Source organism: Erinaceus europaeus, chromosome 13, assembly GCF_950295315.1.
Source record: "Erinaceus europaeus chromosome 13, mEriEur2.1, whole genome shotgun sequence".
NCBI lineage: Eukaryota > Metazoa > Chordata > Mammalia > Eulipotyphla > Erinaceidae > Erinaceus > Erinaceus europaeus.
The window spans coordinates 52018136-52136894 of record NC_080174.1 but is presented as its reverse complement, the minus strand read 5'-3'; the positions used below and the strand labels follow the sequence as shown (position 1 = coordinate 52136894).

Sequence of the window (118759 nt, the reverse complement as noted above, 5' to 3'; positions counted from 1 at the left end):
CCTGCTTTACCACTCACAAAGTTTCCCCCTGCAGGTGGGGACTGGGGGCTCAAACCTGGGTCCTTGCGCATTATAACATGTTTGCTCGACCAAGTGCGCCACCACCTGGCCCTTCATCTAAATTTTATAGGTATCTTCAATGACTCAAGTCCAATTGTAAGGAAGAGAAAAATAAAAATTAATCTATGGGACTACATAAAATTTAAATGCTTCTGCACAGCAAAAGAAACTACCACCCATGGGGGGTGTATAGCATAATTAATAACAACAACAATAATAACTATAACAATAAAAAAAGAAAGGAAATTAGTCCCAAAGTATAAGGTTTGTTTTGTTTCTAAAGCCAAAGTTTTGGAGGAGTCCAACATTATATAACTGATTAACAAGCTTGGTATTATATAGCTAATAAAACTGCACAGACGCTTACCCAGAACGCATACAGGAAAACCCAAGGCAGGGATGGGAGGTGACTACAATAATAATAATTTATTATAATGATATTATAATGAAACAAGGGGTCGCCTTGGGTTGTTTGTTCCTTCTTCTTTTTAAAGCTTTTGTTTATGTATTTATTAATGAGAAAAATAGGAGGAGAGAGAGAAAGAACCAAACTTCACTCTGGTACATGTGCAGCAGGGATTGAACTCAGGACCTCATGCTTGAGAGTCTAGTGCTTTAGCCACTGTGTCACCTCCCGGACCACGACCCTACGTCTTTTTTTTTTTTTTATAAAAAACACTTTATTGATTTATGAGAAAGAGCCAGACATCACTCTGACACATGTGCTGTGGGGGATTGAACTCGAGACCGCATGCTTTAGAGTCCAAAGCTTTACCACTGCGCCACCTCCCGAACCACCTTTTTTTTTTTTAATTTTATTTATTCATTCCCTTTTTGTTGCCCTTGTTGTTTTATTGTTGTAGTTGTTGTTGATCTCATTGTTGTTGGATAGGACAGAGAGAAATGGAGAGAGGAGGGGAAGACAAAGAAGGGGAGAGAAAGACACCTGCAGTCCTGTTTCACCGCTTGTGAAGCGATTCCCCTGCAGGTGGGGAGCCGGGGGCTCGAACCAGGATCCTTACACTGGTCCTTGTGCTTAGCGCCACCTGCGCTTAACCCGCTGTGCTACCGCCCAACTCCCGAACCACCTTTTTAAAAACAATATTTATTTATTCCCTTTTGTTGCCCGTGTTGTAGTTATTATTGTTGTTATTGATGTCGCTGTTATTGGATAGGACAGATAGAAATGGAGCGAGGAGGGGAAAACAGGGGGGAGAGAAGGATAGACACCTGCAGACCTGCTTCACCGCCTGTGAAGCGACTCCCCTGCAGGTGGGGAGCCGGGGGTTCTAACCAGGATCCTTATGCTGGTCCTTGCGCTTTGTGCCATGTTCATTCAATCTGCTGTGCTACCGCCCGACTCCCTGTTTTTTTTTTTAATAGAGGGTTAGATAGGAAGAGGAGAGACACCTGTAGTACAGGGCCAGCAAGCCCTGAAGGTACGGTTTTGAATCCTTGTCCTCTTGTATGGTGCCTTGTGGGCTCTACTTAGTGAACCGCTACTTGACCTCTTTTGCAGTAATATTTTTATTTTATTATTTTTTAAAAATATTTTCCACTTATTTATTTATGAGAAAGATAAGACGAGAGAGAAAGAACCAGACATCACTCTGGCACAGGTGCTGCTGGGGTCAAACTTGGGACCTCATGCTTGTCAGTCCAGAGCTTTACCACTGCCGCCTCCCAGACAACTGCAGTATAGTATTAAACAGAGAATACTATACAGGAGTAGAAATGAGTGAATGATAAATTCAAATCATGGTTGGATTTCCATAAAATGTTGAAAAAAAAACACCCAAAACTCGACTTTGGACAAATTCACTTTACTACTATTATATGATGTTATCATGGTACCTTCCTGGATATTAGAATTAAAGAATGGCATTTACAACACCAGGTAACTAGCCCCCTCAGAATTCCCCCGTGCTACAGGCACTTCTTTTTCATAACCAACTCTCCATCTCTTTAAGAAGTCAACCATAACTACGGAGAGAGGAATGCTGGGAAGATCCAGTTGCTCCATTCTTGGAGCATGATGGGAGAAGGAGGCGGAGACAAGGGCTGCGCACGCGCAGTTGACTGGGTCTTTTTTGCTATGGGAAGGGTCAGGAGTGTAAGAAAATAATCGTGGTCCTGGGCCAGAGGCCTTGTCTTTTTGTCCCGGTCGCCGCCAGTGCTCCCCCGGGAGCTGGGGGCGAGCAGGTAGAGCGCCGCTGGCAGCAGGAGCTTGGGGTCCACGCCACGTGAGGAGGCGGGCGCCAGGGCAGGGGCGGCGCTTGGAGGTAGCAGCGGTGGAGCTCGGGACTTTCCGCTGCAGGGTCGCCTTGCGTCCGTCCAATTGAATGTTGCCGCCGGCGCGTTTGTGCTCGGTGACGGGCGTGGGAATTATCGGTGGGGACGAGAATTTCGCAGCGAGAACGAGACTTCGAGGGAGAGAGAAGCAGCCTTAGGTTCTTACAACTGTGGCAAGTGGACCCGAGTTGTATTGGTCCGCACAGGCTTTTAAAGCTGCTGTCCTGTTCCCCTTCCCAGCTGGACACTTTGGAGGACAGCTTTGGGGGAGTTGCCTTTGTGTTTCAGGTTTTGCCTACTTCCCGGCTCGTTTTCCGTTAGGGGAAGGGAAACCGGTTCAATAGCTGCGGGAGTTTCTTCTTTTCCAAGGAAGGCGAAGGTGAAGCTGAGCACAGAGCAGCTCATTCCTGGGCAAGGTTCCCAGAGACCTTGAAAGGTGCAGGTGGTCCACTGTAAGTGGCAGGTGTTCCTGTGGGTCGCACTTAGACACCTTGAGATGATCCACGTGGGGGAGCCTCTGGTAAAGGATGTTAGAGATATGGATGGAGAGCTTGGTGTGCGCCACTTGGATCAATAGAGCTGAGTTAGGCCTCCAGTTCGCATTGTGATGGAGTCAGAAATGACTTCTGAGCCCTCCTGAGAGCGTGGCATTTACCTCTCTCATCTTGACCTCCTACTCTGATTCCCTCAGTAACTTTGAACGACTTAAAGGCCAGAGCGCTTGTCTTTAAAGATATTAGGGGCAGTGGACTTAATTGTTTTCTTACGAGAAAGTAGCTACTAAAGGAGCAGAAGGCAGGAAGAAGGGAAACTAGTTTTAGGAGTGACCCCAGAAAAGTTGTTTTTCAAAAGTTCATCCCAAAAGACCTGTGCTCGACACAAAATATTAAAAAAACAAAACAAAACACAACTTTATTAAGGGGTGGGGGAAGGAAAGAAGAAGCCTGAGTACCAATGACTTACATCCTGTTTTAGGAGTTCAACTTTTCATTACCAGGAAGAAATCACTTATTTTTAAACTGGGGACTTTCTCTATAGAAAAACATTGTCATGAAAGAAACTATGGATGGTGAATGTGGCAAGGCAGTGGCACCACAACTGGGGCTTCTGGACAAAATAAAAGAAGAGCCTGACAATGCTCAAGTAAGCATTTCATCTTTATTTACACTTTTGAAATTCCTTTTATATCTGGTGAGTTCAAATTTATAGTCAGAAAGCTTCTGGCTTGCAAATTAAAAGTGCACAAGTAGATCTCCAGCCCTCTTGCTGCCAATTAGATGAGTAAATAAGTTCCTCTGCTCTTTCAATGAAAAAGAAAAAAAATCTTGCTAGTTGTATTTCTTTCTATAAAAGGTAAGTATTACTTATTTTTTTCCCGCCACCAGATCACTGCTAAGTTTTGGTTTATTGGATCTGGGTCCTCAGAGCCTCAGACATGAGTCTTGTGTTATTTTCCTGGACCCTATATTAACATTTTTCCACTTTGAAAAAAAAAAATCTCTTACATCTGATAGTAGTTTCCTTCTATTCTGTTATATTATGGTCTACTTTATGCCCCCTTCTCTCTCAATTTATTTTCTTTTTCTTTTTTTTTTTAAAAGACTTTATTTATTTATTTATGAAAGAGATAGGAGGAGAGAAAGAACCAGATACCACTCTGGTACATGTGCTGCTGGGGACCGAACTCGGGACCTCATGGTTGAGAGTCCAATGCGCCACCTCCTGGACCACCCCTCTCAATTTCTGCCTCTCTCCATCCAACAAATAAAAAGATTTAAAAAAAAGAGAGAGGGAGAGGAGAGAGGGAGAACTGGAGCATTACTCTGGTACATGGGATGCTGGGGATTGAATTCAGGCCTCATACCTAAGAGTCCAATGCCTTATCACTGTGCCATCTCCTGACTCACAAAATAAATATTCTTTTTGAAAGCTTTTTTTATTTTTTTTTTAATTACTTTTTTTTAGTATTTACTTACTCCTTTTTGTTGTGCTTGTTTTATTGTTGTAGTTATTGTTATTGATGTCATTGTTGTTGGATAGGACAGAGAGAAATGGAGAGAGGAGGGGAGATGGGAAGAGAAAGATAGACACCTGCAGACCTGCTTCAGTGCCTGTGAAGCGACTCCCCTGCAGATGGGGAGCCAGGGGCTGGAACTGGGATCCTTGCACTGATCCTTGCATTTTGCACCACCTGCGCTTAACCTACTGCACTACTGCCCAACCCCCAAGAAATATATTCTCTTTACATCTTTATTATTTAAAGCCTTATTTATTTATTTTTACCTTTTTATTTATTTATTTATTTTTAATTTCTTTATTGGGGAATTAATGTTTTACATTCAACAGTAAATACAATAGTTTGTACATGCATAACATTCCCCAGTTTCCCATATAACAATACAACCCCCACCAGGTCCTCTGTCATCCTTCTTGGACCTGTATTCTCTCCACCCCACCCACCCCAGAGTCTTTTACTTTGGTGCAATAAGCCTTATTTATTAGTGAGAAAAAGAGCCAGAACATAACTGGCACTAGCAATTCCTTGGATTGAAGTTGGGGCCTCATGTTTGAAAGTCCAATGCTTTATCCATTGTGCCACCTACTGAGCCAAGGACAATATTCTAGACAGAATAATCTGCTTGTGGAATGACTCTTGATGGGGGCCAGGTGGTGGCACACCTGGTTAGGTGCTCACATTACAGTGCACCAGAACCCACCTGCAGAGGGAAAGCTTCATGAGTGGTGAAGTAGGCCTGCAGGTGTCACTCTATGTCTATATATATATATCTGCCCCCCCCCCCCAATTTCTCTCTGTCGCTGTCCAATAATGAATAAATAAATAATAGAATTTTCAGAGGCCTGGTGATGGCACACAGGCCTGGTTAAGCACACATAGTATGAAGCACAAGGACCTGTTCTAGGTTCTTGATTCAAGCCTCAGCTCCTCACCTGCAGGGGGGTCACTTCACAAGCGGTTAATCATGTCTACAGGTGTTTATCTTTCTCTCTCCCTCTCTGCCTCCCCCCCAGTTTCTTTCTGTCTTATCCAAAAAATAAATAAAATCGAAAAAATGGCTGCAGGAGCAGTGGATTCATAGTGCAGGCACTGAGCCCCAGTGATAACCCTGGAGGCAAAAAAAAAAAGAACACTTAAGGGGAGTCGGGTGGTAGTGCAGTGGGTTAAGTGCAGATGGTGCTAAGCGCATGGATCGACTAAGGATCCAGGTTCAAGCCCCCGGCTCCCCACCTGCAGGGGAGTCACTTCACAGGTGGTGAAACAGGTCTGCAGGTGTCTGTCTTTCTCTTCCCCCTCTATCTTCCCCATTTCTCTCTGTCCTATCCAACAACAACATCAATAAACAATAATAATTACAGCAATAATAATAATATATATATATAAAAGGACACTTAAGTTGAAAAGATGCATAGTTCTTTTGAAGAACTGCAAAGTTAGATGTAGAACAAAAAATAATGAAAATGGTAGCAATCTAACAAGTGGTTTTAATATGTTAATATGTAGTATATATCATGTCACAATAATGGGTAACATTAGAAATACTAATTTACGGGCCAGGTGGTGGTGCACCTAGTTAAGCGCTCACACTATAATAGTGCACAAGGAATTGCATTCAAGCCCCTGCTCCCCACCTGCAGGACGGAAAGCTTCCAGAACGGTGAAGTAGAGCTGCAGGTGTATCTCTGCCTCTCTTCCTCTCTATCTCCCTCTCCCCTCTCAGTTTATCTCTGTATCTATCCAATAATAAATAAATACATCTTAACAAAACAAAGATGTAAAAAAAGAGAAATTAACTTACATGATATGATATATAGAGAAAAATACATTACTAAACTTACTCCCCACCCTGCCCTCCCCACGAGGTGGGGATAGACCCCAGTGTTACAATACCACGAAAAAGGGGGAAATTCATTAAATCTTTTATATTACTTTATTTATTTTACCAGAACACCAATTAGCTCTGGATTATGGTGGTGTAGGGCATTGAACCAGGAACTTGGTAGTCTCAGGCATGAGAGTCTCTCTTTTATTTATTTATTTTTTGAAATAATAAAAAAAAACAACTTATTTTCTCTATGGAGTTATATCAGTGATAATTGTACTATTCTTTACAGTTTTTAACATTTTTTATTTATATAAAGGAAACATTGATCTTTTTTATTTTTTAAATTTTTTTAAATTATGTTTATTTATTGGATAGCTACAGCCAGAAATGGAGACGGTTGGGGAGATTGAGAGGGAGAGAGAAAGAGAGACACCTGCAGTACTGCTTCGCCATTTGCAAAGCTTTTTCCCTGCAGGTGGGGACCGGGGGCTCAAACTCAGGTCCTTAAGCACTGTAACATATGCGCTCAATCAGGTGTGCCACCACCTGGTCCCTCTTTTTTATTTTTTTAAATTATCTTTATTTATTTATTGGATAGAGACAGCCAGGAATTGAGAGGAAGGGGGAGATAGAGAGGGAGAGAGAGAGACATCTGCAGCACTGCTTCACCACTTGTGAAGTTTCCCCCCTGCAGGTGGGGACCTGGGGCCTTGAACCCAGGCTCTTGCACATTGTAACATGTGCACTCAACCAGGTTCACCACCACCTGGTCCCGAGAATCTCTTTGCATAACTATTAAGCTATCTAACCCTGCTCTATTTTTTTTTTTTTTTTTGGCGAAAGTTATTGCTGGGGTTTGGTGCCTACATGATATCTTCACTGTTTCTGGTGGCCATTTTTTTTTAATTGAACCTGATAAATCACTGCATTATATATGTGGTGCTGGGGATTGAACCTAGGGTCTCATGCATGTAAGAATCTGAGCCATCTTCTTATTTCCACCCCCACCTCCCTATATTATTACTTTGCCCCCAGGGTTATTGGTGGGGCTTGGTGCCTGCACTATGAATCCACTGCTCCTGGAGGCCATTTTTTTCCATTTTGTTGCCCTTGATGTTGTTGGATAGGACAGAGAGAAATCGAGAGAGGAGGGGAGACAGACAGACACCTGCAGACCTGCTTCACTGCTTGTGAAGTGAGCCCCCCTGCCGGTGGGGAGCTGGGGGCTCAAACTGGGATCCTTACGCAGGTCCTTGAGTTCTGCTTTATGTGCACTTAACCCATTGTGCTACTGTTTAAAATTTTTAATTAGTGATTTACAAAATTCCACACCATTCCCGCCATGAGAGTTCTGTGTCTCCATTCCCTCCATTGTAAACTACAGTGATACTCCCAAGGTCACAGACATGGGCTGACTATTATTTCTGTGTGTGTGTGTGTGTGTGTGTGTGTGTGTGTGCGCATGTGTGTGTGTGTGTGTCTGTCTGTCTAATATTTTTTTGTGGTCCTTCCTTTTCTTCCATTTTAAGTCAAAGCGACACCTACTACTACTACTGAATGTCTTTCCTTTTTTCCTCTTTTCTTTCTGGGTCCTGTGAAATTGGGATTCAGAGCCCTCAAGTCATCTTCCCCTAACAGAAATTCTTTTTGGGGTATAGAAGGTAAGTTTTTGACTTTTGAGGTGTTTTTGAAGGTGATTGTGATTAGAATATTGGGAAGATGCCTTTCTACGAAGATGGCACCGAAAGCAAAGAAGGAAGCCCCTACCGCTCCCAAAGCTGAATCTAAAGCCAAAGCTTTGAAGGCAAAGAAAGCAGTGCTGAAAGGTGTCCACAGTCATAAGAAAAAGAAGATCCGCATGTCACCTACCTTCTGTTGGGGCCCAAGACACTGTCGCTCCGAAGACAGCCCAAGTATCCTCAGAAGAGCGCCCCCAGGAGAAACAAGCTTGACCACTATGCCATCATTAGGTTCCCCCTGACCACGGAATTGGCCATGAAGAAGATAGAAGACAATAACACACTTGTTTTCATTGTGGATATCAAGGCCAATAAGCACCAGATAAAATAGGCTGTAAAGAAACTCTATGACGCTGATGTGGCTAAGGTCAACACTCTGATCAGACTTGGGAGAGAAGGAGGCATATGTTCAATTGGCTTCTGACTACGATGCCTTGGATGTTGCCAACAAAATTGGGATCATCTAAACTGAGTCCAGCTGCCTAATTCTAAATATAACTTTTCACTGTATATATTAAAAAAAAAAAAGAATATTGGAAAGATGAAAATGACAGTTTTTTTTTTTTTTTCCTCCAGGGTTATTGCTGGGGCTTGGTGCTGGCACTCCAAATCCACTGCTCCTGGAGGCCATTTTTTCCCCATTTTTGTTGGCCTTGTTATTATTGTTATTATTATTGATGTTATTATTGTTGGATAGGATGGAGAGAGGAGGGGAAGGCAGAGAGGGGGAGAGAAAGACCTGCAGACCTGCTTCACTGCCTGTGATGCGACTTCCTTGAAGGTGGGGAGCCTGGGGCTCCAACTGGAATCCTTACACGGGGCTTTGCACTTCGCACCATATGCGCTTAACCTGCTGTGGTACCATCCGACCCCTGACGGAATTCTTTTTGCTTAAATTTTTAGCTCACTACACTCATCAGTTCTCTTTTTTTTTTTCTTCTAGGAATATGAACAAGCCCAAAAACCAAAGACTGAAGAAAGTGAACTGAAAATTAATGCTGTGTTTTCAGTCAGTGAGAGCCCTATTAGTAAGTAAGAAATAGAACTATGTAAGTGGGGGTCAGGCGGTGATGCACCAGGTTAAGTGCATGTAGTACAAAGTTCAAGGACCAGTGTAAGGATCCCAGTTGGAGTCTCCAGCTCCCTACCTGTGGGGGCGTTTGCTTCACAAGTGGTGAAGCAGGTCTCTAAGTGTCTTTCTCTCAATTTCTCTCTGTCCTATCCAATAAAATGAAGAAAAAAAAAAAATCCATGCAAGCACTGAGCCCCAACGATAACCCTGAGCCCCAGTGATAACCCTGGAGGCCAAAAAATACAACTATGTAAGTTAAGTACAATTAACATATATATGTATATGATTTTATTTATTTATGAGAAAGATAGGAGTAGAGAGAAAGAACCAGAAATCACTCTGGCACATGTGCTGCTGGGGATCGAACTCAGGACCTCATGCTTGAGAGTCCAAAGCTTTATCACTGCACCACCTCCTGGACCACCAGTTAACATAGATTATGTTTTGAGTAGTAGAATTGAAGTAAAGTACTCCTTCATGCAAGTATTTTTGTTTCCTTAAGTAAAGTAGTGCTTCTCAAACTGAGTAACTGGTCTTGGGGATGCTTTGAAAGTGAAATTTAGGGCTATGGAGACCTTACAATGGCTGTGCAAATACCTGAGACTCTGAGATCCCAGGTTCAATCCCTGACCACTATAACCCAGAGCTCAGAAGTGTTGTAAAAAAGAAAAAAAAAAAAGAAAAGAAAAATAAATTGAGGGGCCAGGTGGTGGTGCATATGATGTTACAGTATGTAAGGGTCAGAGTTCAAGTCCCCAACCGACACTTGCAGATGGTAAACTTTACAAGGGGTGGAGCAGGGTTGCAGTGTCTGTCTTTCTCCCTCTATCTCACTTCTCTCTTGATTTTAGGCTGTCTGTATCTAATAAATAAAATAATAAGAAATTAAGATTGTATAAAAGTATGATGCATATTGTAAAGATATATTATTTCATGAAGCTGCTGTTTTAGTTTTAAAATGATAGTAAAATGTTCATACACAAATAAATATATTTCATATGGGTTATAATTTGAAATGTACTTTTTTAAAAATTTATTTCTTTATTGGGGAATTAATGTTTTACATTCAACAGTAAATACAATAGTTTGTACATGCATAACATTCCCCAGTTTCCCATTTAGCAATACAACCCCCACTATGTCGTTTATCATCCTTCATGGACCTGTATTCTCCCTACCCCCCACCCCAGAGTCTTTTACTTTAGTGCAATACGCCAATTCCATTTCAGGTTCTGTTTGGGACCCTCTGGGCTTCTTGAATCTTTATGTCTTTGGTGTTGTCTAGACTAGAGAAGTTTTCAGCTATTATGGCCTGGAGAATGCTTTCTTCCTCTCCTTCTCTTTCTTCCTCTGGTAAGCCAAGAATGCGTATATTGTTTCTTTTGAAGTCATCCCATAGGACTCTGTTGTTGTTTTTAGCATCTCTTAATCTCTTTTTGAGATCTCTTACTTCTTTTTTAGTTGTCTCTAATTCATCCTCAATCTTGCTAATTCTGTCTTCAGCCTCATTATTGATTCTATTCTCTCTGCCCTCTACTGTTTTCTGGAGTTCATCTATTTTGTTGCCCTGTTCTGATACTGTTTTAGCTTGTTCAGCTAGTTGCCTTCTTAGCTCAGCGATGTCAGCTTTCAGCTCTCTAATAACCATTAGATAATTAGTATTTTCTTCCATATTCTCATTTGTTGTTCCTGCATTTCTGATTACAATTTTTTCAAATTCTTTACTCACTCCTATTATTATTTCCTTAGCTAATGTTTGGATGTTGAACTCGTTATTTTGTGCTTCACCCTCTGGGGGACTTTTAGCTGGACTGTTGTCCTGGTTAGTTTCTCCAATATTTCTTCTTGTTGTTTTAACCATTTTATATATTATGTTATGAGTTTCCTTTCTCAGTACTTTTCAAATTACTGATCACTGTTGCCTGGATTGACTTGTGTCTAAGTAAGTTAATTAAAGGGTTCACAGTGGTGGAAGTTAACAGTTGTTTCAATAGTATTTTAGTCCCTGAGTTGGAGCTCAGTGGTTTAAAAGCCTCTTTTTTTTTCTTCCCTGTAGGCTATGGGAGCCTGAGGGCTTTTAAACTATCAATAGGCTTCTTAGCTTAATCAATGACTCCTGACCAAGAGATAAAGCAGGGTGTGGCAGAGACAATCCAGTGGTTATGTAAAGAGACTTTCACAGTCCCTCAACTATGCCACCAAGGTATAGGTCTTCTCCTGAGTTTCCTGGTTAGATTTCTGTCCCCTGATGTCCCTCCCTGTCGCTACTCCAGGTTCTGAGGGCAGTATCAGTGGAGACTCAGAGTTGCACTTGGTGAATCTCTGGGGAGTCCTTTCCTCCCTTCAGCTGTCCCCTTGTTGGTGGAGCAAACTGGAGGTGGTGTCTCAACTGTTAAACTGCTGGACTGTTAGCAGTCAGTTAATCTCTCCTTAGGCTCCTCTCTCCTCTCTGTCACCAGCCACACGTGTTTGTACTCACCGGTGATTTAGTGGGTTCCTGTGGTCATTCTAGTCCTGTCTTGTTTCGGTCCGGGTGGTCTCCTTTGGTATTCCTAGTTGATCCGGGAGAGGAGAGGAGAGAAAGCGATCTGCTGCTGCTCGTAGCTCCGCCTCTGGAAGTCTTCCTATATTATAAATTTTTTTTTTTTTTTACCAGAGCACTGTTCAGCTTTGGTTTATGATCATATGTGGGATTGAACCTGGGACAATGTATCCTCAGGCATGAGAGTCTGTTTGCATAACCATTATGCCCCTGCCCCTGGTATTTTTTATTTTTATTTCTTTATTGGGGGATTAATGCTTTTCAGTGGATAGCAAACACATAGTTTGTACATGCACAACATTTCCCAGTTTTCCACATAACAATACAACCCCCACTAGGTCCTCTGTCATCCTGTTCCCGGACTTGAACTCTCATCTCACCTATCCCAGAGTCTTTTACTTTGGTGCAATACACCAACTCCAGCCCAAGTTCTGCTTAGTGTTTTCTTTCTTTTCTTTTTTTTTTGTTTTGTTTCCTTTTTATTTTTTTAATTTTTATTGGGGGATTAATGTTTTACATTCGCCAGTAAATACAATAATTTGTACATGCATAACATTTCTCAGTTTTCCACATAACAGTACAACCCCCACTAGGTCCTCTGCCATTACAAGACCTGAACTCTCCCTTCCACCCATCCTAGAGTCTTTTGCTTTGGTGTAATACACCAACTCCAGCCCAAGTTCTGCTTAGTGTTTTCTCGTATGATTTTGTTTTCACCTTCTGCCTGTGAGTGAGATCATTCTTCTGTTTCTGACTTATTTCACTTAACATGATTTCTTCAAGTTGCATCCAAGATGGGCTGAAAATTGTGAAATCACAATTTAAAAAAAAATTTTATTTAAGAAAGGATTAATTAACAAAACCATAGGGTAGGAGGGGTACAATTCCACACAATTCCCACCACCCAATCTCCATTTCCCACCCCCTCCCCTGATAGCTTTCCCATTCTCTATCCCTCTGGTAGCATGGACCCAGGGTCATTGTGGGTTGCAGAAGGTAGAAGGTCTGGCTTCTGGAATTGCTTCCCCGCCGAACATGTGCGTTGACTGGTCGGTCCATACTCCCAGTCTGCCTCTCTCTTTCCCTAGTAGGGTGGGTCTCTGGGGAAGCTGAGCTCCAGGACACATTAGTGGGGTCTTCAGTCTAGGGAAGCCTGGCCGGCATCCTGATGACATCTGGAACCTGGTGACTGAAAAGAGAGTTAACATACGAAGCCAAATAAATTGTTGAGCAATCATGGACCCAAAGCTTGGAAAAGTGGAGAGGAAGTGTTAGGGAGGTACTCACTGCAAACTCTAGTGTACTTCTGCTTTCAGGTATATATTTTGCAGTAGTTTACGGATATGTGTGAACATATGCTCTCTCTCACAGAAACTGGTGTATATCTAGGTTTTGGGACTTTGTTAGAAAGTGAACCACCTGCGATGAAATTAGAGTATACTATGAAAGGAAAGATCTCACCCGAGTAATGAAGTTGAAGGGTTGTCATTCCACATGTGAAGTCTCTGGACACAGTCTGAAGTGAAGCATGTTGAGGTGGCAATCGTTGTGTTGGTTAGGTTGTGATCTGCAGATGCAATATTATTTGATATGGATTGGGAGAGGCATACGGGAAAGTGGGCATTATCCAATGGTTCCAGGACTGGGGGAAGTAGAGGCTCTATAGTGGAGATGTGAGGTTCCTGCTGTATTAGGGTTCAAAAAGACAATCGATAGTTAATGTTATCATCACATTATTTGGTAATTGGGTTAACTTTGAAAAGTCCTTTTGTTAGGGTTTGCTGTACAGTACCCAGTATCTTATATATAGCTGTGCTATTGGTTGCTGAAATCACAATTTTTTTCTTTTTTTAATTTTTTAAAATTTTATTTATTCCCTTTTGTTGCCCTTGTTTTATTGTTGTAGTTATTATTGTTGTTGTCGTTGTTGGATAGGACAGAGAGAAATGGAGAGAGGGAGGGGAAGACAGAGAGGAGGAGAGAAAGATAGACACCTGCAGACCTGCTTCACTGCCTGTGAAGGGACTCCCTTGCAGGTGGGGAGCCGGGGTTCGAACCGGGATCCTTATGCCGGTCCTTGTGCTTTGCGCCACCTGCGCTTAGCCCGGTGCGCTACAGCCCGACTCCCTGAAATCACAATTTAAAAAGAAATTTTTTTTAAATATTTATTTTCTCTTTTGTTGCTCTTGTTGTAATTATTGTTGTTGTTATTGATGTCGCCGTTGTTAAATAGGACAGAAAGAAATGGAGAGAAAAGGGGAAGACGGGGAGAGAAAGATAAACACCTACAGACCTACTTCACCGCTTGTGAAGTGACTGCCCTGTAGGTGGGGGGCCGGGGGCTTGAACTGGGATTCTTATGCCGGTCTTTCCACTTTGTGCTTTATGCCACCTACGCTTAACTGCCCGACTCCTGAAATAACATTTTTAATAGCTGAGTAGTATTCCATTGTGTATATATACCACAATTTAGCTACTCATCTGTTGTTGGACACACCTGGATTGCTTCCAGGTTTTGGCTATTACAGATTGTGCTGCTGTGAACATAGGCATACACAAATCTTTTTGGATGGGTATGTTGGATGGGATCCTTAGGATATATCCTCAGGAGAGGAATTTCAGGGTCATAGGGTAGGTCCACTTATAGCCTTCTAAGGGTTCTCCAGACTGTGGGTTGGACCAATTTATATTCCCACCAGCAACGCAGGAGGGTTCCTTTATCCCTAAAACCTCTCCAGCCTTTGTTGCTGCTATCTTTTCTGATGTATGGCATTCTCACAAGAGTGAAGTGATATCTCGTTGTCTTTATTTGCATTTCTCTGACAATCAATGACTGGGAGCATTTTTTCTTATGTTTCTCAGCCTTTCGGGAAACTCCTTGTTTTGGAATATTTATTGTCTCATTAATGTTGATTGAACTGCAAGACTCACGGCATTAGTCCTGAGAGGAAATGTATATATATTCTTACTGATACTAAAACTGATATTTATTTCTTATTTTCTGTTTTTATAGCCCAACAGCTGACCCCAGCATTTCACTTTTCTGCTGCATCATGCACCCCAAATATATTGGTTCCTTCAGTTCCAGCTGTAGCCCATCTGTTTTTTTGTTCTTATTGTAAAAAAATTCTTCATAATGGACAAACTGCATATCATAAGACAGGATCTACTCAGCTCTTTTGTTCTACACAGTGCATGACTGCCTGTTCTAAACCTGTCCACCAACCACCTCTTCCCAAGAGAACCTGCGCAAACTGCTTAAAGTATGAAATTCTTAATTACAATTTTTTACTTCACTAAAAGATGGATATATAATTTAATTCAAATGTGTTATTGATTCTTTAAATCTTTTTAGGAAATCCCATGGGAATAACCTTTTAGCTAACTGAGAAAATCGAGAAAGTATTGTCTAAAGTAGTTTTTCTTTTAGTTTCAAAGAAATAAACCAGTTTTAGGAATTTTAGAAATGTTCATGTCCTGTATCTGCTGACAACAATTATTTAACTTTATTTGTTACTGATGGGGGGAATAGCATAATGATTCTTCAAAAGACTTTTATGTCTGAGGCTCTGAAGTCCCTGGCTCAGTCCCCCATATCACCATAAGCCAGAGCTCTGCAGTGCTATAGTTATGGGGGGAAAAACACATAACTTTGAAAATTATTGAAAGATAGAATAAAATAATGTCACTCTTAAAATAGTACAGGGAAATTATTCATAGCTCTGGCATATGAAGTGATAGGATTGAACCTGGCATCTCATGTATGCAAATTCCGTACTCTTCTGAGCTATCTCTCTGATGTACTAGTAGTTCTTTTTAATGGCTATTTCCTTACATTATTTATTTACTTACTTTTTTGAGAGGTAGAGACCAAAGCATTATTCCTCCTCATATGCAGCGCTGGAGGTTGAACCTAGGACCTTGCATACAAGATTTGTGCTCTATCACAGAGCCATCTAACTGGTCCATCTTTCAAGTTATCATACTCATTGGAAGACTTGGAGTACTTCTGTTTTTCCTTAAGCACTTCACTGTTTGTTTGTTACAAGCAGCTGGCTGGGTATATTTTAAATAAAACTTAAGCTCAACATATCTATAAATTAGATGTTTTAAACTCCACTTTACACATAAGGAAATTGAGACAAATAATTGCCTTATTCTGTTACTCAGCTGATAAATAGCAGAACTAATCATCAAATCCAGGTTTCCAGATGCTTTATCCAGGGCCAGCCATTTTCTGCCATATAATAACTGTCCTTAGTAAGTATAGTTATTTTAGCTTACAAAGAGGAAGAAATTATAGTTATGAAGAATATATTTCATTTTGCCTTTGTTATTTATTTTTAGAGACATTCTAAATCCAAAGGATATGATTACAACCCAATTTGAAAGCTCTTCTAGCAAAGATTTCTGTAGCCAATCATGCCTTTCTTCTTATGAGATGAAGAAAAAACCTGTTGTTACCATATATACCAATAATATTTTGGCTAAGTGCAGTATGTGTCAGAAGAATGCTGATGTAAGTTAAATTTACTTTCATTGGGATTTTGTCCAAAGATTAGAGGTTTTTTTTTTGTTTTTTTTTTTAATGTTTGTTTTGTATGTTTTTCTTTCCTAGATTCGATTTGAAGTTAAATATCAAAATGTTCTGCACGGTCTTTGTAGTGATGCCTGCTTTTCAAAATTTCACTCTACTAACAACCTTACCATGAACTGTTGTGAGAACTGTGGGACCTATTGTTATAGTAGCTCTGGTCCTTCCCAGTTTCAGAAAGTTTTTAGTTCAACCAGTGTCACAGCGTATAAACAGGTATGAGTACCAGTCTGTTGCATTGACTATACAGGGAACAATGTAGAATGTGTCAACTCTTCCCATGAGCTCATTATAATGTGTGATTTACCTTCCAAAAAATTGGAGTAGATTCTGATACTATAAGGATTGATAGGTGAACTACAATCATTTAAAATCTATTTATTGGGGGTTGGGCGGTAGCAATGGGTTAAGCACACATGGCGCGAAGTGCAGGACAGGTGTTAGGATCCTAGTTTGAGCCCCCATCTCCCCACCTGCTTTGGGGTCGCTTCTCAAGTGGTGAAGCAGGTCCTGCAGTTGTCTGTCTTTCTCTCCGCCCTCTATGTCTTCCCCTCCTCTCTTAGATATTGGAATACTTTGGAACTTTTTATTGTAATCAATACAATGAGTTTATTTGGGGATTAAAATTGGAACCTCGGGGGTCGGGCGGTGGCGCAGTGGGTTAAGCGCATGTGGCGCAAAGCGCAAGGACCAGCGTAAGGATTCCGGTTTGAGCCCCCGGCTTCCCACCTGCAGGGTAGTCGCTTCACAGGCGGTGAAGCAGGTCTGCAGGTGTCTATCTTTCTCTCCCCCTCTCTGTCTTCCCCTCCTCTCTCCATTTCTTTCTGTCCTATCCAACAACAAACAACACCAACAATGGCAATAATAATAACCACAATGAGGCTACAACAACAAGGACAACAAAAAGGGGGAAAAATGGCCTCCAGGAGCGGTGGATTCATGGTGCAGGCACCGAGCCCAGCAATAATCCTGGAGGAAAAAAAAAAAATTGGAACCTCTGTGGTCTGGGAGGTGGCACACTGGCTAAGGCACTAGACACGCAAGCATGAGGTCCTGAGTTCAATCCCTGGCCGCACATGTACCAGAGTGATGTCTGGTTCTTTCTCTCCTATCTTTCTCATGAATAAATAAATAAAATCTTGAAAAATATAATAATAACAAAAAACTAGAACCTCATCCAGTGGCCTACCCTACACAACCTCCCAGGCCATAATTAATTTGGCTGCTAAATATACTAAATTTTGTCAGTTAATTGTTGCTGAATGACTTGGAATGATTCAGAAGTTGTTATTGGATGGGGGAGACAGCATAGTAGTTATGCAGAAAGACTTTCTTATGCTTGAGACTTCAAAGTACCAGGTTTAATATCCTGCACCACCATAAGCCAAAGCTGAGCAGTGTTATGTCCAGCGGCAGCGCAGCGGGTTAAGCGCAGGTGGTGCAAAGCATAAGGACCAGCATAAGGATCCTGGGTCAAGCAAGCCCCTGGCTTCCCACCTGCAGGAGAATCTTTTAACAAGCGGTGAAGTAGGTCTGCAGGTGTCTTATCTTTCTATCTCTCCCCCTTTCTGTCTTCCCCTCCTCTCTCCATTTCTCTGTCTTACCCAACAATGATGACATCAATAACAACAATAATAACTATAACAATAAAACAAGGGAAACAACAGGGAATAAATATTTTTAAAAAAGAATAATTTAAAAAAAAATTTCCCTTTTGTTGCCCTTTTTCATTATTGTAGTTGTTGTTGTTATTGATGTTGTTAGATAGGACAGAGAAAAATAGAGGAGGGAAAGACGGGGAGAGAAAGACAGACACCTGCAGACCTGCTTCACTGCCTGTGAAGCGACTCCCCTGCAGGTGGGGAGCGGGGGCCTCAAACCAGGATCCTTATGCCAGTCTTTGCACTTTGTGCCACCTGTGCTTAATTTGCTGCACTACTGCCCGACTCCCCCAAAAGTTACTTTATTTTTTTTATTACTATTTTTTAAGGAAAGGTGATAAATAACAAATAGTTTTCTCAACACACAAATTTGATTTATCTTCATTTTTCTTGAGTCATTGGTATATGACATTCATTTTTTAAAAGTGTCATTCCATTTTTAGGAGTTTTCATTTTGGCAGTCAGGTTACTACTTTTTTTTTTTTTTAGGTTACTACATTTATAGGAAAATCTATTTAGGTTATTTTTGCATGTATACTTTAAAAATCAGTTCTGTTTTGTTACTGGTATTGTGCTTTGTCTCATTACTCCTTTAACTGGAAAGAGTATATAGTAAAGCTTACAGTTTTTATTTTCCCACCATTTACTTCCTCATATAATTTTATTTTATTTTTCCAATCAGAGCATTGCTCAGTTCTGCCTACTAGGGATCAAACCTAGGACCTCTCATGTGTAATTCCTGTATACTCCTACTGTGTTGTTTCCTTGACCCAGCATTTTAAGATTATGTCACTGCCAGTGTAATAGAGTATAAAAGAGCCTGGATTTTGGAATCAGGTGAAATAAGTTTAATCCTTAAATTTCTGTTTTTCATTAAAAAAATTTTTTTTTATCTTTATTTATTTGCTGGATACAGTCAGAAATTGAGAGGGAAGGGGGTGATAGAGAGGGAGAGAGACAGAGAGATACCTGCAGCACTACTTCACCACTTGTGAAGCTTTCCCCCTGCAGGTGGGGGCCAGGGGCTTGAACCTGGGTCCTTGCACACTGTAACGTGCACTCAACCAGGTGCGCCCCCACCTGGCCCCTTCTGTTTTTCATTTTAATTTATATTAATCTAAACTGTTAACACAATTAAACTTTTTATTCAGGTAGGTTTTATAAGACTGTGTTTTGGGATCGGGTGGTGGCACATCTGGTTGAGCATACATGTTACAGTGCACAAGGATCCAGGTTCGAGCCCCTGGTCCCCACCTGTAGGGGGAAAGCTTTGCAAGTGGTGAAGCAGGGCTGCAGGTGTCTCTCTGTCTCTCTCCCTCTCTTCCCCTTCCCTCTTGATTTCTGTCTGTATCCAATAAATAAAGATAATTAAAAATTTTTTTTTAAAGTTAAAAAAAAAAGACTGTGTTTTAACATGTGTGCTCAACCAGGTGTGCCACAACCCAATCCCAAGACTATTTGTGTTGTGGTTGGGAAATGGTTAGACTCTCAAGCATGAGGTCCCGAGTTCAATCCCCAGCAGCACATGTACCAGAGTGATGTCTGGTTCTTTCACTCTCTCCCCCTATCTTTCTCATGAATAAATAAATAAAATATTAAAAAAGACTGTTTTAATTTATTTATTCCCTTTTGTTGCCTTTGTTGTTTTTATTGTTGTAGTTATTATTTTTGTTGTTACTGATGTCGTCATTGTAGGATAGGACAGAGAGAAATGGAGAGAGGAGGGGGAGATGGGGAGAGAAAGACACCTGCAGACCTGTTTCACCGCCTGTGAAGCGACTCCCCTGCAGGTGGGGAGCCGGGGGCTCAAACCAGGATCCTAATGCCAGTCCTTGCACTTTGTGCCACCTTTGCTTAATTCGCTGTGCTTCCGCCCAACTCCCAACTATATGTGTTTTAGAAGTATAATTTCAGACCTTTTTAAAATATCTTAACCATGGTCTGGGAGGTGGTGCAGTAGATAAAGCATTGGATTCTCAAGCATGAGGTCCTGAGTTCAATCCCCGGCATCACATATAACAGAATGATGTCTGGTTCTTTCTCTCCTTTCTCATTAATAAATACATCCTTTAAAAAAAAAACTAAAAAAAAAAAAAAAAAAGACATGTTAACCACACCACAACTACGTGTAAAGTACCAGTATCCTCCTAGCAAAGTCTGTTGGACCCCCTCTCTACTCTTTCAACCTACTCCCCTTTCCCAACCCCCTTGCAATTCAAGTCTAAAGGCATGTCTTCATTTATCTTTGCCTTTTTTCTCTTGCTTTGCCCCATATTATTGAGATCTCTCAGTATTTCTTGTAGGACTGATTTGGTAGTAATAGATTTCTTTAACTCTAGTTTGTCTGCATAGCTCTTTATCACGTCTTCAAATCTGGGTGATAACATAGTTGGGTAGAAAGTTCTTGGTTGTTCTGGGTCCATGCTCCCAGAGGGCTAGAGAACGGGAAAGCTATCATGGGAGGGGGTGGGCTATGGGGATTGGGTGGTGGGAATTGTGTGGAGTTGTACCCCTCCTACCTTATGTTTTTGTTCATTAATCCTTTCTTAAATAAAAAAAAAAAGAAAGTTCTTGGTTGGTGGTCTCTTCCACTCTAATACTTTGAATATGTCTACTCCACATTTTAAACATATCATACCAATTCTTTCTTTCTCTCTTTCTTTCTTTCTCTCTCTCTCTTTTTTAAGATTTTATTTATTAATTAATGAGAAAGATAGGAGGAGAGAAAGAACCAGATATCACTCTGGTACATGTGCTGAACTCAGGACCTTATGCTTGAGCATCCAGTGCCTTAGCCACTGCACCACCTCCTGGACCACCAGTGCTTTCTTTTATTTATTTATTTATTTTTAATATTTATTTATTTATTTCCTTTTGTTACCCTTGTTGTTTTATTGTTGTAAATTATTGTTGTTATTGATATTGTTGGATAGGACAGAGAGAAATGGAGAGAGGAGGGGAAGGCAGAGGGGGAGAGAAAGACACCTGCAGACCTGCTTCACCGCCTGTGAAGCGACTCCCCAGAAGGTGGGGAGCTGGGGGCTCGAACTGGGATCCTTACGCCATCTGTGCGCTTTGTGCCACATGCACCTAACCTGGTGTGCTACTGCCCAACTCCCAGTTATACTCTTTAGTTACATAATTTGTTAGGAATTTTCTTCTTAACAATTTTCTTCACTTTCTGACTTTGTTGACGTTTCCTTCCATTAAATTTCTCATTTCAGTGAGCAACTTTATGAGCACTTCTTTGAAATCTTAGTCATAACAGGGCATGGCGTCACTGATAGCATTGATTTAGTTGAGGTCAGTAGAGACAGGATAACAGGGTAAGAGATCAGAGAGAAATATCAAGCAATATGAGCTGAGTCCCAGAGGTTTCAAGACTAGGAGAAAATACGGATCTTAAAGAAAATGGAAAAGGTTCCTTGTAGTTTTAGAAAGAGTTTAAAATAAAATAACAGTAGTTAATTATTATAACCAAGTTAATTGGAAGCTTGTTTTTCCTTGAAAATCCAGTGGCTAGAATTTACTGCAATATACTCGACCTCACTATGCTTTATGCCATTTAAGGATATCTACTAATAACTGTATCTTAGATAATGATAGGACCAAATAATTTTGATCTATCTGGCCTAAGGTTATTATAGGTAACTTAAGTATTAAAAAATATATTTGGTGGTTCAGAAGATGGTGCAGTGGTAAAGCATTGGACTCTCAAGCATGAGGTCCTGAGTTAATCCCCAGTAGCACATGTACCAGAGTGATGTCTAGTTCTTTCTCTCTCCTCCTATCTTTCTCATTAATAAATAAAATATTTAAAAAAATTTTTAAATTATTATTTATTTTCCCTTTTGTTGCCCTCATTTTTTATTGTTATTGTAGTTATTGTTGTTGATGTTGTCATTGTTGGATAGGACAGAGAGAAATGGAGTAGGGCAAGACAGAGGGGGCGAAAAAGATAGGCGGTGAAGCAGGTCTGTAGGTGTTTGTGAAGTGAGCCCCTGCAGGTGGGGAGATGAGGGCTTGAACCGGGATTTTTATGCTGGTCCTTGTGCTTTGTGCCATGTGCGCTTAACCTGCTGCCTGACCCCCCAAAAATAAAATCTTTAAAATGTGTGTGTGTGTGTGTGTGTGTATACAGACACACACACACATACACATACACATACAGATGTATTTTTAGGGCTGCTTATACAATTTAAGATCAGTGTCAGAATTTGATCACCATATAAATCTGAAACATTAAATATTTAGGCTAAAGGAAATATGTATACTCAGAGCTAAGATTTGGCACTTTGAGAACTTGAAGTATTAAATCTATTTTTCTCCTGACATTGAATTACTCACTGGATAATTTTCCATCTTTCATTGTTTTTGGTGCTGCTTCATAAGAATCTAGGACAGGCATCTGTGCTTGAGTTGGCTTTTAGCAACCAGGGATCTCAGTCACCAGTGCCTGGCAAGGGTTATAGCATTGAAGTTGAGCCAGCCTGGGCACCAACCCAGGGTTTGAGGTTGCAAGTCCTCAGCATCCATTAGGTTGCTGTGGGTAGGGTTCATGTCTGAAAGAAGGCTGGAACCTCAGCCCCAGGTGTTGATAGCAGACATGTTACTGGCAATAAACTGGCAAGGGAACAAACACGGTAGGCAATTTTTGCTGGCTGAAAGGCTATACTTTGCTTGCAGTGAGATGTAGGCTGTTTGTCTGGCAGAAGTTAGCATTCTTGATAAATGTCCTAGTCCCCAGAAAAATCTGCTAACTTGGAGTGAGTAGAACTCTCCTCCTGGACTCTGCTCTAGGCTCTGTAACTATGGAATTGAATTGCAATATAGTGTTCACAAACTCTGCTTTCAGCAAATGTTGTAGAGGTCATTAGGAAAGCTTCTACCATGACTCCCAGCGCTTATAACATGGTTTCTTGCTTGTTCATCTCAGTTTCAGGTCTGTTTCTTTCTTTCTTTCTTTCTTTTTTAAAAAATATTTCTTTAATTCTCTTTTGTTGCCCTTGTTTTATTGTTGTATCTATTACTGTTGTCATCGTTGTTGGATAGGACAGAGAGAATTGGAGAGAGGAGGGCAAGACGGGGAGAGAAAGATAGACACCTGCAGACCTGCTTCACCGCTCTCCTGCAGGTGGGGAGCCGGGAACTCCAACTGGGATTCTTACACCAGTCCTTGTGCTTTGTGCCACCTTTCAGGTCTGTTTCTATACAGATTGCTTTATGTATTACTATAGTATTACTTTGTTTTGATTGTAGGAGGAGTAGGTAAACCCTGGCCCAACCCCTTAATTTATTATTTCAAATGTGCTTTGTTGTTGCTGTTGTATTAGTAGTTATTAATATTCTTTAGTTTACATTCTGTTATCTCAAAAACTATTTCTCACATCTCACTTTCAGAAAAGTGTGTATTAGGGATAGCCTTATTTCATTCTCAAATATTTTAATCAAAGGCAGTGGCATTTTGATTTGTACGTATGTATGCTTGTACTAAGCTTCTAAATGTTTTATCTCTTAATAGAATTCAGCCCAACATCCTCCATATGCCTTGGGAAAATCATTGAGACCCTCAGCTGAAATGATTGAAACTACGAATGATTCAGGAAAAACAGAGCTTTTCTGTTCTGTTAACTGTTTATCTGCTTACAGAATTAAATTAGTTACTTCTTCAGGTAATGTTTAAATTTGATAAATTTATAGTTTCCTATTAAAGAATAAATGCTTATCTTTCATTTTGTTATAAACTATATTTATCTTTAGGGCTAAGTAAAGTTTTAAGGTTGATTTAGTTAAAAACAAACAAAAAGTAAACTGACTTTTAAGTAAAAATAGTTCTTCACTGATTTTTTTTTTTGTGGTATGTATTTTACATTTTCATATGTGAAAAGGAAGAATAGTTATAAGTTCCAGGTTATTTTTTGTTTTACGTAGGACTTAATTAAGGTTAGTGTTAATTAACTTTACAAACTATATTACAGGTAATTTTTGTTTCGTACTTTATTTTCAATTTTTATTTTATTATGTTATCATTTTTACTGGAACACTGAACAGCTCTTCTTATAGTGGTGGGGATTGAACCTGGGACTTTGGAGCCTCAGGCATGAGAGTCTGTTTGCATAACCATTATGCTATCTACCCTCGGCCCCCCATTTAAAAAAAATTTATTATTTTTTAATTTTTATTTTTGTTTACATAGAGGAAACACTGACAGGAACCATAGGATAAGAGGGTTACAAATCCACACAATTCCCACCACCAGAACTCCATATCTCATGCCTTGCCCTGATAGCTTTCCTATTCCTTATGCCTCTGGGAGCATGGACCAAGGGACATTATGGGGTGCACAAGGTGGAAGGTCTGGCTTCTGTAATTGCTTCCCTGCTTAACATGGGCGTTGGCAGGTTGATTAATATTCCCAACCTGTCTCTCTCTTTCCCTAGTGGGGCGGGGCTCTGAGGAAGCGGACCTCCAGGACACATTAGTGGGGTTGTCTGCCCAGGGGAGTCTGGTTTGTGTCACAGCAGCATCTGGAACCTGGTGGCTGAAAGAAGAATTAACATTGTAAAGCCAAATAAATTGTTGACTAATCATGAACATAAAGGCTGGATTAGTGCAGATGAAGATTTGGGGGTTTCCGTTTTGTAGATAGTAGGCCTATTTTAGTTACATTCCAAAGGGCCCATGACTATACTAGCTTTTTTTTTTTTTTTTTTTTTTTTTCTGAGCCTGACATCTGATATGCAAGTGGACCCAAGTTATTGTCTGGGACATTATGTCTTGGCTGGAAAAAGGACCAGAAAGCTGGATCAGGGAAGAGAATAGTTCCCAAATATGGGAAAGGTGTATGAATATTGTTGACTGTAAAAACCCTATCAGTTTGATCTGGGGCCCATATTCAGCTTAGGAGCCTATATAACCTATGCCTCCCTGTAGATCTGAGCTCATATTCTGTGGTCATGAGTAGAAATGTTCCAAACTACCCCAATTTCTGTATGTTGTACAGCCTCCCTTTGGAGGATGGAACATTCTCTACTGTTGTTGATCCATGTTGAGGGAAGGTCCTTTGGGGGCCCAAAAAGGGGTCTATTGTGTTGTTTCTGATAGAGATGACCAGTAACAATGGAGAGAGGGATTTATTTGAGCTCTAGGCCCGTCTTACTTGTTTGGGAATCTCAGGACTCCCCAACTAGGGCGCCAGCTGATGGGGTGGCTTGATAGTGACTAAAGAGACTAAAGAGTCATGGTTAAAGTCTGCCAGTCTCTTGCCATTATTCAGCTTGTGCAGTCCTTCCTTTGATAAGGTAGCTTTGGAGTGAGTGAGGGAAGTGTAATAGGAAGTAGGTGAGGAGGGTGTCTAAGTTTAAGTAAATACTATTTCATTATGAACTTTATGGTGTCTTTTTAGGTCTTTCTACTTACTTGCTGCATATACTGACTCACACTCCCCATTTTTTAAAATCCTTTATTATTGGATAGAGACAGACATAAATTGAGAGGGGAGGGGAGAAAGAGGGAGAAAGACAGAGACACACCATTCGTGAAGCTTCCTCCCTGCAGATGGAGACCAGGGGCTTGAACCCAGGTCCTTGTGCACTGTAGTATATGCACTTAGCCAGGTGTGCCACCACCTGAGCTCCCCCCTTTTTTTGTTCATTCTTCTAGTATATTTTTTGGATCTCTCTCTCTTTTTTTTTTTTGAAATTTAAATTAAAAAATTTTAACTTTTATTTTTTTATTTTATTTTTAATTTACCAGAGCACTACTCAGCTCTGGCTTATAGTGGTGCAGGGGATTGAACCTGGGACTTGACAGAGCCTTAGGCATGAGAGTCTGTTTGCATAGCGATTATACTATCTACCCCCACCCTAAATTAAAATTTTTTATTAGTGATTTAATATTGATTTACATAATTACAAGATAACGGGGGACAACTCTGCACTGTTCCCACTACTAGAGCTCTGAATCCCTAATCCCTCCATGATGATGATGATTATGATGATGATTATTGCAAGTTCTCCTAAGGTTGCATATATGGGTTAAATATTATTTTTACAACTATCTATCTATATTTGCCCATTTTTTAAATGTCCCATCTTCTCTTTTTTTCCAAGTCACACATAACACCTGTTATTACATCCAAATGTCCCTCCCTTTTTCCTTTTCTGAGTCCTGATGGAGTTGGAGTACAGAGCCCTCTGGTCATCTTCCCCCTATCATTTCTCCTTAGCTGGGAGTATGCATCAAGATTATTTTTGGGTACAGAAGGTAGGAGTTCTGACTCCTGTCACTGCTTTTCTACTGGACATGGGTGTTTGCAGGTTGATTCATACTCCCAGCCTGTTTCTGTCTTTTCCTAGTGGGGCAGGACTCTGGAGAGGTGAGGTTCCAGGACATAGTGGTGAGGTCATCTGCCCAGGGAAGTCAGGATGGGATTATGATAGCGTCTGTAACTTGGTGGCTGAAAGGCGGCAAGATATAAGCAGGACCAAATGTTTAATAAACTGGAACCAAAAAGTAGGAATAGAGCAGATGAGAATAGGGATCTTAAGATGGAAAGAAGCTAGGAAATCTATGTTAGGAATGCTCTAGGGTGTTTATTTACTTACTTATTATAATTACATGTATAGTTTAGTCACTGGCTTTTATTTTTTGCTATCAAGGTGTCCAGGTTTCATGTCATAGTTGTAAAACCTCTGCCATTCCTCAGTACCACCTGGCCATGTCCAATGGCACTATCTACAGCTTCTGCAGCTCCAGTTGTGTAGTGGCTTTCCAGGTATGAAAGAAGGTTTTATTTTACCCCCCTCAATTGTCTTAAGCATCGGTCAGTGGCAAAATGTTAGCTGCTAAAAGTTCATACATATGAAACTATAGGTTAGAAAGAAAAAAATTCTGTGTCCCCAGAGGTCATTTCTACAAAATGTTCTGAGCTCAGATTATGGATCTCAGTGCTGTCTTACTTATTAAAAGTCTGCACCTAAACTACCCATACCTTCCTACTTTCTCTCTTTCAAAAGAATGAGAACTAGGAAATAGTTTAGATAGATGCTGCTTAGTTATGTGATCATATGTTCCTTCCTTTAATCCTAAGTGAGATATAATCACTTACTTGTACCATCTTCTCTTACCTTTCAACTTGCACAGGAAAATAGTAGAGTTCATTGTTCTTCCCAGGTGAGAAGATAGCTGATGCAGTGTCCCTGGCACCAGGGAGAAAGATGCCTGTCACTACTGTTTTTTTTTTTTAATATTCATCCTTCTAGTCCCCCCCACCCCTCTTACCAGAGCACTGCTCAGCTCTGGCTTGTGGTGTGGGGGATCAAACCTGGGACATCGGAACCTCAGGCATTAAAGTCTCTTTGCATAATCATTATACTGTCTCTCCTGCCCCTTCTGGTCTCAGAGTTCAGATTTTCTCTGTCAGCTATTTACACACACACACACACACACACACACACACACACACACACACACACACACACACGTTTGTGGGGGATTTAACTTATTAAAAAAAAGAGATAAAGCAATATTACTATTGTTACTTCTCAATTCCTGATATCTTTGTCTTATTTGTGTTTGTTCAGAATGTATTTAACAAGCCAAAAGAAATAAACTCCTCAGCAGTGCCCCTGTCTCAGGGTCAACTGGTTGTAAGCCTGCCATCTGGGTCAGCAGTTCCAGCAGGAGGAGGTAACACGTCTGCCATTTTCCCCAGCTCCATCCACGGCTTTGCTGCAACCAGCCTTCAGTCTCTTACTGCCCAACGCCAGCAAGTAACTTTAACCCATACAGTTGTTAAACTCGAGTGTCAGCATTGTAACCATCTATTTGCCACAAAACCAGAACTTCTTTTTTACAAGGTAAAGAGAGAACGTAAAAGGTATTAAATATAAATTGATCTAATAGAAGCATCTATCTTTTTTCTTCTCTTTGATGATCACTCAGTTTGCTTTGAAATCAGCAGGGAAAGGATTTCTTAAAGCTACAATAACTTAATTATTCTTCATTTGCAGGGTAAAATGTTTCTGTTTTGTGGCAAGAATTGTTCTGATGACTACAAAAGAAAAAATAAAGTTATGGCAATGTGTGAATATTGTAAACTGCAGAAAGTTATAAAGGAGACTGTACGTTTCTCAGGGGTTGATAAAACATTCTGTAGTGAAGGTAAAGGAAAGTTTTAAGTATTATCTGCAGAACATGTGGCTGTTAGAAAATAGTTCCTATGAAATGTACTCCTAGTAACAATTTTAAATGAAATTTTTGTTTTGTTTTTCCTTTTTGTGGCCCTTGTTTTATTGTTGTTGTGGTTATTATTATTGTTATTGATGTTGTTGTTGTTGGATAGGACAGAGAGAAATGGAGACAGGAAGGGAAGACAGAGAAGGGGAGAGAAAGATAGACACTTGCAGCCCTGCTTCACTGCAGGTGAATCAACTCCCCCCTGCAGGTGGGGAGCTGGGGGCTCAAACCAAGATCCTTACGCCTGTCCTTGGGCTTTGTGCCATATGTGCTTAACCCACTTTGCTACCACCTGATCCCCTTAAGTGAAATTTTTTATGAGGTATAGCATGAGACTTACAAAGTTGAGTTTATACTTAGTATACTTTAGAATATTTGCTTTAAAATGTAATCTCGGGAGTTGGGCGGTAGCACAGCGGGTTAAGCGCATGTGGTGCAAAGTGCAAGGACCAGCTTAAGGATTGGGGTTCTAGCCCCTGGCTTCCCACCTGCAGGGGTCGCTTCACAAGTGGTGAAGCTGGTCTGCAGGTGTCTATCTTTCTCTCCCCCTTTCTATCTTCTCCTCTTCTTCCATTTCTCTTTGTCCTATCTAACAACAACTACAACAATAAAACAAGGGCAACAAAAGGGAATAAATAAATAAATAAATAAATAAATAAATAAAATGTAATCTCAGTAAGTAAAAACTTTTAAACTGTAATTCTTCAATGATATTAGTATGGAGTATAGAAAATCTCATGAGTTTATTTGTAATATTAGAGACCTAATGTTCTTGCATCTGTTTGTAAAGAAGAATGTGTTCTCTCTTTCTCGACTTAAGAAACTGCTTTTTTAAAAAACATTCTTTCTTTCTTTATTCCCTTTTGTTGCCCTTGTTGTAGTTATTATTGTTGTTGTTATTGATTTCGTCGTTGTTGGATAGGACAGAGAAATGGAGAGAGGAGGGTAAGACAGAGAGGAAGAGAGAAAGATAGACACCTGCAGACCTGCTTCACCACTTGTGAGGCGACTCCTCTGCAGGTGGGGAGCCAGAGACTCGAACCGGGATCCTTACACCTGTCCTTGCGCTTTGCGCCACATGCGCTTAACCTGCTGCGCTACTGCCCCACTCCCTAAGAAACTGTTTTATAGCTCTGATGTTTTTGAATATTGACAGCTAGATATTTAGAGTGCATTTAGAAGATGATTATGAATTTTGTTTTGTGAATATAGACTCCTTCAAACTAGAGGCAAATGTGTGAAGTATTTTAAATTTAGCCTAAAGTTAGTATGTAAGTCTGTAGAAGGTCATTGTAGACTCTTCCTTTGAAGTTAATGTAAATTTGATATTCTCATCTGTTATTTTCAGTGTGCAAATTCCTTTCTGCTCGTGACTTTGGAGAACGATGGGGAAACTACTGTAAGACATGCAGTTACTGCTCACAGACATCCCCAAATTTGGTAGAAAATCGACTGGAGGGCAAGTTAGAAAAGTTCTGTTGTGAGGAGTGCATGTCTAAATATACAGTTCTGTTTTATCAGGTAAATATGATAGACCTTTCTGGTTTTCTGAAATCAGTGCAAATCATTTTTTATTTAAAATATTTAAGGGAGCAGTACTGTCTCTGTTCCTGTTTCCTTTACTTTCTTCCTCTCAAAAAATGTAAAGAATGAAAAATTGAGCCAAGGAAGCAGTTCAGTGATATAAATGTTTGAGATACTGGGTTCACTCCCGAGTTCTACACTAAAAAAGTGTTTAAATGATTGTAAAGAACAGTTTTGAACTTAGAACTGAGTAAAATAAATTATGGACTCCTAAAACTAAATTCACATGAATGGCGACATGAATTAAAATTTTTTAAAAATTTATATTTATTTATTTTCCCTTTTGTTGCCCTTGTTTTTTTTAATTATCTTTAATTTTATTTATTTATTTTCCCTTTTGTTGCTCTTGTTGTTGTAGTTATTATTGTTGTTGTTATTGATGTCGTCGTTGTTGGATAGGACAAAGAGAAATGGAGAGACTAGGGGAAGACAGACACCTGCAGACCTGCTTCACCGCTTGTGAAGCGACTCCCCTGCAGGTGGGGAGCCGGGGGCTCGAACGGGGATACTTATGGAGGTCCTTAGACTTTGCGCCATGTGCGCTTAACCCGCTATGCTACTGCCGGACTCCCACCCTCGTTTTTTATTGTTGTAGTTTTATTCTTGTTGTTAATGATGTCTTCGTTGTTAGATAGGACAGAGAGAAATGGAGAGAGGAGGGCAAGACAGAGAGGGGGAGAGAAAGATACCTGAAGACCTGTTTCACCACCTGTGAAGTGACTCCCCTGCAAGTGGGGATCCGGGGGGGAGACATGAAATTTTACAGGATTGTGGAGAGTTTACTGTTATTTAAAGATATATTCCTTTAATTTTTTGCTTCCTTACAAGGTCTATTGACTTTATTTGTGACTTTTAGTTCTTTTAAATTGGAACTTTACGTAGTTACCTTTTTTTTTTTTTGGTCTTTATTTACTTACTGGATAGAGACAGCCAGATATCGAGAGGGAAGGGAATGATAGGAAGAGAGACAGAGAGACACCTGCAGCACTGCTTTACCACTTGTGAAGCTTTCCCCCTACAGGTGGGGATCAGGGACTGGAACCTAGGTGCTTACACATTGTAACATGTGCGCTCAACCAGGTGTGCCAATCCCCCCCCCCCCAAGTTATCTTTAATTGACTTTCTTGCTCAGGAAGTCACTACTCTGAGACGGTTAGACATTATTCACATTTCCTAGGTCTGTTTGACCTCCTTAATAAAACAGAACAAACCACCCCCCCAAAGAAAAAAAAAAAAGAAAAATAACCAAGCATACTAACACTGACAGTTCCTAGGGCTCAAACCTGTACTACTAGGATGCGTGCACCCTACCTGTACCATCTCTCAGGTCCCAGAAGCAAAATCTTTGTGACTAAAAAGCTCCTATTCTTTCTATTACACTTCTCTGCTTAACTTTTAAAAAATAAAACTGCAGGGAGTCGGGTGGTAGCACAGTGGGTTAAGCGCAGGTGGCACCAAACGCAAGGACCAGCGAAAGGATCCCGGTTTGAGCCCGGGCTCCCCACCTGCAGGGGAGTCGCTTCACAGGTGGTGAAGCAGGTCTGCAGGTGTCTATCTTTCTCTCCTCTTCTCTGTCTTCCCCTCCTCTCTCCATTTCTCTCTGTCCTATCCAACAATGACATTGGTAATAACTACAACAATAAAACAACAAGGGCAACAAAAGGGAATAAATAAGTAAATATAGAAAAAATTTAAATTAAATAAAACCCCCCAAAAAGGATATATATATATATATATATCAGAGATAGTTCTAGAAATAATAGTCAATCCATATTTGTGACCTTGGGAGAACCGCTGCAGTTTCCAGTGGAGTCCAGTTTCCACAACTCTGGTGGTGGGAACAGGGAGGAATTATACTCCTGTTATCTTGTAATTCTGTGAATCACTAATAAAAATAAAAACATAGGACAATAAGTCTGAATACCCCCCCAAAAAAATAAATAAAACTGCTCTTTAGCTTCTTTCAGGGTAATTTTGAAAATAGGAGATCAAATAGAAATAATCTGTAGCACTGGGGACCTCACCAGTTTCAGTGTCCCTAGGCTGATTATTTTATTCTTTTTATTTCGTATATAAATAGACACAATGAGAGGGAGAGACATCACAGTACTGGAGCTTTCCCAGTGGAGCAAGGAACTAAAACCCAGGCTCTGTGCATGGCTAGTCACATACTGTTTTGGGTGAGCTATCGTCTAGTCCCTGCTCTAACTAATAAATTAATTTTATATAGTGCTGGGGAACAAAACTGGGCCTTGTGCATTTGAGGCATCCAACCCCATCTTTATGTTTTATGTATATGAATATATAAATTACTTATTTATGAACATGAGAGAGACAGAGTATCACTCTGACATATAGCCTCAGGACTTTATGCTTGCTTTCTTCCTTACTTTTTTTTTTTTTTACCAGACTACTGCTTACATCTGGTGGTGGTGGTGGTCGGTGGTGGTGTGTGTGTGTGTGTGTGTGTGTATGTGTGTCAGGGTTGGGGGCATTGAATTTGAAATTTCAGAACCTCAGGCATGAGAGTCTCTTTGCATAACCATTATGCTATCTACCCCTGCCCAGGACTTTATGCTTTCAAGTCTAGTGTTTTATCCACTGTGCCTATCTCTAGGGTCATTCTCTTTCTACCTAAGAGAAGAGTCAAGAGGCAGAGGGGAGGCACAGTAGAGATCACAGCACTTCCACCATCCATGGAGCCCGCCACCCCCTGGTGTTTTCTATGTAGTTGCTTTATAGTGCCAGGGCTCAAACTCAGGCCTTCACACATGGTAAAGCAAATGCTCTGCTAGGTGAGCTATCTCTTACCCTCCACCTCAGGTCATTCATACAGCAGTTTGCCCCAGACCACCTCATGCAGATGTAAATAACAGAAAAGTTGAGTACATAACACTCAGGCAAGGTAGCTATGCATTATAAGAAAAATAGCATCAACTGCCAATATGTAAAAAAAAAAAAATGTGGTCCAGGAGGTGGTGCAGTGGCTAAGGCACTAGACTCTCAAGCATGAGGTCCTGAGTTCAATCCCGGCAGCACATTTACCAGAGTGATATCTGGTTCTTTCCCTCTCTCCTGTCTTTCTCATGAATAAAATCTTTAAAAAAAAAGTTTCTGCAAAGTAGATGAAATATAATATGTAGTATCACAAAATGAATTTTAACTCTCATAGGTGAAACATGGCAAATAAAAATATGCATGCTAAAGGCTGAGATAGGCCGATCTGGGAGTGGTTGTTAAAGAACTGGTGCTAGTAGAACTCTGTAGAGAAATACACACACACTCGACAGATAATTTCAGAAGTAAACACCAAATTAAACTCAAGGTATTGTACATGATAAGAATGATAAAAACAGGGAGTCAGGCTGTAGCGCAGCGGGTTAAGCGCAGGTGGCGCAAAGCACAAGGACCGGCATAAGGATCCCGGTTCGAACCCCGGCTCCCCACCTGCAGGGGAGTCGCTTCACAGGCGGTGAAGCAGGTCTGCAGGTGTCTATCCTTCTCTTCTCCTCTCTGTCTTCCCCTCCTCTCTCCATTTCTCTCTGTCCTATCCAACAACGACAACAACAATAATAACTACAACAATAAAAAAAACCAAACAACAACAAGGGCAACAAAAGGGAATAAATAAATAAAATAAATAAAAAAAATTTTAAAAAAAGCAAAAAAAAAAAAAAAGAATGATAAAAACAGCACAAAGCAAAAGGACCGGCATAAGGATCCCGGTTCGAGCCCTGGCTCTCCATCTGCAGGGTGTCGCTTCACAGGCGGTGAAGCAGGTCTGCAGGTGTCTATCTTTCTCTCCCCCTCTGTCTTCCCCTTCTCTCTCCATTTCTCTCTGTCCTATCCAACAACGACGACATCAATAACTACAACAATAAAACAACAAGGGCAACAAAAGGGAATAAATAAATATAAAATAAAATAAAAAAGAATGATAAAAACAAAGGAGCCTGTCATTTGAAAAGATATTCATTCTCTTTATATTAAATTTTTAAAAAATATTTATTCCCTTTTGTTCCCCTTGTTGTTTTATTGTTATAGTTATGGTTGTTGTCGTCATTGTTGGTTAGGACAGAGAGAAGTGGAGAGAGGAGGGGAAAACAGAGAGGGGGAGAGAAAGACACCTGCAGATCTGCTTCACCGCTTGTGAAGTGATTCCCTGGCAGGTGGGGAGCCGGGGGCTCAAACCGGGATCCTTACCCTTGTCCTTGCTCTTTGCCATACCACATGCACTTAACCCTCTGAGCTACTGCCCGACTCCTTTTTTTAAATCTTTATCTGTTGGACAGAGACAGTCAGAAATTGAGAGGGAAGGGGTGATAGAGAGGGAGAGAGACAGAGTGACACCTGCAGCACTGCTTCACCACTTGTGAAGCTTTCCCCCTGCGGGTGGGGGCCAGAGGCTTGAACCTGGCTCCTTGTGCATTGTAACCTGTGCGCTCAACCAGGTGCGCCACCACCTGGCCCTGTGCTTTAACTTTTAAACCATTTCCCTGACCTTGGAAGTCGACTTCTATGTTCTCTTGATTGACAACATCTGTATGAAATAATTAAATGCATATATTAAAAAAAAACTTTTAAGATAGGAACATTTCATATGATTCACATGTCCTGTTTTCTTTGTGCCTTCTGGTTTTATGGTTATTATTTTTTTCATTATATTGTAGTTCTAACCTTATACTGTCATATATATATATATATATATATATATATATATATATATATATATATATATATATATACTTTTTTTTTCCCCCTTAGATGGCCAAGTGTGATGGTTGTAAACGGCAGGGTAAACTAAATGAATCCATAAAGTGGCGAGGAAACATCAAACATTTCTGTGATCTATCTTGTGTCTTGAAGTTTTGTCATCAGCAAATTACAAATGATCCACTTTCACAAAAGAAAGGTAAAATTAAATTTGACTAATGTTATCTTTATGTCAGTGTTTGTGAATACTATTAGCATGCATCACTGTAAATAATATAATGAAAACAGTGTTTTTTTGGATGAAAGAGCCTGAATTTTCTTGCATTTTTCCATATGAATCCTTAAAGATTGCCCCTGAGGGAATAATCATCATGAGGATACATATTAATTTAACACACCAAAATAATCAATAAATGTACTGATTTTATAGGGAATTAGATTTGATCATTTTGGTTGAAAATTTATCTTTACATAAATAACACCTACAAAGGAATACATGCTATTCAGTTGTAAACAAGAAGCAGAAAATCAGGGCAAGCAGAGGGAGAGGATATGACTATGTTTAATATAGTTGCTGTGACAGGTATGTGGTCCAGAGCTTGCTTATAGCCAAGCAAAAAATAAGAGCTCATTAATTATATCAGAAAAAAAAATGTAGATCAGTTCTTTATGGGTAGTGAAGGGTTTTCTGGCTAAGAATAAAATAATTTTGCAAGTAGGACAGCTTATGTGGTCAAAATACCCCAAATACCCAAATTAATAGAGAGATATATGTTGTGACTTTAAGTATCCTTCCTTAGTAGCACTTCTCTCCATTATATTAAAAACACTTGATATTTTGTTCGTTGATGGAAGACCAGAGTGCTGATAAATTAAAAGATTCTGCACGCTTTGATTTTTGCAATCTGGCCCACATCTACCTTTGTAGTCTTTTTTTTTTTTTTTTTTTTTAAAGATTTTATTTATTTATGAGAAAGATAGGAGGAGAGAGAAAGAACCAGACTTCACTCTGGCACATGTGCTGCTGGGGATCGAACTTGGGACCTCATGCTTGAGAGTCCAAAGCTTTACCACTGTACCACCTCCCGGACCACTTTTAAATATTTATTTATTCCCTTTTGTTGCCCTTGTTTTATTGTTGTTGTTATTGACGTTGTTGTTGTTATTGATGTTGTCGTTGTTCCATAGGACAGAGAGAAATGGAGGGGGGGGAGAGAAAGACAGACACCTGCAGACCTGCTTCACCGCCTGTGAAGTGACTCCCCTGCATGTGGGGAACTGGGGGCTTGAACCGGGATCCTTAAGCTGGTCCTTGAGCTTTGGGCCACCTGCACTTAACCTGCTGAGCTACTGCTGACTCCCTACTTTTGTAGTTTTATCATATATAACTTGAACTAGGTTATTTTTTTGTACATCATCATTCCCCATATTATGCAAAGAGACTTTTATGTCTGAGGCACTAAGGGTCACAGATTCAATCCCCCAGCCCGACCAAGGTCAGAGCTGAGCAGTGTGCTGGTAAAAATAAAAAATATATATTTGAAGCAAGTTTACATACAGAACTTTTTTTTTTCTACCAGAGGCCTGGTTTATGGTGTTGCTGGAGATTGAACATGGGACTTTGGAGCCTTAGTCATGAAAGTCTTTTTTTTTTTTTTTTTAAGGTTTAGTTTTTTCTTTTTTTGGCATATTAACAGTAAAGGACTGTCCTCTTTTTTTTCTTTTTTTAAAAATTTATTTCTTTATTGGGGAATTAAAGTTTTACATTCAACAGTAAATACAATAGTTTGTACATGCATAACATTCCCCAGTTTCCCATTTAACAATACAACCCCCACTATGTCATTTATCATCCTTCATGGACCTGTATTCTCCCCACCTACCCACCCCAGAGTCTTTTACTTGGGGGCAATACACCAATTCCATTTCAGGTTCTACTTGTGTTTTTTTTTCTGATCTTGTTTTTCAACTTCTGCCTGAGAGTGAGTTCATCCCATATTCAGCCTTCTGTTTTTGACTTATTTCACTCAACATGATTTTTTCAAGGTGCATCCAAGATTGGCTGAAAATGGTGAAGTCACCATTTTTACAGCTGAATAGTATTCCATTGTCTATATATACCACAACTTGCTCAGCCACTCATCTGTTGTTGGACACCTGGGTTGCTTCCAGGTTTTGGCTATTACAAATTGTGCTGCCAAGAACATATGTGTACACAGATCTTTTTGGATGGATGTGTTGGGTTCCTTAGGATATATCCCCAGGAGGGGAATTGCAGGGTCATAGGGTAGGTGCATTTCCAGCCTTCTGAGAGTTCTCCAGACTGTTCTCCACAGAGGTTGGACCAATTGACATTCCCACCAACAGTGTAGGAGGGTTCCTTTGACCCCACAACCTCTCCAGCATTTGCTGCTGTTACCTTTTCTGATGTATGACATTCTCACAGGAGTGAAGTGATATCTCATTGTTGTCTTTATTTGCATTTCTCTGACAATCAGAGACTTGGAGCATTTTTTCATGTGTTTCTCGGCCTTTTGGATCTCTTCTGTGGTGAATATTCTGTCCAAGTCCTCCCCCATTTTTGGATGGGGTTATTTGTTGTCTTGTTGTTGAGTCTGGCAAGCTCTTTATATATATTGGTTATTAAACTCTTATCTGATGTATGGCTTGTAAAGATCTTCTCCCATTCTGTGAGGGGTCTCTTGGTTTGGGTAGTGTTTTCTTTTGCTGTGCAGAAGCTTTTTAATTTGATGTAGTCCCATAGGTTTATACTTGCCTTACTCTTCTTTGTAATTGGATTCGTTTCATTGAAGATGTCTTTAAAATTTATGCAGAAAAGAGTCCTGCCAATATTTTCCTCTAAGTATTTGATAGTTTGTGGTCGAACATCCAAGTCCTTGATCCACTTGGAATTTACTTTTGTATTTGGTGAAATACAGTGATTCAGTTTCATTCTTCTGCATGTTTCAACCCATTGTTTCCAACACCATTTGTTGAAGAGACTCTACTTTCTCCATGTAATAGTCTGGGCACCTTTGTCAAAGATTAGATGTCCATAGGTGTGGGGCCTCACTTCTGGGCTCTCAATTCTATTCCACTGGTCAGTGTGTCTATTCATGTTCCAGTACCAAGCAGTTTTGATGACAATGGCCCTATAATACAGTTTGAGATTTGGGAGTGTGATGCCTCCGGTTTTATTCTTTTTTCTCAAGATTGTTTTGGCAATTCCAGGTCTTTTCTGGTTCCAGATAAACATTTGTAGCATTTTTTCTATTCTCCTAAAAAATGTGCTTGGGATCTTGATGGGGATAGCATTAAATTTGTAGATGGCTCTGGGTAGTATATTCATTTTGATGATGTTAATTCTTCCAACCCATGAACATGGAATATCTTTCCACTTCTTTGTGTCTTTTTCAATTTCTTTGAGTAGTGACTCATAATTTTCAGTATACAAGTCTTTCACTTCTTTGGTTAGGTTTACTTTTGGTTAGTTATTTTATTGTTTTTGTTGCTATAGTAAAAGGAATTGATTTCTGGATTTCAATTACTTCTAACTTAGTGTTTGCATAGAGGAATGCCACTGACTTTTGAATGTTAATTTTATAGCCTGACACCTTACTGTATTGCCTGATGATTTCCAAAAGCTTCTTGCTGGATTCCTTAGGTTTTTCCATGTATACTATCATGTCATCTGCAAATAAGGAGAGTTTGACTTCTTCTCTTCCAATCTGTATCCCTTGAATTCCTTGCTTCTGCCTGATTGCTATGGCAAGAACTTCCAACACTATGTTGAATAGTAATGGTGATAATGTGTAGCCCTGTCTAGTACCTGATCTGAGTGGAAATGCTTCCAGTTTTTCACCATTGAGTATGATGTTGGCTGTATGTTTGCTATATATAGACTCCACTATCTTCAGGAATTTTCCATCTATTCCCATTTTTTGTAGTGTTTTGATCATAAAGGGGTGTTGTATTTTGTCAAAGGCTTTCTCTGCATCTATTGATATGACCATGTGGTTTTTGGTCTTGCTTTTGTTGATGTGGTGGATCACATTGATTGATTTACGTATATTAAACCAACCTTGCATGCCTGGGATAAACCCCACTTGGTCATGATGAGCAATCTTTTTGATATACTGCTGTATGCGGTTGGCTAGAATTTTGTTCAATATTTTCGCATCTATGTTCATCAGAGATATTGGTCTGTAGTTTTCTTTTTTGGTTGTGTCCCTGTCTGCTTTTGGTATCAGGGTGATGTTGGCTTCATAGAAGCTGGCAGGGAGTATTCCAGTGTCTTCAATCTTCTGGAAGACTTTTGAAAGTAGAGGTATTAGTTCTTCTTTGAAGGTATTGTAGAATTCATTTGTAAAACCATCTGATCCAGGACTTTTATTTTTGGGGAGATTTTTGATAACTGTTTCAATTTCCTTAGCTGTGATGGGCCTGTTCATGTTATCCACTTCCTCTTGACTTAGTTTTGGAAGTTGGTAGGTATCTAGGAAATCGTCCATTTCTTCCAGGTTCTCTAGCTTGGTGGCATATAGTTGTTCATAGAAGTTTTGCATGATATGTTGAATTTCTGCGGTGTCTGTTGTGATATCTCCTCTTTCATTTAGTATCCGATTTATTTGGGTCTTTTCCCTTTTTTGTTTTGTGAGTCTGGCTAAAGGTTTGTCGATTTTGTTTACTCTTTCGAAGAACCAACATTTACTTTCATTGATCTTTAGTATGGTTTTCCTATTCTCAATGTTATTTATTTCTGCCCTAACTTTAGTGATTTCTGTCCTTCTGGTTGCTTTAGGATTCCTTTGTTGTTGTTCTTCTAGCTCTTTAAGATGTGCAATCAGGCTGTTTATTTGTGCTATTTCTTGTTTCCTAATGTGTGCTTGTATAGCTATGAACTTTCCTCTTAGGACTGCTTTAGCTGTGTCCCAAATATTTTGATAGCTTGTGTACTCATTTTCATTGAACCCTCGAAACATTTTGATTTCTTCCTTGATTTCCTCTTTGACCCAGAAGTTGTTAAGAAGTGTACTGTTGAGCTTCCACATTTTGGGACTGTTACTAATCTTTTGTGGATTGTTAAGTGTTAGTTTAATTCCACTGTGGTCTGAGAAGATGCTTGGGATGATTTCAATGCTCTTGAATTGGCTGATGCTTTCTTTGTGGCCTAACATATGGTCTATCCTTGAGAATGACCCATGTGGATTTGAGTAAAATGTGTATTCCAGTTTCTTGGGATGAATGACTCTGAAAATGTCCAATAGTTCTAGTTTATCTATCTCTTCATTTATCTCCCTTATGTCTTTATTGGTTCTCTGCCTGGATGCTCTGTCAAGTTGAGAGAGTGGGGTGTTGAAGTCCCCTACTATGATTGTGTTGCTGTTAATATATTGCTGTAGCTCTTTCAGTAGAAGTTTGATGTTTAGGTGGCTTCTCATTGGGTGCATAGATGTTAATAACTGTTAAGTCCTCTTGATTGACTGATCCTCTGAGCATTAAGTAGTGTCCATTCCTATTTTTTAATCTTATCTATTTTAAAGTCTATCATGTCAGATATGAGAATAGCTGTTCCTGCCCTTTTTTGTGGGCCATTGGTTTGTATGATAGTTTTCCATCCTTTCACTTTAAGTCTGTGTTTGTCTTGTTGAGTTAGGTGGGTTTCCTGTAGACAGCATATTGTTGGGTTGTGTTTTCTGATCCATCTTCCTACTCTGTGTCTTTTAATAGGTGAATTCAGGCCATTGACATTTACTGATATCAAAGATTGAAGATATTTTAATGCCATTCTTGTAGAGTTTTAGAGTGTTTTGATATATGTCCTATTTGTGGTGGTCTGGTTGTTTATAGGAGACCTTTCAGAACTTCTTTCAGGGCAGGCTTGATGATGGTTGATTCCTTCAACTGTTGCTTGTCTGAGAAGGTTTTGATGCCTCCATCTAGTCTGAATGACAGTCTAGCAGGATATAGTATTCTTGGCTGAAAGCCTTTCTCATTGAGCACTCGATAGATATCTTGCCATTCTCTTCTGGCCTGTAGTGTTTGTATGGAGAAGTCTGCTGCTAATCTTATGGGTTTTCCTTTGTAGGTGACTCTTTGTCTTTCTCTTGCAGCCTTCAGGATCCTTTCTTTATCCTTATTCCTTTCCATTCTAAGTATGATATATCTTGGTGTCTTTAGGTCTGGGTTAATTCTGTTTGGGACCCTTTGGGCTTCTTGAATCTTTATGTCTTTGATGTTGTCTAGACTAGAGAAGTTTTCAGCTATTATGGCCTGGAGAATGCTTTCTTCCTCTCCTTCTCTTTCTTCCTCTGGTAAGCCAAGAATGCGTATATTGTTTCTTTTGAAGTCATCCCATAGGACTCTGTTGTTGTTTTCAGCATCTCTTAATCTCTTTTTGAGATCTCTTACTTCTTTTTTAGTTGTCTCTAATTCATCCTCAGTCTTGCTAATTCTGTCTTCAGCCTCATAGATTCTATTCTCTCTGCCCTCTACTGTTTTCTGGAGTTCATCTATTTTGTTGCCCTGTTCTGATACTGTTTTAACTTGTTCAGCTAGTTGCATTCTTAGCTCAGCGATTTCAGCTTTCAGCTCTCTAATAACTATGAGATAATTAGTATTTTCTTCCATATTCTCATTTGTTGTTCCTGCATTTCTGATTACAATTTTTTCAAATTCTTTACTCCTGTGATTATTTCCTTAGCTAATGTTTGGATGTTGAACTCATTATTTTGTGCTTCACCCTCTGGAGGACTTTTAGCTGAACTGTTGTCCTGGTTCGATTCTCCAATATTTTTTCTTGTTGTTTTAACCATTTTATATATTATGTTATGAGTTCCCTTTATCAGTACTTTTCAAATTATTGATCACTATTGCCTGGATTGACTTGTGTCTTAAGTAAGTTAATTAAAGGGTTCACAGTGGTGGAAGTTAACAGTTGTTTCAATAGTATTTTAGTCCCTGAGTTGGAGCTCAGTGGTTTAAAAACCTCTTTTTTTTCTCTTCCCTGTAGGCTATGGGAGCCTGAGGGCTTTTAAACTATCAATAGGCTTCTTAGCTTAATCACTGACTCCTGACCAAGAGATAAAGCAGGGTGTGGCAGAGATAATCCAGTGGTTATGTAAAGAGCCTTTCACAGTCCCTCAGCTATGCCACTGAGGTATAGGTCTTCTCCTGAGTTTTCTGGTTAGATCTCTGTCCCCTGGTGTCCCTCCTTGTCGCTGCTCCAGATTCTGAGGGCAGTATCAATGGAGACTCAGAGTTGCACTTGGTGAGTCTCTGGGGAGTCCTCTCCTCCCATCAGTTGTCCCCTTGTTGGTGGAGTGGACTGGAGGTGGTGTCTCAATTGATAAACTGCTGAACTGTTAGCAGTCAGTTAATCTCTCCTTAGGCTCCTCTCTCCTCTCTGTCACTAGCCACATGTGTTTGTACTCACCGGTGATTTAGTGGGTTCCTGTGGTCATTCTAGTCCTGTCTTGTTTCGGTCCGGGTGGTCTCCTTTGGTATTCCTAGTTGATCCGGGAGAGGAGAGGAGAGGAGAGGAGAGGAGAGGAGAGGAGAGAAAGCGATCTCAGGTTTAGTTTTTTTTTATTTTTTATTTTTAAAAATATTTATTTATGGGTGGGGGGAGATAGCATAATGGTTATTCAAAGAGACTCTCGTGCCTGAGGCTCCAAAGTTCCAGGTTCAATCCCCCGCACCACCATAAGCCAGAGCTGAGCAGTGCTCTGGGGAAAAAAAAAATTATTCCCTTTTGTTATCCTTGTTGTCTTATTGTTATTGGTGTTGTGGTTGTTAAGATAGGACGGAGTGAAATGGAGAGAGGAGGCGAAGGCAGAGGGGGAGAGAAAGAGAGACACCTGCAGACCTGCTTCACCGCCTGCGAACCGACTCCCCTGCAGGTGGGGAGCCAGGGGCTCTATCTGGGATCCTTACTCAGTCCTTGCACTTTGTGCCACATGCGCTTAACCCTCTGCGCTACCGCCCAACTCCCTTTTTTTATTTATTTATTGGATAGAGACAGCCAGAAATTGAGAGGGAAGGGGGTGATAGGAAGGGAGACAGACAGAGACATCTGCAGCCCTGCTTCACCACTTGCAAAGCTTTCCTCTTGCAGGTTGCGGACAGAGGCTCGAACCCGAGTCCTTGAGCACTGTTCTTCTAGCGTTTGCCCTTGAGCACTGTAATGTGTGTAGTCAACCAGATGTCCCGCCACTGACCCCATGAAAGTCTTTTTTTCATAATCATAATGTTATCTCTCCCACCCAGATATAGAAGTTTTAGTCTTCACTAGTCAAGGAGCTTAGCAAATACCCTGCAGTTTTACAGTCTTGTAAACGACTATTAATTACAAATTAAAAATGGCTTAATAAAAAAAATTTTAAAAAGACGGGCCTCGAGGTGGGACACCTGGCTGAGCACATGTTTTACAATGCTAGGGACCTGGGTTTGAGCCCCCATCCCCACCTGTAGGGGGAAGGCTCTACAAGCAGTGAAGCAGGGCTGCAGGTGTCTTCCTGTCTCTCTCCCTCTTTACCACTCACCCCTTTCCTCTTGATTTTTGGCTATCTCTATCCAATAAATAAAGAAATAAAAAGAAGAGAGAGAGAAAATCTTAGTTAATCCTGAAGCTAATTTCTACATTTTTCTTACTAAATGCCGTTTGAGGATTATAATTTTAGAGGGTCAGACTCTAAAGAATACTAATTTGAGCAAAATCATCCAGCATGATAGTTAGATACTTAAATATTGCATTGAACCTTGAAAACAGTGATTTTTACCTTTGTGTGTATGTGTTTGTATGGTCCTTTTGTTTAGATTAACTCTTGATTTTTTTTGTTTTATTTTAATCAGTAAATATATCTAGGGCAAAAACTACTTCAGTGGAACGCTCTTCTGCAAAGACAGCTACTACCCCAGTTATAAGCAATGTGGTGTCACTGGCAAAAATATCTCCTGTCCAGCCTACAGGAAATTCTAACAGTGTTTTAAAAGGTATGACTTATATGATAAAGTCATTTGGTTAGACCATAGAGGTGAGTATTACATAACTTTTCTTGGTAATATTTATATTTATATGGGGAAGCACGCCCCCTGCCTCTAAGGGAGGTGAGTAGCAATCTGGGTGGCATTAGAGTAGGAAGCATCAATAATATGTATAATCCCTCTATATTTTTAAGAAGTCAGTTAATTAAAAATTTTTTATTATTATTTATTTTCCCTTTTGTTGCCCTTGTTTTTTTATTGTTGTTATAGTTGTTGATGTTGTCATTGTTGGATAGGACAGAGAGAAATGGAGAGAGGAGGGGAAGACAGAGGGGGAGAGAAAGAGAGACACCTGCAGGCCTGCTTCACTGCCTGTGAAGTGACTCCCTTGTAGATGGGGAGCCGGGGACTTGAACCAGGATCCTTAGGCTGGTCTTTGAGCTTCACGCCATGTGCGCTTTCCCTGCAGCGCTACTGCCTGACCCCCAAAGTCAGTTAATTTTAATATACCAGATTTTAATACACTTAGATGTGACTAACCCTTATAGAACACAAGTAATCTTGATGTCAAATAGCCATAAACCTTGAAACTTTTTATTTTATTTTATTATTTTAGGGCCCCCTCCTTTTTCTTTTAATTTTGGTCTAGGGCAAGGGAGATAGCATACTGGTTATGTAAAGAGACTTTCATGCCCAAGGCACCAAAGGACCCAGGTTCAATCCCCAGTATTAACATAAAGCAGAATTACTTTAATAAAAAAAAAAAAAAGGAAGAAAGAAAGGGGAAAAAAAAAGAAAACAAAAGAGAAATTCTGTTCTAGAGTTTAATGCTCTCTAGTTAAGAGTAACTTCTTGGAGTTATGGGATATATTCCGTGGACTACTATTCTGCAATTAAAAAAGATGACATTGTGTCCTTTTGGATAAAATGGATGGAACTGGAAGTGATTATGCTTATCTAATTAAGTAAAGAGGTGAAAGGCAACTACAAAATGGTTTCACTCATATGTGGAATTTAGAGATCTGATTTACATTAACTTGACCAAAAAAAAACAAACAAAACACACACACACCAAAAAATATTCAAATGAAATAAGAAAGTAAATGTAAGATTTATGAGAACTTTGGTGATTATTTTTGGGAGACAGGAGGGAGAGGATACAGAACATCGGTGGTGGGTATGGTATGGAACTATAAATTGTAATCTTACAATTAAGAAATTAAGAAATAAATTTTTTTTTAAAAAAGGTAACATTGGTTTTTGTGTTTACTTCTATATATTTTGGGTGTAAATATATATTTTTAAATTCCTAACAGGTACAATTACTAAAGAGGCAGCAAAGATCATTGAAGATGTAAGTTTTATTATTAATTTTTTTTTTCTGATAATGCCACTGGGGTTTATTTTCATTTGGATGCAGGCATATCTTGTATTGTACTTTGCTTTTATTGCACTTTGCAAGTGATTTCACTTTTTTTTTTTTCCCCCCTCCCCATTTTTATTTCTTTAAGGACTAGCCATACGGTCTTTAAAAAGGAATAGTACCAGTTTGTATTCCTATCAGCAACGCAGTAGAATCCCTTTTATCCACAACCTCACCTGTCATTTCCTGTTTTGTTGATATAGGCCAATGGCATCTCAGTATAGTTTTAATTTGCATTTCTCTAGTGATAAGTGAATGAAGCATTTATTCATATGTACATGTCTTCTTTAGAAGATTATTTTTTATTAAGTCTTTTGTTGAGCAATACCAGTTTTTAAATATTCTCTTTTGTTGCCCTTGTTTTGTTGTTATAGTTATTATTATTGTTGTTATTGATGTCATTGTTGTTAGATAGGACAGAGAGAAATGGAGGGGGGAAGACAGAGAGGGGGAGAGAAAGATAGTCACCTGCAGACCTGCTTCACTGCTTGTGAAGCAACTCCCCTGTAGGTGAGGAGCCAGGGGCTCGAACCAGGATCCTTACGCGGGTCCTTGCAGTTTGTGCCATGTGTGCTTAACCCGCTGCGCTACTGCCTGATTCCCAAGCAATACCAGTTCTTTATAGATATTTGCTATCAGTCACTTGTTGGAAGTGTGATATGCAAATATCTTCTCCCATTTATTGAGTTGCCTGGTTATCCTTGTATAGTTTGCTTTTGATGTGTAGAAACTTTTTTGTTTGATGTAGTTCCATCATGCTTGAAACAGATCTTTATTTCTCCTTCATATTTGAAGGATAATTTATCAGTATACAGAATTGTGACTGGCAGTTCTTTTTTTTTTTTTTTTTTGCCTCCAGGGTTATTGCTGGGGCTCAGTGCCTGCACCATGAATCCACTACTCCTGGAGACCATTTTTTCCCCCTTTTGTTGCACTTGTTGTTGTAGCCTTGTTGTGGTTATTGTTATTGTTGATGTCGTTCGTTGTTGGATAGGACAGAGAGAAATCGAGAGAGTTGGGGAAGATGGGGGGAGAGAAAGATGGACACCTGACCTGCTTCACCACCTGTGAAGTGAGTCCCTTGCAGGTCGGGAGCCGGGGGCTTAACTGGGGTCCCTACTCCTGTCCTTGCGCTTTGCGCCATGTGTGCTTAACCTGCTGCGCTACTACCCCACCCCCAAGCAGGCAGTTCTTATCTTTTAATACTTTGTCATCCCACTCCTTCCATTTCTCTCAGGATTGTTAGGAGAATTTGATGAGAACCTGAATGTTATATCTTTGAATGTCAGTTTCTTCTTTTCCCTAGCAGCCTGCAGTGTTTTTTCCTTGTTCTCAGTAATGGCTAGTTTTTACTATGATGTGTCTTGGTGTTTGCTGTTTTGAGCTCAGGAACTTGGGTGTCAGTTCAGCTTCCTGAATGTTTATAATTTGAACATTTCTCAGGTGTGGAAAGTGTTATGCTATGACTTCCTTGAATATGTCTTCTGCTTCTCTTTCCTTCTCTTCCTCAGGGATCCAAATAACTCACATTTGACTTTCTGGTGGAGTTTGCTATTTCACAGAGAAATGCTTCTTGTTTTCCTAACCCTTCCTCTCCAACAGCTTTAAATTTAGAGTGTGGTTGAGTCTTCAAGCTTAGATTTCTCTCCTCCATATAATTTTAGTCTACTCCCTAGGCCTGCTGCCTGAGCCTGAACTACATTCAAAGTGTTCTCTATACCCTGTAGCTCTGTTTGTAATTTTTTTCTTTCTGTGTTTTGTAATTTTTTGGTGAAATGATCTCTGAGTTCTTAAATTCATGTCTGTATGTTAAGTTTAGTTTCTTGAACTATCTTCATGATATTTTCTGAACTCTATCTCTGTCATTCTTTCCAGATCTGTGTCTGGTTGTAGTTTCTGGCATCACTGTATTGTATTTCTAAGCAAGGTATTTGGTGTAGTTTCTTGGCCAGCAGGTGGGGCTGTGGCTAAAGTGTTGGTCTTTCCTATTTATATTATCATATTTTGGTGGATAAGTGAAGGGAAGATTGTCATGTGTTGCTGGCCTGGTTTAGTGCCTGTGATATAAATATAGGGTCTTGGTGCTATGTTTCTAGCCTCCTGGGGGATGGGGGGATACTCTCTCCCTCATGCCCCCCCTTTTTTCCCATCCACTGATCACATATACCTGCACCCAACTGTTTAATTTAGAGTCTCTTAAGAAATCCCAGTTGTAATTTGGTGAGTTTTCAGGTTATTATTCATTGCTTTAACTAGTTGATCAGGGAGTAACACATTGCAGCTGCTATTCCATGGCTCCACCTCCAGAAGTCCTGTTACTACTATTATTATTTACCAGAGCTCAGGTCTGGCTTATGCGTGGTATAGGGGGTGAACCTGGGGCCTTGCAGTCTAAGGCATGAAAGTTTTTTTTGCATAACCATTATGCTATCTCTTCTGCGAAAACAAGCCTTCAGATCCGACTTCAGTAATGAGGTTATCAAAGGAACTTAAGAGGAGGGGACTTGGGAGTTGGGCAGTAGTGCAGTGGCTTAAGCACATGTGGCACAAAGTGCTGGTTTGCAGTAGACTGGTGGAAAGATCCTGGTTCGAGCCCCCGGCTCCCCACCTGTAGGGGAGTTTCTTCAGAGGCAGTGAAGCAGGTCTGCAGGTGTCTGTCTTTCTCTCTCCCTCTCTGTCTTCCCCTCCTCTCTCCATTTCTTTCTGTCCTATCTGACAACAGCGACATCAATAACAACAACAATAATACAACAAGGGTAACAAGAGGGAAAATAAATATTAAAAAATTTAAAAAAAAAGAGGATGGGAGTTGACTGCAAGGTTCACTGAACTTTTGTGGATGTATATTGGTACATTGGTGGTAGGTTTGATGATTTAATATTTTTGGAAGAGGTACAAAATAATACTTCTAAAATATGTATAGTTTTGTAAACTAGGTTGCCTCAAAAACATGTAAATCATATATAAAAAAACACAGAAAGCAACTTTATTTATTTTTGCCACTAGGTTTATCTCTGTAGCTCAGTGTTAGTACTATAGATCCACTGCTCTTGGTGGCCATCCTGCCTTTCTCTCTCTCTCTCTCTTTCTTTCTTTCTATTTTATTGAATAGAACAGAGAGAAATTGAGAGGGGAGGGGAGATAGGGAGAGAGAAAGATAAATACTTCACCGCTTGTGAAGTATCTTCCCTGCAGGTGGGGAGTGGGGGCTTGAATCTAGGTCCTTGCTTATGATAATTTGTGTGCTTAACTGGGTGTATCACTGTTTGGTCCCCAGAAAACAATATAAGATCTGTTTTCATAGGTAAATCCCACAAGAAAAGCTGTAAGCCATACTTTCTTGTCAGTAAAGCTTTCACTGTACTATAGAAAAATAAAACTGCTGCGCTTGTGTCACGGGAGAGAGACCATGAACTCATGGCGGAGCGGGAAAACAATGCTATGCCTTTATTTATTTTATTATTATTGTTTTTTTACCAGAGCACTGATCAGCTCTGGTTTACGGTGGTACAGGGGATTGAACCTGGGATTTCGAATCCTCAGTCAAGACAGTCTCTTTGCATAACCATTATGCTATCTACCCCTGTCCACTATGCCTTTATTGATCAGAGACAACACCTTTATATATATCTTTAACTGGAAGTGGCAAGTGGGAACAGGAAATGGCTAGGAGGGGATGGAGAAAGAAAAGAGCGGGAAGGTAGAAAGCTTCCATAGCAGCTGTTGGGAAGGTTCAGTGGGATTAGCCAGTACTCTGCAGGCAGGGCGGGTCTCAGGCAAAACAATGATTATGTAAATAGATCACAGCATCAGAGCAGGGGGCCTGCCCGACATAAAACAAAACAGAAAATAAGAACTATATGGAGGTTCCTTTTCAACGATGGCACAGATAGCGTGCATTCAAGCAATTTTCTGGGAGTGGACAGTAGCACAGCTGGTTAAGCGCACGAGGCGCAAAGCTCAAGGACTGGTGTAAGGATCCTGGTTTGAGCCACGGCTCCCCACCTGCAGGGGAGTCGCTTCACAGGCGGTGAAGCAGGTCTGCAGGTGTCTTATCTTTCTCTCCCCCTCTCTATCTTCCCCTCCTCTCTCCATTTCTCTCTGTCCTATCCAACAACAATGACATCAATAATAACTACAACAATAAAACAAGAAGGGCAACAAACAGGGAATAAATAAATAAATGTTAAAAATTTTTCTTAGACATACACACAGAGAGAAAACATTGGGTTCATTCATTATCACAAATCTTCCAGGGAATTAGATGAAATGTCATAATGTGGAGAGATAACTTGCCTTACTTTGATACTGCCTCACCTGATTTTTTGTATTGATGATGATAATGATAACTTCGACTTAATCAGTTTTCACTTAATTATTATTTTCAGGTGCTGCATGGCATATTAGTTAAAGGACTGTTAAGTTGTGTGGCCGGGGGGCTTTCAAGCATAAGGTCCTGAGTTCAGTCCCTGGCAGTACACACACCAGAGTGGTATCTGGTTCTTTTTCTTCTCTCATCCTATCCCTCCCATTAATAAGTAAATAATATTTAAAAAATACTAAGTTAACTTTGTTTTTCATTTTTACTTATTTTTTTCTTTCTTTTTTATAATTTATTTCTTTATTGGGGAATTAATGTTTTACATTCAACAGTAAATACAATAGTTTGTACATGCATAACATTCCCCAGTTTCCCATTATTTTTTTCTTTCTTTTTATCTAACCAGAGCACTGCTCAGCTCTGGCTTATGGTGGTGCGGAGGATTGAACCTGAGACTTTGGAACCTCAGGCATGAGAGTCTGTTTGCATAACCATTATGCTGTCTACCCTCCGCCCTTTATTTATTTTTAATGAGACACACAGAGCACTGTTGAGCTCTGGCTTATTGTGATGGTGTGGATTTAATTTGGGACCTCAGAGCCTCAGGCATGAGAGTCTTTTTCTTTTCTTTCCAGTTTTTTTTTTTTTTTTTTGCCTCTAGGGTTATCAGTGGGGCTTGGTGCCTGCACCGAATCCACTGCTCCTGGAAGCCATTTTTCTCTTTTTGTTGCCCTTGTTGTTGCACTTGTAGTTGTTATTGTTGTCATAGCTACTGTTGTTGGATAGGAAAGAGAGAAACCAAGAGAGGAGGACAGAAAGATAGACACCTGCAGACATGCTTCATCACTTGCAAAGCGGCCCCTCTACAGATGGGGAGGTGGGGCTGGGGGCTTGAACTGAGATCCTTAAGCCAGCCCTTGCACTTTGCACCATATGCACTTAACCTGCTGCGCTATCCCCCAACTCCGTAAAAGCCTTTTTCATAACCATATTTCCACAGCACATCAAATTATGAATTTTGAATTATTCAGAGCAAATATTTCCTCTTATTAAAAGGGCCTAGTATATGTTTACCTTATGTAGAATAATTCTCTCAGTTACTAATCATTTAAACTGTGTTAAGAATAGTTCAGATTAATGTTTTCAGTTTCATCTACAAAAAGTATAATAACAGATAATGTAGTGCTCTTGTGATTAAACACACACACACACACACAAAACCCCGTGACATGAGAGTGTGTCCTTTACTATGTGTGCAGCCGAGGTCCAAGCCTAGACATTATGTGGAAAGGGCTATGGCATTGGTGGAAGCTTGGGTGCTGTGATATCTCTTCTCCTCTCTTTTTCTCTCATTCTATCAACTTGAATGGAAGGGTGATTGAGATGGTGAAATTGTGCATATATGAGGCATGTACTTCAGATACACAGAATTCTCTCCCATTTTTTGTGTTACCTTTTTCTTACTGACTACAGGATTTCTTTTTATTCTGCATTTCTCCTCCCAGTTTAAAAAATTAATTAATTGATTAATTAATTTTGGATAAAAACAAATTGAGAGGGAATGGGGAGAGAGGAAGAAAGAGGGAGGGAGGATCCAGGTGGTGTGCACATTATTGTGCACAAAGACCTAGGTTCAAGCCCCTGGTCCCCACCTTCAGGGGCTTCACAATTGGTGAAGCAGGGCTGTAGGTATATCTTAGTCTCTTTCCCTCTCTGGTTCTCCCTCCCCTCTCAGTTTCTCTGTCTCTATCTAATAATACACACAGATGAAGCTTTGCCACTTAAGAAGCTTCGCCCCTGCAGGTGGAGTTTGGGGGCGTGAGCCAGGGTCCTTTCATGTGTAAAGTGTGCCATTACCTGGCTCTTGCTTATCCCTCTTTCTACTTCATTTTCTTTCTTTCTTTTTTTTTTTTTATCTTTCTTCCTTCTTTCTTTCTTTCTTTCTTTCTTTCTTCCTTTCTTTCTTTCATACAATAGTTTGTACATGCATAACATTCCCCAGTTTCCCATTTAACAATACAACCCCCCACTAGGTCCTCTGAATCCTTCTTGGACCTGTATTCTCCCCACCCACCCACCCCAGAGTCTTTTACTTTGGTGCAATACGCCAATTCCATTTCAGGTTCTACTTGTGTTTTCTTTTCTGATCTTGTTTTTCAACTTCTGCCTGAGAGTGAGTTCATCCCATATTCATCCTTCTGATTCTGACTTATTTCACTCTACATGATTTTTTCAAGGTCCATCCAAGATCGGCTGAAAACGGTGAAGTAACCATTTTTACAGCTGAGTAGTATTCCATTGTGTATATATACCCCAACTTGCTCAGCCACTCATCTGTTGTTGGACACCTGGGTTGCTTCCAGATTTTGGCTATTACAAATTGTGCTGCCAAGAACATATGTGAACACAGATCTTTTTGGATGGATGTGTTGGGTTCCTTAGGATATATCCCCAGGAGAGGAATTGCAGGGTCATAGGGTAGGTCCATTTCCAGCCTTCTGAGAGTTCTCCAGACTGTTCTCCACAGAGGTTGGACCAATTTACATTCCCACCAGTAGTGCAGGAGGGTTCCTTTGACTCCACACCCTCTCCAGCATTTGCTGCTGTTACCTTTTCTGATGTATGACATTCTCACAGGAGTGAAGTGGTATCTCATTGTTGTCTTTATTTGCATTTCTCTGACAATCAGAGACTTGGAGCATTTTTTCATGTGTTTCTCTCTCTCTTTCTTTCTTTTTAATATATTTAATTTATTTATTAATGAGAGGGATAGGAGGAGAAAGAACCAGACATCACTCTGGTACATGTGCTGCTGAGGATTGAACTCAGGACCTCATGCTTGAGAGTCTAGTGCTTTATCCTCTGCGTCACTTCTTGGACCACTTTTTTTTAAAAAATATTTTATTTATTTATGAGAAAGACAGGAGGAGAGAGAAAGAGCCAAACACCACTCTGGCACATGTGCTGCCAGATTGAACTCGGGACCTCATGCTTGAGAGTCCAAAGCTTTAGTACTGCCACCACCTCCTGGGCCACTCTATTTTCATCAGCACAAAACCATACAGTATACTTACCTCAAAAAACAAAATCGTTTAGCACCACAATCCTCTAGCAACTGTCGGATTCTTAGGTTTTTTTTTTTTTGGGGGGGGGAAATCTTTTCTAAGGGTGACCTTTACTTGCTACTTCCATTTCTTCATCTGTTATCTTTCCTTCGCTTAATCTAGTCAGGCTTTTGTGTGTACTATTCCTCTTATACCACTCCCTTGACAAAGACTGCATTTTGTCAAGATTACCACTGGTATTTGCCAACTTAATGAGCATTTTTCAGTTTTCATTTTGCTAGTCCTTCAGTAACATTGAACAGATACATTCTCTTTTTCTTCCCCCTCCTTCCTTCTTTCTGTCTCTCTCATACTCTCTTTATACATATTTTATTTTTTTAAATTTTTTATATTTATTTTCCCTTTTGTTGTACTTTTTATTGTTATTGATGTCGTTGTTAGATAGGACAGAGAGAAGTGTAGAGAGGAGGGGAAGACAGAGAGGGGGAGAGAAAGACACCTGCAGACCTGCTTCACTGCTTGTGAAGCGACTCCCCTGCAGGTGGGGAGCCGGGGGTTTGAGCTGGGATCCTTAGCCGGTTCCTTGTGATTTGCGCCACGTGCGCTTAACCCGCTGCGCTGCCGCCCAACTCCATTTATTTAATTTTAATGAGAGGTAGACACACCCACCCACCCATGACCAGAGAACTGTCCGTCTCTGGTTTATGTTGGTGCAGGGTATTGAACTTGGGACTTTATGGAGGCTCAGACATGAAAATCTTGTTTGCTCATTTATAATAATGAGAGAGAGAGCTACAGAGAAAAAGAAGAGACCAGAGCACTGCTCAGCTGTAGCTTATGGTGGTGCTGGGAAGTGAACCTGGTACCTCAGAGCCTCAGGCATTAAAGTCTTTTGCATAACCATTATGCTGTCTCCCCTGCCTGTTCCTTCTTTCTTGAAATGTCTTTTCAGTTTCCAGGACACTGTACTTGGCAGCCAACTCTTTTGTTGTTGTTGTCGTCGTAGTTATTACTGTTGTTATTGATGTCATCATTGTTGGATAGGACAGAGAGAAATGGAGAGAGGAGGGGAAGACAGAGAGGGGGAGAGAAAGACAGACACCTGCAAACTTGCTTGACAGCCTATGAAGCGACTCCCCTGCAGGTGGGGATTCGGCGGCTCGAACTGGGATCCTTCTGCTCGTCCCTGCTCTTTGCACCACGTGCAATTAACCCGCTGTGCTACCGCCTGACCCCCTCTATCTTTATTATTTCCTTGAGCACTTACACAGTCCTGTGATTTTAGAGACCATTTAGATGGTGGCTGATTCCCTGGTTCATTATTCTCGCTGTGATCTATTGATCTCTAGATTCAAGAGTTTAGCTGCCTACTGACAGTTACAGTTAGATGAATAACATGCATTTCAAATAATATGTATGAAAGAGAACCCTTTAATTTTCCCTAGACTTAGCTCCAGAGTTCTGTATTTCTTGCCACCTCCATTGCTACCTCTTTAGAGTCACCATCATCCTTCTGTACTATTACAATGATCTCTTGTTATTCAGCCTTCTTTCATGCTCTTTGCAGTTTTTTTCATGATGTGCATTTTTCTTTTTCTTTAACTAGGGCACTGCTCAGCTCTAGCTTGTACATATCATGGAAAAAAATTGCAAAGAGCAAGGAAAGAATTTTAATAATGCAGAAATGGAGAAAGGCTTTCTAAATAAATCATAAAAGTTTGGGGAAATAACAAAAGGTTCAACCCCCAGAATTACCATAAGCCAAAACTAAACAGTGTTCTGGTTAAAAGATAAAATAGGGAGTCGAGTGGTAGCACAGCGGGTTAAACGCAGGTGGTGCAAAGCGCAAGGACGGGTGAAAGGATCACGGTTCAAGCCCCCAGCTCCTCACCTGCAGGGGAGTCACTTCACAGGCGGTGAAGCAGGTCTCCTCCTCTCTGTTTTCCCCTCCTCTCTCCATTTCTCTCTGTCCTATCCAACAACAATGACATAGATAACAACAATAATAATAACTACAACAATAAAATAAGAAGGGCAACAAAAGGGAATAAATAAATAGATATTTTTTAAAAAGATAAATAGTGGTCTGGAGGTGGCACAGTAGATAAAGCATTGGACTCAAGCATGAAGTCCTGAGTTCGATCTCCGGCAGCACATATACTGGAGTGATGTGGTCTGATTCTCTCTCTCTCCCCTCCTGTCTTTCTTATAAATAGATAAATAAAAATAAATAAAATGTCATAAAGTTAAGAACCATAAAAGATTTCCTAGGGAGGGGACGGACAGTGGCATACTCTATAGAGCCCATATGTTACCATGTGCAAGGACCCCAGTTCAAGCCTCTGCCTGCCACCCACACTGAGGAACTTACATGAATGGTAGAACAGTACTGCAGGTGTCTCCCTCCCTTCTCTGCCTTTCACCCTCTATAAGAGAAATAACAATAGGAATTGTGGAATAATGCAGGTACTGAGCCCCCATCATATTCTTTTTTTATATATAATTAAAAAAATATATTTGTTTATTTCCTTATGTTGCCTTGTTGTTTTATTATTGTAGTTGTTATTGATGTCATCGTTGTTGGATAAGACAGAGAGAAATGGAGAGAGGAGGGGAAGACAAAGAGGGGGAGAGAAAGATAGACACCTGCAGACCTGCTTCACTACCTGTGAAGTGACGCCCCTGCAGGTAGGGAGCTGGGGGCTTGGACCAGGATCCTTCTGCTGGTCCGTGCGCTTAACCCGCTGTGCTACTGCCTGGCTCCCACCCATCATATTCTTATTGGAACAAAATAACAAACACCCACAAAAGATAGATGAAAAAAAAAAGGTTGAGATACACATGTAAAAGACCTTTTTTTTTTTTTTTTTTTTTTAAATTTCCACCAGGGTTATCACTGGGGCTTGGTGCCAGCACTGAATACAGTGCTCCTGACAGCCACTGTTTTCCTTTTTTTTAAAAAATTAACTTTATAAAAAAATTAAGTTAACTATTTATTTATTGGATAGAGACAGTGAGAAATCAAGAGGGAAGGGGTTGATAGGGATAGAGACAGACACCTGCAATACTGCTTCACCACTCGGAAAGCTTCCCTCCTGCAGGTGGGGACCAGGGGCTTGAACTTGCGTCCTTTTGCATTGTAACATATGCACTTAATCAGGTGTGCCACCATTGGCCTCCATGTTTTTTCTTTATTTTATAGGACATAGAGAAATTGAGAGATAAAGAGGGAGAGAAAGATAGACACCTGTAGACCTACTTCATTACTTGTGAGGCTTCCCTCCTACCCCCCACAGGTGGGGAGAAGGTGTGCTCAACTAGGTGTGCCAGTGCCCAGTACCTGAAAGTTAGCTTTTTTTTTTTCCTCCAGGGTTATTGCTGGGGCTCGGTACCTGCACCATGAACCCACTGCTCCTAGAGACCATTTTTTCCCCTTTTGTTGCCCTTGTTTTATTATTGTGGTTATTATTATTGTTGTTGTTGATGACAGAGAGAAATGGAGAGAGGAGGGGAAGACAGAGAGGGGGAGAGAAAGATAGACACCTGCAGACCTGCTTCACCGCCTGTGAAGCATCCTTAAGCTGGTCCTTGCACTTGGCGACATGTGCACTTAACCCTCTGCACTACCACCCAACTACTAAGGCTAGCTTTTTTTGTTGCAGATTATTATTGTCATCATTACTAATTATTTTTGCATAACCATTATGTTATTTCCCGACTAGTGTATGTATTATGTACATACATATGTATGTATGTACTAGTGTATGTTGTATTTGGATAGAACAGAGAGAAATGGAGAGAGGAGGGGAAGACAGAGACATACACCTCGAGCTGGGGGCTTGAACTGGGATCCTTATGCTGGTCCTTGCGCTTCACACCACATGTGTTTAACCCGCTGGACTACCACCCGACTCCCCCCCCTTTCTATTTATTTATTTATTTGTTTATAATATTTATTTATTTTCCCTTTTGTTGCCCTTGTTTTATTGTTGTAGTTATTATTGTTGTTACATATGTCGTCATTGTTAGGTAGGACAGAGAGAAATAAGGGAGAGGAGGGGAAGACAGAGAGAGGGAGATAAAGACACCTGCAGACCTGCTTCACCATTTGTTAACCGACCCCCCTGAAGGTGGGGAGCTAGGGGCTCGAACCGGGATCCTTATGATGGACCTGAAGCTTTGTGCCATGTGTGCTTAACCCACAGAACTACTGCCCGACTCCCCCCTTTCTATTTCTTTTTTTTCTACTTTATTTTATTTTGTTGTTTTTTTAAAATTTATTTTCCCTTTTGTTGCCCTTGTTTTTTTTATTGTTGTTGTAGTTATTATTGTTGTTGTTATTGATGTAATTGTTGGATAGGACAGTAAGAAATGGAGAGAGGAGGAGAAGACAGAGGGGGAGAGAAAGATAGACACCTGCAGACCTGCTTCACCGCCTGTGAAGAGACTTCCCTGCAGGTGGGGAGCTGGTGGATCGAACCAGGATCCTTACGCCAGTCCTTGCGCTTTGCATCATGTGCGCTTAACCCACTGAGCTACCACCCGACTACCTCCTTTCTATTTCTTAACCATTGGTTGGCCTAGATCAAAATTTTATTATTTTTCTTAATTGTTCATTAACTATGACCACATATGAGTGAACTTATATACTTACCTTTCTCTGTTTTATTTACTTTTATATCACCCTCTAAGCCTACCCATAATGCAGGTGGTAGTATGCCATCTTTCTTTATTGCTGAATAGTATTTCACTATACATATAGATCTCATCTTCTTTGTCCATCTCTCAATCAGGTTGCTTATAATTCAAATCATTTATATATGGGGTTGGATTCTTCGCTGTCAGTAGGACATCCAGATTGCCTTAGGTTATGTTACTGTTTTCCTTCTAGTTCTATAGACTGATCCAGAAATGCTTACCTTGTTTACTTCTACCCTTCTGATAACCATCGTAATTTTCTCAGGCTCTGAGTTTATCTTTTTATTTATTTATTTATATTGTTTTAAATATTTTATATTTATTCATTCATTCATTTATTTTCCCTTTTGTTGCCCTTGTTTTTTATTGTTGTTGTAGTTATTATTGTTGTTGTTATTTATATCATTATTAGATAGGACAGAGAAATGGAGAGAGGAGGGGAAGACGGGGGGGAGAGAAAGAGAGACACCTGCAGACCTGCTTCACCGCGTGAAAGCAACTCCCTGCTTGGGGCGCGGGCTCGAACCGGGATCCTTACACCGGTCCTTGCGCTTTGTGCCACCTGCGCTTAACCTGTTGCGCTACCACCCGACTCCCTGTCTTTTTATTTTACTGAATATAATCACTTCCAGTTTTATCCATTTTGTTCTGAAGATTACAGTCATTTTAGTTGCAAAGTAGTAATTCATTGACTATATATACCTCATGACTTATGTACACACTCATCTGTTGTTGGGCATTTAGGTTGATTCCATATTTTGTCTATTGTGAATAGTACAGCTAGGGACATAAAGATACATGCATTCTTTTTTTTAAAATTTATTTATTCCTTTTTGTTGCCCTTGTTGTTTCATTGCTGTAGTTATTATTGTTGTTGTTATTGATAACATCTTTGGCTAGGACAGAGAGAGAAATGGAGAAGGGGAAGACAGAGAGGGGTAGAGAAAGACAGACACCTGCAGACCTGCTTCACCGCCTGTGAAGGGACGCCCCCGCAGGTGGGGAGCCGGGTGCTTGAACCAGGATCCTTATGCCGGTCCTTGCACTATGCGCCACCTGTGCTTAACTTGCTGCGCTACCACCCGACTCACAAAGATACATGTATTCTTTTGAATTATGTTTTCATGTCTTTTGAATATATGCCTAGGAGTGGTGTGAACTAGATCATTAGGTATTTGTATTTTTATTTGAAAAACAACCTATGTTTCTTATCAGTAGTCATGAATTACTATGAGTTCATCCTGAGTTACAGTAAAAATCAGAAAATAATATCCTTACATGGGGAATCAGGCTGTAGCGCAGCGGGTTAAGCGCAAGTGGCACAAAGTTCGAGCCCCTGGCTCCCCACTTACAAGTGAATCGCTTCACAGGTGGTGAAGCAGGTCTGCAGATGTCTGTCTTTCTCTGCCCCTCTCTGTCCTGTTTAACAATGATGACATCAATAACAGCAACAATAATAACTACATCAACAATTAAAAAAAACAAAAGCAACAAATGGGAAAATAAATAATTAAAATAAAAATATCCCTACATGGGTAAAACCTGAAATCCACCTCTTTCTATAATCCCACACTTAGCCATATGACTGCATACACATTCACAGTGACTTTGTTAGAACTGTATACTGTCCAGTGGCATACTATGCAGTTAAAAAGAATGCAACAGCTACACACACACACACACACACACACACACACACATACACATCACATGAAAAAGACACAAAATTGTATAGCATATTACCATTTGTATTTTAAACACACCATGCATTTAAAATGTATGCTTGTACATTTGTGTAGAATATTGTATAAGGTGGTTAAAATAGATAATAATAGTTGCCTTTGAGGGAAGCTGAATGAGAGAAAATTTTAAGAGAATACTAATTTTTTATTAGTGATTTAATATTGGCTTATGAAATTACAAGATAACAGGAGAACAATTCAACACTGTCCCACCACCAGAGTTCTATGTCCCTATTCCCTCCACTGGAAACTGCAATGGTTCTCCCAAGGCCACAAATATGGGTTAACTATTCTTTTTTCTAGCTTTTTCTTTTTTAAAAAAGTATTTATTTATGGGAGTTGAGTGGTCCGCAGTGGGCTAAATGCACGTGGCGCCAAGCACAAGGACCAGCATAATCACAGTTCAAGCCCCCGGCTACCCACCTGGAGGGGAGTCACTTGACAATCAGTGAAGCAGGTCTGCAGGTGTCTTTGTCTTCCCCTCCTCTCTCCATTTCTCTCTGTCCTATCCAACAATGATGACATCATCAACAACAACAATAAAGATAACTACAACAATATAAAAAAAGGAAAAGAAAAAAGAAATTTATTTTGGCTAGAGAGAAGTTGAGAGGGGAGGAGGAGATTTGTGGACTGAGGGCTTGAACCTGGGTTCCTGTGCATTGTAATGTGTGTGCTCAACCAGATGCGCCACCACCCAACCCCTTGACTGTTATTTCTTTGTTGGTTGGGTCGGTCGGGTCGGTTGAGTCAGTCAGTCAGTCAGCCTATCTGTCTGTCTGTCTCTATTTATTTATATTTTTGCCCATATTTTTCATATGGTCCTGCCTTCTCTTCCTTTCTAAGTCACCTATTACAACTTCTGAATGTGTTTTCTTTTCTCCTCTTCTCTCTCTGGACTGTGATGAAATTGGGTTTCAGAGCCCTCTAGTCATCTTCCTCTAACATTATGAGAATTATTATTTATTTATTTTGCCTCCAGGGTTATCGCTGTTTTTTTCCCATTTTGGTGTGGTTGTTGTTGCATAGGACAGAGAAATTGAGAGAAGAGGGGAAGATAGAGATGGGGAGAGAAAGATAAACACCTGCAGACCTACTCCACTGCTTGTGAAGTTATGCCCCTGCAGGTGGGGAGCCAGTCCTTGTGCTTTGTACTATATTATGTGCTTAACCTGTGTGCCACTGCCAAGCCCCCCAAAAAATTATTTTTAAAAACCAATGAGTCGAATTGATTAGAAAAAAATTAGGAATTAGTGTATATTTTCTTTTTTAAATGTTTTTATTTTTAAATATTTTATTTATTTAATTTTAATGAGAGAGAGAGATACACAAAGAAAAAGTCACAGAAAGACCAGAGCACTGCTCATCTCTGGCTTATGGTGGTGCTGGGGATTGTGCCTGGGACCTTACCGCCTCATTAATGAGAATCTGCATAACCATTATGCTGTCTCCCTCACCCTAGTGTATATTTTCTTAAGTAGCTTCTTTACTGTAACCATTTTTTTAAAAAGTTTTTAAGATCTTTTTAAATTTTTTTTATTATCTTTATTTATTTATTGGATAGAGACAGAAATCGAGCAGAAGGGAGAGATAGAGAGCGAAAGAGACAGAGAGACACCTGCAACCCTGCTTTACCACTTGCAGGTGGGGATTGGGGGCTTGAACCTGGGTCCTTGCGCATTGCAACATGTGCGCTCAACCAAGTGTGCCACCATCCAGCCCCATTTCTTTTAAAAAAAAAAAAAAATCTTATCTTTATTTAAAAAAAAAATTCTTATCTTTAGAGATAGCAAGAGATGGAGAGAGGTGGGGGTTATAGTGAGAGAGACAGAGAGACATCTGTAGACCTGCTTCACTGCTTGTGAGTCTCTCCCCTTGCAGGTGGAGATCAGGGGCTTGAACTTGGGTCCTTAAGTACTGTAATGTGTGCACTTAACCAGGTTTGCCACCACTTGGCCCCTTGTAACTACTCTTATTTATTTATTTATTTTCCCTTTTGTTGCCCTTGTTTTTCAGTGTTGTTGTAGTTATTGATGCCGTCGTTGTTGGATAGGACAGAGAGAAATGGAGGGGGGGAAGACAGAGGGGGAAGAGAAAGAGAGACACCTGCAGACCTGTTTCATCTCCTGTGAAGCAACTCCCCTGCAGGTGGGGAGCCGGGGTCTCGAACTGGGATCCTTACACTGGTCCTTGCACTTTGCGCCACCTGCGCTTACCGGCTGCGCTACCGCCCAACTCCCGTAACCATTCTTTTAGAGGGATTCTCTCTGTCTCTCTTTTTTTTTTTTGACTCGGTATCCCATTGTTTTTATTTGTATTTCTCTGAAAATCAGGAATTGTATTTCTCTTGGTAAGTGTCACCTTTTTATTGATATAAATTATAGTTAGTGATAAGTACTAAGAAATCTCTTTGGTTTTTAAATTTGTTTTTAACTAGGGAAGTGCACAGCCAGATGGCATGAGACTTCTATCTTCCCAGTGTTCCAGACTTTTAAAAAACAAAGCATTATTGTGCAAGCCTGTCACTCAGACCAAGGCTATCTCTTGCAAACCACATACACAGCATAAGGAATGCCAAACAGGTATTTATCCCGTACTTTCTACATGTAGACATTTTGTTTTCTGCTTTGTTTTTAAGAAAAAAATAGAAATTCTTTGACAATTTATTAAATGTGGAAACACTCATTAATTCTTAGACCACATACTTTGAACCTCTAATTTACTCTTTTTATAACTACTGTCATTAATACTAATAACTACTAAATTGAATCCTTATGTGTGTAAGCATTCTGTGGAAAGTGTTTGATGTATGTGGGCAGTAGTATTTTTCAAAAGTATAATCAGGTTACTATAATTGCTAAGTACAAATTTAACTAAAAGGAATATATATGTATAGATGTGTGTGTGTGTGTGTGTGTGTGTGTGTATTTCTTTATTTATTTCTCTCTTTTTTAAATTTCTCTCTTTTTTTTTTTCTCCCCACCGGAGTACAGCTCAGCTCTGGCTTATGGCAGTGCTGGGAATTGAACCTGGGACCTTTGGTGTCTCAGGCATGAAAGTCTTTTTGCATAGTTATTATGCTATCTCCTCAGCCCAGGGCTAGTGATTTTAACCTTACCTTTTTTAAAGTGCTGTAAATTTATTTGTTGGCTACTTACTGTTAAGTCTAAGATGTTTATCAGGAAAGTTATTTGAATTCATACTTGAAAATATTGTAAACTATTGCTTCAACCCATGTTAACTGCTCTCAAATCCACTTTTCTTGTATTTTCAGTTACTCTCATAGTCTACTGTGCCCAAAGCACTTAAAGTTTGCTTTTACTGATAATTTTACTTCTCAGACTATACTGTATTAAAAAATCTAGTTTATCAACAGGTAACCATGAGTTTTTATGTAGAGTGCCTTTCTTTTGGTAGGAGTCAAGGAGAATCCTGTTTTCCTCTCTCAGTAAATTTGATTGTTTTAGATTCCTGTTAAAATGGTACACTCATTGTGTACATGAATTTATATTATATACACATTCACGTGTGGAAGGTAGTAAAGGATCTTGGACATCTATATGTGTGGGTATGTGTGTATTTATACACTTCTTTGAATTTCTAGATTACATATTGGATTGCTTTCTCTGTACTGTTGTAAATTACATTTTCATTTGACTTTGCATTGGAAACACCATCCCATGTCAATTTAAATATCCATTAAGAGTCTTACAGATGCATAGATCTATATCCCACTAAAACTGGACATTTTCTTTGCTCATTTAAAAAAATTAGTTAACTTTTTTGTTTTCACCAAAACACTGCTCAGCTCTGATTTGTGGTGGTGCTGGGTTTTGAACCTGGGAATTCTGGTAGCTCTGGCATGCAAATCCTGGCTGTAACACATTGAGCTATCTTCTATACCTATTACTTTTTTTTTTCCCCACAAGAGAGAGACCAAAGTGCCACTTTGTCACTCACAATATTATCTTTGCTTTTGTTTTTCTTGTTTGTATGTAGTGACAATCATGGAACCCAGGGCCACATGTGTACAAGACACATTACTACTGAATCACTTTAACCATATATATATAATCTTTTAAATTATCTTTATTTATTGGATAGAGACAGCCAGAAATTGAGAAGGGTGGGGGTGATAGAGAGGGAGAGGCAGGAGGCCGGGCAGTGGTGCACTGGGTTAAGTGCATATAGTATAAAGGGCAAGTACCTGTGTAAGGATCTGGGTTCAAGCCCCTTACTCCCCACCTGCAAGGGGTTGCTTCACAAGTGGTGAAACAGATATGCAGGTGTCTCTGTCTCCTCCTTCTCTATCTTCCCCATCCCTTTCAATTTCTCTCTGGCTTATTCAATAAAAATGGAAAAAATGGCTTCCAGGAACAATGGATTTTTAGAGCCAGCACTGAGCCCCAGTGATAACCCTGGAGGCAAAAAATAAATAAATAAATAAATAATAAATAGTGGTCCAGGAGGTGGCATAGTGGATAAAAAGTATTGGACTTTCAAGTGTGAAGTCCCGAGTTCAATCCCTGGCAGCACATGTACCAGAGTGATATCTGGTTCTTTCTCTCTCTTCTCCTATCATTTCTCATGAATAAATAAATAAAATCTTAAAAATAAATAGAGGCAGAGACACCAGCAGCACTGCTTTACTACTTGCAAAGCTTTCCCCCTTGCAAGTGGGGACCAGGGCTCAGACCCTCGTCCTTGCTCATTGTAATATGTGCACTCAACCAGATGCACCACCACCTGGCCCCTAACCATTTCTTTTTATCTCAACTTTAATTAAAAAAAAAAAAGTGAATGTCCAGAAAGATTGAAAATATAGAATAATGAATACCAGTAAAACTTTCATCTTATTTCACCAAACATTCACTTTTTCCATCATTTATTTTCACATTTTTCTCCTCTGAACTTTAAAAAAAAAAAAAAGTAATACTTTTTTGGTATCTTCAGTGGATTTCAGCTCTTAATTACAATAATGTCTTGAACATATAGCATTGCCAGTATACAACAGCCTATAGATTTTTAATGAATTTTTTAAAGTACTCATTATTATCGTAGAGATAGAGATCATTTCTGTGAAACATGCAGACCCAGACACACCACACCACACCCCACCCTACCCCACCCCACCACACCCCACACACCACACCACACCACACACCACACCACACCACACCACACCACACCACACCACACCACACCACACCACACCACACCACACCACACCACACCACACACCACACACACACTCCCCCTCAGTACTTCTCTGCTCTGTGTTTTAGCATATGTGGTGGTAGGGATCAAACCCAGGTCTCATGCAAGCAAGTCTAGCTCTTTATCTCTGAGCTACCTCCCCAGCTACCATAGACTACAGTTTTTCTCCAATTAGTGACCAGACTTTAGGCAAAAGAGAAATTCAGTTTCTAATGGCATCATATTTTGTGTTTAAATGCTAATGCATTCTTTTGAAAAACACAGTAGTAAAATAAAAGTTTTTTAAGTGTATAGGGGAAATTATAAAAAGTGTTGCTTACTTGTTTTTGAAAATAATAGTGATTCAAATATTTCATTCAGATTTGCCCATGCCGAATGAGAAAAGTGATTCAGAACTTGATTCTCCACCTGAAAAGAAACAAAGAATAGGTTTTTTCCAGATGTCTGATGCAGAATATTTAAAAGTTGGTTGTATTATCTGTCCTGGATCAAAAGAAAATTCACCAATGCTACAATGTGTCATTTGTGGAGAAATCTTACCCAGTGAAAACATGAAGCCAGCAAATCTTTCTCATCATTTGAAGACAAAACATTCAGAATTAGAAAACAAACCTGTGTCTTTTTTTGAACAAAAATCTCTTGAAATGGAATGCCAAAATAGTTCTTTTAAGACGTGCTTCCTAGTTGATAAATCACTTGTGAAAGCTTCTTATTTAGTTGCCTTTCAAATTGCTGCCAATAAGAAGTCACTTTCTATTGCTGAAGAATCAATTAAACCATATTTAGTAGACATGTATTCAGAAGTTTGGGGTTCAGATGCTGGAGACAAAATGAAAAACATTCCTCTTTCTAATAATATGATTGGACTCAGAATCGATGAACTGTCTGCAGATATTGAAGATCAGCTGATTCAAAAAGTCAGAGAGTCAAAATGGTTTGCCCTTCAGATAGATGAATCATCTGAAATCTCAAATATCAGTCTTCTTTTGTGCTATGTCCGTTACATTGATTATGATAGCAGTGATATAAAAGAAGAATTATTATGTTGCATTGAAATGCCTTCTCAAATAACTGATTTTGAAATATTTGTTTTAATAAATAAATATATTGCTAGTAAGTCTCTGAATTGGAAACATTGTGTTGGTCTCTGTACAGATGGAGCTACAAGCATGATTGGCAGGTGTTCTGATTTAAGGGCAAAGATTCAGGAAGTTGCCATGAATACAGTGGCATTTACACATTGTTTAATTCATCGCGAACATTTAGTAGCAGAGAAGTTGGCTCCCTCCTTACATCAAATTCTTTTGCAGTCAGCAGAAATTCTAAGCTTTGTAAAAAGAAATGCATTGAATTCACGTATGTTCAAAATTTTGTGTGAAGAAACAGGATCTGAGTGTGTAAATTTACCACTAAATGCAGAAGTACGTTGGATGTCAAAAGGGAGAATTTTAACAAGATTATTTGAATTACGGCATGAAATTGAAATTTTTTTAAATCAAAAGCATTCGGATTTGGCCAAGTATTTTCGTGATGAGGAATGGGTTGCAAAGCTGGCTTATTTGTCAGATATTTTCTCACTTATAAATGAATTAAATTTAAGTCTCCAAGGAACTATGACTACTCTCTTCAATTTGTATAATAAAATGGATGTATTTAAGGAAAAGCTGAAAATGTGGTTGAAGCGCATACAAGAGGATAATTATGACATGTTCCCCTCATTTTCTGAATTCTCAAATTCTTCAGCCTTACATAAGAAAAGTATTGCGTGCATTATTGCTGAGCATCTGGAAGGACTTTCTCACATGTTCAATGACTGTTACCCACCAGAAGAAGACTTGCTTTCAGGAAATTTGTGGATAACTAATCCTTTCATGAATCACCAAAATAATAATCTTACGGACTCTGAAGAAGAAAAACTAACACAGTTATCTTCAGATTTAAGATTACAATCAGTATTTAAATCAATGTCTATAACTCAGTTTTGGATAAATACAAGAACAAGTTACCCAGAACTCCATGAAAAGGCAATGAAATTTTTATTGCCCTTTTCAACTATTTATTTATGTGATGCTACATTTTCAGCTTTAACTGAGTCAAAACAAAGAAATCTGTTGTTTTCTGGCCCTGCCCTAAGACTTGCAGTCACATCTTTAATTCCAAGGATAGAAAAATTAGTAAAAGAAAGAGAATAGCAAAGCATACTAATTATTATCAAAGTCTATTAAGTTTTGTATGGGATAGTTATCTTAAAATATAATTTCATAATGTGGATGTGATTTCAGTGATTAAATAAGTGTTTTAATAATCATTCTCTTTGTTGATGAATTTAATAATGATGTATGTATATAATTATATTTTAAAAGTACAAGGTAGAGACCAGCTATTGTATGGGTTTATTATATAGCTTGGGTTAATGACAAAGAGATAATGAAAGGCCCTGTTTATAATGGAATATAAACATTTAAGTTTTGAAACAGCTTGACCTTGAGAAATACATGAGAAATTATGTCTGACCTGGTCAGCTACTAATCTCAACAAATTGTGAAATAGGTGGGAAAACATTTAAGTAGCTTGGTGGGGGAAATAGAATCAACAGGAGTTTGAGATATATATTAGGTGCTTGTCTGACTCACTAGACCATGGCTTGAAAAAAGTTTTTTGTTTTTTTTTATTTGCCAGTAGGGTTATGGCAGGATTTGATGCCTGTATGAAGACTCTGTTATACCTGATGGCCATTTCTTTTTTCTTTTTTACTTTTTTGATAGAGGGTAAGACAGAAGGAAAGAGAGACAGAAAGAGTAAACCTGCAGCATTGGTCCACTGCTATTGAAGCTTTTCACCTACAGTAGGGATTGGGGGCTTGAACCAGGTCCTCAGGCTTGCCAACACCCATCCCTGAATTTTTATTTTAAGAGAGCTCACGCACACGAGAGAGAGAATATGAGAACAAATGTGAAAGAGAACACACATCAGAGTTTGCTTCAGTGTAGTGGGGGCTGGGCTTGAACGTGGGTGGAACACATGGCAAAGCAGCACACTATCCAAGGGAGCTATTTTACAGGCCCAAAAAACACTTTTTAGTAGTAACCATTTTAGGTTTTGCAGGCCAGTTACTCAGTTTTGCAGCTGCAGACAATACATAGATGAATATGGCTGTGTAAAACTTTATGGTCACTGAAATATGACTTGTAAAATAATTTTTAAGTCAGGGGAAGTAGCATAATGGTTATGCAAAAAGACTTTCATGCCTGAGGCTCCAGAGTCCCAGGTTCAATGCTCCTACACCATCATAAGCCAGACCTGAGTAGTGCTCTGGAAAGAAAAAAAATTTTTTTTTCATAGATCATGAAAGTTACTTTAGATTGTATATGTGTGTGTGATTATAAAATGTAAACAAACAGCTGAGGAGAAGAAGGTTTATAAAAACTTGAACAGATTTGTCACATAGCTTGCCCATCCCAGATCTAGACGGACATGTAGGTAAGAACAAGATGGGTCAAGAGTGAGTAAACTGTAGGGTATTGTTCAGTGAAAGCCTCTATTCCAATGGCATGTATCTTGAATTTTTAAACACTTTTAAAATGTTAGTTTCTGCTTGGAGAAATTATAGGGGGATGTATGCTGACTTTTGGATTTATCACTAATCTTTTTCTATCACTAATCTTTTTAAATATTTATTCCCTTTTGTTGCCCTTGTTTTATTGTTGTTGTTGATGTTGATGTCGTCGTTGTTGGGTAGGACAGAGAGAAATGGAGAGAGGAGGGGAAGACAGAGACGGGGAGAGAAAGACACCTGCAGACCTGCTTCACCTCTTATGAAGCAACTCCCCTGCAGGTGGGGAGCCAGGGGCTCAAACCGGCCCTTGTGCTTAACCTGGTGCATTGCCACCCGACTCCCTTCACTAATCTTTTTATAAATTAACACACATAGGGAGTCGGGTGGTACTGCAGTGGGTTAAGTGCACGTGGCACAAAGCTCAAGGGCCAGCATTAAGGATCCCGGTTCAAGCCCCCGGCTCCCCACCTGCAGGGGAGTCACTTCACAGGTGGTGAAGCAGGTCTGCAGGTGTCTGTCTTTCTCCCCCCCCTGTCTTCCCCTCTTCTCTCTCCATTTCTCTCTGTCCTAGCCAACAACGATGACATCAATAGCAACAATAATAGCTACAACAATAAAAAACCAACAAGGGCAACAAAAGGGAATAAAAAAAATTAACACACACATAAGAGAGGCAGAGAAAAGAGACACAGCACTGAAGCTTCATTCAGTTTGGTGGGGACAGATTCCAACCTGGTTTGCACACAGTGCAAAGCAGCAAGCAGCACTCTAGCCAAGTGATCTGTTTCATCAGCCCCACAAATAACTTTTTGATCTGTTACATGTGCCAGGCACTGACAGACTGGCTACAGACTCAGAAGGACTGATAAGAGGTGTAAGACAGATTATCCTGAGGCCCAGGTAGGTTAGGTGACTGCTTAGATGGCAGAATTAATGTGGCACCAGCAGAAAAGCAGCATAGACAGGAAAGAGCTCTATTTGAACTCTCAAAAGAAGAATTAAAATAAGTTGTTTTTTTTTTTTTTTTTTAATCTGAGCACTGCTCAGCATTGGTTTATGGTGGTTCTGGGGATTAAACCTGGGACCTTGGAGCTTCAGGCATGAAAGTCTTGCAGAGCCATTATGTTGTCTCCCCAGTCCAAGAAAGAGATCACTCTGAGAGCCACCTTCCTGGTATTTGTGGTGTCCTGTACTGGCTGGGTGACCAGAGACTTGCCCTGAGTTCAAAGGGCTCTGTTTAGTGAGTCAAGAACCTGCAGACCTCAGTGACCCATCTGTGGGGCTGTCCTGCCCAAGTGCCTGCTGGGAAATTGTGCAGATGCAGTCACATCTGCCATGTTGTCCCCTTAGGCTATTGCTAGTTCTCCCGAGAGTTCGGACATTCTCAGAGCCGCCATGTTGTGCCCTCAGGGCATTGTCTATTCCTTAGATATTTGGAGTGCTTTGGTTACTCCTTCCCCTCCCATTCTCGCAAGAGCTGCTCCCATAAAAGCCCTTCTTGTTCCGCACCTCTCTCTCTCTCTCTCTCTCTCTCTCTCTCTCTCTCTCTCGCAGGCCCTTCACTTCTGTGTTTAGAAGCAGGAAAGGTTGCTGCCTGAGGCGGCCATTTTTGCTACCTCCCCGTGGCCCAACCTGCTTCTCTCTCACCCAACTCTGAGGTGCCAGCTAAAGATTTGTGCTCCCTCTTCACTCCAGATCTCCTCTCTCTCTTCTTCACCGTGGCTCAACAAGTGCCCTTACCTCCTGCAGCAGCCACTGGGGCAGAGGGTGGCGACACCTCCTGAAGACGCCCCACCCCCACCCCCCAGCGTCTTCCGCGGAGGGATGCACAGGGCAGGCGGCTGGCGGAAACTCTGGAGGCCATGGTGCCCTCCGCTCTGCGCATCCTACTGGGCGCCTTCTTCACGCTCACTGGGGCTGCCAAGCTCTCCCCACTGATCTCGGCTCCCATGTCTGGGCAGATGGTAATCGATGAGGCGTGGGTTCCGGGGTCGGGCCGAGCCCGGGACGGTTCTAGGCCCAAGGCGTTACCTGGGCGCCTCCACCTGCCTTGCGGGGCCTGTGTCCAGGGTGCAGCTGGGTCTGGGAACAGCGTGTGAACCTCGGCCCTGATGCGGGCTCAATCCTGGGCAGTTCCTCGGAACTCTTTCTATTTTCCATTGACGGAAGGGGCCGCCCAGGCAGGACTGGGAGGAACATGGAAGGGAAAAAAATTTGAGTTTCCTCACTTCCTTCATCCATTTCCTGAGTTCTTGGGACGTTTGTGAGGCAGGAAGTTATTAATCCCCTCTTAACAGGTAAGAAACCCAACCCAAAGGTGTATTGTCTGCTAAAGTCAGGAAATAGGAACAAAGTTAGACTCACTCCTGAATCAGAACACAAGAGGGTCCTTTCAATGGAAGGAGGCCTAGAAGTTGCCCTTCTTTCTCTTGTCTAGTTCCAGACTCAGGCAAGCCTTTACATCCTGCACATCAGTCTTCCTAATCTCCCAAATAAATCACATTGGGAAACTCCTGCCATCCAGTCTCTCTTGGACCTGGATCCTTCCTTTCTGGCTAGGGTGATGGGTTTGGAGAAGTACATCCCCAAAGCCAGACAACCCAACAGCTTTCTGGAAGTGCTGAATAGGGGAGGTAGAGCTGAGGTGGGGAGCAGGGAAATGTAGCAAACCTGAGGGTCAGGGTGTAGCTGTGGTGACAGCAGGTAGAGCCTCACTAAGACGAGTTACTGAATCCCCTTAATTTTACTTGTGTTGTCTGTTTTAATGAGATCCAGGACCCAATATAGGATATTCAAAGAGGAGGCTGCTGGGCAGTGGCACACCTGGTTGAATGTGCCTGTTATAATGTGTAAAGAAAGACTGGGTTCAAGTTTCTGCCCCCTACCTGTGGAGGTGAGGGGGGCATTTCACCAGCAGTGAAGCAATGTGCAGGTCTGTTTTTCTATCTCACTTGCTATCTCCCTCTTCACTTTCAATATCTGTGTCTTATCAAAGAAAAAAGAAAAAAAGGATATTCAGAGGAACGTATGATAAGCAAAGACCTGCCCTTTGTTCACCCTCCTCCCACGTCCAAATAGTCTCTTCATAGTAATGTGAAGAGAAACTAGGCCAGGGAAGAAGAGAAACTGTAGCATTCCCAAGACCTTACTAGATGAGGAAAACTAAGCTCAGCTCCATGCAGTTTCTGGCTGTGTTGTAAACACAGGTCTCATGGGAATATGATTCCATTTCTACACTGCCACCCAGCCCTATTCCTTGAAGACTAAATTTTGTTTCCTGGTTCCAGGTCTCAGATGCCCTGGGAGGCCCTCTCCTCTCTAGGCTGACCTGCAACCTGGAACTGACCTAGGATGGTATCTCCTTTGTTGGGAGAGTTGAGAGCACAGGCACAGAATGCCCTGTGGAGAGTTCTGGCAGTGAGCCCTTGGTGCGCATGACTGACAGGCATTCTTTTACTGATTTTAGAAAGCCCTGTTTGTACAGTTTGCTGAGGTATTCCCATTGAAGATATTCGGCTACCAGCCAGACCCCATATGTTACCAAGTGGCTGTGGGATGGTTGGAACTGCTGGCTGGGCTGCTGCTGGCTCTGGGCCCCCCGATGCTGCAAGAAATAAGCAACTTGCTTTTGACTCTGCTTATGATAGGTAAGGGGGCCCAACTGGGCTGGGGAAGTGGGGATTTCTAGGGAAGTTTGGTGGAAAGACTTGATTACTGCCACCTGTCCTCTGAACCAGGATCACTTTCTGCTTTTCTTTATTATTTTTAAAATATTCATTTTATGAGAGAAGAGGAGAAAGATCAAAACAGAGATCACTCTGGCACTTGCTATGCCTGGAATCAACCTTCTGCATGAGAGTTCAATACTTTATCCACTGCATCAACTCCCAGACTGTGGACAAGTACTTATTTTATTTTATTTTATTGGAGAGAGAAATTGAGAAGGAAGGGGAGATAGGGAGAGAGAGAGAGAGAGAGAGAGAGAGAGAGAGACCTGCAGTACTGTTTTACCACTCTTGAAGCTTCCCCTGTAGGGGGCTTAAAACAAATAATTAAGCATCGTAACATATATGCTCAACTGGGTGTGCCACTGCCTGGCTTTGGACAGGTATTTTTAAAACTTGATAATATTGCGGCTGGGGGAATGACTCAACTGGTGAAGTGTTGGGCTTGAATGCCTGAGGTTCTTGGGCCACATTCCCTAGGACTGCCTGTACCAGGTATGCTCTGGCTTCTTTGCCCTCTCTCGTGAACTATCAATACAATAAATCTTTTTTTTAAAAAAAATATTTTTTATATTTATTTTCCCTTTTGTTGCCCTTGTTGCTTTTTTATTGTTGTAGTTATTGTTGTTGATATTGTTGTTGGATAGGCCAGAGAGAAATGGAGAGAGGAGGGGAAGAAAGAGAGGAGAGAAAGATAGACACCTGCAGACCTGCTTCACCGCCTATGAAGCAACTCCCCTGCAGGTGGGGAGTGGCGGGCTCAAACCTGGATCCTTCCTCCAGTCCTTGTACTTTGCGCCACATGCGCTTAGCCTGCTGCGCTACCGCCCAACTACCAAATCTTTTTTTTTTTAATGTGATATATGGGTGGGGGGAGACAATATAATGGTTAAACAAACAAACTCTAATGCCTGAGGCTCTGAGGTCACAGCTTTTAATCCCCCACACCACCGTAAGCCAGAGCTGAGCAATACTCTGGTAAAAATAAACCAATCAATCAATCAATAATAAAAGCTTTAAAAGTGGTCTGGGAGGTGGTGCAGTGGCTAAAGCGTTGGACTTTCAAGCATGAGGTCCTGAGTTCAATTCTTTTTTTTTTTTTTTTTCCTCCAGGGTTATTGCTGGTCTCGGTGCCTGCACCATGAATCCACCGCTCCTGGAGGCCATTTTTTCCCCTTTTTGTTGCCCTAGTTGTTGCAGCCTCGTTGCGGTTATTATTGCCATTGTTGACGTAGCTTTGTTGTTGGATAGGACAGAGAGAAATGGAGAGAGGAGGGGAAGACAGAGAGAGAGGGGAGAGAAAGATAGACACCTGCAGACCTGCTTCACCGCCTGAAGCGAGTCCCCTGCAGGTGGGGAGCCGGGGGCTCGAACCGGGATCCTTACAACAGTCCCTGAGCTTTGCGCCACGTGCGCTTAACCCACTGCGCCACCGCCCGACTCCCTCTGAGTTCAATTCTTGGCAGCATATGTACCAGAGTGTTGTCTGGTTCTCTCTCTCACCTCCTATCTTCTTTGTGAATAAACAAAATCTTCTAAAACTCTTTGTCAAATAATACCTTCTAGTCCATTGCCCATAATAACTCATATGGTATTCCATTGCTAGGCTATATTGCAACTGAAAAGCCCCCACCCTTTTTTCCCTATCCCTACCTCTGGAATGGAGGAACAGCTGCTATTTTACTTACATGTTTGACAGGTGGGGACAGAGAGCAGTGAAGCTGAGCCCACTGTACAGAAAGGCAGCGAATTTCCATGGGACAGTCAGTCTTAGAGGAGCCCCTCATAGCAGCTCTGCTCACAGGCTCTTCCCATAGGAACTGTTGATGTACAAGGGCAGCTGCTTCAAAGGCCAGACATCTTCAGGCTCTTCTGTATCCCCTGGCCATGTATCACAATGCTACTACTACCACAGCTCCACAGTTTGCTTGCTGCCATTATTGTTATTATTATTATTAGTAGTAGTAGTAGTAATAGTAGTAGTGGTAGTAGTAATACCAGAGCACTGCTCAGCTCTAGCTTGTGGTGGATTGAACTTGGGAATTTGGAGCCTCAGGCATGAGTGTCTCTTTGCATAACCATTATGCTATCTACCCTCCCTCCCAGCTTTCTATCTCTGGGTTTCCCTCTCACCTTACCACCAAGCAAGGGCCTCCTTCTCTCCAGGAAGATTAAAAGGACGACAGATTTGTTCCAAAATGCCCATTTGCCCACCTGTCTCTATTTGGCAGGGTTGTTCCTGTCTGTTGCCCTTGAGATGGGCTACAACAGTTCAAGTAACTTCTAATTCCTTTTTTTTTTTTTTATTAAAGAAAGGATTAATTAACAAAACCATAGGGTAGGAGGGGTACAACTCCACACAATTCCCACCGCCCAATCTCCATATCCCACCCCCTCCCCCGATAGCTTTCCCATTCTCTATCCCTCTGGGAGCATGGACCCAGGGTCATTGAGGGTTGCAGAATGTAGAAGGTCTGGCTTCTGTAATTGCTTCCTCGCTGAACATGGGCGTTGACTGGTCGGTCCATACTCCCAGTCTGCCTCTCTCTTTCCCTAGTAGGATGGGTCTCTGGGGAAGCTGAGCTCCAGGACACATTGGTGGTGTCTTCAATCCAGGGAAGTCTGGCCGGCATCCTGATGACACCTGGAACCTGGTGACTGAAAAGAGAGTTAACATACAAAGCCAAACAAATTGTTGAGCAATCATGGACCCAAAGCTTGGAAAAGTGGAGAGGAAGTATTAGGGAGGTACTCACTGCAAACTCTAGTGTACTTCTGCTTTCTTACTTTGGTGCCATACTCCAAACTCAGTCAATTTCTGCTTTGCGTTTCTACTTCTTTTTTTTTTTTTTTTTACATGCATAACATTCCCCAGATTCCCATTTAGCAATACAACCCCCACTATTTCATTCATCATTTTTCATGGACCTGTATTCTCCCCACCCACCCACCCACCCCAGAGTCTTTTACTTTGGTGTAATACTCCAATTCCATTTCAGGTTCGACTTGTGTTTTCTTTTCTAATCTTGTTTTTCAACTTCGGCCTGAGAGTGAGATCATCCCTAATTCCTGGTTATGCTGAGAAACCAGAGAACTCTAACTATAACTAGTTTAGGGTATATATAGGTGTGTGTGTGTGTGTGTGTGTGTGTGTGTGTGAGAGAGAGAGAGAGAGATATGAGTGTAACTAGTATAGGATATGTGTATATTTGGGGTGCTAATGGAAGGAAGGGCTTAAGGTAGAGTGAATCAGCCTAGGCTGAAGAGCTGTTTTCAGAGAGCTCACTGTCCTCAGGGACCTTGCTTTCCATTCCAGGGGCTGTCTTCACTTTGGCATCTCTGAAGGCATCACTGAGCACCTATATTCCAGCCGTCACCTGCCTGGGGCTCCTGCTGCTGCTGGATAGCTACCATCTCTTAGTCTAAACTAAGAAGAAGATTCCAAGTACATTCAATGAATACCAGGAGTAGAGTGGCCTTTTCCTCTGCTTACTATGCTTCTGTGATAGCAGGAATGTGGTAGAATTCATAGCATCTGCCACCTGTTTACACATATGCGCAGGGTCAAATACAGCCAGTGTTGAAATGACATTTTGTTCAACTGGCCCTGGTTTCCTCCCTGTGACATTTGCTACTTTTTTTTAATGGGCACATGTTACACATGGTAACATCCCACATGTCATGTGAAACTAGACTATAAAAAGTTTAAATCACCAAAACTTTCAGTGTTCCAAAAGAACTATTTTCCATTACTTTTGCAACTGTGCCTTTGACCTTTTCTGTGCCTTTATACAGGTTTTTAAATGACAATCTCATTTTCATTTAAAAATAATCTTTATTAACTTCTGCTTTTAAAATCCATTCCATTGTAATACCATCCATTTTACCTAGCTGATGTTAATGGCTGCATAGTTTCATTGTAAGGATGTGCTATAATGGATTTGCTCAAGACCTCATTTAGGGAACAGATTACAGAGACTTGGGGAGGATTCTGGTACGAACACTCTCAGTTTATTTGGGGGTGGGCTTGGGTTTATATAGAGATTTAAAGAAAGAACATTCTTCAAATACAAAATTACAGGTTTCTTAAAGGTCAGCTTGCCCCTATGGTAGGGGGCTGGTATGACAAGAATTGATGCAGATACATAAAGGTCAAGATAATTAGTTTTCTGATGCAGGCATTTAATTACCCAAAGCCATCTGAGAGAAGAATAGGGGTTAAATCAGTTAAGGTAGATACAGAGAAGATAAACAAGATTTGATGTAAATTAAGGACATCAAAGGGCACTGTTAGGAGTGTGTGATAAGGTGTGTTCTCCTTTATGATCAGAAGGTGAGGTGAACTTTGAGCAAATGAACCTTAAAGCGGCAGCCATGTGGCTTGCCAGCAGGAAGAAACTAAGTGCAAGAGGTCTGCAGGTTTTCTGTGAGCCTGGGATGCTAACAAGGCTTAGTCTGGGAGACTTTTTCCCTCTTGGCTCATCTCTATGACGAGAGAGGCTAACAAGCAGGGTGTCTTTCCAGACCTCCATCCAAGGATGGTAGAGCTCCCCTAAGCTCTACCAAGCTTTCACATAGTCCCACACTTGTTATTATTGTTGTTGTTATTGATGTTGTCATTGTTGGATAAGACAGAGAAATGGAGAGAGGAGGGGAAGACAGAGGGGGGAGAGAAAGATAGACATCTGCAGACCTGCTTCACTGCCTCTGAAGCGACCCCCCTGTAGGTGGGGAGCCGGGGGCTCGAACTGGGATCCTTATTCCAGTTCTTGTGCTTTGTGCCATGTGTACTTAACTTGCTGCACTACCGCCCAACTCCTGTATACACATTTTAAAAAATTTATTTATTCCCTTTTGTTGCCCTTGTTGTTTTCCATATACACATTTTAAAAATGTTTTTAATACACATAAAAATTTACACATGGTAGAGTATAGGTATATGCATTTGCCTGTGTCCTTCTGAGCCACATGAGGTAGCTACTCCCATTCCATTTCCTCTCTGGCACTTAATGTTTTCAGAATAACAAAGATGGGCATTGAGTTGATAATCTGTAGCACTGTAGACTGCTCATCTCAGGCTGTGAGGTGGGGGAGTCTGTGCTCATTGACACCTCAGTGCTATTTCTTTCTTTCATAAAATGGTATTTATCATATCCCATAAAAACAATTTAAAAAATTGTAGGCTGTTGGGAGTCGGGCGGTAGCATAGCAGGTTAAGTGCAGGTGGCACAAAGCTCTAGGACTGGAGTAAGGACCCTGGTTCGAGCCCCGGGCTCCCCACCTGCAGGGGATTTGCTTCACAAGCAGTGAAGCAGGTCTGCAGGTGTCTGTCTTTCTCTTCTCCTCTCTCCATTTCTCTCTGTCCTATCCACCAACAACATCAATAATAAATTCAACAATAAAAACAATGGCAACAAAAGGAAATAAATTAAAAAATTGTGGGCTGTTATACACCTATAAAATGTACCAGCAATATTATATATTTAGTGTATTACTGGAATTAGAACTAAAGTCTACAGGATATACCAAGTTAAGAACCAAGTTATTTATTTTTTTTGCTTTAAAAAAATTTGGGAGGGAAGGAGTTTTGCAATAAATATTGCAAAATGTTAACATTTGGTGAACCTGCATGGAGATGGAGGACAGCCACCTCCACAGGATACAGCATTGTTAAAGATGGGTCAAAGGCTTGGGATGAATATAGAATTCCTAGGGATTCAGGTTGTGTGTGTGTGTGTGTGTGTGTGTGTATGTTTATGTGTAGTGTCTTAAGAAATATGGCTGTTATAGGATGCTTTACCTCAGAGGAGGACCATTTTAAAAGTGACATGCTTCCCTTAATAGTGAAAAAAAGGTTTCATTTTGTTTAAAATTTTCCTCTTTTTTTGCCTCCAGGGTTATTGCTGGGGCTTGGTGCCTGCACCACGAATTTGCTCCTGGAAGCCATTTTTTTCCCCTCCTTTTTGTTGCCCTTGTTGCTTTATCATAGTGGTTATTATCATTATTGTTGCCATTGTTTTTGGATAGGACAGAGAAAAATGGAGAGAGGAGGGGAAGACAGAGAGGGGGAGAGAAAGATAGACACCTGCAGACCTGCTTCACTGCCTGTGAAACAACCAACCCCCCTGCAGATGGGGAGCTGGGGCCTCTAACTGGGACCCTTGAGCCGGTCCTTGCACTTCACCACAATGTGCACTTAAACCACTGCACTACCGCCTGGCCCCCCTATTTTTTTCTTTTTCTTTTTTTTTAAAAATATTTTTATTTATTTATTATTGGATAGAGACAGAGAGAAATTGAGAGCAGTGAGGTTGAAAGAGAGGGAGAGAGACAGAGAGACACTTGCAGCTCTGCTTCACCATTTGTTAAGCTTTCCCCCTAAAGGCGGGGAACAGGGCCTTGAACCTGGCACCTTATGCAGTGTAATGTGTGTACTTAACCAGGTGTGCCACTGCCTGGCCCCCTATTTTTTTTCTTCATTTTAAGCTTTATTTTATTTGATAGAACAGAAAGAAATTGAGAGGAAAGGGGCATAGAGAGTGAGACAGAGACATCTATAGCACTGCTTCACTGCTTGTGAAGTTTTCCTTTCTGCAGGTGTCCCTCCTGTGGAAAAGGGGTTTATTTTAATTGATATTTCAGCAACTAGCCTACAGACTGCTTTGGGCGTAGAGACAATGGCTTTCTTGGTGTCCACAGGAGTGAAAGAATCGATTGCTTCATTTCATCTTCACTATAAAATGGCAGTTCTTGCTCTGACACTGTGAGCCACAAGTTAACACTTTGTTAGGTCTTCTTGTGTCTGTAAACACAGTAATGCAATCTATAGTGAAGATGTGTATAGCTATTTGCATTAGTACGTATATATACTAATATGCACATGTTATTATATAGGGGTAATATATATGGGTATGTGTAATATAGGCATACTGCCTATAACAAAATATTAAGGAAACTTAAAAAAAATCTCTATGTGGAGCCGGGTGGTGGCACATGTTATAATGTGCAAGGACCCAGGTTCAAGTCCCCAGCCCCCACCTGAAGGGGGAAAGCAGTAGTGAAGCAGTGCTGCAGGTGTCTCTTTTTCTTCCTCTCTATCCCCCCTTCCCTCTCAGTTTCTGGCTGTCTCTAGCCAATAAATAAAGATAATTTAAAAAAATTTTTTTAAAACCTCTATGCTTAAAATTGGAAGAGGAGAGGAGAGTGACACCAAAGCACCATTCTACCATCCATGGAATTTCCTTTGGTCCTGTCCTTGGTATTCCCAAGTGGTGCCAGGGATTGAACCCAGGTCCTCACTTAAAGTAAGACAATAAGACTTGTGCTCTACCCGCTCCCTCCTCCAAACTAATTCTGTCACACAGGAGATTCAGAGATAAAATAGTTGCAGTTTTTATGGTGGGTAAATTACTTAACAGTGACATAAAAGACAAAGAGTTCTCTCAACTTTCTACTCTGTTGCTTTCAATTTATTGACTACTGCCCTCAGCGATAATAGTTACAGCAGATCCAGCTGTAGCTTTGTACATAACCAAAGATGAAAAGAGAGAAAAAAACCTCTTTCAGGAGACCCCTAGGTACATTCCACTGACAAAGCCTGTGTCATGTACCCATTCCTAGACCAGTCACTGGTAAGGAGAATGGAATTCCATGATGGGCTTAAGACTATCAGCCCACACTGGTCAGCAAGGACTAAGAGAAGGCAGAAGCTGGGTTTTGCCATTTACTAGCTTATTTAAAAAATAGGGATAATAATGGTTAAGTACTTCACAGGGTTGCTGTAAGGATTTAGTGAGTTAAAAGTGCTTACAGTAGCGCTGGGCATATAATTAGCACTCAGTAGATGCTATTATTAAATATGGGTTTGTTCTACAGATGAGAAACAGACTCAGAAAGCTAAAGAGCCTTTGTGTCAGAACAGAGATGAGAATTAAGGCCTGATTGACTCTAGAATCTTCCTACTGTTCCAGCTACCAAAATTATAGGCATGACACCCTATACTCTTCCTTTTGGGGGTGGGTAGGGTGATCTGTCCAGTGAGGTTAAATTTGCCTTGCTTCCCTGAATTATCTCTCTGTGTGAACATTTTGGAGTCCATGAAAGTAGAGCCCAGAGCCTCTAGGTCCAGGCTTCTTACTATCTCCACCTCTTGCAGGATGCCACAGCCAGCCTGTCTTTCAGCTGGGACTTTGAGTAAAACCTCTTACAGCTGGCATGAGATTGAAGGTTCTTGTTAACCAGGGCTTGGCCTATACACTGATTAGCAGCTACAAGACTCCCAAGCTTGACTGCAGGGCTGACCCAGCAGCTGCAGAGAAGGCAGGATACGGGAGGAATGGGCTGACCAGCCGATGTTGAGAAGCAGTTGAGATTCTCAGCAGCAGGAGTGTCCAGAGCTCCAGCAGTACCTTCTCAATCCCAGGAGAAACCAGGCCTCAGGAAATGTGCCCCCAAACTGAGCCTAAACCCAGGCCAGGTCAACATAATGGTATTCAATTCCTTATACCTTTTTTTTTTCCTTATACCTTCTTATCTCCCTTCCTGTGTCCCCTTGCCTTACAGTGACACTCCCTTTCCTTGGGCTGCTGGCCACACCCCACAAACCCAGTTTACAGTTGTTACAGGTGGGCCCCAGCCCTTCTAGTTGTTGGGGCCCATTTTTCATGTTTTGTCCTGAGTTCAGTCAGTTGATGGGAAGGCCTGGGATGTGTGGGTGGGAGTGGATTCTGCCATCTCAGCTACATTTTAAAGCCAGATCCACCCCCAGGCTCCTAAGAGAGTTTCTGCAGCCAGAACAGCAAGAGGTAAGGGAGAATGATTTAGGGGAAGAAGTTCAGGGTGGACCAGCTGGAGAACAGAACCATGCTAGAGAGAGGAAGTGGTGGGTGGGGTGGAGGGAGAGGTACTCACTCAGGGATCCCAGAAAGGACTGAAATCTGAGAGGTTCAAAAGAAAAGATGCAAATTTTGGATTGAAAGAACTGAGTTTTAGGACATTGTAGAGGAGTGTTTATGTGCCAAATATAAGCAGAGGGTATTGGCTTATACATTTATCCCTTCTGAGAAGAGAATAGGGATATGCCCAGATGTCTTTGTGCTGTTTGCTTGAGCTGTTTGTGTCTCTAAAGCTGTATGTGTGCCTGTGTGGGTGTAAACATTTGTCTGTATGCTGCCTAGAGGGGAAGGGAGTTAATGGTTATGAAGTATTTCCCCGGTGTCAGCCATAGCACTCATAGTTTTACTTATGTTTTCTCATAATCCTCCCAACAACCCTGTGAGGTAGGTATTTTAATCTCCATTTTACAGCAGAGAAGACAGGCAGGGTGAAGCTGGGGTATTTTTCCAAGGTCACATGGCAAGTAAGTGCGTGTATCTAGATTCTGCCTGACACAATCCCAGGACTGTAGGCTAAAAAGTTGTGAGTCATCAACGAAGTGTGGTCAAAAGATGAGAGGGAAGGAAAGAGACTAGAAGGTCTGAAAGGTCTTTAGAGACCTGCTGAAGGTGCTTCAAGCAAATCCAAAGTGGACCTTCACACAGGCAAGTTCTAGGCTTGTCCTCTAGGTTTTTGCACCATAAAACCATTGCTCCACCCTTTTTCTCTGTCTTTTATTAGTTATTTAATACTAATTTACAAAATTACAAGGTAACAGAGATACAACCCCACACTGTTCCCACCACCAGAGTTCTGAATCCCCAATCCCTCCATTGTAAGCCACAGCAGTTCTCCTAAGGTTGTAGATAAGGGTTAACTATTATTTCTACAACTGTCTGTCTATATTTGTGTATATTTGCCCCCCCCCCCTTTTTTGGACCTCTAGGATTATTGCTGGGGCTCGGTGCCTGCACTATGAATCCACTGCTCCTGGAGGCCATTTTCTGCATTTTGTTGCCCTTGTAGTCATAATTGTTGCTATTATAGCTGTTGTTTATATTTGCCCATTTTTTTAAAGGTTGCCTCTTCTCTTCCTTTCCAAGTCACACATACTATATCCAAATGTGCCTTCCCTTTTCCTCTTCTCTCTCAGGGTCCTGATGGAGTTGGAGTTCAGAGCCCTCTGGTCATCTTCCTCCTATCATTTCTCCCCCATTGGAAGTGGTTCCATTCTTTCTACACTGGTCTGGATGATACACAGATGAGGGAAGCTTGGGCTTTTTCTAGGCAGTACTCTATAGTCCATCTTGGTTTCTTGGAATTCCCTGTTGGTTCAGCCTTACTTGGGCTTAATATGCATGCATGTTCCCCCATATATTTAGGCCATGTATCTGTTGACGGTTACCTCCAACTTCCCAGTCACCAAGGTTGTAAATTTCCAGGCTCTTCAAGTTTCTTCCTCACTTCCCCTGGCTTGTCACCAAATCCACCAGACTTCTAATCATTCTGAAGCACATACCCCTCTTCCCTATTCCCAGCTGCTGCAGGGTGAACTTATCTCTCATATGCACGTCCTTGTTTCTGGGAGCTTCAGTTTAGCCAGGTCTACGGGAGAGGGTGCTGGGTGTGTGTGTGTGTGTGTGTGTGTGTGTGTGTGTGTGTGTGTGTGTGTCTATTCTGGCTGACCTACAAAAGAGGGTGCTGGGTGTGTGTGTGTTATTTTGTGTGTGTGTCTATTCTGGCTGACCTCCACAGTGATCTCTTTTCATCTTTCTTATTCCAAGGTCTGAGATGAACAGCAGTGTTGAGGATCTGGCTGCTGGGATGATCCTGCTTGTTTCATTGTGGTGTCCACGGCCTACGCCTTGGCGCTGGGCCTGAGGCTGCCAACCAATGTGGCTGCACTGGCAGTGTTTGTCTGCAGCAGCAGGAGCCTAAGTCAGGCCCTGCGCCTCTACCTGCTCAATCTGGCCCTGGCCTATGTGCTTTTTACGCCTCTGTGGCTCACCTACTACCTGGGGCCAGCGCACTGGCCCTTCCCTTCCCGCATGGCCTAGGCTGCCTACTACTATGTGTCCACCTACACAGCCGTGGCCTTCGCGGTGCTCATCAGAGTGTGCCGCTGCAGCTCTGTGTGCCCTCCAGGACCAGGGTGGAGGACTGCCTCCCCTCCCCCCAACACCCCTCCACCCCCCCACCCCCGCCTCCCGCCTCCGGCCGCGCCACCCTGGCCGGCCCGCGGGGCCTGCACCGCCACCTGGCTGGCCGGCCTGAGCTGCGGCGGCCCGCTGCTTGGAACTTGCGCAGGGCCTTTGCCTCTGCCTCCGCCTTCCTGCTGGTGCTCGCGGCTTATGTGAGCCTGGCGCGGGCGCTCGTGCCAGGACCAGGGTGCTGGGGTTCATGCTGTTCTTTGCCCTTTGCCTGGCGCACACCACCTGCTGCTGGCGCCCTAGGTGGCGCTGCAGGAGGCCTCCTCTCGGGGCGTGTGTCGCGCTGCCTCCAGGCTCGACGTCCTGCACACCCTCAGCCTGGTGCTGCTGAGCCTCAACAGCCTGGACCCGCACATCTGCTGCTACTCTGTGTTGCTTCCGACAGGACTGCTGGGCGTTGAGCTGCAGTCCCGTGAAGGGTCCTCCCTGACCTCTTCCTGAGAACTCTTGGACTCCTGCCTGCTTCTTCACTGCCACCTTCCCAGTGACTTCTTGGCAGGAGGGAATTCTTTGAAAGGACCTAGATTGCAATCCCAAAGCCACCACCTAATAGCCCACTTGTGGCCTGTTAAAAGGGGTGGAGTTTTTTTTTTTTTTTTTTTTTTGAGCATTTCTTACAGTCTTCCCGTTTGAGGATGCAAATACAAAGCCATTAATCCACCCCACCCCCACCCCCACCCCCACACACTTCGGATAAAACTCGGAAGTCCTTCAAATGGCCTACAAGACTCTACCTGATCTGATTCCTGTTACCCTCCCAGCCTCATGCTCTATTGCTCTGCCTTTCTTCCACTTTCAGTCTTGAAACATGCGAAGATAGGTTTCGTACCCTTCTAGACCTTTTCACCGTACTTTGACAGAGTGATGTCCCTCTCTCTCTTTTACGAAATTGTTATTTGTTTCCATCTTCAGTTCCTCAAAAGTAACTGAGAGATTTTTGGGAGTCTTTTTCTGGCCAGTCAAACACACAGGCAAAAGACACACACACACATACACACACACACCTGAATTAGATCTGATTGCTCCAAGCTTTTTTTCCTCCTTTTTCCATTTTTGGAGGCAAACTCGAGTATTGACAAGTTTACTTTCATTCAATTCAATTCCATGCTTACCCTATTCATTGCTGTAGCTCCCGGTGCTCATTCCTATGATTTCACTTAGACCTCAGGTTCTCAGGTGATTAATAAAACCTGGAATCACTGCCTTAAAATTCACAAGGACTCACACAGACATTCCCTAGATTTCCCTCAGGCGCCCCTGGAATTTTACAGTGCTGTGTTCCCCCAACATATTCCTGATCCAGCCTCCTCCTACTTGCAGTTGCTGGCTACTTGTGACTCTGCTGTCACCTGCACTGTGCCAAAACTCCTGTGCCAGGACTTGATGGTAACCAAACCCAAGATTCAACCTGTTATTAGTTGGGAAAGACATTGGTCAGACTTGCTGTCTTCCTCTTCAGATGGTCTGGGGCTTTTGTCAGTGGGTGTGAATCCCTGCCTGTGGCTTTGGCCACAAGTGTTTTCCCCCTTCATGTATTGACAACTGAGTACTTGACTTAAGTGGAGAAGTAAAATTCCTTCACCATAAGCATGGGGACCCCACAGTAAGGTTGCTTGGATCTGGAAGTGGAACTTCTATGTGAGAGCAACATGTTCATGCTGACAGGTCCACTGGGTTAAGAAGGGTTTGCCAGTCAGCAACTATGTCTTACCAACTTTCATATTCTTTTTTAAAAAATATTTATTTATTCCCTTTTGTTGCACTTGTTTTATTGTTGTAGTTATTATTGTTGTTGTTATCTATGTCATTGTTGTTGGATAGGACAGAGAGAAATGGAGAGAGGAGGGGAAGACAGAGAGAGGAGAGAAAGACAGACACCTGCAGACCTGCTTCACCGCCTGTGAAGTGACTCCCCTGTAGGTGGGGAGCCGGGGGTTCACACCAGGATTCTTACGTGGGTCCTTGAGCTTTGTGCCACATGTGCTTTACCCGCTGCGCTACCTCCCGGCTCCCCCAACATTCATATTCTATTGCTGAATTGTTACTGAAATTTTTTTCCCTAATGATAAATTTGAGAAATTCTTTCTTTTCTTTTTGAAAAACTACATTTCACGGGTACTTTATTTCTTCTTTAAGTACTTCTTTCACATGTCAAAAGTAAATTTATCTCAGTAGATAAAATAGCTTACCTGAATAATGTGTTTTCTTTGCCATGCATGTGACCCCGGTCAAGCCTGGACTCCATGTTATTGGAGAAGCTTTAGTGCTTTTTTTTTTTTTTTTTTTTTTTTCTGTCCTCTCTGCTTCTGTCTCTCCCATTTTCTTTAAGTTAGCCTGGAGTGGTGAAGACCTAGTGATGAAACAAAACAAAACAAAGCAAAACTAACATATAAGAAAAAACAAGAACAAAAGTAGAACGGAGAGTAAAGGTCCCCAATGGTGGTTACTGTTTAGTCTTTTTCTATTTACCTCTTTCTCTCCTGCCCCCCTCATTCTCAGAGTATTGCTCAACTCTGATCTACAATGGTACTGGGGATAGGATCTGGGAACTTTGGTGCCTTAGACATGACATTTTTCCCCCCATAACCACTGCACTATCTTTCTATGTATTTTCTAGCCCAGATAGTAAGTTTTCTTTTTTTTTATAATATTTTTATAAATTTTTAAATAATATTGTAAGGCCCTCCTGAACTTTTTTTTTTGTTTGCTTCTAGGGTTATCACTGGGGCGTGTGCCTGCACTACGAATCCACTGTTCCTGGAGGCCATTTTTGTAATCTTTGTTGCCCTTGTTATTGCTGTTGTTGGATAGAACACAGAGAAAAATCGAAAGAGGAGGGGAAGACAGAAAGTGGGAGAGAAAGACATTAGCAGGCCTGCTTCACCACTTGTGAAGTGACCCCCCCCCCCCCCCGGGTTGGAAGCTGGGTTTATGCTGGTCTCTGTGCTTCCAGCCATATGCGCTTAACCCATTATGCCACTGCCTGCGCTCCCTGAACTTTTCGCAATTATCATGTGTGTCTTTTGATAACTGCACACATGGATCTACCTCTTCACTGTAATAGACACAGACTAGTATTTATTTATTATTTATTGGATACAGCCAGAGAGAAATTGAGAGAGAAGGGGAAGATAAAGAGGGAGAGAGAGACATGTGTAGCACTGCTTCACTGCTCATGAAGCTTTCCCCCTGCAGGGGGGAACCAGAGTCTTGAACCTGTGTCCTTGCACATTGTAACATGTGCACTCAACCAGATGTATCACTGCCTATCCCTAGTGCAGAATATTTTATTTAATTTTACCCTGTTTTTTAAAAACTATTTTATTTTAGAGAGAGAGAGAGAATGAAAGAAAGATAAACAGATACCAGAGCAATGGTCTTTCTTTCTTTCTTAAATATTCTTTTAAATATTTATTTATTTATTTATTTAATTTATTTATATTTATTCCCTTTTGTTACCCTTGTTTTTTATTGTTATAGTTATTGTTGTTGTTATTTATGTCATTGTTGTTGGATAGGACAAAGAGAAATGGAGAGAGGAGGGGAAGACAGAGAGGGGGAGAGAAAGATAGACACCTGCAGACCTGTTTCACTGCTTGTGAAGTGACTCCCCTGCAGGTGGGGAGCTGGGGGCTCAAACTGGGTTCCTTGTGCCGGTCATTGCGCTTTGTGCCATGTGTGCTTAACCCGTGGTCTTTCTTTCTTTCTTCCTTTTCTTTTCTTTTTTTTTTTTTTTTCTTTTTAACCAGAGTATTGCTCAACTCTGGCCTGAGGACGTATTGGAGGTTGAACCTGGAACCTCGGAGCATCAGGCATGAAAGTCTTTTGCTGTCTCCTGAGCCCTATTCTCTGTTTTTAGGAATTTGTTCCCATTTTTTGACTGTGATTAATAATGATAATTGAATGTCCTTGTCCACAAATCTGCATACTTGTAAATTTATAGAATAAAGTTTTGGCAGTGAAATTGCTGAGTCTATGAGGGCACTCAGCTTGTTTAATTAAATCATCTTGTTGCCTCAGAAGAAAATGCAGCACTAGGACTGGATATTATCACCTGTACCTTCTTGAATCTGTTCATCTGTCTGTGTTCCAGCTGTAAGCATAGTTCATTTATTTTCTTTTTCCTAGAAGCCTTCCCAGTGCCTCCATATTTATTTGAAAACTGGTGGAGGCAGGTGTGGGAAGAGAAAGAATGTCACCTAGGATGCCACACAAGCCAAATCTTAGCCTATCTTGCTTGTTGAAGGGATAGAGTAAAAGATCAAATGAGAATCCAAGTGCATAGACCCGCAATAATTGTAAGTTTCCCTCCTCCCTTGGGAAGTAGATTGGCTCATCCCATGCAACACTGATTTGCTTCTCAAGCCAAGACCAGGAGGCAGCATGGGCTCACATCATGTATTCATTTGCTCTGGTGAATGAATTGTTCAGCCCCAGGGGTCGGGCAAAGCTCGATCTCTGAGAAATTATATGGTGTCCACATTGGGGCCAGCTGAATCTCCAGAGGCTGAATTTGATTCTGTCCAAATAAAAAGAAAAAAAAAAACCAAACCCAGATTCCCTGTGGCCTTATCTATCCCTGTGGTCTTGCACTATGCTGCTTTTGATGTGACTTCTCCTTTAGTAAAGTAGTCAGTTTCCTTTGGGAAATGTCTCACTCATTCTTCTGTGTCTGACCTGGGGGAAAAGAACTTGAGAGTTGATTGCCTCTGGGAGGTCACACTACGAAAAGCAAGTCTCTGACTAGAGTTACAGTGTGTGGGAACCACCTCACTTCCTCCTGGCAATTCAGGAGAGCAGGAACCTGGGGTGAGGACACAGAGGCAGATTGGAGGTTTGGGCTTCTAGTCACTTTGGGTTCTTAGACCTCTTATTCATTGCAGATCTTTAAGAACTTGTGTTTTTATTGACTTATATTGAGGAAACATTGTTTTGCAAGAGTTATGAGGTGGCTATGCTGTCTCAGGTATACAAATTCGTATCTCCCCATAGTATGTGTTAGCCCACCTTGCCTAGTACAGATGTGCCCTCTCCCCCAATGCAGGGCACTGGACTCCCTGTTCTCTGTGGTGATAGGCCAAGAGTTTAATACATGTTTGACCTTATCCACTCCCATGCTTTGCTCCCTAAATCCCATATGAGTGAGTTGGTATTTGTCTTTCTCTTTCTGACTAGTTTGACTTATCATGGTCCCCTCCAGTTCCATTTATGTTGTAGCAAAAAGCAAGAGTTCTTTTTTACTTTCTTTTCTTATTCTTTTGTTATTAAGGCCTTATATATACATGACTTCACAGCTCTGAGTTGAATTAGCATTTTTGTGACCTTTTGGATATATACATAGGAGAGAATTGCTGGATCAAATGGTAGTATATATATATATATATATATCTCCACACTATTTTGCATAGGGGTTTGGCCAGTTTATATCCCCATTAATACTGAATAAATGTATCTTTTCTACCATGTTATAGACATTTGTTGTTTCCAGACTTTTTTAAGTTAAATTTTTAAAATTTATTTATAAATAGAGAAGTTAAGGGGGAATGGGGAGGATAGGGGGGTAGATAGCATAATGGTTATACAAAGAAACTCTCATGCCTGAGGCTCCAAAGTCTAAGGTTTAGTACCCTGCACCACCACCTCCTGGAGGCTTTTTGCCCTTTTGTTGCCCTTGTTGTGGTTATTATTATTGTTGTCATTGTTGTTGGATAGAACAGAGAGAAATTGAGAGAGGAGGGGAAGACAGAGAGGGAAGAGAAAGATAGACACCTGCAGACCTGTTTCACCACTTGTGAAGTGACCCCCCCCTGCAGGTGGGGAGCCAGGGGCTCAAACCAGGATCCTTACTCTGGTCCTTGTGTTTTGTGCCACATGCACTTAACCCGCTGTGCTACTGCCTGACTCCCTTGGCTTTTTTTTTTTTTTTTTAATATTAGTGATTTAGTATTGATTTGGAAAATTATAACATAACTGGGGTATAATTCCACACTGGTCCCACCACCCGAGTTCTCTGTCCCCATTCCCTCCATTGGAAATTGCAGTAGTTCTCTCAAGGTCATAGATATGGGTTAACTATTATTTCTATTTTAAAAAAAAAGTTTATATATATATATATATATATATCCCATTCTCCCCCTCAGTCCTGCATTTTCTTCCTTTATAAGTCACACCTACACCTATTACTACTTCGTGTGTCCTTCCTTTTTTTCCTCTTGTCTCTCTGGGTCCTGATGGAATTGGGCTTCAGAACTCTCTGGTCATCTTCCCATAATATTTCTGGAAGTATGGACCGAAATTCTTTTTGGGGTACAGAAGGTGGGATTTTTGGCTTCTGTAATTGCTTCTCCATTGGACATGGGCATTGGCAGGCGTATCCGTACCCCCAGCCTGTTTTTATCTTTCCCTGATGGGGTAGGAAGGGCTCTGAAGAGGCAAGGTTCTGGAACACATTGGTGAGGTTATCTGCCCAGGGAGTTCAGAATGGAATCATCGTAGCATCTGCAACTTGTTGGCTGAAAGCAGTAAGATATAAAGCAGGACAAAATATTTAATAAACAAGAATCAAACAGTGGGAATAGAGCAGATGAAAATAGGGATTTTAGCACAGAAAGAAGCTAGGAAATCTATTTAGGTTTGTTCCTCGAGGCCCATGACTTTATTAATTTTTGTTTGAGCCTGATAGCTAACATGAAGGTGGACTAAAAATATTGCCTGGGAAGGTGGTGTTAGAGTTGAGAACAGAACTGAAAGCTGGGCTAGAGCAGAGAGTAGCTCTCAAACTTGATGAGCCAGTTCCGAGCCCTATTGATAACCCTGGTGAAAAGTAAAATAAAATAAAATGAATTTCTTTAGGGTATTTCTATATCCATAGAATTTTTTTCCCAAAAATTTCAGCTATAGGTTATTATTAAACAAACAACAAAAACCAAAATGACAAAACTTGCTCTGATCTCAACCAAGATTATATTTCAATCTAAAACAACCAAGAAGTAGTCTCTACAGAAATTAGTTTTGTAATAATTTGTCTATGAATCTTATTCACTTGTCATGCAAATACTTTTCCTTCCAGCATTATAACTGCCTTAGATTTTATTGAAATCTCACTTTGCTTATATATTTCAAACATAGTGTTTTTGATTTTGAAAAATCATTTTCTAATATATATATATGTGTGTGTGTGTGTGTGTGTTTTAGTTTTAGAAGTAAGATAGTTCAACTTAGTACACTTTATTACTTATTTCTTGAATTTTATTTAAAGTGTTTATCTAATGGGTAAGACAGACAGAAATAAATTGATAGGGAAGGGGGAGATAGAGAGGAAGAGAGACATCTGCAGTGCTTCTCTACTCATAAAGCTTCTTCTCTGCAGGTGGGAACTGGGGCCTGAACCCAGGCCCATGTTCACTCTACCAGGTGTGCTGCCACCTGACCCAGTCAATTGTTTTTATACATTTTCACTCGCATTCTTTATAACAAGCACTAGTGAAAATAAAATGACAATATGTATTCAAAATTCATGTTTTTTCTACCAAAGATCATCATTTTCTTTCTTTCTTTTTAACAGAGCACTGCTCAGCTCTGGTTTATGATGGTGCTTGAAACTGAACCTATTCTCAGGCATGAGAATCTCTTTGTATAACCATTATGCTATCTACCTCCACCCATGATTTGATCTATGTTTGAGGATTTTGATTGTTTTTTTTTTTTTTTTTTATTATTTATTTATTCCCTTTTGTTGCCCTTGTTTTTTATTGTTGTAGTTATTATTATTGTTGTTGTCATTGTTGGATAGGACAGAGAGAAATGGAGAGAGGAGGGGATGACAGAGAAGAGGAGAGAAAGATAGACACCTGCAGACCTGCTTCACCGCCTGTGAAGCGACTCCCCTGCAGGTGGGGAGCCGGGGCTCGAACCGGGATCCTTATGCCGGTCCTTGTGCTTTGCGCCACGTGCGCTTAACCCGCTGCGCTACAGCCCGACTCCCTGATTTTGATTGTTTTATTTAACTCTTCTAGTACATCTGACATCAGATAAATTAAATGTTACATATATATTTAAAGCACTGCTCAGCTCTGGCTTACAGTGGTGCTGGGGGTTGAACTTGGGGCTGCAAAGGCTCAGGCATGAAGTTTGTTTGAAAAATTGTTATTTTGTCTCCCTACCCTGGGATTCTGATTTGTATAGAAGTTAGCATCCTAACACTGATCTCTAGTTGCAGTATCAAGGAAAAGGCAAATAAGTTGCAAACATCATATTTTAAAGATACTAGAGGACTGTGGAAGCAATAATTAGTAGAATAATAGGAATTCAGACAGCAACATTATCCTTTCTGAACTGACTTGATGGTCATTGTATAGTTTCTTCTCTGGGAACATTTGCTCATTCTGTGCATGAACTGAGTATTGAACTTGACCCATGCTCGAGCTTTCTAATGGCTGAAAAGAGATTCAGAAAATCTTGTCTGGCTATTTTATGGGGCTACTATAAAATCTTGTATTTCTGAAAACATAGCTGATTGTGACCATGGAATTTTTTTTTTTTTAGTTATGAGATTAAGTATAGAAAGCTGGGAAGCTAAATGAGGGTCTTCTGTCACTTGCGGCGGCGGCAGGACGCAGAAAAAAGAGGTTTGGAGCAGAAAGGGAACACAATCCTTTATTTGCACTGGCACCTAAAAGTTGGGTGAAAGATAGCAGTTTGGGCCACGTGGAGGTAGCAAAAATGGCCGCCTCACACAGCAACCTTCCCTGAGTCTAATCACGGAAGTGAAAGGCAGGCAAGAGAGTGAGGGGCGGAAGAAAGAGGGCTTTTATGGGAATAGCTCTCTTGAGAATGGGAAGGGAGAGGAGTAACCATGGCACTCTATTGCGGGGGGGGGGGGTGGGGGGGGTGGGGGGGGTGGGGGCAATGCCCTGAGGGCAGAACATGGTGGAACAGGGCTCTGAGAATGTCCCAACTCTCCCCAACTCTCCCGGGAACTAGTAGTAGCCTGAGGGGACAACATGGCAGATGTGACTGCATCTGCACAATTTCCCAGCAGTCTTCAGAGAGGTAAATGAAATCTCTCATAATCTCAAACTTAAAAAAAAGAACTTTATTGTGGGAGTAATGGTTTACAGTGTAATCTTTATAGTTGAAACTCTTAGAAAACAAAGTTCAAGGGGGCTGGGAGGTAGCACAGTGGGTTAAGTACACATGGCACAAAGCACAAGGACCTGTCCAAGGACCTGCCAGAGGGTCTCAGTTCGAGGCCCTGGCTCCCCACCTGCAGGATAATCACTTCACAGGTAGTGAAGCAGGTGATGTCTGGTTCTTTCTCTCTCCTCCTATCTTTCTCATAAATAAATAAAATCTTTCTTTCTCCCGCTCTGTCTTCTCCTCCTCTCTTGTTTTCTTTCCGTCCTGTCCACCATTGACAGCAGTAGCAACAATAATAACAATAACAAGGGCAACAAAATGGGAAAAATACCCTCCAGGAGCAGTGGATTCATAGTGTAGGCACTGAGCACCAGCAATAACCCTGGAGGCCAAAAAAAAAAAAAAAAAAATCCAAACAACAACAACAACAACAAAAAACGAAAGTTCAGTTCGAAGAAAAAAGAAAGGTGGTCCTGGAGGTGGCGCAGTAGTAAAGCTTTGGACTCTCAAGCATGAAGTCTTGAGTTCGCACATGGCAGCACATGTGCCAGAGTGATGTCTGGTTCTTTCTCTCTCCTCCTATCTCTCTCATAAATAAATAAAATCTTTTTTTTAAAAAAAAAAAAAGAAGAAGAAGAAAGAAAGCCTGATAAAAACACATGGTTGGCATTCCCTTCTAGAAATTTTCCAGATTTTGAAGCTGCAGGGTTGAAGAGGAGGTAGTTAAAAATGGTAAGTGAAGAACTTCCAAAGGACAGAATGGGATTTCCTTTTTTTCTCTTTTCTTTTCTACCAGAGCACTGCTCAACTTTGGTTTATGGTGGTTCATGGGATTAAACTGGGGACTTTGGAGCCTCCAGGCCTGAGAGTCTCTTTGCATAACCATTATGCTATCTACCCCTGCCCCAGAATGGAATTTCCTGCAGGAGGGAGATTGAAAACCAGTAGATTCTCAAACAAAAGCCCAGTAAGGCCTAGTATGAAAACAAGAATCAATAAGAGCTGGACTGACTCATACTAAAAATACTACCCAGTTCTGTTAATTTCTGATTGAATTGAAGTGTCCAGTACGTTATTTTATCTGCCTCTGTATGCCTTTTATATATTAAGTCTGGCATATAATAAAATGTCACGAAAGATGCAGATGTAAGAAAATGAAGCTGAAAATCAAGAGACTAAACAGATAATAGAAACAGATTCATAACAGCCTAGGTGGTAGCACAGCAGAAAGGGCATTAAACTCTCAAGCATAGCTCCCAAGTTTGATACCTGGCACCACATATGCCAGAGCAATGCTCTAGTTCTCACTTTCTCTCCCTCTCTTTTAAATAAAATAATACAAGTACATTTAACAAGGCACCTGGGAGTTGGGTGGTAGTGCAGAGGCTTAAGCGCAAGTGGCACAAAGCACAAGGACCCGCCTAAGGATCCCAGTTCAAGCCCCCGGCTCCCCACCTGCAGGGGAGTCACTTCACAAGCGGTGAAGCAGGTCTGCAGGTGTCTATCTTTCACTCGCCCTCTCTGTCTTCCTCTTCTCTCTCCATTTCTGTCTATCCTATCTAACAATGACAACATCAATAATAACAATAATAACAACAATAACTACAACAACAATAAAAAACAACAAGGGCAACAAAAGGGAAAAAAAATCTTCTCCCATTCAGTAAGGGGTTTCTTTGGTGGTGGTTTCTTCATTTCTCTCTGTCCTAACAACGACGATATCAATAACAATGACGATATCAGTAACAACTACAACAACAATAAAAACACAAGGGCAACAAAAGGGAAAATAAATAAATGTAAAAATATTTCTTAAAAAATCAAGTAGTTGATTTGATAGGATAAGATTGGCAGAACTTGGGATTTTTAATAATATAGTAACTACTATTATGCAAAATTAATAATTATATACAGTCAATATATACATATGTGCAAATATAGGCATTTGTAGCATATGCATAAAAATAAAACTAACTGGGTGTCAGGTGGTAGTGCAGCTGGTTAAATACACATGGCGCAAAGGGCAAGGACTGGCATAAGGATCCCGGTTCGAGCCCCCGACTCCCCACCTGCAGGGGAGTTGCTTCACAGGTACTGAAGCAGGTCTGTAGGTGTCTATCTTTCTCTCCCCTCTCTGTCTTCCCCTCCTCTCTCCATTTCTGTCTGTCCTATCCAACAACAACGACAATAATAGTATTAACAACAACAATGATAGACAACAAGGACAACAAAAGGAAAACAATGGCCTCCAGGAGCAGTGGATTCGTAGTGCAGGCACCAAGCCCTAGCAATAACCCTGGAGGCAAAAAAAAAAAACAAAAAACAAAACCTAATTGTTCACTTACCTGAAGTAAATCTATCATGAAAGAATAATAATGCTCCATGTTGAATATTTGTCATGGCAATTTTTCTGAGTAGAATCATTAAAAGTTCAGCATAGAAACAGAAGGAGCTGGGGAGACAGCATAGTAGTTATGTAAAATACTTGCATGCCTGAAGTGCCACAGGTTCCAAGTTCAATCCCCAGTACCATTATAAGCCATCATAAACACTAAGCAGTACTCTGGGAAAAAAAAAGGGAAAATCTGTTATCAACTACTTTATTGAATTGAAGAGTTCAGGAGGATGAATGGTTATATAACCTCTTCAGTTACATCCTGTCAGGGCTTTTCCTGGAAATTAGAAGTAATCAAGATAAAAAAATCCAATTAACAACAGCAAATTTCATTTGCAAAAGAATTAGTCAGAGGGCCTGGGCAGTGTGGCACACTCCGTTGAGCACACATGTTACAATGCATTAGGGACCCAGGTTCAAGCCTGTCGTCCCTACTTGCAGTGGGGAAGTTTTACACACTATGAAACAGGGCTGCAGGTGTCTCTCACTCTACCTACCTACCTTCCTATAATCTGTCTTCTCCCTCCTTCTCAATTTTTGTTTTTATTCATTAGATAAATAAAATATTAAAAAACAGATTAAGTGGCTTAAGCAACAAACGCTTATTAAAAAAACAAAGGTATTAATCATAAATGTAAATTGTTTTTGTTAAAGCATTAGCTGAGAAAAAAAATTGAAACCTAAAAAAAAAAACCACGTAAAATCTTAATTAGTTGAAATTATTTGTCTGAATCATTAAATTCTGCTTGGAAAATAAAGCATGCAAAAGCTTAGGATAAAAAGGGAGAAAAAGTCCAACAACAGATGAGTGGCTGAGCAAGTTGTGGTCTATATACACAATGGAATACTACTCAGCTGTAAAAAATGGTGACTTTACCGTTTTCAGCCGATCTCGGATGGACCCTGAAAAATTCATGTTAAGTGAAATAAGTCAGAAACAGAAGGATGAATATGGGATGATCTCACTCTCAGGCAGAAGTTGGAAAACAAGATCAGAAAAGAAAACACAAGTCGAACCTGAAATGGAATTGGCATATCACACCAAAGTAAAAGACTCTGGGGTGGGTGGGTGGGGAGAATACAGGTCCATGAAGGATGATAGAGGACCTAGTGGGGGTTGTATTGTTATATGGGAAACTGGGGAATGTTATGCATGTACAAACTATTGTATTTACTGTTGAATGTAAAACATGAATTCCCCAATAAAGAAAAAATAAATTTAAAAAAAAAAGGAGAAAAGGGAGTCGGGCGGTAGTGCAGCGGGTTAAATGCACGTGGCGCAAAGCTCAAGGACCCGCGGAGATCAGGATCGGGGTTTGAGCCCCTGGCACCCATCTGCAGGGGGGGATCGCTTCACAGGCGGTGAAGCAGGTCTGCATGTGTCTATCTTTCTCTCCCCTTCTCGATTTTCCCCTCATCTCCATTTTTCTCTGTCCTATCCAACAATGATGACATCAATAACAACAGTAAAACAAGGGCAACAAAAGGGAATAAATAAATGAAAAGAAAAAGGGAGGAAAAACACGTAATTTTGTATTACAGTTAGGATAAAACCTACCATCTTCTAGACATAGAATCTTGGAAAGTGGGGGCCAGGCAGTGGTGCAGCTGGCTAAGTGCATGTGTTGCCTGCACAAGGACCTGGGGTCAAGGACCGTCCACTCCTGCCCAGGGAAAGCCTCATAAGTGGTGAAGCAGTATTACAGGTGTTTCTGTCTCTCTCTCCCACTTTCTTTGCCCCCTCTAAATTTTTCTCTGTCCTATCAAATTAAATAAATAATGTTTAAAATCAAAACAAAGGGAGTTGGGCGGTAGTGCAACGAGTTAAGTGTAAATGGTGCAAAGCGCAAGGACCAGTGTAAGGATCCTGGTTTGAGCCCCTGGCTCCCCACCTTCAAGGAAGTTGCTTCACAAGCGGTGAAGCAGGTCTACAGGTGTCTTTCTCTCCCTCTTTCTGTCTTCCCCTACTCTCTCTCCATTTCTCTCTGTCCTATCCAACAGCAACAACAGCAATAATTACAACAATAAAAAAACAAGGGCAACAAAAGGGAATAAATAAGTAAATAAATATTAAAAAAAATCTTGGAGAGTACTTCTCCCTGACATGCCCAGTTTACCTGGCAATAGAGTGAGACAGTATCTGTAAGGGGTCTCTTGCAGTGCTTGACTATGTTAGGGTGTCAGGGGTAGTGGCTATTTTTTTTTTAAAATTTATTTATAAAATGGAAACACTGACAAAACCATAGGATAAGAGGGGTACAACTCCACACAATTCCCATCATCAGAACTCCGTCCCCCATCCTCTCCCCTGATAGCTTTTCTATTATTTAACCCTCTGGGAGTATGGACCTAGAACACTGTGGGTTGCAGAAGGTGGAAGGTCTGGCTTGTGTAATTGCTTCCCCACTTCTTCTTCTTCTAGCGTTTGCCCTTCTTCCGTAGCCAGTCAACAGCGTCAGCTTGAGCCTGATGTAAAGTTTCGAGACCTCCTTTGAATCTGGAGAGGTGGCAGTCGTTGACTATGTGGGTCGTAGTCTGTCTGTAGCCGCAGGGGCAGTTCGGGTTGTCTCTGGCTCCCCAGCGATGGAACATAGCGGCGCACCGGCCATGGCCTGTTCGATAGTGATTGAGAAGGGCCCAATCATAACGTGCTAGGTCAAAGCCGGGTTGACGCTTGCAGGGGTCTGTGATGAGGTGTTTGTTCTTTACCTCAGCTGACTGCCAACTCTGTTTCCAAGAGTCTGGAACAGAGAAGTTCAGTGTAGGCATAGGGGACCAGATTGGGTGACGAGACGTCAAGGGTTGGACAGGGTGGGCGAAGATATCTGCGTATATTGGCAGGTCCGGTGGAGCGTAGATGTGGGAAATGAACTTAGATGATGCCGCATCCCGACGAATATCTGGCGGGGCGATGTTGCTAAGAACTGGCAGCCATGGAACCGGGGTGGAACGGATGGTTCCAGAAATGATCCTCATGGAGGAATATAATTTGGAATCGACCAAGTGGACATGGGGGCTACGGAACCATACTGGGGCACAGTATTATGCGGTGGAATAGCATAATGCCAGAGATGATGATCGTAGTGTGGAAGCGCTCGCGCCCCATGAGGAGCTGGCCAGTCTTGCAATGATGTTATTCCTTGCGCCCACCTTTGCTGCAGTTTTTATGAGATGTTCGTGAAATGACAAGAGTGCGATCGAGAGTAACGCCAAGATAGACTGGCTGGGCTTCATGCCGGATTCTCGTATCGCCAAGCTGCACATTAAGCTCACACGAGGCCGAGGCATGGTGTAGATGGAAAACAGATGATACCGTTTTTGCAGCGCTAGGGATTAGTCGCCATTTCTTACAGTAATCAGATATCAGAGACATGTCTTTCGTGAGTGTTTCCTCGAGGATGTTGAACTTGGATGCCTGAGTTGCACAGCAGATGTCATCGGCGTAGATGAACTTCCTTGAAGAAGTTTCTGGGAGGTCATTGATGTAAATATTAAATAGTGTAGGAGCCAGAACAGAGCCCTGGGGGAGGCCACTTGAGACAAGTCTCCATCTGCTAGACTTGTCACCCAGATGCACCCGGAATCTTCTGTTTTGGAGAAGAAACGATATAGTGTTGGCCACCCATGGAGGCAGGCATCTTGAGATCTTAACTAGGAGACCACGGTGCCAGACCATGTCATAGGCTGCTGTGAGATCAACAAAGACAGCACCCGTCTTTAAATTCTTCTGGAATCCATTTTCAATGTAAGTTGAGAGGGCCAGGGCTTGTTCACAGGTAGATCGTCCTGGGCGGAAACCAGCTTGGGTGGGTGATAGGAATTTCTCTGTAAGAGGAGAAATACGTGACAGAAGCAGCCTCTCAAGGAGTTTGTAACACACAGAGAGGAGAGAAATTGGTCTATAGCTGGCGGCCAGTGTTGGGTCTTTCTTTGGTTTCAAAACTGCTATTATCTTCGCACGACGCCAAATTTTGGGCATAGATTCAGATTCCAAGATGTGGGACAGGAATGAAGCGAGCCACTTCTTTGCCGCGGGGCCCAAGTTAAGAATGAGTTCTGGGGTGATGTTATCATAGCCAGCAGCCGTTCCCGGTTTAACCCTCTTCAAAGCGTCTTCCAGTTCAGACAGTGTAAAGGGAGAGAGTTTTGGAGATGGACAAGATAACCAGAAGTGGGATGACCACTCATGGGAAATTTCTCTTTTCCAGACTGGGTCGATCTTAGCACGTCCTACTTGAATTAGGTGACTGGCCACTGAGTTTGGAGATACGGGAGGATGGGAGACGGGAGGGGGTTGGCTACCGGCACCCAGACTATGAAGAAGCTTCCAGGCCTTCCTGCTTGAGTGGGTGAAGTTCAGACTTTCCGTGAGTTGTTGCCAGAGGGCTTGGCGTGCTACATCCAGGGAGGCAATGAGATGGTCAGCCACATCTGGGTCGCCCGACTCATCATACTGCTTTAGTAGTTGCTCGCATTCAGCATTAAGACAAGGCGTATAGTTAGCGCGTCTCCCACGAGGAATAGCTTGGGAAGCTGCTTTGAAGACGGCTTGGTGGAAGCGCCTGTAGGAATCTTCAGAGGGGATAGAGTTAATTGGAATTGCAGGAATAGATTTGTTGGTAAGATCACTGAACAGACGCCAGTTTCCCCGCTGAACATGGGCATTGAAGGTCGATTCATACTCCCAGCCTGTCTCTCTCTTTCCCTAGTGGGGCGAGGCTCTGGGGAATCGAGCTCCAGGACATATTGGTGTGGTTACCTGTCCAGGGATGTCTGGTTGACATCATAGTAGCATCTGGAACATGGGGGCTGAAAAGAGAATTAACAGGTAAAGCCAAACAAGTTGTTGACTAAGTGGCTATAATTCTTAAATCTGTGATAGAACTGACTGTTGAAGATAAAATTATCACTAGTTTCTTTTTCAATTTGGTCTTTTTTGAGTATATTTTCTTATACAGTGGTACAGATCCTTAATTCCATCTGTTCAGTTAATTTTTTTTTAATTATTATTATTTTTATTTTACCAGAACACTGCTTAACTCTGGTTTATGGTGGTGCAGGGGATTAAATTTAGGATTTGTCACCTTAGGCATGAGAGTCTCTTTGCATAAACATTATGCTATCTACACCCACCCCATTTGCTCTGTTCTTACCTTTAGGTTCCTGATTATAAAGCAATTTGTCCTACTTTATATCTTACCTTTTTTTTAGCCACCAAGTTGCGGACACTACCATGATGCCATCCTTAGTCACCTGGGCAGATGACCTCACCGGCGTGTCCTGGAACCTCACCTCCTCACAGCCTTATCCCACTAGGGAAAAATAGAAACAGGTTGGGGGTATGGATTTAGATTTTTTTTTTTTTTGCCTCCTGCCTTATCACTGGGGCTCGGTGTCTGCACTATGAATCCACTACTCCTGATGGCCATTCCCCCCCTTTTTTTTTGTTGGATAAGACAGAGAGAAATTGAGAGGAGAGGGGAAGATAGGGAGAGAGAAAGACATCTGCAGACCTGCCTCACCACTTGTGAAGCAAACCCTCTGTAGGTACAGAGCTGGGGTATCAAACCAGGATCCTTTCACAGGTCCTTGTGTATAGTACTATATGCACTTAACCTGGTGTGCCACTGCCTGGCCTCCTAATCTAGATACTTAATGCAATCTCAGCAACAATTCAGAGGATTGTTTTTATGGAAGTTGACAAGCTAATTTGGAATTTTATGGAGTGTGACTGAGGTTCCCAGTTCTAGCTTTAGCATTTGCTAGAGTGATGCTCTGGATTCTCTCATTCTCTTGCTTATATGAAATCCTGTCTTATATGAAACAAATTTTTTTTTTTTTGCCTCCAAGGTTATCACTGGGGCTCGGTGCCTGCACTACAAATCCACTGCTCCAAGAGGCCATTTTCCCCCATTTTGTTGCCCTTGCTGTTGTATTCATTGTTATTGTTGTCATTGCTGTTGTTATTGTTGGATAGGACAGAGAGAAATCGAGAAAGGATAGGAAAACAGAGAGAGGGAGAGAAAGAAAGACACCTGCAGACCTCCTTCACCGCTTGTGAATTGACTCCCCTGCAGGTGGGGAGATGGGGGGTTGAACCAGGATCCTTGAACTGGTCCAAGTGCTTGGCGCCATGTGTGCTTAACTCACTGCACTACCACCTGGCCCCCCATAAACATTGTTTCTTTATCTCTGGAAGTGTATGTCTCACAAATTAATCTCTTCTATGAAAAGATTTTTTTAAACTAATATATATTCATTATATTCAGGTCTGTAGGTGTCTATCTTTCTCTCCTCTTCTCTGTTTTCTCCTCTCTCTCGATTTCTTTCTGTCCTATGCAACAACAATGATAAACAACAAGGGCAACAAAAGGGAAAAAAAGCCTTCAGGAGCAGTGGATTCATAGTGTAGGCTCCAAGACCCAGTGATAAGACTGGAGACAAAAAAAAAAAATTCTGTTAAAAGGAGTGTGAATGGGTGTTGTAGTCTGGCAGGTGGCACAGTGGATAAATCACTGGATTCTCAAGCATGAGGGGAGGGCCTGAGTTCAATCCCTGGCAACACATGTACCAGAGTGATGCCTGGCTCTTTTTCTCTCCTCCTATCTTTCTCATTAATAAAATAAATAAATAAATAAAATCTTTAAGAAAAAGAAGTGTGAACAGAACCCAAGGGAATTTTGGGATAAAATCAAAGGGACCAGTATATGAAATGGGATACCCAGATGGTGGAAGAAGAGAGAAGAGAGAGCAGTTTGAAGAAATACAAGCTGAGAATTTATATATATATATATATATATATATATATATATATATATATATATTTTTTTTTTTTTTTCCCTTTTGTTGCCCTTGTTGTTTTTCATTGTTGTTGTAGTTGTTGTTATTGATGTCGTCACTGTTGGATAGGACAGAGAGAAATGAGGAGGGGAAGACAGAGAGGGGGAGAGAAAGAGGGGGAGAGAAAGATAGAAACCTGCAGACCTGCTTCACTGCCTGTGAAGCTACTCCCCTGCAGGTGGTGAGCCGGGGGCTCGAACTGGGATCCTTACTCGGGTCCTTGTGCTTTGTGCCATGTGCGCTTAACCTGCTGTCTACTGCCTGACTCCCAACTAGCTAAGAATTTCAAGAAAGATGTAAATATGTAAGAAGCACAACAAATATAAATAAAATGAACACAAAAGAGTTTCACACTGAGACATATTATAGTTAAATCTTCCAAAAACCAGAGACAGAGAATATCTTGAAAGCTCAAAAGATGAGAAATGATAGATACAGATACAGATGCAGATGCAGATGCAGATGCAGATGCAGATACAGATACAGATGTGGTATAGATAGAGACTTCTCCAAAGTACAAAAAGAAAAAAGTCAACCAAAAAACCTTATATTTTCTTTTTTTAAATTTTTATTAATAAAATGGAAACACTGACAAGACCATAGGATAAGAGGGGTACAATGCCACACAATTCCCACCACCAGAACTCCTTATTACATTCCCTACCCTGATAGTTTCCTTTCTTTCTTTCTTTCTTTCTTTCTTTCTTTCTTTCTTTCTTTCTTTCTTTGTATTTATTTATTTATTTATTTATTCCTTTTTGTTGCCCTCGTTATTGTTTTTTTTAAATATTTATTTCTTCCCTTTTGTTGCCCTTGTTTTATTGTTGTAGTTATTATTGTTGTTGTTATTATTGTCATTGTTGTTGGATAAGACAGAAATGAAGAGAGGAGGGGAAGACAGAGAGGGACTCCCCTGCAGGTAGGGAGCTGGGGACTCCAACGGGATCCTTAGCTGGTCCTTGCGCTTTGTAGTCACGTTTGCTTAACCCGCTGCACTACTGCCTGACTCCCTCTTGATAGATTTCTTATTCTTTATCCCTCTGGGAGTATGGGTCACTATGGGATGCAGAAGGTAGAAGATCTGCTTCTGTAATTGCTTCCTTGCTGAACATGGACATTGGCAGGGCAATCCATATTCCCAGCCTGTCTCTCTCTCTTTCCCTGATGGGGCAGAGCTCTGGGGAAGCGGGGCTCCAGGACACAAATGTGTTCTGAAAACCTTCTATTTTCAAGGTTGTTCATCCAAAGTGAGGGAGAAACAAATATATTCTTAGAGAAACAAAAGCTGAGAGTAACTGATTGTTAAACCTGCTCTGTAAGCTTTGGTCAAGGGAGTCTTGCAGGGTGAAATGAAAGACCACTAGCTAGTAATATGAAGTTGTATGAAGAAGTAAAGGTAAATGCATTGTTAATACGAAAACTGGTATTGATGCAACAGTACTTTGTAACTAAAATTTTGTTTGTTTTCTACATGATTTAAAGAAAAATCAATTATTAGCATAAAAGCTGGTATTACTGTAACCTTGGTTTTGTAATTCCAAATCTTGTTTTCTACATAATTTAGAACACTAATACATTTTAAAGTATTATTAGTTTATGTTTTGGGGCACACAGTATGTAAAGATGTAATTTGTGACATCAACAAATAAAAGGGGTGGGGACAGAACTGTAAAGGAACAGAGTTTTTGTTATTGAAGTCAAGCTGATATAAATACAAATTAAAGCGTTATAACTTTAGATGTTAAATGTGGTCCCCATGGTAACTACTAAGAAAATAGCTATACAATATACACAAAAGGAAATGCAAAAGGACTTTAAACATTTCACTGAAAAAAACCAAAAACTGAAGACAAAATAACACGTTATGTGAGGGACAAAAATGCTGGGGGCTATTAGAAAACAATACCACAATAACAGACGTAAACTCATTAGAAACATTTACTTCAAATATAAACAGATTAAACTCTCTGATTAAAAGAGAGAACTTGGTCAAGTGGATAAACACATAACCCAACTATCTGCTGTTAAGAGACTCATTTGTGATCCAAAGATACAAACAAATAAAAAAAAAAGATATTCCATGTGAGTAGTCTCCAAAAGAGAGCAGGAGTATTTATACTAAGGTCAGACAAAACAGACTTTAAATTTAAAAAAATTTATGATACAAAGAACATTGTATATTAGTAAAAGGTGAAACATAGCAAGAAGACTTAGTTAGTACCTATTTTATGAGTGAGAGTGAGACCAGGACACTTTTTTTTTTTTTTGCCAAATGAAATGCTGAAAATTGACTACAGGGACTTATGTAGGCAAGTTCTGTGCACTACCTTTCTAGACACCTCACTAGTTGCAAGGATTATAAAATTAATAACAAAAGATTTTATTTATTTATTGCTTAAGGAGAGAGAGAATGCTAGAGCATCACTCTGTCATATACTATGTTGCAGGTTGAACTGAGGACCTCATGGCTGTAAGTCCAAGGCTATAGCCACTGTGAAACCTTCCAGGCCCCTGGATTATAAATTTTTATGTACCAATAAAGACAATAAAAATGTATAAGTTGTGGCGCAGCTATATACAAGATGTTGGGCATTATACAGCAAATCCTAACAATGGGACTTTTCAAAGTTAACCCAGTTACCAAATAATGTGATGATAACAATAACTATCCATTGTCTTCTTGAACCCTAAGACAGCAGGAACCTCACATTTCCACTATAGAACTTACATTTCCCCCAGTCCTGGAACCTTAGGGTGGGCCCCACTTTCCTGCATGCTTCTCTCAATTCATATCAAATAATATTACATCCGCCGATCACAACCTAATCAACGCAACGAGTGCCACCTCAGCATGCTTCACTTCAGACTGTGTCCAGAGACTTCAGGTGTGGAATGACAACCCTTCAGCTTCATTACTCGGGTGAGACCTTTCCTTTCATAGGATTCTCTAATTCCATTCCAGGTGGTTCACTTCCTAACAAAGTCCCAAAACCTAGATATAGTCCAGGTCCCCTGAGATAGAGCATATGTTCACACGTATCCATAAACTAGGGCAAAATATATACCTGAAAGCAAAAGTACACAATAGTCTGCAGTGAGTACCTCCCAACACTTCATCTGCACTATTCCAGCCTTTAGGTCCATAATTGTTCAACAATTTGTTTAGCTCTGTATGTTAACTCTCTTTTCAGCCACCAGGTTCCAGATGCCAGCATGATGCTGACCAGACTTCCCTGGACACAACCCCAACAATGTGTCCTGGAGCTCTGCTTCCCCAGAGCTCCACCCTACTAGGGGAAGAGAGAGGCAGGCTGGGAGTATGGATCGACCAGTCAACGCCTATGTTCAGCGGGGAAGCAATTACAGAAGCCAGACCTTCCACCTTCGGCATCTCACAATGACTTTGGGTCCATACTCCCAGAGGGATAAAGAATGGGAAAGCTGTCAGGGGAGGAGATGGGATATAGAGACCTGGTGGTGGGAATTATGTGGAGTTGTACCCCTCCTATCCTACGGTTTTGTTAATGTCTCCTTTTTAAAATAAATAAATAAAATCCTAATTCTAAAAAAAAATGTATAAATTACTTGGCAGAGTTAAAGGGAGAAGTAAATAACATTACAATAATAACTGAAGCTCAAAACTCCACACTCAGGGCCAGGTGTTACAATAAACAAGAAATCTATTTAAAAAATATTTATTCATTTTGGGGAGTCAGGTGGTAGTGTAGGAGGTTAAGCGCACAGTGGCGCAAAGTGCAAGGACCAGCTTAAGGATCCCAGTTTGAGTCCCTGGCTCCTCACCTGCAGGGGAGTCGCTTCACAGGTGGTAAAACAGGTTTTCAGGTGTCTCTCTCCCCCTCTCTGTCTTCCCCTCCTCTCTCCATTTCTCTCTGTCCTATTGAACAATGACAAAATCAACAACAACTATAACAGCAATAAAAAAACAAGGGCAACAAAAGTGAATAAATAAATATTTAAAATATATATTTATAAAATATTTATTCATTTTTGATAGAGACAGAGAGAAATGGAGAGGGGAGGGGGAGATTAAGAGGGAGAGAGACAGATAGATACCTGCAGACTATTTCACTACTTGTGAAGCTTCCCCTCCTGTAGGTGGGGACCAGGGACTTGAACCTGTGTCCTTGTGCATTGTAATCTGTGGCTCAACCAGGTGTGCCATCGCCTGACCCTTCAGACATTTCTTCAAACAGTATATATGATTGGTCAATAAGCACATTAGAAGGTGCTCAACATCGTCTATCATTAGAAAAATGTAAATCAAGACTACAGTGAAAAACCTCATACCTAGTGGTGTGACTACTATTTAAAAAAGCGCACAGGAACAGAATTGAAAGCCCAGAACTAAACCCCCACACCTATGGACATCAAATCCTTGATAAGGGGGCCCAAAATGTTAAATGGAGGAAGGAGGCTCTCTTCAATAAATGGTGCTGGGAAAACTGGGTTGAAACATGCAGAAGAATGAAACTGAACCACCTTATCCCACCAGAAACAAAAGTAAACTCCAAATGGATCAAGCACCTGGATGTTAAAGGAGAAACTATCAAATACTTAGAGGAAAACATTAGTTAGTGGAACACTTTCCCACCTAAACCTCAAGGACATATTTGATGATACAAACCCAATTGCAAGGAAGACTAAAACAGAAACAAACCAATGGCACAGCCAAAGAAACCACCACACAAACAAAGAAACCCCTCACAGAATGGGGGAAGATCTTCACATGCCATACATCAGACAAGAGACTAGTAACCAAAATATATAAAGAGCTCAGCAAACTTAGCAATAAAAAAGCAAATGACCCCATCCAAAAATGGGCAGAGGATATGAACATAGTATTCACTACAGAAGAGATTAAAAGGCTAATAAACACATGAAAAATAGTTCCAGGTTGCTGATTGTCAGAGAAATGCAAATAAAGACATTGATATACCACCTCACCCCTGTGAGAATGGCATACATAAAAAAATGACAGCAGCAACAAATGCTGGAGAGGTTGTGGGGACAGAGGAACCCTTCTGCACTGCTGGTGGGAATGTAAATTGGTCCAACCCTTATGAAGAGCAGTCTGGAGGACCTTCACAAGGCTAGACACGGACCTTCCATATGACTCAGTAATTCCTCTCCTAGGGATATACTCCAAGGACACCATAACACCCAACCAAAAAGATATGTGTACAGCAATGTTCCTAGCAGCACAATTCGTAATAGCTAAAACCTGAAAGCAAACAAGGTGACCAACAACAGATGAATGGCTGAGAAAGCTGTGGTATATATATATATATACACAATGGAATACTATGCAGCTATTAAGAACAATGAACCCACCTTCTCTGACCCATCTTGGATGGAGCTAGAAGGAATTATGTTAAAAGAGCTAAGTCAGAAAGACAAAAATGAGTATGGAATGATCCCACTCATAAACAAGTTGAGAAAGGAGAACAGAAAGGGAAAATCAAAGCAATATCTGAGTTTCGAGTAGGGCACCAAAGTAAAAATCTGTGAGTGGGGGTGAGAGTAGATGTTCAGCTTCACTGGTAGTGGTGGGGGGGATCGGAACACTCCTGTTAACTTGTAGTCTCACAAAATCACTATTTAATTAATACCAGAGGGGGAAAAACTGAATGTCTCAAACCTTTTAATGCACAGACCATAGGCTGATTATATGTTCCTTCAACCTAAGCACATAAGACTTCAAGTGTGTAACCAGACTGAATTTCAACAGTGGTCTCACACTGTTAATACATTTCTAATGATGACTGTTCTTTGAAATGTGGACTTTTATTTTTTATTTTTTTTAAGATTTTATTTATTTATTAATGAGAAAGATAGGAGAGAGAGAAAGAACCAGACATCACTCTGGTACATGTGTTGCCGGGGATTGAACTCAGGACCTCATGCTTGAGAGTCCAATGTTTTATCCACTGCGCCACCTCCCGGACCACGTGGACTTTTCTATTCTCCTAAAAATGTGCTTGGGATCTTGATGGGGATAGCATTAAATTTGTAGATGGCTCTGGGTAATATATTCATTTTGATGATGTTACTTCTTCCAACCCATGAACATGGAATGTCTTTCCACTTCTTTGTGTCTTTTTCAATTTCTTTGAGTAGTGACTCATAATTTTCAGTATACAAGTCTTTCACTTCTTTGGTTAGGTTTATTCCTAGATATTTTATTGTTTTTGTTGCTATAGAAAAAGGAACTGATTTCTGGATTTCAATTTCTTCTAACTTAGTGTTTGCATAGAGGAATGCCACTGACTTTTGAATGTTTATTTTATAGCCTGACACATTACTGTATTGCCTGATGATTTCCAAAAGCTTCTTGCTGGATTCCTTAGGTTTTTCCATGTATACTATGATGTCATCTGCAAATAAGGACAGTTTGACTTCTTCTCTTCCAATCTGTATGCCTTTAATTCCTTGCTCCTGCCTGATTGCTATGGCAAGAACTTCCAACACTATGTTGAATAGTAATGGTGATAGTGGGCAGCCCTGTCTAGTACCTGATCTGAGGGGAAATGCTTCCAGTTTTTCACCATTGAGTATGATGTTGGCTGTAGGTTTGCTATATATAGACTCCACTATCTTCAGGAATTTTCCATCTATTCCTATTTTTTGTAGTGTTTTGATCATAAAGGGATGTTGGATTTTGTCAAAGGCTTTCTCTGCATCTATTGATATGACCATGTGGTTTTTGGTCTTGCTTTTGTTGATGTGGTGGATCACATTGATTGATTTACGTATATTAAACCAACCTTGCATGCCTGGGATAAACCCCACTTGGTCATGATGAACAATTTTTTTGATATACTGCTGTATCTGGTTGGCTAGAATTTTGTTCAATATTTTCGCATCTATGTTCATCAGAGATATTGGTCTGTAGTTTTCTTTTTTGGTTGTGTCCCTGTCTGCTTTTGGTATCAGGGTGATGTTGGCTTCATAGAAGCTGGCAGGGAGTATTCCGGTGTCTTCAATCTTCTGGAAGACTTTTAAAAGTAGAGGTATTAGTTCTTCTTTGAAAGTTTTGTAGAATTCATTTGTAAAACCATCTGGTCCAGGACTTTTATTTTTGGGAAGATTTTTGATAACTGTTTCAATTTCATTAGCTGTGATGGGCCTGTTCATGTTATCCACTTCCTCTTTACTTAGTTTTGGCAGTTGGTAGGTATCTAGGAAATCATTCATTTCTTCCAAGTTCTCTAGCTTGGTGGCATATAGTTGTTCATAGAAGCCTTGCATGATATGTTGAATTTCTGCAGTGTCTGTTGTGATTTCTCCTCTTTCATTTACTATCCGATTTATTTGGGTCTTCTCCTTTTTTTGTTTTGTGAGTCTGGCTAAAGGTTTGTCGATTTTGTTTACTCTTTTGAAGAACCAACATTTACTTTCATTGATCTTTTGTATGGTTTTCCTATTCTCAATGTTATTTATTTCTGCCCTAACTTTAGTAATTTCTGTCCTTCTGGTTGCTTTAGGATTCCTTTGTTGTTCTTCTTCTAGGTCTTTAAGATGTGCAGTCAGGCTGTTTATTTGTGCCTTTTCTTGTTTCCTAATGTGTGCTTGTATAGCTATGAACTTCCCTCTTAGGACTGCTTTAGCTGTGTCCCAAATATTTTGATAGCTTGTGTCTTCATTTTCATTGAACTCTCGAAACATTTTGATTTCTTCCTTGATTTCCTCTTTGACCCAGAAGTTGTTAAGAAGTGTACTGTTGAGCTTCCACATTTTGGCACTGTTACTAATCTTTTGTTGATTGTTAAGTGTTAGTTTAATTCCACTGTGGTCTGAGAAGATGCTTGGGATGATTTCAGTGCTCTTGAATAGGCTGATGCTGTCTTTGTGGCCTAACATATGGTCTATCCTTGAGAATGATCCATGTGGATTTGAGTAAAATGTGTATTCCAGTTTTTTGGGATGAATGACTCTGAAAATGTCCAATAGTTCTAGTTTATCTATCTCTTCATTTAGCTCCCTTATGTCTTTACTGATTTTCTTCCTGGATGATCTGTCAAGTTGAGATAGTGGGGTGTTGAAGTCCCCTACTATGATTGTGTTACTGTTAATATATTGCTGTAGCTCTTTCAGTAGAAGTTTGATGTATTTAGATGGCTTCTCATTGGGTGCATAGATATTAATAATTGTTAAGTCCTCTTGATTGACTGATCCTCTGAGCATTAAGTAGTGTCCATTCCTATCTTTTTTAATCTTATGTATTTTAAAGTCTATCATGTCAGATATGAGAATAGCTGTTCCTGCCCTTTTTTGTGGGCCATTGGCTTGAATGATAGTTTTCCATCCTTTCACTTTAAGTCTGTGTTTGTCTTGTTGCGTTAGGTGAGTTTCCTGTAGACAACATATTGTTGGGTTGTGTTTTATGATCCATCTTCCTACTCTGTGTCTTTTAATAGGTGAATTCAGGCCATTGACATTTACTGATATCAAAGATTGAAGATATTTTAACGCCATTCTTGTAGAGTTTTAGAGTGTTTTGATATATGTTCTATTTGTGGTGGTCTGGTTGTTTATAGGAGACCTTTCAGAACTTCTTTCAGGGCAGGCTTGGTGATGGTTGCTTCCTTCAACTGTTGCTTGTCTGAGAAGGTTTTGATGCTTCCATCTAGTCTGAATGACAATCTAGCAGGATATAGTATTCTTGGCTGAAAGCCTTTCTCATTGAGCACTCGGTAGATATCTTGCCATTCTCTTCTGGCCTGTAGTGTTTGTATGGAGAAGTCTGCTGCTAATCTTATGGGTTTTCCTTTGTAGGTGACTCTTTGTCTTTCTCTTGCAGCCTTGAGGATCCTTTCTTTATCCTTATTCCTTTCCAATCTAAGTATGACATGTCTTGGTGTCTTTAGGTCTGGGTTAATTCTGTTTGGGACCCTCTGGGCTTCTTGAATCTTTATGTCTTTGGTGTTGTCTAGACTAGAGAAATTTTCAGCTATTATGGCCTGGAGAACGCTTTCTTCCTCCCCTTCTCTTTCTTCCTCTGGTAAGCCAATAATGCGTATATTGTTTCTTTTGAAGTCATCCCATAGGACTCTGTTGTTGTTTTCAGCATCTCTTAATCTCTTTTTGAGATCTCTTACTTCTTTTTTAGTTGTCTCTAATTCATCCTCAATCTTGCTAATTCTGTCTTCAGCCTCACTGATTCTATTCTCTCTGCCCTCTACTGCTTTCTGGAGTTCATCTATTTTGTTGCCCTGCTCTGATACTGTTTTAGCTTGTTCAGCTAGTTGCCTTCTTAGCTCAGCGATTTCAGCTTTCAGCTCTCTAATAACCATGAGATTATTAGAATTTTCTTCCATATTCTCATTTGTTGTTCCTGCATTTCTGGTTACAATTTTTTCAAATTCTTTACTCACTCCTGTTATTATTTCCTTGGCTAATGTTTGGATGTTGAACTCGTTGTTTTGTGCTTCACCCTCTGGAGGACTTTTAGCTGGATTCTTGTCCTGGTTTGAGTCTCCAATATTTTTTCTTGTTGTTTTAACCATTTTATATAAGTTAACAGTTTTTTGAATCCCTGAGTTGGAGTTCAGTGGTGTAAAAGCCTTTTTTTTTTCCCCTGTAGGCTACGGGAGCCTGAGGGCTTTTAAACTATCAATAGGCTTCTTGGCTTAATCACTGACTCCTGACCAAGAGATAAAGCAGGGTGTGGCAGAGATACTCCAGTGGTTATGCAAAGAGACTTTCACAGCCCCTCAGCTATGCCAAGGAGGTATAGGTCTTCTCCTGAGTTTCCCGGTTAGATCTCTGTACCCCGGTGTCCCTCCCTGTTGCTGCTCCAGATTCTGAGGGTAGTAGCAATGGAGACTCAGAGTTGCACTTGGTGAGTCTCTGGGGAGTCCTTTCCTCCCTTCAGCTGTCCCCTTGTTGGTGGAGCAGACTGGAGGTGGTGTCTCCACTGACAAACTGTTGAACTGTTAGCAGTCACTCAATCTCTCCTTAGGCCCCTCTCTCCTCTCTGTCACCAGCCACGCGTGTTTGTACTCATGGGTGATTTACTGGGTTTCTGTGGTCATTCTAGTCCTGTCCCGTTTCGGTCCGGGTGGTCTCCTTTGGTATTCCTAGTTGATCCGGGAGAGGAGAGGAGAGGAGAGAAAGTGATCTGCTGCTCGTAGCTCCGCCTCTGGAAGTCCGAGACTGGCATACTTTAATGATGACTGTTTAGTCACTATCAGGCCACCCCATCAGCTGGAGCCCTAGTTGGCGAGTCCTGAGATTCCAACACAGAAAAGATGGGCCTAAACCTTGAATAGACACCTCTCTCCATTGTCACTGGTCATCTCCATCAGAAACAACACAATAGACCCCTTTATGGGCTCCCATTGGACCTTGCCCTCAACATGGTTCAACAATGGTAGAGAATGTTCCATCCTCTGAAGGGAGGCTGGACAACATACTCTGTGTTCCACCTGAGGAAGATGGGTTCTAAAATTGGGGCAGCTAGGAATGTTCCTATTCATGACCACAGAATTTAAGCTCAGACCTACAGGGATACAGAGGTTACATAGGCTCCTAAGCTGAATATGGGCCCCAGATCAAATCGGTGGGGTCTAGAATCAACAATATTTATATACCTTTCCCATATTGGGAGCTACTCTCTTCCCTATCCAGCTTTCTCGTCCTTTTTCCAGCCATGACATCATCTTCCCAGTCAATAACTTGGGTCCACCTGCATATCAGAGGTCAGGCTCAGGAAAAAAGCAGTATAGCCATGGGCCTTTTGGAATATAACTAAAATAGGCCTGCTAACTATCTACAAAATGGAGACCCCAAATCTTCATCTGCACTAATCCAGTCTTTTTTTTTTATTTTATTTAAGAAAGGATTAATTAACAAAACCATAGGGTAGGATGGGTACAATTCCACACAATTCCCACCACCCAATCTCCATATCCCACCCCTTCCCCTGATAGCTTTCCCATTCTCTATCCCTCTGGGAGCATGGACCCAGGGTCATTGTGGGTTGCAGAAGGTAGAAGGCCTAGCTTCTGTAATTGCTTCCCCGCTGAACATGGGCGTTGACTGGTCGGTCCATACTCCCAGTCTGCCTCTCTCTTTCCTTAGTAGGGTGGGTCTCTGGGGAAGCAGAGCTCCAGGACTCATTGCTGGGGTCTTCAATCCAGGGAATCCTGGCTGGCATGCTGATGACATCTGGAACCTGGTAACTGAAAAGAGAGTTAACATACGAAGCCAAACAAATTGTTGAGCAATCATGGACCCTATAGTTTTTTGTGTTTTTTTAAAATTTTCCCTTTTGTTGCCCTTATTTTATTGTTGTATTTGTTATTGTTATTGATGTCGTCATTATTGGATAGGACAGAGAGAAATGCAGAGAGGAGGGGAAGACAGAGAAGGGGAGAGAAAGACACTTGCAGACCTGCGAAGCAGGTGGGGAGCCTGGGGCTTGATCTGAAATTCTTAAGCCGGTCCTTGGGCTTTGTGCCACGTGCGCATAACATGCTGCACTATTGCCCAACTCCCGTATATGGTTCTTTTTTAAAATTTATTTCTTTATTCGGGAATTAATGTTTTACATTCAACAGTAAATACAATAGTTTGTACATGCATAACATTCCCCAGTTTCCCATTTAACAATACAACCCCCACTATGTCATTTATCATCCTTCATGGACCTGTATTCTCCCCACCCACCCACCCCAGAGTCTTTTACTTGGGGGCAATACGCCAATTCCATTTCAGGTTCTACTTGTGTTTTCTTTTCTGATCTTGTTTTTCAACTTCTGCCTGAGAGTGAGATCATCCCATATTCATCCTTCTGTTTCTGACTTATTTCACTCAACATGAATTTTTCAAGGTCCATCCAAGATTGGCTGAAAATGGTGAAGTCACCATTTTTACAGCTGAGTAGTATTCCATTTTGTATATATTCCACAACTTGCTCCACCACTCATCTGTTGTTGGACACCTGGGTTGCTTCCAGGTTTTGGCTATTACAAATTGTGCTGCCAAGAAAATATGTGTACACAGATCTTTTTGGATGGATGTGTTGAGTTCCTTAGGATATATCCCCAGGAGAGGAATTGCAGGGTCATAGGGTAGGTCCATTTCTAGCCTTCTGAGAGTTCTCCAGACTGTTCTCCACAGAGGTTGGACCAATTGACATTCCCACCAGCAGTGCAGGAGGGTTCCTTTGACCCCACACCCTCTCCAGCATTTGCTGCTGTTACCTTTTCTGATGTATGACATTCTCACAGGAGTGAAGTGGTATCTCATTGTTGTCTTGATTTGCATTTCTCTGACAATCAGAGACTTGGAGCCTTTTTTCATGTGTTTCTCAGCCTTTTGGATCTCTTCTGTGGTGAATATTCTGTCCAAGTCCACCCCCAATTTTTGGATGGGGTTATTTGTTGTCTTGTTGTTGAGTCTGGCAAGCTCTTTATATATGTTGGTTATTAAACTCTTATCTGATGTATGACATGTAAAGATCTTCTCCCATTCTGTGAGGGGTCTCTTGGTTTGGGTAGTGGTTTCTTTTGCTGTGAAGAAGCTTTTTAATTTGATGTAGTCCCATAGGTTTATACTTGCTTTAGTCTTCTTTGTAATTGGATTCGTTTCACTGAAGATGTCTTTGCAATTTATGTGGAAAAGAGTTCTGCCAATATTTTCCTCTAAGTATCTGATAGTTTGTGGTCTAACATCCAAGTCCTTGATCCACTTGGAATTTACTTTTGTATTTGGTGAAATACAGTGATTCAGTTTCATTCTTCTGCATGTTTCAACCTATTGTTTCCAACACCATTTGTTAAAGAGACTCTGCTTTCCCCATGTAATAGTCTGGGCCCCTTTGTCAAAGATTAATTGTCCATAGGTGTGGGGCCTCATTTCTGGGCTCTCAATTCTATTCCACTGGTCAGTGTGTCTATTCATGTTCCAGTACCAAGCAGTTTTAATGACAATGGCTCTATAATACAGTTTGAGATCTGGGAGTGTGATGCCTCCGGTTCTGTTCTTTTTTCTCAAGATTGTTTTGGCAATTCTAGGTCTTTTCTGGTTCCAGATAAACATTTGTAGCATTTTTTCTATTCTCCTAAAAAATGTGCTTGGGATCTTGATGGGGATAGCATTAAATTTGTAGATGGCTCTGGGTAATATATTCATTTTGATGATGTTAATTCTTCCAACTCATGAACATGGAATATCTTTCCACTTCTTTGTGTCTTTTTCAATTTCGTTGAGTAGTGACTCATAATTTTCAGTATACAAGTCTTTTTTTTTTAAAATTTTTTATTTAAGAAAGGATTAGTGAACAAAAACATAAGGTAGAAGGGGTACAACTCCACACAACTCACACCACCCAATACCCATAATCCCCCCCCCCCATGGTAGCTTTCCCATTCTCTAGCCCTCTGGGAGCATGGACCAGTATACAAGTCTTTAACTTGTTTGGTTAGGTTTACTTTTGGTTAGATATTTTATTGTTTTTGTTGCTATAGTAAAAGGAATTGATTTCTGGATTTCAATTTCTTCTAACTTAGTGTTTGCATAGAGGAATGCCACTGACTTTTGAATGTTAATTTTGTAGCCTGACACCTTACTGTATTGCCTGATGATTTCCAAAAGCTTCTTGCTGGATTCCTTAGGTTTTTCCATGTATACTATGATGTCATCTGCAAATAAGGACAGTTTGACTTCTTCTCTTCCAATCTGTATCCCTTGAATTCCTTGCTCCTGCCTGATTGCTATGGCAAGAACTTCCAACACTATGTTGAATAGTAATGGTAATAGTGGGCAGCCTTGTCTAGTACCTGATCTGAGTGGAAATGCTTCCAGTTTTTCACCATTGAGTATGATGTTGGCTGTAGGTTTGCTATATATAGACTCCACTATCTTCAGGAATTTTCCATCTATTCCTATTTTTTGTAGTGTTTTGATCATAAAGGGATGTTGGATTTTGTCAAAGGCTTTCTCTGCATCTATTGATATGACCATGTGGTTTTTGGTCTTGCTTTTGTTGATGTGGTGGATCACATTGATTGATTTACATATATTAAACCAACCTTGCATGCCTGGGATAAACCCCACTTGGTCATGATGAACAATTTTTTTGATATACTGCTGTATCCGGTTGGTAAGAATTTTGTTCAATATTTTTGCATCTATGTTCATCAGAGATATTGGTCTGTAGTTTTCTTTTTTGGTTGTGTCCCTGTCTGCTTTTGGTATCAGGGTGATGTTGGCTTCATAGAAGCTGGCAGGGAGTATTCCAGTGTCTTCAATCTTCTGGAAGACTTTTAAAAGTAGAGGTATTAGTTCTTCTTTGAAGGTTTTGTAGAGTTCCTATTCTCAATGTTATTTATTTCTGCCCTAACTTTAGTGATTTCTGTCCTTCTGGTTGCTTTAGGGTTCCTTTGTTGTTGTTCTTCTAAGTCTTTAAGATGTGCAATCAGGCTGTTTATTTGTGCTTTTTCCTGTTTCCTAATGTGTGCTTGTATAGCTATGACCTTCCCTCTTAGAGCTGCCTTAGCTGTGTCCCAAATATTTTGATAGCTTGTGTCTTCATTTTCATTGTACTCTCCAAACATTTTGATTTCTTCCTTGATTTCCTCTTTGACCCAGAAGTTGTTAAGAAGTGCACTGTTGAGCTTCCACATTTTGGGACTTTTACTAATCTTTTGTTGATTGTTAAGTGTTAGTTTAATTCCACTTTGGTCTGAGAAGATGCTTGGGATGATTTCAATGCTCTTGAATTGGCTGATGCTTTCTTTGTGGCCTAACATATGGTCTATCCTTGAGAATGATCCATGTGGATTTGAATAAAATGTGTATTCTAGTTTCTTGGGATGAATGACTCTGAAAATGTCCAATAGTTCTAGTTTATCTATCTCTTCATTTAGCTCCCTTATTTTTTTATTGATTTTCTGCCTGGATGCTCTGTCAAGTTGAGAGAGTGGGTTGTTGAAGTCCCCTACTATGATTGTGTTGCTGTTAATATATTGCTGTAGCTCTTTCAGTAGAAGTTTGATGTATTTAGATGGCTTCTCATTGGGTGCATAGATGTTTATAATTATTAAGTCCTCTTGATTGACTGATCCTCTGAGCATTAAGTAGTGTCCATTCCTATTTTTTAATCTTATCTATTTTAAAGTCTATCCTGTCAGATATGAGAATAGCTGTTCCTGCCCTTTTTTGTGGGCCATTGGCTTGTATGATAGTTTTCCATCCTTTCACTTTAAGTCTGTGTTTGTCTTGTTGAGTTAAATGGGTTTCCTGTAGACAGCATATTGTTGGGTTGTGTTTTATGATCCATCTTCCTACTCTGTGTCTTTTAATAGGTGAATTCAGGCCATTGACATTTATTGATATCAAAGATTGAAGATATTTTAACGCCATTCTTGTAAAGTTTTAGAGTGTTTTGATATATGTCCTATTTTTGGTGGTCTGGTTGTTTATAGGAGACCTTTCAGAACTTCTTTCAGGGCAGGCTTGGTGATGGATGATTCCTTCAACTGTTGCTTGTCTGAGAAGGTTTTGATGCCTCCATCTAGTCTGAATGACAGTCTAGCAGGATATAGTATTCTTGGCTGAAAGCCTTTCTCATTGAGCACTCGATAGATATCTTGCCATTCTCTTCTGGCCTGTAGTGTTTGTATGGAGAAGTTTGCTGCTAATCTTATGTTGGTGACTTTTTGTTTTTCTCTTGCAGCCTTCAGGATCCTTTCTTTATCCTTATTCCTTTCCATTCTAAGTATGATATGCCTTGGTGTCTTCAGGTCTGGGTTAATTCTGTTTGGGACCGTCTGTGCTTCTTGAATTTTTATGTCTTTGTGTTGCTGAGGACTTATTCTGATGCAGTCTCCGCCCCCAGGTTTTTCTATGCTCCGCTAAATCCTAGAGTGCCCCCTTTCAACCAATCCTGGCTCCGCCCCCAGGTTTTTCTATGCCCCGCTAAATCCTAGAGTGCCCCCTTTCAACCAATCCTGGCCCTACACATCACCCCTGGTTGTCGCCCAATAAAAAGCCCCCTCACCCCTCCCTTCTCTCTCTCTCTGGGCTCTCGGCTCTCCCTCTCTGAGGTCTCCCTCCCTGCTCTCCCCCCGTGGTCGGCCATTGCTGGCTGGCTCCACGTGGTCTGAACCAAACCTCCCCCCCCATCCTATAATAAAGATCTGTGTACCCCTTTGCTCTGGACGTCCGCTCTCTTCTCCGCGGTGCAGCCCGACACCAGACCACCTCAACAACATCTGGCGCCCAACGTGGGCCTGACTGCAGATTGCTTAGGGTGTTTAAGTCCTAAGCAAATATCCTTTAACTCCTGTATCTCAGCCTCAAGGTCACTTAACCTTTTGGCAGGAGGCCTTGTACATATCCTGAAAATAGTAAATATAGCCATGAGAACCCATGGTGTAGCAAAAATTAAAGCGTCTCTGAGATCGAAAGCCTGTCCCAGGAGAGAAGGATAGAATGTCTGGGACACCTCCTCATAAAACAGAAAAAATCCCATGGTGGAGGGAAACGCGGGGCCACAGAAGCGGGCGGATGCCACTTACCTGTGTCTGGGCGGTTTCGGAGACCTCAGGCCGGGCGTGGTGTGGGTACGGAACATGATGGGCGCCAGATGTTGTTGAGGTGGTCTGGTGTCGGGCTGCAGTTTGAGCCCCCGGCTCCTCACCTGCAGGGGAATCACTTCACAGGCGGTGAAGCAGGTCTACAGGTATCTTTATCTCCCTCTGTCTTTCCCTCCTCTCTCCATTTCTCTCTGTTCTATCCAACAACCACAATATCAGCAATAACAACAATATAATTACAACAAGAACAGCTAGGGCAACAAAGGCAAGATACAAGATACAAAAAAAAAAAAAAGGGATAAGATAGTTCCCACTTCCCTACACCTTAGAGTCTTTGTTAAAAGATAAGGTCTTTTTCCCCATGAATCACCCAGGACCTTCCAGATAAACGGCTGACTACCATGACAAATAATATAAAATGTAATCATAAATGAATAGGAAAGATACATCCCCCAATACTCAGTTGGTCAAGGCACCAAACCTCTTCTTCTATAAAGGATTCAAATCACATGCCCTGCTAACCACGAGAAGCAGATTGTTTGTGTTTCTTTACAGGAATCCCGGAAAAACCATCTGAACCCCTGCACACCCTAACGTCACTCACTAGATGGCACGACTACCGTGGCACACCCCCTGAAACCCTAGATGTCACTCAATGCGATCTGAGGAATCTGATTCGCAGACTCCAAGGACAGAACCTTTTTACTGCCTGTCTGCCTTTCCTGCTTTTGCTTTGACCTGTCACGTTTTGGCGGTTCCAGCTCACCATCTACAGAAAAGCAGAATTCCAGAGGTTGACCTTCCTCATGCAGCATTTCATCCCCTGCCATTTCTCCCCCAGTCGCTTACTTTGGACTGAGACTTCTATCGGACTTGCTGGTATACCCTTTGGACACTTTAGACAATTTTACAGCAGCTTCCTTCCCTTCACGTTGCTGGTTTTTCATAGACTGATCCTGAGTAATTCATAGACTTTACAGACTGTTGCCTTGAGGACTATACAATGCCAAATAGCCCCTCTGTTTGGTGGGTCATGCCTCCCGCCTCCCCCTCATTATGTACCCTTGCCCCTTTCCCCACCCAAACAGGGAATGCTCCTTTACACACCAATCCTTCCCTTCACACCACACTGGCTTTTACTTCTCCCCTTCGTGTCCCTTCCTATTTTGTTATGTCATGTAGGCTTATGCCCAAAAGGTTTCTGCCCCATGATAGTCTTTTATAGACTTTGTACATCTTATGCTATTACTAGGTAGAAAGATAGAAAAGATGTAGAGATATTGTGAAGAGATGGTTGAGCAGGCTGCGCTTAAACCTATGAGATGAGTCTCTCCAGGTAAGTCTCTCTCTCTAAAGAGGGGTTGAGCACAGGAAGACGCATAAATCTCACAAGGTTGGCAGCCATTTAAGCCTTCCCTTCTCCACAGAAAGTCCTACATCTTCCCACCTGAGCATGGCATTCCTCTAAAACATTTAAGCCTGCTCCATTTTTCTTTACTGTGTCCATTTAGATATAAAGGGATAGGAGGAGATGTTGCTGAGGACTTATTCTGATGCAGTCTCCGCCCCCAGGTTTTTCTATGCTCCGCTAAATCCTAGAGTGCCCCCTTTCAACCAATCCTGGCTCCGCCCCCAGGTTTTTCTATGCCCCGCTAAATCCTAGAGTG

At 41.1% G+C, this 118759-nt stretch overlaps 2 protein-coding genes and 1 pseudogene across 11 annotated transcripts; all 3 read left to right on the top strand.

Moving 5' to 3' along the window:
* The first annotated feature begins 2115 nt into the window (after positions 1-2115).
* ZMYM6 (zinc finger MYM-type containing 6) lies at positions 2116-66097 on the top strand. Of its 10 annotated transcripts, none has more exons than XM_007538888.3 (16): positions 2116-2262; positions 3328-3495; positions 8877-8961; positions 14561-14810; positions 15895-16066; positions 16166-16357; positions 23324-23474; positions 26463-26578; positions 27387-27662; positions 27816-27966; positions 29390-29562; positions 34390-34537; positions 43192-43332; positions 44640-44677; positions 61010-61154; positions 64150-66097. In XM_007538888.3, exons 2-16 carry the CDS (start codon positions 3403-3405, stop codon positions 65979-65981), a joined length of 3963 nt encoding a protein of 1320 aa, XP_007538950.1. In that variant the 5' UTR covers positions 2116-2262; positions 3328-3402; the 3' UTR covers positions 65982-66097. The 10 variants fall into 10 exon arrangements, with proteins under 10 accessions (XP_007538950.1, XP_060061824.1, XP_060061827.1 ...); XM_060205841.1 differs by having other exon boundaries at positions 2139-2262; positions 3391-3495; XM_060205844.1 differs by lacking the exon at positions 2116-2262 and adding an exon at positions 2332-2451 and having other exon boundaries at positions 3391-3495.
* LOC107523604 (large ribosomal subunit protein uL23-like) lies at positions 7869-8455 on the top strand (annotated as a pseudogene).
* Positions 66098-69177: 3080 nt separating the features above from the next.
* On the top strand, positions 69178-74849 carry TMEM35B (transmembrane protein 35B). The gene is made up of 3 exons (XM_007538889.2): positions 69178-69309; positions 70812-70992; positions 74387-74849. The coding sequence occupies exons 1-3, from the start codon at positions 69208-69210 to the stop codon at positions 74494-74496; spliced, it is 393 nt and encodes a 130-aa protein (XP_007538951.1). The 5' UTR covers positions 69178-69207; the 3' UTR covers positions 74497-74849.
* Positions 74850-118759: the final 43910 nt, after the last annotated feature.

Bases quoted from the DNA above. Each gene is read 5' to 3' on its own strand.
- ZMYM6 (XM_060205840.1), top strand. From the start codon at position 2,403: ATGTTGCCGCCGGCGCGTTTGTGCTCG. The intron at 29,563-34,389 runs GTAAATATGATA...TTTCCCCCTTAG, and splicing joins ATACAGTTCTGTTTTATCAG to ATGGCCAAGTGTGATGGTTG. The intron at 34,538-43,191 runs GTAAAATTAAAT...TATTTTAATCAG, and splicing joins TCCACTTTCACAAAAGAAAG to TAAATATATCTAGGGCAAAA.
- TMEM35B (XM_007538889.2), top strand. From the start codon at position 69,208: ATGGTGCCCTCCGCTCTGCGCATCCTACTGGGCGCCTTCTTCACGCTC. The intron at 69,310-70,811 runs GTAATCGATGAG...TACTGATTTTAG, and splicing joins CTCCCATGTCTGGGCAGATG to AAAGCCCTGTTTGTACAGTT. The intron at 70,993-74,386 runs GTAAGGGGGCCC...TTTCCATTCCAG, and splicing joins TTTGACTCTGCTTATGATAG to GGGCTGTCTTCACTTTGGCA.